Source organism: Mixophyes fleayi, chromosome 8 (assembly GCF_038048845.1).
Source record: "Mixophyes fleayi isolate aMixFle1 chromosome 8, aMixFle1.hap1, whole genome shotgun sequence".
Taxonomy (NCBI): Eukaryota; Metazoa; Chordata; class Amphibia; order Anura; family Limnodynastidae; genus Mixophyes; species Mixophyes fleayi.
This window is the reverse complement of record NC_134409.1, coordinates 65447801-65591979: the sequence shown is the minus strand read 5'-3', so window position 1 is coordinate 65591979 and position 144179 is coordinate 65447801. Positions and strand designations below refer to the sequence as shown.

The following is a 144179-nucleotide window of genomic DNA, read 5'->3' as shown; positions in this document are numbered from 1 at the left end:
GTTGGTTGGAAACAAAGAGAAGACATAGCTCTTAAGCCGAGGATCAAACACAGTCGCCAAAATGTAGTGATCCAATTTCAAGATTTTGATAACTCTTGGATCCTGGCAAAGCGAATAAAGCATTTGATCTACAAGTCTGACATACTTAGCGTAATTGCTTTGTTTAATCTTCTCCTTAAATTTCTCAAGCTGCTTTTTCAAAAGTCTAATTAAGGGAATCACTTGACTCAAGCTAGCACTCACTTCACAGGTGACTACTTCGAATGGTTTCAGCACCTTGCACAACACGGAAAGTATTCTTTACTGCTCTTGAGTAAAATACATCCCCCTCCTTTCCCAATGTCATGGCTTGTGCAGTAAGCGTGGATGGCTTTTCGCTGTTTATCCATCCGCAGAAGCATATACAGGGTGGAATTCCACCTTGTCACCACCACTTGCTGCAGTTGTTGGCAGGGCAAATTTAAATTGCTCTTGTAGTTGTTGCAATCTCCTACTTGCTGTTGCCAAATGCCAGAAATGTCCAGATATTTTATGGGCCACAGATAGCATCTCCTGCACGTCCCTGTCTTTTTTTAAAAAGCTCTGCACCACCAAGTTTATTGTGTGAACAAAACAGGGAATGTGATGGAATTCACCCAGCTGTAATGCTCTCACAATATAGGTGGCGTTATCAGAAATTACATATCCTGAGGAGAGTCCAAGAGGGATAAGCCATGTTGCAATGACATTTCTTAGTTTTTGTAACAGATTGTCAGCTGTATGCCTCTTAGTGAAGCCGGTGATAGAGTAGCCTGCCTGTGAAAAATGTGATGTACTTGGGTACATGCTGCTGCTGTTCCTGCTGGTGAAGGCGAATCACCAACCCAGTGGGCTGTCGGTCATATAACCTTTAGTTTGCCCAGTTCCGCTTGTCCACATATCTGTGGTTAAGTGTACAGTGGGTAGAATGGCATTTTGTAGCACAATAATTAAAATTTTACGAACCTTCTGGAAGAGGTGAGGAATAGCTTTTCTAGTAAAATGGTGTTGTGATGAAATTTGGTAACTGGGACACAAGTAATTGTCTAAAACCAGCTGCAATAATAGTGGATATTGGACGCAGATCTAATACTAGCATAGTCGCCATGGAGTCTGTGATCAGCTTTGCGACTTGGTGACAGCTTTCATACTTGCTTCCTCTTGCAAAGGATTGTTTAACAGTCAATTGCTATAAACTACTAGTAGTCTTCTTCTTGGTCTGCTTCTGGAATGAAGATTCACCCCCAACAGCAGCAGCAGTAGGACTAACGCTCAAGAATTCTTTAGAGGAATCCAGGATAATGGAGGAGTCATCTAGCCTTAGCAACTTGGATGCAGGACTAACTCCGATCGCTACTGAGGATATTGATGACGGTGTTGTGGGTATAGATATACCTATGACGCTGGCCAACTTCACTAGAGACTGCCAAGAACTGTGCTACCCCTTCTGTGTCCCTCTGTGAAATGGCGCTGGATTGCCGTGGAGGGCGGTACTTATGGAATCCAAAACTTGCGAAATCCAAGATCCAATGACGTAATAATGACGTTTTGCCTCATTTTCAATTTCGAGGGCCGGCTAGGCTCGGTATTCGGATCTGCTGAGTTTGGGTGTATTCGGTTCTGTGGGAACCGAGCCTGGGCATCTCTAATATATATGTGTGTGTGTGTGTATATATATATATATATATACATTATAGTAGTAAGGGAGCCACTGTTTAGCGAGACATAGGGTTGTGGGAGAATTTCTATGCTTTACTGGAAATGTCTGCTGTAACCACCGCTGAAAATGTTTAAGCCATCCTGTCAAATGCCAATGTAAATCGCAGCATTAGAACCCCTATTTAATCTATACATAATATATGAAATACAAATCCATGATTGGGTGCTATTCCTCTCTCAATGGAGACCTTGAGCTAGATTTACTAACAGGCGGGATGCTCACCGTGTTTAATCCGCCATGCATCGCCTCGATTTTACGGCGGGTTTGCATGGCAAAAAGCCGGATTTACGAATGGGCGAGTTTCAGCTTCAAGTTGGCTTTGAATGGAACATGGCGCTTTCGCTTTAAATCACGGCGGTTTCGTGTGATGGCGGGTTTTTTGAAAAAAGCACCTGTGTTATGGTGTTTTACTATTGGCTACTTTCAATGTCAGGAAATTTGACATCACAAGCCCTATATAAAGCACTGGCCTGCCACTTTTTCTTTTATAGGGTTTTGAGGAGAAAAGAGATAGGAGCTTGGAGGATTTTGGATTGTTGAGAGTTGGTTTTGAGGGGTCTTGTGCAGTGATTTCTGATTGGAGTGTGAGTAGTCCTGTGTTCTTTTACAGTCTTGTGCCTTTATTTTCTGATTTAATTTCTGTCTTTTATTTATTGTGTTTGTCTAGTCCTTTGTCTCTGTTACTTGTGTGTGAGTGTGTTGTGAGTGTTTCAGTAGTTAGTCTAGTTTGTCCTTTGTGTTTGTCAGTACTTCAGTGTTACTTCTTTTTGTGTATTACTTGTGATTATGGCCAGAGATAGGAGGGGAGCAGAGGCTGAGGAGAGGGAGATGGAGCTGAAGGGGACAGAGGAAGGTGAGGAAGGGTTAGAGGAGACAGGACAGGGCAGGAAGACAAAGTCAGGGATGAATGTGAGATTTTCTCATGACGAGAATTGTGTGCTGGTGCACAGTATTGATTATTAATTTTAGGGAACCTGGCAGCCCGTACTCCGCTCAGGCGGCGTCATCAATTATGGGGTCAAATATGTGAGGCCGTGAACGCGGTGGGGCCATTAATGCGGTCAGTGGCTCACTGTCGCAAAAGATTTTCCGATATAAAGAGGAGACTTAAGGAAATATTGGCTGATGAAAGGAAGGCAGCAAGACGAACAGGTAGTGGACCCCCACTTTGTGTGGAATATACCACATATGAGGAAGAGCTGCGGCAGATACTGCCCCGGGAAATTGTAGAGGGGGTCAATGTGCAGGATACAGATGCACCTTCGTTTGGCCAACCAGCTGGTGAGTTATTTGCAATTTTTACTCTAACAGTTTTGCAAGTACATATGATTTTTTATAAAAATTTATTTGTGTTTTCCAAACACATTTTTCAAATATACTGTATATATTTAAAATGATTGTCGCTGCAAATACATTGTATGCTTTTTCTAATACATCCAGATTCGCCTGTAATCCAAATGAGAATGTTTATTCAAAAGAAAAAAATTGCATCTTTAAGCAGGTTGCATAGGGCAAGTAATCAGGAATGCAAACATTGTTAAACAATCTGTAGTTGAAAAAGATTATTCTTTTCTAACCAGTGTCCAGAATGCAATATACAAACATATTATATCGTATATACTTACCGTGATTTCTCAAACACAGGTCCGTCTTCATATCAGCCAGCTCAGCGGAAGTCCTTGGAAATGTCACCGCACACAGAGGATGAAAGAGTAATCACCCTCCAAGTTGTTGATGCCCTCCAGGATCAATCAACTGGGCCTGCAGAACACACCAAAGAGCAGCAAACTGCACCTCCTACATTGGATACAGGGAGAGAAATGGCCCAATCAATTGCAAAATTCCAACTACTGCAATCCCAGTTCATGGACATTTGAGGCGTGCACACCGCAGTAATAGTCAGATACCTGCTGCGTTAAATCTTATTTCTACAACTATTGAGCAATCTAATGTAACGATGATCCAAATGGCTGGTGCTTTGGAGGCATTACACAAAAATGTAAGGGAGGTGAATGCTAATGTAAATAGAATGACAGGGCAAATTCACCATGAAATAATGGCCCGTTTCCTGGTACCAATCTCATCGGGCACAACCAGTACCGCTAGCACGCCTGATAAATCAGTCCAGAGTACACCTCCAAGGAGAGGTGCTCACACCAGGGGTGGCCGAGGGAAAGGAGAGAGTGTCTCCAGAGGTGCAGATGTACCTGCCAAAAGGTGTAGGTAGCCTAATGCTTGTGGTTTATGTTTAAAATTGTTAAAAACAAATGTTTTCAATATCACACCTGTTCCATTTTGTCTCGATTAAATGTTTTTGCACTTTCTCCAGCCTGTTACTGCACAGGTACACGTATGTAAAAAGCAGTTTATATATTTCTGTGAATGTGTATGCAATGTTTATTTTCAGTTTATGCTTAATACTACAATAAATGCGGTTACATTTCAATGCTAACAGTCTTTCTTTTCTGCCAATTAAACAAGAGTATACTGCTTACAAAAAGCAATGCACTAATTCCACTTACACATTGTCATCTGACTGTAACTTACCAGTGACATTAAAATTTACCACATGAGGAGTACACACTATCCTCTGTTTCAAGGTTCCAAACTCTAATAAAAAAATAAAAATAATCCATTGCTCTCACATCAAACACATTTTGTACCAATAAATGTTTTTACTAGTATGCACTTACATGTAAAGTAGTTTGCAATGAGACGGTCTCTAATCTGCCTCCCCCATCTGTGCTCTGCACATCACCAGAGGGGACACGGACCCCTACTTGTTCACCATCTACTGCAATAATCGGTGGGGAAAGTTGATGTAAAGCCAGATTATGTAGCAGGCAGCAAGCCAGCACAATATCAGACACCTTTTCAGGTGTATACATAAGCACCCCACCAGATTTATCAAGGCACCTGAACCTGGCTTTCAAGAGTCCAAAGGTACGCTCTATCACACCTCTAGTGGCTATGTGTGCGTCATATTTGTGCTGTGCAGGAGTCTGAAGATGCAGCAGAGGAGTCATCAGCCAGGAGCGACACCCATATCCTGAATCTCCTGTAATAAAATAAAAATGTTAGCTACCATTTTAATTGAGCATGTTGAACAGCAGTTAGCACATGTGAGGCAAATTGAACAAAGATAAGGGATATATAAAACATGGTAATTACATACCCAAAAGCCATCCCTCCGGCATTTCACCACTTTCATATTTGGCATAAAGGGTAGACTGTCTCAGGATAAAGGCATCATGACATGACATAAACCAGGATAGCCTGCCACAACACTCATTATACGCATGTTAGCATCACACACAACCTGCACATTCAGGGAGTTATAATGATGGCGATTAATGGATTAATGAAAACCTCTGCCCTGTGGTGAGGTGGTCTCAGGCCAATATGAGTGCAATCTTTTGCTCCCATTACATTTGGGACACCTGCAACCCTATAGAAAGCTACTTTTAGCTCATGCCACTGTGACTCCTGGCTGGGGAAGCAGATATATCTAAGGCACACTCTTTTAAGGGCACCTAGGACCTGTCCAAAATGTCTTGAAAATGTAAGCTGTGTTATGCCAATCACTCTGGCCAAAAAGTGAACTGCACACAGTAGTTTGTGTAGTCCTGACACTGCATTAGAGCGCCTGGTTGCAGGGGTGGATCTAGAAAATTGCTATACCCCAGGCGATTTAGGGGGGGGGGGGGGCAATTTAGGTCACGCCCCTTTCTGACATCTAAGGCTGCCGGCGGCTGCACACTATGTGCAGGTCCGCTCGGCAGTGACAGTGTGCAACAAGTCCCTGCTAGGGGGGGCGATTGCCCCGATTGCCCCCCCCTGGATCTGCCACTGCCTGGTTGTAGGCTCCAAATCATCCTTCACTTGCTCATAAAGTCTCATCAGGTTAGTACGATTGAGCCGAAACATTTGTATTACGTCCACATCAGCCAAAGAATCCAGATTCAAGCGCACTGTAAATGCACGTGGAGTGCGTGCTCTGCGCAGGCTCCGCGGAACAGATGCCAACTACTGTCCATCCTCGTCCTCCTCCCGCCTTTCTGCCTCCATCAGATAAAAAGCTGCAAACATACACTAGCAAGAATACACCACATTCCCTGCAAAAGCCATTCTCCAACAAACCCACACCTGAAAAAAATTGATGGCCCCTTTTTATAAGCATCATGATTAACTGCTGGCCAATAGACTGTAATTGACTGTAATTTCTTCAGTCAGAAATACCTTTTTTGTTTGTGTCACATTTGGATTGCATTAACATTAAATTATTGGTTCACTATGTAATGACACATTGTGCATCTTGATTATTTTTAAGCACCATTAATATTGTTGACTTTTTGAAGAAAAAAACAATTTATGTAAAATTATTTTGGTTTCAGAAAATAAGATGCAATCAAAAAGGGGAAAATAAATATTTAAAACTACCCTAAAATTACATTACACTTTGCCCATTTCCCATATACAATCCTAATGGAGCAATCATTGTACATGAAATGGTGCTTTCTCTTATGTTCTGAATGGCAAAATAGCTCAAGCAATCTCGCCGCTCACAAGCAGCTCTTTTATTTTGGTCGTTTGCATGGCGCTTTTCCGGCGGTTTGACAAACCCCTCAATAGTAAATCCGGCTGTTTGTATGTTCAACATTATTCAAATCGTCATGGCGATTTCTAAAGTGGTGGTTTTGGAAAAAGTAATTTCTGGCCAGCGTTGGTAAATCCGGCGATGGCTAAACTGCCGGCAAACTCGCCGAAATTCGACGGTTTTCCCAACACGCCTATTAGTAAATCTAGCCCTTTGTCTGGGAGTTTTGGGTCTTTACTTGTATCTGCTTTTTCTCAGTTTTCTCTGTTGAAAATGTTAAGGAAGGTGGGGAAGGAGTACAAAAGTGTACTTTTCATTTAATGGCATATGAAATCCTGGCAGTTGTGGATGAGGGCTCAACACTAAAAAGCTGCAGGGTGAAGAGGTCATAACATGGCAAGGATGAACTTTTTGGCCTTGTAAGCCCCACTCAGGCCTAGTTCCTGAATGCACTATGATAAATTTGCTATGTAGCCAGAGGTTTCCTATCCCGATAAGTAAGGCTGGGTACACACTACATGTTTTCACCAGATTATTGTGCCAAACAGACGATAAACGACCGTTAGGCCAGATATGAATATTTAAAAAGAGTAAACCGAACAATATTGAAAAATGTAAAGGAAGAAAAGGTTAGGAGAGGAGGGTCACTCAAAACAGGATCATGGTCTTCGATGATAACTAGATAAAGCACAAATGAAACTCTTCATATAAGTAGACTATCTGAATAAATCAGAATATTTTTTGGTGTCTTGGAATTCGAGCCATTACATCCATGTGACACAATAGTCATTAAACCTATCAGAAGTGCAAAGATATGATCATCCATTTAGCTATAAAATTCAGTGCGGGCGAACCATTCTTTTAGAGTTTGTGGAGAGGAAGATTTCCAATGTACAGGAATCACTGCCTTTGTGGCACTATTTTGATGTTTTAACAGGGACTTTTTATATAACGAAATTGGGAGCTTTGTCAAATTCAATAGCCAAAAAACCTGGATCTCAGCTTTTATAATTTCTTTTGATGTAGCAATGATTCCATCTCAATATGGTCTTAAAGATGGACATTCCCACCAAATGTTTAATGGTGTTCCATTAGCCAGATTACATCTCCAGCAAGTATTAGAGGTCTCGGGGTACATTTTAGCGAGGACATTAGGACATCAATACCATCTGGAAAGGTCCTTATAGTGTGTCTCAAGCACTGAAATATTAAGTGTGCTAGCTTGGATAGTCTGAAAGATATTATTCCAGTGCTTTTCTTGATCCACGTTACCCAGATCTCTTTCTCAGTGTTTTGCAAACTTCGGCACAGAGGCAAAATTATTTTCAATTAGGGGTCTGTAAATCCCAGAAAGGACATGCCAAGCAGATATGGAGGTAACACACATAGTCTCGAATAATGTCAATTCCCTACTAGCACCTTTGTGCAACCCCCCTGTACTTAAGAAGTGTTTAAGTTGTAAATAGTGCCAGAATTTTGAGCTGTGTAAACGCCACTTGGATATATTCAAAGGGATGCACACCAGATAGGCCCATCAGCTGGCCAGTGCAGATGACCCCCGTCTGAGACCATTTTTTAAACTCATTTTCCTGCATTCCAGAAGGAAAGGACTAGTTGCCAAACAGTCGGGTCAAGGGAGAAAAAAATCGAAGAGATGTATTTATGCTCTTGAATTTTCATCCAGCAAACTGGTTTTATTATGGGATGCTGAATAATTGGCAAACTCACAAATCAAGGAACAACACTATAATGATTTTTAAGAGACCATGCTTCTATTGCTTGTACACTCTTGTCCTTGTCCAATCTAGTATTTTGCCAAGCATGATGGTGTCATAATAAGTCTCTAAATGAGAGAGCTGGAGACCGCTCAAGTGCTTACGTCTGAATAAAATGTGATGCTTAAAGCGAGGTTTCCTTCCACCACACACAAAGTCTCTAATCAGTAGGTTCAAATTTGTGAACCACTTGCTAGGAATGTAAATTGGTAGGGTTTGCAAAAGATACAGAACATGCGGGATAATATTAATTTCGATAATATCAGCTCTACCTATCCAAGAGAAATTCTTACCTTGTCACTCTTTCAGTTCCTTTCGTAGCTTGTTGAAAATGGGATGAAAATTAACATCAAAGAGTTGGGAAAGGTCCCTAGTGGTAAATACCCCGAAATACTTGACATGCTTCGGGTGCCATGAAAAACGAAAGCGTGTTGTAGTCCCTCAATTACCTTTTGTAGGAGTAGCGAGATTAAGTGTTACATATTTTTAATAGATTATTTTAATATTAGATAGTGCTCTGAATTTGTAAAACTCCAAAACCAAATTTGGGACAGAGATTACCGGATTCATAATTATTGCTAACAAATCATCAGCAAACTGCGTAAGTTTGTATGATGATTTGCCTACTTGAATCCCGGAGATGTCAGGGTTCTTTCTTATAGATGGATCTTTCCCTATTTTAGGTATGACTGAAATGTGGAGAAAAAATGTAGGGATAACAGCGCTGCTATAAAGATGTGTAAAGCTGCCAGAGTGGGTCTGTGTGGGACGAATTCCAAACTCCCCAATATAGGTCAATGTAAACATAATATTGACCCACGGCGCTATGAATAAAAATGTATATTAACGGAAATACAGTAGGGCTATATGGCAAGGATGAATGCTAATAGATATAATAACAACAACAGGAGGCACTTGAAAAATAACCAGAAGGGTTTATTGAATATCCTATAACTCAACGATAATGTTGGGATGAAGCTATAAAATAAAAAAATAAAATAAAAAAAGGTAAATTAAAATAAAAAATAAAAAATAAAAAATAAAAGGTTGAAAAATGAAAAAATAAATAAAAATAAAAATAAAAATATGTATAAGGTCAAGATGGATGAAAAAAAAAAAAAAAGAAAATTCAAAATAACCATATAAACAAATCCAAAGTATATACAACGAGGAGGGAAAATATTGTTTTACCCTCTGACAGAATGGTCAGAAAAAAACAGCAGTCATATATACTACTGAAAAACACAGTTCCAGCGATAAATATAAAAGATGAAGATTACCTCTGTAAAGAATTAATTAAAAGCAGCAGGTACTGAAGGTTTCATAAGGGCTGCACATGCGCAGACCCTCAGGATGGCGGACGGCCACGGTTCCTGAACACAGGAGAAATGGCACTCACAGTCCGGTGAGTGACACTCAGTTGCTGACTGATCAGGTCCTGGAATGTTGGTGCCTGTCTCTTCTGCTGTCTCCACAAAGCTGTTTCTCTGACCTCTGTACTGGGCTGTCTGCTGTGCCTCTCTCCTGTCCTGCAGAAGATACTACCTCCTAACAGGTGCGGAGTCTAACGGAGAGGGGGTTTTCACCAGAGGGTCCCGTATGGGAGCCTGAACTTAGCAGCTCCCAGGCCACAGGTTGCGGTTCTCTTAGGAGGTAATGAGCGAGACTGTGATGAGAACCAATACTATAACTATGGATATCACGAATAAGTAGGATCAGAATGGCTGAGACCCTAGGAGGTTGTTTCCATTAGGGAGAGTGCAGTAAATACACTGGGTGTAATAGTCTGTAGAGCCGTATGCTGGATACTCAAGAGGTAGGTAATGATGATCTGAGGGCCAATATGCTGGAGACTTGTCACGAGCCGCGGTGGTATGCCACATCCTGGCGTGATCTAGCAGCCGGGTGCGTGCTCTATTTCTATGCTCTGGTTTTATTCTTTGGGATTATCCTTGTTGCATAGATGCAGGAGGGTGTAGTGACATCCTCCAACTCCAGGGGGAGCTCTCATATTATTTAAACTGGTTCATTTATATTTTTATACATGCTTCCTGGTTATCTTATTACCTATGCTAGTTCCCAGCTAGTAATTAATTAGCAGCCTCCTGAGGCTCATTGTCAGCCCTGTCCTCCTCCTTTCTGATTTGTCCATCATAGTATTTAAGGCAGTGAGGACTGGGCCTCAATGCTGGTTATAGTTCCTGCTCTGTGCATACTTACCTGCTCCCTGCTCAGTTCCCCTTCTCTGCCTTTGGATTGATCTTGCTGTGTATGACCTTGGACCGTGTACTGGACTCTGCTGTATTGCCTGTGACCTCGATCTCTGCCTGTTTCCTGGATTTGTTGTTTGCCGCCAGCCCTGAGCTTTTTGCCTGGCGCTTCACCTCCGCTGTATGCTATTTCACAATATCCCTGGGTTCTCCCCAGTCAGTACACATCTCACAACCCTCTGTCTGTCTGCAGCCAAGTCTGTCCCCACCACTAGGGGCTCCAGTGAACACCAGACTTTCGGAGCAGATTCCGGGTTTTGTTGTATTGGCTGGAGGGGTTCCTGACATTAACACCAGCCCACATACTTGGGATTTACTCCCATGGATCCTACTCCTCCTTCCCTTGCTCAAGTGCTGGCTAATCAACTGCAGGCTCAATTTCAGATTGTTCAAGACATTTCTACCAGTTTGTCCGTACAAGAACAAGCCTCCAGGATTACTTCTTCTCAGGAGGTTAAAGTTCAAGAACCCAAGCTTCATCTGCCAGACAGATTTTCTGGCAACCAAAGGGATTTCCACAACTTCAGGGAAAGTTGCAAATTATATTTCAAGCTACGTCCACTGTCTTCTGGTTCAGAACAGCAGCGAGTGGGTATTGTAATATCACTGTTGCAAGGAGATCCACAACCCTGGGCATTTGGATTGTGCCCTGACTGTCCGGAATTGTTATCTGTAGATTCCTTTTTCCAAGCCTTTGGTCTCCTGTATAACGATCCTGACAAAGTCGCTACTGCTGAGTCTAAACTTAGATCTTTGAAACAGGGGCGTCGTTCTGCTGAAGAATATTGTACTGAATTTCGCAGGTGGGCCTCAGATTGCGAATGGAATAATCCAGCTCTCTGCAGTCAGCTTCAGTTGGGCCTTACAGAACTAATAAAGGACATATTGGTGCAATATCCAGCTCCTGATTCTCTGGAGTCCTTTATGTGTTTGGCAATTCGCATTGATCGGCGAATAAATGAAAGAAGACTGGAAAAAGAATTTCATCCGCAGAACTTTTTCCCTATCTCCAACTCAGTTAATACCAGGCATACTAGAAAAGTTCATTTAGGCATTTACCTTGTACAGAATAAAAATTCCCTCCAGTTACCTGCCCAGATTTCCCTGGTCTCTGGGAGTGTTGATGTCCTAGCTTTCGTGGACAGCGGAGCAGCTGGAAATTTTCTGGATATTTCTCTAGCTCGGCAGTTTGCATTTCCTACCCAACCATTAAAAGTCCCAGTATCTGTTTGTGGTTTGGATGGCCACCTAATTAAGGGCGGAAGCATGCTCTCTTACCCTGACAGTGGGAGCACTCCATAAGGAAATGCTGTCATTCTACCTTATCCATTCGCCCATATACAATGTGGTTCTGGGGTACCCTTGGCTTAGCAAGCACAACCCAGTCCTTGATTGGTCCACAGGAGAACTGGTGGCATGGGGGAAAAACTGCCAAGGGACATGCCTACCAACACCTGTTAAGGTTGCTACTGCTTCAATCGAACCAGGTCTCACACTCCCACTGCAATATTAAGATTTTGCTGATGTTTTCTCCAAGCAAGCTGCAGATACATTACCACCACATCGCCCGTATGATTGCACTATTGATATTCAGCCTGGGAGTAAATTTCCTAAGACTCGTTTATATTCTCTTTCCGTGGAAGAGACCAAAGCCATGGAGAAATATATTTCTGAGGACCTGAAAAAAGGGTTTATTAGACCTTCTCGTTCACCCCTGGGTGCAGGATTTTTCTTTGTAAAAAAAAAAAAGACGAAGATTTACGACCATGCATTGATTACAGAGGTCTGAATCAGATCACCATTAAAAACAAATATCCTCTGCCTCTGATTTCTCAGTTGTTCGACCAGTTAAGAGGTGCTTCGGTATTTTCTAAAATTGATTTACGTGGAGCGTACAATTTGATACGCATACGGCAGGGCGATGAATGGAAGACTGCTATTAACACTCATTATGGACATTACGAGTATTGTGTTATGCCGTTTGGTCTTTCTAATGCACCAGCCGTGTTCCAGGATTTGATCAATGATGTACTACGGGATTATCTGGATAAATTTGTCATTGTGTATCTGGATGACATCTTGATCTATTCCTCGTCCTTGCCCCAACACCGGGAACAAGTCCATTTGGTACTGCAGAAACTTAGAGACAATAATCTATTTGCCAAATTAGGGAAATGCGAGTTTGAAGTCTCCACTCTGGCATTCTTGGGGTATTTCATTTCTGACAACGGATTTACGATGGATCCAGCCAAAGTCCGAGCCATCACTGATTGGAGCCTTCCCAGTAACCTAAAAGCCATCCAAAGGTTTCTTGGGTTTGCTAATTACTACAGAAGATTCATTCATAATTTCTTGGTAATTGTGGCACCTATCACTCAATTAACTAAGAAAGGAGCTGATCCAGCGGTATGGCCGCTAGAAGCTGTCAAAGCATTTGATACCCTAAAAAAGGCCTTTGTTTCTGCTCCTATCCTCAAACATCCTGATACAGAGCTACCTTTCATTGTTGAAGTGGATGCTTCTGAGGTTGGGGTGGGGGCAGTTATGTCACAAGTGTCCAGTTCTGATAAAAAGTTACACCCATGCGCATTCTTTTCTAAGAAATTCTCAGCAGCAGAGATAAATTATGATGTGGGAAATCGGGAGCTACTGGCCATTAAATGGGCATTTGAAGAATGGAGACATTGGCTGGAGGGCGCTAAGCATGACATCACGGTGTACACGGATCACAAAAATCTCCAATACATTGAGACTGCTAAGAGGTTGAATCCCAGACAGGCACGCTGGGCTCTTTTCTTCTCTCAATTTAATTTTGTGATCACATATCGCCCTGGTTCTAAGAATTTGAAGGCGGATGCCTTATCCAGAAGTTTTTTACAGAAACATGAGGATCCCCTTTATAACACTCCTATCATACCTTCTCAAACCATTGTTTCAGGGCTAACTCAGGGTTTGGCAACCCAGTTACAGGCAGTTCAGGATCAGGCACCAGCTTCCATGTCTCCCAATTTGTTGTTTGTGCCAGCTGGTCTGAGAAAGTCTGTCTTGACTGAAGTCCATGACAGCAAAATATCTGGACATCCAGGTATCACCAAGACTATCAAATTACTCTCTCGTTCTGTTTGGTGGCCTTCTATGAAGAAAGACGTTAGAGACTTTGTACAGTCCTGCGAGATTTGTTCCAGGGTGAAAACACCCAGAGATTTGCCCATGGGACAGATGATGCCTTTTTCCGTGCCCAGTGTTCCATGGACCCACATCTCCATGTATTTTATTATGGATTTGCCTTTGTCTAAAGGGTGTAATTGCATTTGGGTGATAGTCGATCGCTTTAGTAAGATGGCTCATTTTGTTCCTTTACCTAAGCTACCATCTGCTCAGTTTTGGCTCCTCTGTTTATTCAAAATGTTTTCAGACTACATGGAATACCCACTAATATTGTATCAGATAGAGGTACTCAATTTGTGGCCCAGTTCTGGAAATCATTTTGTGCCTTGCTTGACATTCAACTAAGTTTTTCATCAGCCTATCACCCACAAACTAATAGACAGACGGAAAGGGTAAACCAGTGTTTGGAACAGTATTTAAGATGCTACATTTCTGAATTACATGACAACTGGGTAGAATACCTGCCATGGGCGGAATTTGCCTACAATAATTCACCACACTCTTCCTCTGGTTATGCCCCATTTTTCTGCATTTATGGGAGACATCCCAAGTCTGTTTCTTTTTCTGACATCATACCACCCACCCACCCTGAGATCGGACACATTGCTCATTCTCTGAAGAGAATTTAGAAAAAAATAAACTTATCTTTGAAGCAAGCTGCGTCTCGAGCCAAGTTATTTAAGGATCGCTTCAGATGTCCTTGTAAGTTCAAGGAGGGGGATAGAGTATAAAAACAGATAAACAGATTGCGCATAAGATGTCCTTAATAGAGAAATACAGTATAATAATAAGACCAAAACAATAATGGATATAAACTAATATTTACTAAATATACAGAGAGTTAAAAGAATTTAATACATGTACCAATATAACACATGATCCAGTGCACAGGCTCAATGACCCTTTAGAAAAAAACCCACAAAATGTGTTTTATATTCCACAGAACTTCCGATGTTTCCAAGAAATGTCCTAGAACGATTAGATAAAAATTGTTGGACAAAAGATGTATACAAAGGCTCCGTAGTGTCAAATCACAACATAGCTTCAGATGACAACTTGCCACATACTGAATAAAGCGATGGGGGTGATTAATTATGCACCTCTTTGATGTTGGTTATATCGCATTCATATGGCAGCGGTAAATTGCAAGTATAAAAGGTGTATCCGTCTTGCATATCTTAATGTAGCCAAAATAGAATGAATCCAGCCATAAATAAAGGAGTCAAGCTTACACGCCTCGATAGTCCAGATAGAAAATGTAAGTCCGCCGTCTGAGCGGCTAGGCGGTCCAAAACAAACTTGAATATTGGTGCGCACCAGTGAATCCGTCCGGACAACCACAGACTTAAGTGGAAGGTTCCTTGAAAGAGCTTGTAACTGTAAAGAACGCCTCTGGAGACAATGTAACAAGGGTCTTCACAATAAATGAGGCCAGAGAGAAAGAGTATAATTACTCCGTAGAGCCAGCAAAACCTTGCGACGCGTTTCATCTGTCAAAGCAGACTTTTTCAAGCAATAAAAGGGGGGTAGAGTATGGCTCTCCACTAAGAACATCAAGCTCCGCCAGCCTTCCTTTAAGTTCGGACCAAGATACATTGGTCCATTTAAGATAATCAGGAAGATTATCCCTGTGGCTTTTCAGTTGGAACTGCCCAACTCTTTAAGGATACCCCGTACGTTCCATGCATCCTTATTGAAGCCAGCTCTTACTTCCCGGAGGTTTCCCAGGAAACAGCCAAGCAAACCTGCCCCAGTGATAGTGGATGGTCACACGGAATTTGTGATCGAAAAGATTCTTGATTCCAAATGGGTACAACGCCAACTCCACTATCTGGTTCACTGGAAGGGCTATGGCCCTGAGGAAAGATTATGGATACCTGCCAGGAAAGTGCATGCCAATGAGTTAAGAAGAGCTTTTCATCAGAAGTTTCCAGATAAGCCTAGATTAAGGGGTTCCTTAACCCCTCCTCAATGGGGGTACTGTCACGAGCCGCGGTGGTACGCCACATTCTGGCGTGATCTAGCAGCCGGGCGCGTGCTTTATTTCTATGCTCTGGTTTTATTCTTTGGGATTATCCTTGTTGCATAGATGCAGGAGGGTGTAGTGACATCCTCCAACTCCAGGGGGAGCTCTCATATTATTTAAACTGGTTCATTTATATTTTTATAAATGCTTCCTGGTTATCTTATTACCTATGCTAGTTCCCAGCTAGTAATTAATTAGCAGCCTCCTGAGGCTCATTGTCAGCCCTGTCCTCCTCCTTTCTGATTTGTCCATCATAGTATTTAAGGCAGTGAGGACTGGGCCTCAATGCTGGTTATAGTTCCTGCTCTGTGCATACTTACCTGCTCCCTGCTCAGTTCCCCTTCTCTGCCTTTGGATTGATCTTGCTGTGTATGACCTTGGACCGTGTACTGGACTCTGCTGTATTGCCTGTGACCTTGATCTCTGCCTGTTTCCCGGATTTGTTGTTTGCCGCCAGCCCTGAGCTTTTTGCCTGGACTTCACCACCGCTGTATGCTATTTCACAATATCCCTGGGTTCTCCCCAGTCAGTACACATCTCACGATCCTCTGTCTGTCTGCAGCCAAGTCTGTCCCCACCACTAGGGGCTCCAGTGAACACCAGACTTTCGGAGCAGATTCCGGGTTTTGTTGTACTGGCTGGAGGGGTTCCTGACAAGACTCAGGAGACAAGTAGCAATGATCTGCAGAGCGTTTTCCACAAGGATAGTGGAGTAGACACAGAGGCTGTGATGATCTGCGGACCAGTATGCTGGAGATTTAGGAGACAAGTAGCTATCAGGAGCCAGGGTACAGGACGTCTGAACAGGAGGAAAGACCTGAATATCTGGCAACTTACATAGGTAAGAGGCGTGTTTGAATAGTGAACTCAGGCATTGGATTGGCTGGAATTAATGAATGGGGAGCCATGCCGGTTAGCGCATGCGCAGTTCACCTGACAAGGTGGCGTCCTGCCAGGCGAGCCGCGATGTCCCTCCCGGAGAAGTACAGTCACCAGGAATAAGGTGAGTAACAGCAGGAAGCCCATCGATCAGCGGGTCTGATGTGTGACAATGAGATGGTAAACCCGTCAGGGCCTGGACTTTTTCCAGATGGCATGGATTTAATCGCGTACACTAACTGCCTCCCCCTTTCCCGCCTTGCACCCCTCCCATCTATTCTCAATGCGGCTGCGAGACTTATCTTCCTCTCTCGCAGCTCCTCCTCTGCCTTATCTTACACTGACTCCCCTTCCCCTACAGAATCCTTTTCAAACCACTTACCCTCACCTACAAGGCCCTCTCCCACTTTACTGCCCCATACATCTTCAACCTCTGATAACCTCATCCCACTCCAGAATCCAAGATTTCTCCCAGGCTGCCCCCCTACACTGGAACGACCTCCCCTGCTCCATCTGACTGCACCTTAAGACGAGCACTTAAAACTCATCTGCTCATTATAGCATACCATCGCTACACCTAACCTTCCCTCCATGCCTGATTTCCTCACCCCTCATCCCCTGCCCCGCTACTCACTCTTCTTGAGATTATCCCCTCTGACTCTCATTGTGCCTCCTGTCTGTATTCCCTCCCTATTGGATGTAAGCTCTTACAAGCAGGGCCCTCTTCCCTCCACTTTCTCTACTGTGTTAGTTATGTTTGGAGCTATTGAAGTACTGGTATTTTTGTTCACTGTTCTGTACTGTATTACCCTGTATGGGTCTACCGTCTGTTTTCTGTATGGCACCGCTGAAATTTTCTGGCACCCTCTAAATAAAGATGAATAATAGTAACTCTGGGCATTCCAAGTGACGTCCTTTCTCACTGTACATATTTCTTCAAGTCACATTTTACATGTGGAGGATATTAAAACTCCCGGAAAGAGTACCTGTCTGTTATATGGTAAGTAGATATTTTCAGCTTGGCGCTGTTATGGTAATTGCAATTTTTTTGTAGTTCTAAACTGTGTCAGCATTTACAGTGCCGATTAAATCCTACCACACCCGACCTATGTCCTCTAACACTCAAGTTTACAAAAAGGGTCATAAATCTAATAAACCATAGCCCAATAGAGTCTGACCATTTATTACTTAAAATACAAAAGTATCTTCTGACGTCTGTGTCAAAGATCAGGGCAGAAGCTAGTCCCATCTATTCCGCATGTAGAGGAAAAAAGAAAAGGAAGAGACACACCACAAAAAACGTGTAAGTGAGAAGGAACTATAAGCCACTAACACAATATCATTGAGATCAGCATAGCATCCAAGACCTGAGAGGTCAATTCAAGACAACTTGGAATAGACTGTTATGTTCAAGTATTTTCTTCAGTAAAGGAACATTGTCGTCTCTTGGCATTTCTCTTCGGATTTTCCACCAGCTGCATATTTTCAGGACCTGCTGAGGGCATTTGTGGAGAAAGCAGTTGATGAGCCTGTCATTCAGATAATAAGACCATTTGGAGGTCAAGCACATTGCAAAAGGACTCCATCTCAGAAGGTTTACAAAGAATCACTGATGTCCCTTTGTGGGTGTCATGGAAACTCATCGAATAACCCCATTGGTATCTGATATTGTTCTTATTAAGCGCTGCCATAAAGGGTCTTAACATTCTGCGGATTTGTAAATTATTCCGAAATAAATCTTGCCATATTTGTATAGTATTGCCGTCAAATTCAAAATTTTCCAGACTTTGTTGAGGATCACTTCTTTCTTGGTAAAGTAGTGGAGCCTACATCTCAAGGTTTTTCACTTGCAACACCTCTCTGGCAGAGGGTTCTATGTGCTCTATCAAATGTAATAAACGCTTTTGCGTCTTGCTCCAGAAATTCGTTAAGATGTTTGTTATTGCAGCAACTAAGCCAGGATGTTTTACAAGATTCCACGTACTGTAGATTGTTTTTTCGACCCCTGTTGTCTAGGTCATGAATCCTAGATAACTTCAGTTCTGTGGCATGGCGCATTAACGCTTCCTTTAGACTGTTGAAATTATCTGTAGCAACATCTTTACTTTCTTCCAATACTGATAGTCTGGAGGTGAGGCAGGAGCGGTCTGCCTGGATGTTAGTCACCTCATTGCGGACTATATCTCATAGCTTAATTTCCAGTTTCTCAAAGTCCTACTTAGTCTGCAAGTCTTGTTTAGTTGGTAAAGGCTTAAGCAATTGTAGGACTTCACTTATGTAATGAGAACCTCCTGGAAGGTTAGAAAGGTGACCATCATTTAAAGATGGCAAATCAGAGGATGCTGATGAGGCAGGAGATGATGGTTAGAGATGTTCAGACATTGCTGGTGAGCTGAAGGTTTTCAGATACTGAAGCAGATCAGAGCAATTAGATGAATTGGGTTGGCTCGTTGATACTTTTATGGAGGTAGCTTTTCAATCTTTAACCATCTACAGATCAGAGTGGACAGAATATTAGGTTAGTGTAAATACCCAGGGTGTTACTAAGATGTACTGTAAATTCAACGGTCGTCACTGGCCATTCTCCCCGAAGGTGAACCTAGTCGGCCATTTGTTTTGACTCAAAGCAATGTGCATAACATTTTGCCTCTGAAAAATGGGGAGTCAGAAGGTTCTGCATGCACTATCGACAGCAGCCACAAGATGGCAGTTTAGCTGTTAGAGTAGAGATTGGTAGTAGTGTAGTAGTAGGGTAGTAGTGTGCTCTATAAGCAAAGAGTGTGGACACAAAATACAACCATCAGTAGTTTGATTTGTTATTATTATTATTATTATTATTATTATTATTATTATTATTATTATCTTTTATTTGTTAGGTGCCACAAGGTATCCGTAGCGCCGTACACAGTACAAACAGTGGACTATACAGGGTGAAACAGTACAGAACAATAAACAAAAATACCAATACTTCAAAAGCTCCACACATGGTAATACAATAAGCACGGAGTAGAAGAACAGGTGAGGAGACAGGAGGGAAGACGGCCCTGCTCATGTGAGCTTACATCCTAAGGGAGGTTGGACAAAACAGGCACAAGGGGAGCCAAAAGAGAGATGGGAGAGCGAGTGGAGGAGGAGAGGTGGTTAAGTGTATGGTTGGTAGGCTTTACGGAAGAGGTGAGTTTTCAGTGCACGTTTGAAGGAGCACAGAGTAGGAGAGAGACGGATGGAATGAGGGAGGTCATGCCAGTGAAGGGGGGCTGCCCGGGAAAAGTCCTGGATTCTGGAGTGGGAAGAGGTGATGAGAGTGGAGGAGAGGCGGCGATCATTGGCTGAGCGCAGGGAGCGGGCAGGAGTGTGAATGGAGAGGAGGTTAGAGATGTAGGGGGCAGTAGAGTGGGAGAGAGCCTTGTAAGTGGTGGTGAGGTGCTTGAAGAGGATTCTATAGGGGAAGGGAAGCCAGTGTAAGGAGAGGCAGAGTGGGGAGGCCAAGGAGGAGCGGCGTGAGAGGAAGATGAGTCTAGCGGCCGCATTGAGTATAGAGCGGAGGGGGGAGAGACGGGAGTGGGGGAGGCCCGTGAGGAGGAGGTTACAATAATCGAGGCAGGAGGTGAATAGTGCGTGGATGATAGTTTTGGCGGCGTCCTGTTTGTTACATAGACTTGGAGGTGAAATCACTCGTTCATGCATGGAATCTACAAATGTTCATTTGAGTATTGCAAATGTACAGAGGGCAATGATTCTCAAAGTCAAGGCTGTACTTAGAACTTTCACCACTAGAAGGCAGTAGAGCACCACAGTCTGATACACAGCAATTGAATGTTGAATCTCAAATAGAAGTTGGCTCAATGACTCCGATAAGGACGGAGTTGATTAACAGATTCTACCACTAGATGGGGGTGGAGTGACAAATTCTCCCACGCAGCACTGAATGAAAGGTGTTTTTGTCTGACAAGTTACATTTTTATGTAGATTAGGTAGGTAGCCTTAAAAGTGAACAACATGGAGACAGAGTCTCGTGTGAAAACAATGTGTCAATGAGCACAGGTGTGTATAAGTTATCCAGTTAGAGGTGCTCTTAATTAGTTAGCCCTTTCACAATTCAGTTGAGTCCACAATAATTATGTATTGATGTGAGAGACTTAATCGATATGATCTGTCTGCAGTTTTTCATGGGACAGTATCCTGAACTTGCGGCTGTCTCCCACCTAGGGCCACAGACTCCATCTGTACACGACAAACTGACTGTAGCCTCTGCTAAACTGCTGAAGCAGGTGTTGACATCAGGCAGGGCCAGTGAGGAAGGTAAGCGTTGTTTGCTGCAGAATATATCAAAAAGTTGTTAGGTGATATGAGGCCAGCAAATCTCCGTGTCTTCTCCCGATCTCATGCCACTTTTATGGAAATGCAGGGTCCACAACTTTGGGTCTGGTTTCATGCCCAGGAAAGCTATCAAGGGGGAAGTAGGGGAAAGAAATTCTCCCCTCTCCAGCAGCCACATATTCTGATGTTTGCCCAGACCCTATTTGATATTCAGATTGAGGCTCTGGAAGACACACTGTCACACGCCGGTCTCCTGCAGCACCTACCCAGGAGCCGGCGCACTCACCTGTCTCCTCAGTGCTCCGTCCTCTTCGGTGGTGTCTCCATCGGAAGGTCACGCGCAGGCCTCCTGCCCCCTCTGTCCAGGAACGGGTGCACTCACCGCCGCTTTGTCCCCGCCGGCTGCAGCTATCCATCAGATGTTTCTGCGCATGTGCAGAATCGTCTGTTTCTTCCTCATCCTATTGGTGGAATATTCTGACAGCTCTATATTAGAATCCTTGTGTCTCTTCTCAGCGCTGGTTCTTTCCATTCCTTACATTCCACTCCTTAGTGGTTACTCTGAAGTTCATTGCTATATTCCACTCCTTAGTGGTAACACCAGAGATCATCGCTACACTCCAGTAATCAATGGTAACGGCTACAGACCTCCAGCTCTGCTACCTCTTCTACATCCCTCCGTGGGGCTACTACCTGTCAATCCTTCGCTCCCTCTCTCACGGTTCGTTGGGAACTTCTCTAGGGGGCCACGACCTGCAAGTGGAAGCCACAAAGTCAAAATTCCCTTGCAGGAATCCCTGGCGAACACCTTCCATTTGTTAGACTCCGCACCCCTAGGTGAAGTCACACCAATCCCAGCTGAACTGCAAGGATCCAGTTTCTCCCCGTTGATACCGTGACATACACACTGCCGGCAGATGCTATGCTGTGAGATGCCGGGACTGAGGATCTCCACTCGGGTGGTTGCGTTTTGCTCCTCTCAGACACACGATTCCCACTCAGACAGGCAATGGTAGGCTGGATTTTGCAATTGCTGGCTGGTGTTCGCACCCAGAGATCCAGTCTGATGAGAGGTAAGTGAAGGCACTTATTTTAGTGAAGGCAATCAGCCGCACACTCCAACCACGGGTCCACAGAATAAAGAAGATAGGGGTGCTGGTAACAGGTGATGCTTTGCATTTGGAATGGTGCGAGATGAATATTGTCCTGGAGCCCTGTTAGTTCATTATAGCCAATATGGCGTTCGGGCCAAAATAATGTTCAAGCAGGAATCCCTCCTAAAAGTGTATTTGGGGGGTTTCTCAATAAGTAAAAAAAATAGTGAGTTGATACTATATGTTATAGTAAGATTCACGGGCTTCTGCTGTATATTGGGTTAACAATTGGTTTCAGCCTTAAAGAGCCATCAAAAAGCCTGCACGGCCCCTCATACCTGCATGTTTAAAGCCCTATTCCTACTCTTATACATTCCAGTCACACACTCATAATATTGAGTACGCTTCTCTCCTTGTAAGAGTTTATGTCCTACTCCTGATTCATGTACGCACAGATGGGTTTCAGGGCACAAGGATACACCCCTATAGTGCACACTTACATAAGTAATGTTTATTTAATATGATGTCATTAGTGTTAAAGTATTTTTTAAAGAGGCTAGTACATGTCAAGATGTAATCCATTCCACTCTGGTGACATGTTATGGTTAGTGAAGAACATTTTTGTTTTAAACTATTACAAATTTAATGCTTGCTATTTTAAAAAATTTATTTGTGTTTACAGAATCAGAAGCATTGAAATAATCACTTTCACCACAGGCATCATGTAAGGTTCCTGGTGAAGACGGTATTAAAGTAATTTCATCGTTTTTCAATAAGCATTGTCTAAGCGATTTATGTGGTTCCAAAGCACAAGCAATTTATTTAGCAAAAAGCAAAAAGGTTTAGCAGTTCAATAAACAAGTACAATACAGCCGATACCAAAAACATACATACATATGCTGCGCCCTCTGCTGGATCTTGATAGACAGTCCTTCAGTGCAGAAGACTGTGGTCAGTGATGACTGTTTTAGCTGGTCCCATGGAGCTGTATATATACACTCAGTGATAAAGTGAAAACAATACAGATGATGTGGCTTGCTTCTATAGGTCCAGGCTTCAGGAGGGTCCAGTGTAATGCAGGTCATAGGCCTGTTAAAACAACCCCCTCCAAGGGTGGGGGTCTGCTCTCCAGATGACGACTCTGATTTTCCTGCCCAGAATCCAGTTTAAACTAGTCTATTTACACTATACAGACAATATAATTCTAATCATTTATTCCCTACAATCTATAACTACCATACGCAATGTGCGTTTTGTTTGGCGATTGCACCGGATGTTTGCGAATAAATTGGGGATAGAATGATACTAAACATGACCTGAACTTAAAATATCACTAAAGTGTACATATAACCTTATAATATATAACTATAAACCAAATAACATCTGCTCATAAACAACTGTGGAATGGAACCATTATAAATATGAAATATATAAATAAATGAATGTAAAAGTGCGAGTGTATGCGTGCGTGTTTTATCGTGCAATCACGTCATGCCACATAACACGTGGCATGGCGTGACTGCCATCACGTGGCATAAAACAATATTAATCAATATACTTTCATCCAATTATACGACTTCGACAACGGTAAGTTAAACTAATGCAAATTTTATAAACTATTTTATATGATATTATAGCGAAGTATTAAATCTAAGGTTAATTGTTATAGATACCACACAAGATTTTGAAGCTCTTCCGGAGACCTTTGCAGACTTACAAGACGCACCAAGCACAATGGTTTGGTTCTCACAAAGCTTGGTAACAGGAGAGATTCAACCTCCAATGTCTAGATTTGGCAGAATTACCAACTTCACCAGATAAATGGAAGACACGCAGGAAGCTTTCAGGAGAACAACTGAAGAACGTATCAGGTGGATGAGGGAATCAATCAACAGAGAAAATGAGGCAACAACGGGAAATGCAGGCCAGTACCAATTTAGCCACCATTCTGGTGCAAATATCTGCAACACAAAAGAGAACAGCTGCATGACAAGATTTAAATCAAGAGAGAAATACACATGCACTCAAATAAATAGTTGTCAGCCACTAACAAATGTCTGCAACTGTCATCGGTCAACTTTCCACATATAAATCTTACTAGTAATAACCCTGACGCATCTCAGGAAGTATCAGATAATAGAATCAACACCAAAAGTAGTATGATAATAAAAATTTGCTATGTGTTATATTATGGGGCTTTTTTTTCTAAATTTTCAGATCATGGTTAATTACATGATTAATAATGTTTTTTTAACTCATGATTTTCTAGAACTGAAGTAATATATACTGCAATAAATATGCTAAGGCAAAGAAAAAAAAAGAAGAAAAGAACAAAAAGAAGAAGCAAAAGAACAAATTCCAAAATGGATGTGTTTGCTTCTTTTATTATTATCTCATGTATAAGAAGGATATTGTAACAGTAATGGAGATGGTTATAGCAATATTAATGTCGGGTACCATCCCCGCACATCTGCCCAGTGCCAAGGACTGACTGTTACGAATACTTACCTCTCCGTGTTCCCTCGCCGCTCCGTCGGACCCGGAAGCCGCACTGCCGGGTTCGGTGGTCACGTGATCGCTACCTTTTAGCCATCGATGGGGGAAGAATTCCTGAAGGATCCATCTTTTTACGCACAACTCCTCTTTGTCTTCAGATTGAAGTACTTCATCAGGAGAGTATCTCCTTCTTCGTAATCCATAAATCTACTAATCCGGTTATCCTTGGACTTCCGTGGCTTTGTCTCCATTCCCCTAACGTGGACTGGCAGTCTGGCCATATCTTATCTTGGGGACAACATTGTTTTAATCATTGCCTATCAAAGGTAGTTCCCAAGGAGGATCCCAAATGCCACAGGAGGTTACCCTTGGCACTCCTTCCTGAACCCTACGAAATCTTTTCCGATGTCTTTTGTGAACAGGAGGCCACGAAACTCCCTCCACATAGAATTTGGGACTGTAACATAGATCTCATTCCTGGCAAACCAGTACCCGAGTTCCGAGGCAAAGTGTATCCACTTTCCGTTCCTGAATCCAAGGCCATGGAGGACTATGTCCAAGATAATCTGGGAAAAGGCTTTATCCGAAAAACCTCTTCTCCTGCTGGGGCAGGCTTTTTCTTCATAAAGAAGAAAGACGGGGGCCTCCGCTCTTGTATTGATTATCAAGGCCTAAATGCCATCACCGTAAAAAATCGGTACCCCTTACCACTAATCTCAGAATTATTTGATCGTAAATGGGGCTACCATCTTTTTCTAAATTGGACCTCAGAGGAGCCTATAATCTGGTGCGCATTAAGGAGGGGGATGAGTGGAAGACAGCCTTCAACACTCGGGACGGTCACTTTGAATACTTGGTCATGCCTTTTGGGTTGTGCAATGCCCCGGCTGTTTTTCAAGGTTTCATGAACGAACTCTTTCAAGACCTATTATATCAATGTGTGGTCATCTACCTAGATGATATCCTCATCTTCTCCCAAGACTTAGTATCACATCGCAAACATGTCTTGGAGGTTCTGTCTCGTATTAGAAAGAATCATTTATATTGTAAATTAGAAAAATGTATCTTTGGACAGAGACAAGTTCCTTTATTAGGTTATATCATCTCTGGCACTGGATTGCAAATGGATCCTACCAAGTTAAAAGCCATACTAGATTGCCCTCAACCCTCGGGCCTTAAAGCTACACAACGGTTCCTAGGGTTCTCCAATTACTACCGCCAGTTCATTAAAGGATACTCTACCTTGGTGGCACCCATCACTGCCTTAACCCGTAAGTCTGCGAATGCCAAAGTATGGACTGAAGAGGCCACCCAAGCCTTTGCTACCTTAAAATCTCTCTTTTCCTCAGCACCCATCCTCCAACAACCTGACTTTTCTCGCCCGTTCATGCTAGAGGTGGACGCATCCTCTGTAGGTACGGGAGCAGTACTCTATCAACGAGATTCTACCGGTAAATTACGTCCGTGCGGATTCTTTTCCCGTCGACTGCTACCTGCTGAAAAAAACTACGGTATCGGTGACAAGGAGCTCCTGGTCATCAAATTGGCTCTTTTTGAATGGAGGCATCTCCTAGAAGGAGCACAGTTTCCTATCACCATCTATACTGATCCCAAGAACTTGCTATATTTACGTACTGCACGCTGCCTAAATCCTCAACAAGCAAGATGGTCCTTATTTTTCTCCCGATTTGACTTAATTTCCTTCCGTTCTGGATCTAAAAATATCAAGGCAGATGCTCTATCTCGCTCATTTGATCCTGCTGACTCGGAACCCTTGGAGAATAAATTTATTCTGGACCCTAGTCGAATTTTGGCAGCAACACATATCAAAAGAGGCTATCCTCCAGGCAAGACCGTCATTTCTGCACCTCTTCGCATCAAACTCCTATGATGGGCTCATCGTTCTCTCTTCTCAGGTCATGCTGGCATTCGCAAGACTGGGGCCCTGTTATCTCGCAACTACTGGTGGCCTTCCATACGGGAAGATGTAAGGAGGTTTGTGTCTCTAATGTTCCATATGTGCCCAACACAAGACCCCCAGGAGGAGGCCTTATGGTCATTTACTTCCATTACCAGTTCCTGATTACCTGTGGTCACAAATCTCCATGGATTTCATTACGGATCTACCTCCCTCCAAGTCTTGTACGGTGGTCCTAGTGGTCACGGACTGCTTTTCCAAAACTGCCCACTTCATTCCATTGAGAGGTCTTCCATCTTCCTCCTCATTAGCTGATATTTTCATTAAAGAGATATTCCACCTTCATGGCTGTCCTCATCACATTGTCTCCGATCGAGGATCTCAGTTTATATCCAAGTTCTGGAGATCCTTTTGTCACAAATCTGGAATCAAGCTTGATTTTTCCTCTGCATATCACCCCCAGTCTAATGGCCTCACTGAGAGAACAAACCAGGAATTGGAGAAAATCTCAAGAATATTAATTTCTGCCAATCAAGACAACTGGGTGGATCTCCTTCCATGGGCTGAGTTTGCCCATAATAACCATTTCCACGAGGCTCTCTATAATTCTCCTTTTTCGTTCTCTATGGCTGTCATCCTAGATTACCCACCTTTTCCCAATTTCTGCTTCTGAAAGTCCCAGCAGTGGACTTATTATTTTGTAACTTCTCGCATATCTGGGAACAAACCAAATCAAGTCTCAGAAAAGCCATCATTCGTTCTAAGGAAGCCTATGATAGAAGGAGAAGAGCCGGCCCTAATTTCTCCATCGGTGATAAAGTTTGGCTATCTACACAGAACATCCGTTTAAAAGTCCCCAGCAAGAAATTTGCTCCCAGGTTTATTGGTCCTTTTACCATCTCTGAGATCATCATTCCAGTAGCTTTTAGACTAAGCTTACCACATTCTCTACGTATCCCAGATGTTTTTTATGTGTCATTGCTGAAACCAGTGGCTATTAACAAGTTTGCCACCCCTCCTAGGGCTCCTCCTCCTGTTATTATTCAGAATCAGGGTGAATATGAAGTAAAACAAATCCTGGACTCCCGTAAGAACAGAGGTGCCGTACAATTCCTAGTAGACTGGAAAGGGTATGGTCCCGAGGAATGCTCCTGGGTAAGAGCAGTCGACCTTCATGCCCCCCGTCTACTCAAACTCTTTCATAAAAGATTTCCTTGTAAACCTGTGTAGGTGTCCGGAGTCCACCTTTAAGGTAGGGGGAACTGTTACGAATACTTACCTCTCCGCGTTCCCCACCGCTCCGTCGGACCCGGAAGCCGCACTTCCGGGTTCGGCGGTCACGTGATCGCTACCTAGGGCGGTCACATGATCGCTACCTAGGGCGGGGAATTCAAAAGTGGACACAGTATAAAAGCATAGCTCTGACACTTGGTGAGTGTCAAAGCAACTTACCAGTTCCTGGCTCCTGATTCCTGTGTCCTCCTTGTTCCTGCTTCCTGTGTGCTTGATCTCCTGTGTACCGACCCGGCTTGCTGACCCTTCTGGATTCCGTTTGTCCCGTGTACCGACCTGGCTTGCTGACCTTCCTGATTGCCTGTGCTCCTGACCCGGATTGTCTCACGCTTCTCTCTATACGTTTATCTGCCATTCCTGTGTACCGACCCGGCTAGCTGACCACGCATCTGTTCTTGTGACCCGTGTACCAACCCGGTTTGATTGACTCCGAGATTGCCTTCTGATTCTGTCTGCATTGCCTGCCTGTGTACCTACCCGGCCTGTCCGACTATTCTCATCTTGCTCCTATTCCGCTGTACTACATCTTGGGGCAAACCTGACGACCGCGACCTGCAACTCCTGGCAGCAAAGCCCATCCCGCCTTGCGGCGGTTCTTGGTGAACACCGGGGAGATTGTTAGACACCGCACCTCAGGTAAGCCAGCGCTAATCAAGATTAGTAGTGTTATCCAGTAATCCGTAAAACTGATGCCTTCTTAACTCACCACGCCCTGTTGCCTAACAATGGGATATACCTTCCTGTCAGCACCTGCTGGGTGCATGAGCAGTAGGTGTACGTCCCTGTTACTAGGCAACGGGACGCTGTTTGTTCAGTGGTAAGCTATTCTGCCGCCTAATTCACTGCACCAATGAGATTCCATCTTTTACTATTTAAAGGAGGCTAAGGTGCCATTTGGGTGCCAGAGTATCAAAGTATCCTTATGCTCCAGTGTTCCTGCTTGCTTTCCTACATCCTGACTGACACTCCGTCTCCAGACTTGGCTTTTCCTGACCTCCCTCTTGGATCTCCCTTTGGCATATATAGACTTCCTGTCTTGACCTTCGGCTTCCTGACCTCGCTTCTGTTTTTACCCTTCGGTACCATTCTGCTCACATGGCCTAACCTTGGATTGCACGACCACGTTAGCCACCAGCAAAGTACTGAGTGAACAAAACAGGAGGGCAGTAACCTGCGCGTTTTCTACAGCGAACTCCAAGCAAAGACCAGAGTCCCGTTTAGACTCTGCGCCTCCTAGTTTAGCAGCGCAAATACAAGTAAGTAGGCCTCAGTCTCTATTAATCTGTGACAATTAAGAGCAATAATGATTCAAATCAAACGTGAGAAATGATAATTCATAATGTGGATAACATTTAGATTGAAATATGTATGAGAATAGATTGTATTAACACATTTCTATTTTACTTTATTTTTCTCAACCTCCAAAGAGTTTATAATTTATTGGCTTCAGGGCATGGTTCTGTCAAAACATACAATGAAGTTCATGACAAAACCATAAAATGTTTGATAGCTAAAATATATATTTACTGATATCTATTTTATATTAATAATAGTGAAGCTGAGTGGATGCTAGTTGTAACAATAAATAAAAACCTACTGCTTTACAAGGTTTTTAAAAATACAAATACATTGAAATTTATGCTTTTTTTTATCGTTATCACGGCAAATAAAGTTAAAAGGTATTAGTAGTTTAAATTGCCAAGTAAAGTATTACCAAGGCAAAGAATAAAAGAAAATGAACAGGACAATGTCTTATTGAGGAACATGTGAAATTAATCCTTTTATTTAATGTACTGTAGTGTATATGCAAAAATTATGTATTGAAATTACAAGCTTTTTGAAAATAGAGTAGGTATATTAAAATAAACATTTGTCAAGCGACGTTCTGATATTACTGGGGGGCTATTGCATTGGGCATATGTCACTTGACAAATAGGCACCTCACAGTACCCCTAGCCCAAGGGCCTATTGTGTCTTAATTCGGCCCTGGTCTCGACTGTCATGGCAACAGTGGGTATGTCACTTCCGGCTTCCGTCATCCCGACCATCGCCATGGCAATGGTCAGGACGCTTTCTAAGCACCGCCACATCCTGGCAATGCTGGGCAGCCAGGCACGTGCGCACATAATTAAACAGCCTGCGGCCTAATTTCTCTAGTTATCAATTAATTAGGCAGCCTCTGGGGATACTTGTAGGGCAGGGCTCTGATTGGCTGCTTTCTGTATTTAAGGCAGGGAGGGCTTAGCCTCCCTGCCGGTTATAGCGATCACAGTCTGTGCTATTACTGGCCTGCTGTTTGTCTCCTGACTTTGGCTGACCTTCTGTTGTTACTCTTGCCTGTATCTTGGACCTTGCCTGTTGCTCTGACCTTTTTGCTTGAATACTGGACTCCGCTGTTTTCTTATGACCCTGACCCCTGCTTGGATACCATTTTGCCTGTCTGGTATGGACCTCTGACCTCGGCCTGCCACTGACCACCAGCTCCAGTCTGGACTAGCGCCTTCAGTTCCATCTGCGTTACGGCCATCATAGATGAGCTTTTACTACACTGAGCTTAAGACCGGGGGGCATCCAAGTACCTGTGAGCACATAAAGCTCTACGGGAAAGGCAGCTGCCAAAGGTGAAGACCTCTTCTACCTGTTCTATGAGTTTATGCTGCACTGGTGGCCATAACATTATAACCGGCCAGTGAAGATTGGAGGTAATTCTGCCATAGACAACAGCGACTCAAACCTTTCTCCAGCCCAGATCCTGGCTAATCAGATCCAGGCTATTTTTCAAGTTGTACCAGGCCTCTCATCGCTTGTCAGCTCAAGAAGAGGCCACCAGAAACCTGCAGCCTCAGCAAACCTCCTCTGGCGTCTCTCCGAAGCCGAAGTTGAATTTGTCCGATCGATTCTGGGGAAGCAGGCCCGCCTTCCGCAACTTTAAGGAGAGTTGCAGGTTATACTTTCGCCTGAGACCACGCTCCTCTGGCTCTGAACAGCAAAGAGTCGGGATTGTAATATCTCTACTCCAGGGTGATTCCCAGTCCTGGGCCTTGTTCTGCTGAGGAGTATTATGCAGAATTCCGGCGATGGTCAAATGATAGTGCCTGGAATGATCATGCCCTGCGGAGTCAGTTCCCCTTGGGCCTCACTGAGCAAATTAAGGACTCCCTAGTTCAGTATCCTGTACCTCCCTCACATGAAGACTTGATGAAGCTTGTCATCAAGATTGATCGTCGAATCAGAGAGAGAAAAACTAAACGGGAATCATCTATACCTCCTTGCTCACCACCCAAGTCTGGTCCTACTCTTCTGGATTCCCCTGAACCAATACAGTTGGGTGCTTACCATCTGCCTCCAGAGGAACATTCCAGACGATGCTCTCTAGGTCTGTTTGTATTGTGGCCAATCGTGCCACCTAGTTCGTTCCTGTCCTAGCAAATCGGGAAACGCCTAGACCTAAGCGCTGGTGAAGAGGTGCGCTTAGGTCTCCAAGTAATCTCTTCAGAAAACTCTCTGTTAGTCCCTGCACGCCTAGCCTTCAGATATCGTTCCACTGAATAGTCAGCCTTTCTCAATAGCGGTGCAGCAGGTAACTTTCTGGACATTCTCTTGGCTCAAACTCTTGGAATTCCTGAAGTCAAACTAGATTCGAGCATTACCGCCTGCAGCTTGGATGGTAATCCCCTGGTTGGGGGCTGAATACTCACTAAGACTCCATTGGTTCGCTTATCCGTAGGCGCTCTCCATACTGAAGAGCTCACATTCTTCCTGATCACCTGTCCCTCCACTCCTTTGATCCTGGGATATCCGTGGCTGTCATAATCCCCTTATTGATTGGAAAAGAGGGGAGATCATCCGTTGGAGTCCAGAGTGCTCTACTTCTTGTTTGACCCTGCCTCTCAGAACTCTGCAGTCTAATCCAGAATTGTTGCCTGCACTTCACCAGGACTTCAGCGACGTGTTCTGTAAACTGAAGGCTGACACTCTACCGCCTCATCGGGACTATCGATCATGTGCCGGGTTCAAAATTGCCCAAAGGGCGTCTGTATCGTTGTCTGCCCCAGAAAGTCAAGCTATGGAACAGTACTTGGAGAATCTAAAGAAAGGATTTATCCGTCCCTCCAAATCCCCAGTAGGTGCTGGATGTTTCTTCGTGGCCAAAAAGATGGCAGTCTGGGACCCTGCATCGACTACCGTGGCCTGAATAAAATCACAGTCAAAAACACTTACCCGCTGCCCTTGATTTCTGTTTTGTTTGACCAGCTCAAGTCTGCCACCATCTTCTCTAAGATTGACCTACGGAGTGCTTATAATCTCATTCGCATCAGACAGGGAGACGAATGGAAGATGGCCTTTAATACCCTCTCTGGGCATTATGAATATTTGGTGATGCCATTTGGATTGTGTAACGCCCCGGCAGTCTTCCAAGATCTAATCAATGATGTCTTGCGAGAATTCTTGGCTAAGAACGTGGTGGTTTACTTGGATGATATTTTAATTTACTCTCAGTCCTTGTCCCAGCACCACCAACAGGTTCGGGAAGTTCTGGAGAAGTTACGTCAACACCACCTCTACGCGAGATTGGAGAAGTGCGAGTTCGAAGACCCCAGGGTGGCCTTTTTAGGATACATCATTTCTTCATATGGTTTCTCCATGAACCCCAGTAAAGTCCAAGCAATCTAAGACTAGGTTCTTCCTACTAACCTCAAGGCGATCCAAAGGTTCCTTGGCTGCGCCAACTATCGGAGGTTTATACGCTCGTTTTCTTCCCTGGTGGCGCCTATTACTGCTCTCACCCGGAAGGGCGCAGACCCAGCTAATTGGTCTTCAGAGGCGTTGGCGAGCTTTTCTGCCCTTAAAGCTACCTTCACATCTAAACCCGTTCTCAGGCACCCAGTTCCGTTCATTGTAGAAGTAGACGCCTCAGATGTAGGAGGAGGCGCCATTCTCTCTCAAAGGGATCCTCAAGGCAAGAAATTGCACCTGTGTGCATATCTGTCCAGGAAATTTTCATCTGCCGAAATTAACTACGATGTTGGGAATTGAGAATTATTGGCCATCAAGTGGGCCCTCGAAGAATGGCGGCATTGGTTAGAAGGAGCAACTCACGTTATAACCATCTTCACTGACCACAAAAACCTTCAGTATATTCAGACGGACAAAACTCTAAATCCTCGACAGACCTGCTGGGCTTTGTTTTTCACCGAGTTCAAATTCCTCATCACGTACCGTCCGGGATCAAAGAATACCAAGGCTGAATCTCTGTCTCTGAGTTTTATGGCATGCCATCCTCAGCCTCCTGACCGCAACCTATAATTCCCTCAACCTCCACGACAACCGCTCAGCAGGTCATCCCGGATCCAGAGGACCATAGAAATACTTTCCCGCTGGCTTTGGTGGCCCACCTTGTCTTCTGCTGTGGAAAAATACGTCCGCACCTGCCCAGAGTGTGCCAGGAACAAATCCTCCAGAATCCGTTCTCCTGGTCAACTGCTACCTTTGCCAACTCCAAGCAGGCCTTGGACGCATATTTCTATGGACTTTATAGTCGACCTCCCATTGTCCTCAGGTCATAACACCACTTGGGTAGTCGTTGATCGTTTCAGCAAGATGGCACACTTTGTTCCCTTACCCAAGTTGCCGGATGCCAGAAATTTGGCCACCTTGTCCCTCACTCATATCTTCCGTCTCCACGGCCTCCCAGAGGACATTGTCTCGGACCGAGGGTCCCAGTTCATTGCAGTTTTGGAGGTCTTTTTGCAATTCCCTCGGAATCAAGATCAGTTTGTCCTCAGCTTACCACCCTCAGTCAAATGGTCAGACGGAAAGAACCAATCAATCCCTGAAATAATTCCTGCGCATTTATATTTCCAAGTTCCATGATAACTGGTCCTTTCTCTTACCCTGGGCAGAGTTTTCTTATAACAATTCTTGCCATTCTGCAACACGTACCTCCCCATTCTTCTGCAATCTCGGGTTTCACCCGAAAGCTAACTCTTTTTCTTCTGCTGTTACCGTTGGTGATTCTGGGACACCTACTATTATATCCTGGTTGAAGTCCGTCTGGAAGAAGGTACATTCCGCACTATGTCAAGCCTCCCTCAGATCCAAAAACCTTCGCTGATCGTCATCGTGTTCCGTGTTCATTGAAAGTGGGGGATCAAGTCTGGTTGTCCACACGGAACATCAAATTGAGGCAACCCTGCAGGAAACTAGGGCCCCAATACATTGGACCATTTTCAATTGAGAAAAGGATAAACCCAGTGGTGTTCAGGCTTAAACTACCACCCTCTTTAAAAATACCTGTACTGGGACTCTGAACCACTACCTGTGACCCCAACCTTTGCTTGTACCTGGATTCTGAACCACTGCCTGTAACCCTGATCTTTTGCCTGTACCCAGACTCTGAACCACTGCCTGTGAACCTGACATTTTTGCCTGTACCTGACATCTTCTCTAGTGCTCTGTCCAGTCCGTTGATCTCCAGGACACCTCACATTGCAAGTGTGTCCCGACTAGTGAGTGGCAGCAGGGGCACACGGTTGTAATTAAATTATTGCTGCCTCTTGAGTGGTTGTGGGTGGCCTGCTCTTGGTCCCATTTCTCCTTTCTCGGTGCTAACAATTCCTGCTTATAAGCTTTTACTACATTAAGTATTAGGGGCATACAAGTACCTGTGAGTGTGTTCAGTTCTATGGGAAAAGCTCCTGCTAGTTCTAAAAGCTCATGACAGTTACTAGGAAGCCATAACATCGTAAACGATTGTATCCTGGGACCAGTGGTGTAACAGCAATCTGACCTTCCAATGTTTGGTTTTGCTATTAGTTGTCAGCTGACTCGCATTTGCTCTCGCCGCATCATTTTTGTTTAAATAAAAACTGTGACCTTGTGCCTTTTTTAGTCTGAACATGCGAAGGAGGTTGGGTGCAATAAAAGGGAGCTATGAACACTATTCAGTTTATTATTTTTTAAATTGAATGAGAGAAAGCAAATGTAATGATGACAAAGTAACAAAATCCTTCATTAAGACAGCTCACTGCAGACTTTGGTCAAAATTGGTGAAAATTGGTACCGTTGTGAAGGGATCATTAGAAAATAGACTGGAAATGAATGTTATTGCTATAAATAGTAAGTTAGGAGAAAAAACAGTTAAAATGACATTATTTTACCTATTTTCCCAATCTATAATTAAATCCAGATCCAACACTAAAACCAAAACCTTTCGCGTTTGTTCAATAAAAGTGGCAATAAAGTCCAAACCCAAATGTGGGTTAGAATCGACACCGGTTTTGAAAGCGAAACATGAAGGTCAGCGCACTCTCTAGTTAATTCTAACATCTGCAAACCAACTACAATGTATGGAGGGTCCAACAATTGTACAGAATTGCAGGATTTAATTCTAACAGCTACAAACCAACAATATATTTACAATGTTACAATATTACAGCCACAAACATTTCTACAAACCAAAGACAGTTCCATTCAAACACCACATTGCTGATCATTCTGACCATATCATGTAATATTTCTAGCCCTTCATCTTTACCCAATGTAGCTCATATAATACTTGGTTGTCCAAGTGGATATCTGTAAGAGAGAGATTTTCTGTGTGTGTTTGTGTATCACAGGTCACCCCCAAAGGTAGGGCGGAGTCTGAACACAGGATGCCTTAAGTCATGTTAATTAACAATCTCATAATTCTACAGCAGAAAAAACAGGTTTCTTCAGTTAAGGTGGGGGAGGAGGTTGTCCAGGAAAAACAGTTCCTTTTTCAATAGCTAGTAAGGAAGGAAAATGGAATATATAATAATATATATAATATTCATCATTCTATTTGTTTGCCTGACATCATTTTAACAACAATTTACCTGGCAACGATCTACGGGGGAAAGAACTGCCCTCAAACTTCATGTACAGTGATGAATTCTGCAAATAAATGAATTGTGTGAGGATCCAGGGAAGTTAACTGAGACATTGCAAATCGTTGACTGGCACCACAAACCATCTGCACATTTATTGAGTGGAAGTTCGGTTGTGAGCGACATATGAGTGCAATCAATAGCATCCAGGACATTAGAATCCGTGCAAAGGCATAAAATTCAGTTTTGACCTCCCACCACTCGGTGTCAGACTGCAGGATATTTATAAATCGTGCAGTGTGTTTATTAAGGTTCTCAATTATCTGGAAAAGCCCCCTTGAAAATGTTAGTTGGGAAAAATCAGCAATTACAGACGTTGGTTGAAAAGTTCCTGCAAGAAAATGTAATGTCCCAAGCAGCTTTGCCAATCCTGGCACTGCACAATATGTGGGGATTTCTGGTTCCAAGTCAGCTTTTAGGAGGTTAAATAGGGACAAAATTGCATCAGAGGATAGGTAAAACAGTTTTATCACCTGCTCTTCAGGATTCCCATTAAGCAACCGACATGTGTGGTACAGACGGGGCCTGGGGATCTGACATATGGGCTCGACTAATGCAGCCATTGCAGATCCGGCAGCCATCTCTCCCTCACTCTGTCCGTCATGCACTGCTGCAATCTCCTCACTTTCAACCACATCCTCACCTTGCAAACCATCATGTGCACACTCCTCCATACACGCTATTCATATCAGTGGCGGATGCGGGGGGCAAGGGTGGGGGGCGCGATCAGGGCAATCGCAGCATAAGTCCTTTAAATTTGGGTCTAAGACGCCGATCAAAACGTGTGGAGGGGGCGCGGCCAATCGCAGGCGGTGGGCGTGGTTTTCTCGACCAGCCAATCAGAATGAAGGAGTGTGATTATGCAAAATCGCCACAACCTAAAAATTACGTCTAGGTCCGCCCGATTCATATACAGCAAAACTGTGTTCCTGAATTATAAAATTTACAAAATGCTAAAAAGGGAAAGTCAATAAAAAATTGAAACTATATTCTACACAATAATAAATAAGAAATAGTACACAAATCTGTTATGCAAGATGGTAGACAATCTATCCCCTGTAGTTTTCCTCAGTCAGTTGTCAATAATTTGTCAGTTGGGAATCTCTCTGATCAGTAGAGTGAGGTATGCAACCCCCCCCCCCCCAAAAAAAAAACCCACTAGCTATTTAAAAGTGGCCTGTACCACTTTCTTTTTTCCATAGGGGATGCAATATTTACTGTAATAAATATGTAATAGCTTTATTATTACAATATTTTATAACATTTTACTTAACAGAAATTTTCCCTACTTTTTTTATAGTCAATTTTTTTCTGTAAAGTTTATTAAAAATATATTAGTCTAGGTTAACGCTTTTTCACCACCCTATGAGGTGCGAACCAAAACAAGCTATTTTCTCTTGTATGTGAAGAGATGATGTTGATCAATTGAATAGCTTATTTTGGCCCTGCCTGTACTTGTTATATGGCTATCACTTAAGTAAAAAAATTGTTTTATTTGGTCATTATTACGGGTGATAAAAAGTGAAATAGAACACTGCGATTTCAAAATAACGCATTTAAAAATAAGTTATTTTACTGTAATAGAATAACCCCCTCTAAGAATGTTAAATAGGCCAAAATGGGGGTGGTGGGCTCTAAAAAGTTTGTATGATGTCATAGAGCATAAGGTCTAAGAACACAAACAGTGGGACGTATCCAGAACGTCATAAACTAAACGTGTGGAGAGATTTATTAGTTAAAAAAGAGTTTCATTTAAAAAAAAATACTAGATATGTGTTTTGAGTGAAAGGGAGATCTGTGGCAATTAAAAAACATAACTTCCTGGAAATGACAACATAACAGCTAGCAAAGAGTAGTATTAACAAAAGTAATTGCATTTTGTATCTCATGTTGTTTGTACTACTACTATTAACAATAGTACAAACACAACAACACGAACACTATATCAACACCGCATCAGGGTTTTTCTCGGGCAGCTTATTTAGGTGGGTCCTTGACCAGTCTGGCATTGCGTGGGGCAGCTCATGAAGCGGGGTCCTCATTGAGAACGAATCAGGCGTTTTGATCGGTCAGCTAATCCGGTGGGGTCCTTACCTCAGGCAGATCAGTCAGGAGGAGGAGGAGAAGATGGCGGACGTGTTGAGCGTTCTGCGTCAATACAACATCCAAAAGAAGGAAATTAACGTAAAGGGGGATGAAGTTATATTTGGCGAGTTCTCCTGGCCAAAGAATGTGAAAACCAACTATGTTATTTGGGGGTGAGTATTGGGGATAGTGTGGTCGGAAGAGATCCATCTGCATGGACAGTAGACACTGAAACGTGATTTCTAATGGACTGTTTATCTTTCAAGTTTACTGTTTAGCTATCTATCTGATCTCCAATTGAATATTGGTCTTTATGTTTTAATTCAACAATATATTTGTCTGGTAATTGAGTTGTATGCACATGTCTTGTCGCTATGAAAACACATAGTCCTATAACTTTTCCAGTTGTGTATCTGCTTTAGTTTTGTTACATACCACTGACCATTTCATTACGTTATCTGCCTTATGATATGAATTTTCGTTTTTTTATTTGTTTATATGGATTTAATGGTTTTGACTTAATGGCTTTATAACAATTTTTGCATGAATGCACTATGGATGTGTTTGTGTGTTATTGTTTTGGAATATTGTTTTGGCTAGCTTAAATACTATTTGTGAAACATTTCAGTACTGGACAGTTTTTACCTAATGAGGGTCCGATCAAGAATGATTTTCAGAAACAAGCAAGCTGACAGATTTGATTCTCTTTAAGTTTCAGTGCAGCTGTTGAAATTTAGATTACTGAATGTATGTTTAAATACTGTTCCAGTTCCCTATCTAATGCTGTTCTGCCAGTGTATAGTGTGTTACTTTCGATAGAGTGGCTATAGTTTGATTTTGCCCTGCAAGACACGCAAATACAGGGAGAACATACATATTCCACACAGCCCCATGAATCCTGCTTTGTGATGTCACAATGCTAACTAAGATGTCACAATGCTGCTAATATTTGTGTCAGTATAATGCTCTGTAAATACCGCCGGCATAGAATCTATTGATCATATAGATCTGTAGGATCTATGGATCTATATACTATGTTTATATGCAGTCCACAATGACAGCAATGACATACGTGACATGGAAGTAACTGAAAAAGGATACAGACGCTATTCTTGTGGTCCCTTCCATGCCGTGGCCCTCATTGCTGTCCGTGGTTTCAAAATCCCCTTTCTCGCAGTAGGTGGTATACTTGCTTTATGTTGGAACCAAAGTTATTCTGGTCATGTAGACCAGACCTTAAAAGTCTGGTTTGTGTAAGTTAACCCTTTCAGTGTCCTGCTATGCGTATGCGATCCTTTAAAGGTGATCCTTCAACAGGCAACTTCATAATGACCCAATGTTAGATGCAGATTATATAGAGCATACACAGACAGGTGTTATATTGATGATAAACTGTCATGCCAAACCACATCCAAAGGAACCTACTGTTAATATATCCTAGCAACAATACGGTTGATCAAATGGAAACAAAATAACATTTGTAAAATACACATTGGTCAATCCTCCAGGAAGATATTGAAGTCAAAATGATCTTTGAATATATTGTGAGCCAAAATATTAAGTATGTATGCAACCCCCCCCCCCCCCTCAATTATTTAAAGGGGCATTCTCAATCCTAGAGGATTCTAAATGCTTAATTTTAATCTTAAAATGCCTCGTTCAATGTTCACAAAGTTTTCTAATACTGACATATATACTGTACTTCTGAAGGACATTGTAGTTTGTTGCAAAGTTCATTGGCAATCCTGTGATATGTGAATCTATACTTTTTTTCTGTATAGAAACATGCAAATTTTGCACCCTCCACAATACATCCATGCATTAACAGATAGTTTACCCTTCTCATGGGACAGAAGGGACTAATTTAGATTTAAGACCTATACCACTTTCATACTGCCGCCACTGTATATGAACCTGGGTTATTGCTAGGGAACAGAGGCTCCAACAGAGAGAAATTTCCGGGTAGACCCTGTTCATACCTAACATGGGTCTCCATGGCAACAACACAAGAGGATCTCTGATTGGCTCCTCTTGTGATGTTTTTTTTTTTTTTTTCAACTTTATAATTGTTTGGTGAGACCTAGGTTGAAAAACCCGGGTCTCACCATACATAGTGCAGGCAACCCGGGTCGGATCTGGGAATTACCCTACCAAAAGTCCCGGGTTACCTCACTCCATTCATACTGCACCTTGACCCGGGTCGTCTGGGCTTGCACCGGCAAAAACCCGGGTTTTTGGCGCATTATGAATGGAGTATCGGGGGCGTATTTATGTACCACTGCATTTTATGAAAGATTGTGTTCAAACCTTATCGCATAGATAATGATTGAACTATCTTTTATTTATCAAAGACCCTACAAAGGAACAGCACTTCAGATAAACTGCTGTTCCTGTGAAGTAAAAACTTAACTTTCACTCCCTCTTCTCATGTGATGAAGATTGCGATCCCCTGTGTCCTCTTTTCACTTCAGTGCGCATGAGCCAATAAAAAACTCGGGCATCCAAACAGCACTGACATAAGGACCCAGGTCATGTGACAGGGCAGTACATGCGCTGTAAAGCTCTGCTCTTCGGAATAGAGCTGAACAGACATGAAAACTATCAAACTGTAGTGTACACCATAGACATTTATGGGGACTGCTATGTATTTTTTTAAAGAAAAAATGCAGAGCTGCAGTGATGTACCAATAATAAATTTGCAGGATACTTAGTTTTGTAGCTATTCCTCGAAAACTAACGAATTTGCAGGAAAAAAAAAAAGATTATATACACCGGAGCTTCTAGGGGCCTATTTATTAAAGTTGGGTTTCTAATTAGCACGGAATCAAGCAAAGGGTCTGATTTGCCAGATTTTCTTAATATAGTCTTCATTACTAAAATCTTTTACTCCAGAAATAAAACATAGGGTATGGAGAATCTGCCATGTTTATCAGTGTTAAATAAAGAAATTCTGTCAACCTAATACATAGCTTCTTAAAGTTTAGTCAAAAAGTGAGTTTTATTTCTTTTCTCTAAACCTCTCTGAGCAAAAGAGCTTCTCTTGCATAATCCTTATCTAAAGTACAGCTTTTCTTGTTTCTTAAAACCTGAATTTTTGGGGATTGACCCAAGCTACAATTGTTTACGCCCACTTTGTGCATCCAAATATGTGTTTGTATCTGCTTCTTTAAAGTCGGTTTGAAAAGTTAAACTACACCCAAGGGTTTAATGGAGATATACAAAGATAATAGTTTTACAATTTGGTATGAGTAAAAACTAGATTAAATATAATGTTCATGTGAGTTTTCCCCGATTCCCACAGGGGACCTGACCCTGATAAAGATAGAATGGTACATAGATGGCTATTGCAAAATATATTTGCCAAAGGGATAAGTACCTAGGTTCCCAAACTGTGTGCTGCAGCGCTGTCACAGGGGTGCCGTGGACAGGAAGAGGGGCAAAAAAACCAAAAAACTTACCAATCCGGCGGTGCCCGGGAACCAGCATCCTCCTCCCTCCTCGCTTCTCACTGAATGTTGGGCGTGACGTCCTCACACCCGCCATTCAGTGACAAGCGGCAGGAGAGAGGATGCTGGGTCCTAGCAGTTTGCTATATTATAAGCAATTAACCATATCGGTGCATCAAATGAATCAAATTTGTATATTGTAAAAGGCCAGTTACAGCTGTATGCAAATGTTTGTAGCATCAATTAGAATGGCAATGGTACGAAACAGAGGAAAAAGTTGTAGGTCCAAAGAGGATAAAATTGTTTAAATCATGTGCGTAGTGAATTAAATGTGTGCCTGGATTAAGTGTGATGCGGGGTGCAAGAAAGCAGCACTGTTTAGTTACTCCTTCTACATGGAAGCCAGTAGATAAGGCACAAAATTGTGATTTGTGTATGTGTGTATGTGTGTATGTATGTATGTGTGTATATGTGTGTATATATATATATATATATATATATATATATATATATTCTGCTAAAGGTTGTCAAGTTCTCCAAATTGTTTAAGGAACTGAAATGTTACCAATCCACCATGTTAAATGCATTTATGTATTTTGAGCAATTGGCAACAAAATAATTGTAGGAGAAGCATGTTCGTTTACATGGTCAATCATTAATGTAACTTGTGTAACACCGGATGAGCTGAAACTCGGTCTTTATGAATTACAATATTTTTTTGATCTGTTTATCAATTATAATCGGGTATGTTAATGGATTTTTCCCTTATTTTGGTATCCCCATGAGCTGATTGCATATATAATAGTGTAAGTACACCACTTTAAAATATGAGTTAAATATATCAAGTACTGATATGTGTGTCATAGATACATCATTGGGATTTAACTAAAAATAGTCAGACATGGCTTTCTTGGTCACTGAGACCTTGGGGTCTAGTAGAGGAGAACCTCAAATGTTCAAGGAACCTCTACCTTTTACAACAACCCAATTTGAGAAAGTAATCAATCAAGGGATTCTCCGCCTAAGCAGTTTCATGAATTATAACTTCTAAAGCACTGTTAAAAATAAAGTGATTCTGCAATAGGCCACATGGAAATGTGAAAAAGATTGTTAATGTCCAAAGGGTAGAGGTTTCACTAAATATTTGCTAAATTAAACAATTTTGCATTATTCAAAAGTGCCTTGAAAGCTGGTGAAAATGAATTGAGTGCAGTTGAGTATGGGTGGTGATTAGCTGTATTATAACATACGTTTTCTGCAATAATAAGGTGACCTTCCTGACACTTGTGAAGATGTGTGAAAGTTGATTTAGAATACAAATCTGAAGATGTTTAGTGTTCTCTCTAGAAAATTTTACCACCTGGGTGGCATCAAAGCGTAACCGGGTGAGGGCCTTTGCACAAATTAATGTTGAAATTCTGAACTTATATTGATTTTAACCTCTTGATTAACATTTTATATATTTTATTCTTATTAGAGGCCCAGTCTGCAGCTTTTTCATAATCAAAATCTATAGGATCTGGTCCCTCTAATGAAATCAGCATCAGATTATTGTGTGCTCTGCTTAATGTGATTCCTGAAACTGGTTTTAATTCGTTTTAGAGTAGAAAATTCTGTGCCCAGATATTGCACCAAACGCTGACTATACATAAAAGACCCCCCCCAAGTAAGAAGCAATGTCTTTTAAGGTTTGCCAACAAGTGAACTGCGGGCAAACGCATGCTTTCTATTATACAGGTGCCCTACCCCTCACCCCTGAAGTTTGGCACCCCCCTGTGACGCAATATTGACACACACCGCCTGCCCCCCCAGGTTTCCAATATTGACACGCCACCCTCTGTTTCCCATATGCACACACACATTCTCCCCCCACCCTCTGCAAAAATACCCTGCCACCCCGGAACCAGGCACTCACTAGTGAGTGCCAGTTGCCAGGCGGCATGGTATTTTTGGCAGGCGGAGCTCCCGGCAAATAAAGCCTGAGGAGAACACTGATATTGGGGCACAATCTGATGCTATAGTGACTCCCTGGCTATGCAGCTCACCCATCAAAATTATATAGTGCCCATCAGGGTCTATATTTTTGGAATGCATATGTATGGATGGAAGACCAGTCTACTAGTTTTGTCATTTAGCTACTTTAACTTGGAGATATATTTTGGACAAGAAGATTTTTAAATGTGGGTCTTACCCTGTTTTTTTTGTTATTTCAAATATCTGTTGTGCATTAGTGTGTTTGAAAGTTGCCTTAAAGGGTATTTGAGGTTTTTATGTTGACATGCATTTAAAATGAAGTGGTGTGTTTGCATGTGTACATTTGAACAATCCCTCAAGACCAGATACTGGTATTTGAACGATGCAAGTTCAAATTCAAGTGACCCATGTGCATTTTGAAGCTGCATAAATTAAGTTTACAAACTGTTTCAACCTGAAATGTAGTCAGTGGTGGGTTTTGTGTACAAGGAAGCCTCGTGGTAGGAGACTATATTCCCCGATACTGAAGCCTGCAGCTCCTTAGTTTTGAGTTGACTGGTCATGGGATGAATATGAAACTAGTTTATTAGCTCAGTTTTGCTCATTATTAGAGCTGAATAAGTAGGCAGCCATCTCTGTGCCACCCTACTCTCCATGTATAAAATCCAGAGAACAGGATTATTTAGAATATTAACACTGAACTGTAAATGTAAAAGCATAGGTTATATTGCTCCATTTAGGTTTCACATAGGCAGTTTAACTTTCCACCAGAAGGTGTAAGCAGGTTTAGAACTAGAATAGGAGCTGTAGTTCTATAGATGGCAGATTTGTTAACCGCCAAAATGGTCATGGTCACAGCTTGTTGTGTTTCAGCTGTGTTGGTACTTATTGGCGACTATTTTGGCAAGATCTGCTGTTATATTTACTAAATTTCAAAGAGTTGATATAAATTTCTGTAAAGCTCTGGCTCTAACCTTGTTGCAGTTATTTATATAAAATGGTCATGCTCCCAGTGTGTCTCATAAATTTACGGTGTTCTGTTAAACAACCATTTTTAATCCGGCATAGAATGGAGAAAAAAGTTACCTCAATTTTCCACATAATTGGAAAAACGAAATCTATGGGGCATATTCAATTGGCCGTGTTATTGCCAAAAGTAACGCGTACCTGCGTACTATTACCGTTACTACGGTAATATGCATCATTACTGTTTGTATGGCAACAGGAATCATGGTTAAAATTACCGTATTAATGGTAATTAATGCTGCTTTGAACACAGCCAAATTGAATTCCCCCCCCACCCCCCTATGTGTGTACCCACTCCCTTCATACACCCAGTTTAATTCTTGAGCATATGTTTAGTGATGTAAATCCTGTGTATTATAAGTTCAGCTTCTTTGATACAAAACCTCTAGGTTGGGCATCGTCAGAGGCTAATTATTTGAACTGCTATTAATCTAGGTGCTGCTAAACTATAAATCAGATGGGAGCACTCCAACGTAGCTCCAGTATCTGAACTTTGTGTTATAATGGACCCCAACTGTGTATATGCAAGAAAACAAACAAAGTTGCAAAACTATTTCTGTAGCGAGCCATAGTTATAAAACAGGGAGTGGAGTATTTTTTTTTTTTTTCTAGGCCAGTGTGAATTGGTCTGGAATGGGGAAAAGCCTTTTGGCAGGAAGACCCATATTTAAAACGTACAAAAGAAAAATAGCACATGCAACAAAATTAGTGCAGACAAACATGGTGTCGGACAAGCGCATGTTATTTTAGGGACTATTATCTTTTTATTAACGTTCACTATTGCTCTTCATTAATGCAGGATTATGCTTCTGGGCATAGTTATCTGCTATATCTATATGCTCCAGTGCGAAGGAAAACAAAGAAAAAGGGTGTTTGCTGTGGTCTTCTTGATACATATCTACATTGTGATCTTAACCATGTTTATCCAGTCCTGTATTACTAATTAAATGTCTGATATTTGTGTTTTTTTGATGACGTATATTCTGAGCAATGTAACTGTTTTCACACAATCTTTATAATCATTTGTTCACATTGGGATTATCTGAAAACTGTTGGGTGTAAATGTAGCATGCTACGTATTGATAAAGAGAAAATGCTTATCTAAACAACTTATTTAGACTACCTCAAGTTATTTGTGGAGCCTACCATTTAATACTTTAATTTTATTTATTTCCAAATAGAACTGGAAAGGAAGGACAGCCAAGAGAATACTATACACTTGACTCAATCTTGTTTCTGCTCAACAATGTGCATCTTTCCCATCCTGTGTATGTCAGACGGGCTGCGGTAAGTGTCTTATGTTCTGAATGTTTTGAGTGATGTCTGTATTTTGTGTTGAATTATAAATATAGCCTGTATGAGAATGCATCAGTGCCCTTTCATAAGAGAGCAGATAATTGTATCATTATAAATATACTACTACTACTATAGTATTTTTATATATTCTGGTAATATAATATAGTGGTTGAATGTCAGCGATTATTTTTATTTATTTTAATTGCCACAGCTGGGGCATGGTTTTGCAGTGTTTCTACTGTAACTTGGTTCAAAAATGATAGGTTTTCAGGTTGCAGTGATACCAGGCAAATATGCTACCCCCAATAAATGCAGTTGCTTACCCATCAAAGTTAAGTTTCCCATTTTGCATATAGGAAAAGTAAGCGGGTTTTATACTTTTGTAGCTCTATTTCTACTCCTATCAGTCTACATTGAGAATTTAAATGAATGCCTTTACTATCTTGAAAACGATTTGCAGTCCCGATAAAAGTCCTTCTCTTCCTGAAAGGTGTTTATATATTTATAAAACACTGCTAATCATGGTTATTGATAGTGATGACGTAGATGTTGTCCTGTATGGAATTGAACTTCTTAATGACCTCTTGCCACGTTTTTTCAGTGGGTGGACATGGGCTTTAAACCCGTTCACCTGCATGAGTGCGACAACGCTGTGCAGTGTATACAATGTATGGTACTTCTCCATTCTGTATCTCCCCTAACGATCACATGATCAGCTTTAAAGTACTCTGGTCATTACCAGGTTAATGAAAGTGAGTATATAAAACCTAAATGTGAATGAAACAAAAATTCCCACTAAGGCACGTTATACAATGGACTTGTTTACCCAGTAGTGGTCACCAATAGCAAAACATTTAAAAGCATTTTCTGTAAAAAGAGCAGAGAAGCAAGTACAAAATGTTCCAATGCCACCATAACCGGAGATCCATTTTGTGTGTAGAAAATCAGTTTATACAGAAATATACAGTAACTTATCCATGTATTTGCAACACCTGTGTTGCTAATACAGGTCTACTGTAAATTTATGAGTACAGTAGTGGTCATTGAGGTCATTTGAACTATACAAAGGTACAATTCCAAGACAGTGCGTTTGTCTAGGTCAGTGATGGGCAAACTTTTTCAGGAGCGGGCCAAATAAAAAAGAAAAACTTTAGGCGGGCCAATATCATTTATTAAAAAACTCAAATATCGAAATATATAATACAAATTTTTTGAATGGGACGGAAGGGTGTTATATAGCAGTGTTGCCTCTATAAGTGCAGCGATTGTACAGACACAGCACTTATTTCAGCAGGTTGTTGCAGATCCGTCTTTCTGGTGAGCCACTAATTGACAACACAGCAGCCAATCAAAATCCACCTTAGTATATGGCCCAGCCCATCTCTTTTCACATGACTTTCAGCCATTAGGGGGCGGGCAGGTGTTTGAGGGATTGAAATGCGAAGTGTCCTTTTAGGAACGAGGATGAAGTGTAATGGAGGAAATAGCTGGGAAGGCATAAAAATGAAGGTTCTGACACACAGGGTCGGCCCTAATAATTTTATGCATTTTTTAATCAAACTTTTTAAAATATTGGCGGGCCGGATAGAACCTCTAAGTGGGCCGGTCTGACCCGCGGACCGTAGTTTGCCCATCACTGGTCTAGGTCATAGAAACACTTTTTCTTTAATGCCTACATTGCTTTAATGAATACTGAAGTGATGACTGTTCACCATTTATACAGATTATTACAGAACTTTATTAATATATTGGCATCATGTATGTTTTATTTTGCATATTTTTTTTCTCCCCCAGACTGAAAATATTCCTGTCGTCAGAAGACCTGACAGAAAAGATCTTCTCGCCTACTTAAATGGGGAAACTTGTAAGTTTAATTTAATGGTACTGCTTACCATTTTATCCATATTACCAGTGATGTGTGTTACAATGAGTATGTAACTAAACTACTTCAGTATTGCTTGGATCTGTATGTAGTAGGGGAGATCTGAAACAGTGTCTCTAAATAGTGCTGCTTTATTGGACAGAGGGCCAAGTAATGCCAATGGTAATTGTCTATATTGATAATGCGCTCCCACAGGGAAGTTATATGGCTATTAGATGTTAATAAGGAGTACTGTGACCCTATGAAATCCCAGGTTGAAGCAGAGTGCTGTTATACAGGGTAACAAAAATCCAAATTGACTTCATTCAGCTGTAATTTACAGTAGAAAATGGGATTCCTTTTTTTAACAAAGCAATATCAGAACTAACTTTTTATACATATATTTACATCGCTTATATATTTATCCAGGCGGTAAAATTTATTGTGTAAGATGATGGTCATCGAAAGGATACTGCATAACCAGTTATACTTTTTTTTTTTTTTCTTTTATTCCTGTATTTCACTCTGTGATGTAACATAGTTTATATCTTCTAAATACTAACGCAACAATCAGCTGTATTCTTAATGTAATAATGCTTTAGTAATATAGAGTACTTAGAATACAAGCAACCTCATTTTTTTCAAGTCAGAATTATGTCTACCTTCATTATGGGGAGTATACCTCCTGGTCAGACAAGATTAAATATAATCTATAGACCTCATTTGGAAAAATCTTCTAAAGTCATTGTAGGTCAGGTCTCAAATATCAGTGAAGAACAAACAATCTAAAACGATCACAAACAATACATCATCACCATTTATTTATATAGCGCCACTGATTCCGCAGCGCTGTACAGAGAACTCATTCACATCAGTCCCTGCCTCTTTGGAGCTTACAGTCTAAATTCCCTAACACACAGACCGACCGACAGACAGAGATGCAAAAGCCTTGCATAGCAGAATTCTAACAGGTGGACTGCAGGAAGCCAAAAATAATAAACTGCTTAAAGCTAGAAATAAGCAAGTAGCTTCTCTATAAAAATAAAACCATCAAATTGACAGCAAACCGAGTACGGAACGAACTGCAGATAATACAAAATCATACCACTTAATTTGTGAAACAAACTTGTATAGTAGCTGAAATTTCTTCAATAACGGCCTTTCAAACCATTTCAAAAGAATAAATCAGGAGTCAGCAGGTCCTTGATTACTCAATAGTGCCTTTTTTTCTCCAGTCATTCTAAGTTCTAGATGTGGCATGTCGAGGATGCCGGCTTTAAACACGGCACTTTTGTCAACTAGCTGTTAAAATGCTTGCTCCTGGGCTCAGCTGCTAGGTGAGGTGGATCATAGCAAATCAAATGGGAGTTGCACCAGAATTTCTTATTGTCGTATTTTTTGTGTTTTTCCTTTCCTTTCCTTTAAAATATTATGCATTATGTAGTAAGGCAAAAAGTAACGCTAGAGAACCTGGCTAAACATCTGGTTTAATGATTGATGCAGTAACTAAGTGGAAACGTTTTACAGCTATATGTTTTATACTTTTTATATTCAGTTTATTTTATTTGTCCCAGTGGGTTCAAAGTTTTTTGTTTTTTGGTGTAATATGTTTCTGCTTGTGTGTGGTGAACTACCCAGCAAGTGTCATTCTTTGTTTTGGCTTGACACATGTTTTTTAATGTCTAATACAAATTGCTGGTGTATAGCTAAAATGGCAATTTGTTTTTTAGTTCTTATGAAGGGCACGCTTTGGGTTAAAGCCAAGCAAAGGGTCTTGTCAAACATCTCTCAGGCAGATATTACCTTAGTCTTTATTTCACAAGAAGAGCATTGAGGTTAAAGAAGTTTCTAGTTGCTGTCCTTCTAAATATGTATAGTTAAAAACTACATTAACATTGAAGTGTATAATATGCCACAGTTAACACTAATCCAAACTTTGATCTAAAGTGTGCCAGTCTCTAAATGCAAGGTCTAGCTAGTCCAATAAATGGTTTTGTGTTTTGTTTTTTTCTTTATATAAGAGCAGGGTATTTATTTTTGCCTTTTTCATTCCTGTCCTTATGCAGCAACTTCTGCCAGTATAGATAGAAGTGCACCACTGGAAATTGGCCTTCAGCGATCCACACAGGGTATGTATACAATTTTTCTTCTCCTGGAAAGTTAATTGTGGCATCTTCAATGTTGTTAAAGCAACTCTTTTCTCTTCCAGTGAAAAGAGCTGCAGATGAAATATTAGCAGAGGCAAAGAAACCGAGAGTAGAGGTGAGTTCTTCATTTTGGTGTGGTCTTTAGTAATTATGCTGATCCTATAATGTCTCAACAACTTTTCGCAACAGGAACATAAACAACTTTTGCACTTTCAAATTGAGTCTAGTGTTTATGTAGGAGAAAAATCAACACTTATCATTGACGTGTACAAGGTTATATACATATTCCTTTTGTAAATGTTTTAGTAGTGCGTTGACCGGTACAGTTGAGCAGGGCTGGTGCACGGTTTCTCAGTGCCGTAGGCAAAGCTTCAGCCTACCGTCCCTCCAATTCCCACTTCATAGCCCCTCACACACTTGACATTTTTATAAAATAAAAATAGTAACTCTTACCTCCTCCTGGCTGGTTGGAAAGGCTGCAGTCCAGATGCACTGATGTCTGATGCAAAATGCTGTCAAGTATTCACTGCTGCCCAGGAGCAGACACACATTTTCTAGAGGTGAGGTTCCAAATGTTAGATTTCAGAACAAAGCAAAAAAAAACTTGCTGTCACTCACCTGTCACATATTGACATGTCTCCCCCTGCCCACCAGCTTTACTCATACATGCCATGCTTTTCTTACACATGCCACCCATACGCTTCAGCTTTTCACACATGCAACGTCCATTACACTAGCTTTTCACACATGCCTCCCTTCCCACTACCTTTTCTCTCATATGCATCCCTGCCCTAGGTGTTTTAGCCAGCTTTTTTCACACACACCCCTCTCCCCAACAACTTTTCTCTCAAATGCCCCCTGCCAATTGTTTTTTTTTCTCTCACATGCCCACTTGCCCACAAGATTTTAATGAATAACCAGTTTAACCCCCCCCTCCCCCCGTTTTCTCCAGTTCCTTTCTTACTGTTGTCTCCAGCCCCCTTTCTCCCTCCACCGTTGCCTCCAGACACTCACTAGTATGCTGCTTATTAGTTTGCTCCTGTGACATTCTGGAGGCCTGTGTTATTTTTATCTTGCTGATCCTAGTAAAATGTTGGTATAAGTTCTCATGAATCAGCCCTCTAAATGGCTGTCTCTACTGTAGCAGACCGGTCCCTTTTTAATAATTATGGCTTTAATGGCCATCATTTGTCCAAACAACCCTAAGTTGAACATACCTTTGCATGTCAACAATCCTGAAAAGGTCTTTATTTTCATTAGAAAAGCATGATCTTTTCAACAGTTCAAGTCTGACACTTTCCATCATTACTTCCTTAACACATTTACCCACCACTTTTGTGCTGTTTCTTGGATGGACTGTCATGTTTTTACAGTGGAAAGAAGTGGTGAACAGATGCTAAGTATCACTGTACATCTGGGACTGGGCTGTTATGGCTCTTGAGTGGTAGACAGCAGCCATTAAGGATAGTTGCTGACGACAAAGTCATTACTTTCATGCATTTTATAAAACTGTATGATCAGTTTCCCCTGCCGGAGAGTGCTTTTGTGTCTATGAAGACCCAGATTAGCTCTCCTAGTTAAAATAAAAAACAGTCAGGTGCCGTGTGTGTATGTATATGTGTGTGTGTATGTATATGTGTGTGTGTGTGTGTGTGTATGTGTATATTATATATTATATATAATATATATAATATATATATATATATATATATATATATATATATTCTCGCTGCCATGTTGCGAAGCGTCGGATAGTTGCTCCACAAACAATTCTAGAAAGGACAGAAGGCTGGGCGCCTCATAGTGTAATGTTATAGGAACCCAAACCTATAAGTGTGGTGGTAATTATGTGTACCAGTTAAAAGCTTGCTGTTTCAAAGTTTGGTCCTCACACCTTTCCTCAAGACTTCATCAAGGATCCCAAAATATGTACCAGGAATGGCAGAAAATGAAAAAAAAAAACAGCAATAGTGCATTACCTTAATTAAACATATGCCTTGCACCCAGTGATCTGTTTAAAATGTACCAAACATAAAAGGTGCTTGCCCCTGTTGTGCTAATGGATTGAATCACCCAAGACTACTGCCGGAGTGGAATCTTTCTAGAGGGCAGTCGTCAGGACTGGTGACAGAAAAGCAGTGTTTATTTTGATTTTGGTACGCATAGTATCATTAGGATATTGGGTGAAAAGGAGCAGCTACTCTTGGCACTACGATTGGTTCCTGAATTCTAATTGTTATATGGTTTTAGATTCCTACACACTGTTGGTTAACACAGATTGACATCCACATGTGAAGCACCTTTTATGTTTGGTATACCTTGATACCTTGAACAAACAAGCTATTAACTGGTGCGCATAATAATCGCCACCATACTTGGCTAGATGCATTAATTTGATAAAATGTTAGTGGTGTACCACAGGGAACAGTTTTGGGCCATGCACTTTGGATTTCTAGGGCTCTACAAGCCCATTAACAATTGTCAATATGTGCGGGTGAGCCTACACTATGTAGGGTTAACACTGGGCAGTATCAGAAGTACCTAAAAAAATATTTATATAGGATGGTGAGCTGACATGGAAATTGCAAATAACGTGGATAAATGCAACCGTATGTACCTAGGTCATGTTAAGTTATGCTACTCACACATTAAGGCCCTCATTTGCGATTGCCAGCAAGCTTGCTCTCCAAGCATAGGCTTAAGCTTGCTGCTGTTGCTGATTTGCAAAATATAGTATTTATAGATGGCTGCATCAAAGGTATATGCTTATGTTTAGATGTGAAGGAGTTAACATACAGCAATCATTGTCACCTGAATAACTGCTGTATCTAAATAAATCCACCTGCAAATGCAAAAATTGGGATATCTCCTGTTTATTTAACCTAACATTTTTAATTCTGCTCTCAAAAGCTTGCATTTTTGCTGTAACTCGAAATGTAAGGCAGATAAAGTAATTTGGTTTGGGTTTTTGGATTACCTTAGGGGTCCCAATTTCGTGGTGATTCCTTAATAAACCTGTGATACTTCAAATAAACTGGAATAAATAAGCTGCAATTAGTGAATAGTTTAATACACTCAAAAAAAAATAAATCTATTTTGGAAACTCATGGTCAGTCAAGGTATTTGTCACATACTTTTTTGGATATTCTCTTTAAAATCTGAGGTGGGTGGTGGACACACCTGGTTGAACTGACATTAATGACCATTTTAAAATTGTTCAGATGAGGAAAGCTCTCTGCAAATGACAATATCTCTTATGAACGTGGTCTAGATCTCCTTCCATAGGCTTTGCATGGAGCTACCACCCACCATCCATTCCCTTCTACATCAGGCCAGCTCTTCCCTGCCTCTCTCACATCACACCACTGAAATGCTCAGCTCATCTAGTAATTAAGAGTCGAGGATTCTTTGGAATATTCCAACATCCATTATGTGATCCTGCTGCCCAGGACCCCACGAGCATCAGGCGATCATAGCACTAATCAGATACCCACAAAATGGGCATTCAGAGATTATTCATCTCCTGCTGTTTCTGTCTCCAAAGACTTGGCATCGGCCCTCAGACGAGCATCGCAACTGATTTTGGCCTCTCGGAGCTTTCCAGCTATCCTCTCATAACCAGCGTTTGGTGCTGCAAAACTCTCATTGCTGGTTTACTCCATGCCTGGGTCTTCTACAAATTTTACTTGCACCCCGAGTTACCTGAGGTTAATCAGGGTAGCTTTGTGGAGCTTCATAAATCGGCCTCCTTTACATGCAGCAAGTTACTGTCAGTACCTAGCATTTTTTGTAGCACTTAGGCGCTGCTCCCTTGTCGGTGACACTGTTTTTCGTGTATGTTCTGAAATTCTCCTGTTCTCTCAAATTTATTGGGTCTGGTTACTAAAAATACTCCTGAATTTTGAAAACGGGGGCCTCATTGTCTATACATTAGGACTTTCCCCAAATCTGCCTGTTGATGTGTAATCTCAGCTGCCAAAAAAACGACACCCCTTAAGTTCTTCAAAGTGTTTAAATCAGGAATTATTTAATTTTCAGACCATCTTGCTCAACCAGTGTATTTTTGAGACACTGCTGCCATCCAGTGGCCTCCAGTATATAGTACATATCTTACATCTACCAAATTGTTTCTCAAAAAGTAACTGCCTGCTTCCTTTATTATATTTGTCTCAGTGGCCTCTTTATCCTGCTTGGATAAGACAATGGAATATGCCATAACCTATTGTGTACACCAGCAAAGTTCTGCAACAGTGCAGCATCTTTCATTAAATCTCCACTATTATGTGTTGGTCTAACACACACTAACCCAACCAATATAACCCATCTCTCCGTAAAGAAACCAACCAACTCTCCTGGACACTTGCTGGTCACTCTTTTGATATGCCACACATCAGTGCTACTGGTTACTCTCCCTACCGGTAACTGTTTGAATTACATTGCAATAAGTTTTCCTTTGTATGGTCTTGATCAGTAAAGATGGTTTCACCACACATACAGTGGTTTCTGTAATGTTTCATTCAACCTGCATCTAGATCCCCTAACCATTTGCATATATACATGCTTGCACGCTCCAATTAGTTTCCAGCCACGAGTCTCAAGTGGTGGAGGAACCTACCCTAGCAATAGAGATAAGGAACATCAAGATTCTCCTCCTGCCACCACTCGGAAGAATCCAATGTTACAAATAGACCTAGGTTAGATGCTCATCTCACTGTTCATACATTGCACCAAAGTCTCATAAATTTGAGAACAGATCTAGCAGCTGAGATGAGTATCTGTTGGAGAATTAAAATCTGAAATCTTAGAAATGCAAATTGAGGTCTCCTCACTAAAGACAAACTAGCTTACTTAGAGGACCTTTGCAGGAGAAACATAAAGGTATTGGGATACCATACTCGGACACTAACTCTGAATTACAAAAGTATGCTACATATTTATTTTGCAAATCCTTCTTCTCTGCTACCACCCCTCTCACCAAATGGCAACAAACATGGCAGAGGGATAAGGTCTGATCCTCAGGTCCCCCCCCTTTCAGTCTAAGCGAATTTCCTTAATTTTAAGTCCTAATATATTTGATAGTTTGGAAAGCTTGAAATACTGTGTTGTATCTAATGTTTTGATTGTACATAGTTCTCTTTTAAAATGTCTTCCTCCTTTTATACATCCTGCTCCCCACTTGATGTATCCCCCTTTTTTCTGTTTTTTTATACCTCATTATTTCCCTTTCTGAAATTTCAATAACAATTATTGATAAAAATAAAAATTTTTTGAAGTTTTTTTGCATGGTAATACTTTTTTACATTGACGCATCAATTTCTTCCTGAAAGAGAAATCTTAGTTGGTACAGGGGTAGTTGAAAAGCCCTATAAACCATAGTCCCGCTTGTCTTAAAATGGGACAAATCCCATTCTAACTACCATGCTTCAAATGGAACAATTCCCTGTATTAACATAGCCCTTTGTTTTCTTTTGTTAGGAAAATGTCCCATCCTATTTTACAGTGGCTGCCAAAACCAGTTATTGTGAGGGTGTATTCCATAATATCACTGCTTTTCGGCTAAAGAACCCTTTTCACAGCAGAATTTTGAATTTCTTCCAAATTTAATATTTTCTATTTGGGCTATGAACATATTTTCATATGATCACACATCCCATCTTAATCATCTCTTCACTGGTATAAATAAATGTACCTTTCCTGATAACTGATTACAAGAAATTGTATGTGGAGTATGACCTCATAAGGGTGATTAAACTGATAACTGTTTAACTTGAATTTAGAAACTGTTGAACTAAATCTGTTGGTTTTTTTTTGCATGTATTTTTCATTTAAGAATGAAACTAAAGATGGTGATTATATTAAAAAATAACCTAACAATTCTTTAATATTGAAATTAATTTTAATTCTCCTAGGATGAAGAACGTGTCCGTCTTGACAAGGAGAGATTGGCTGCTCGTTTGGAAGGCCATAAAGAAGGCATTGTGCAGACTGAGCAGATTCGGTAGGCTGAATCTTCTTATTGACTCTTTGTTATTGTATTTGTATATTGTAAAGCGCTACGGAATCTGCTAGCGCTATATAAGTAGATAATTATGTATATACTTGATCTATGCACGTGATGTGAAGAGACATTGATAAGTTTGTTTGCATGCTGCATGAAAAATTACATAGGTCACTTGTTTTTAAAGTTACATATTTAAATTGTAGTTATTGATAACAATATTACCATTTAGCTTTAAGATTAATATTTTTTTATAAATGTTTACGGTTTAAATTCTCCACCACTCATGTTAACTAGCAGTATATTTTTGGGTGGAGGAAACAGGAGTACCTAGATAAAACCCATACAAAAAAATAGAGTGCAACTTTCCCACAGATGGTACGCTGGTCAGAATAGAGTGCATGACCCCAGCTCTGAAACGGCAAGCAGCTAATCACTGTGCTGCCATTCCACCTAAGTGGTACTTTTTGTTAGAATTGAGGAATCGCTTTGAAATCATTTGAACTGCAGTGTAACACCGTCTGTGTAATGCCTTCCCTTCTGTGTCACTGTAGTTTGAGTGCAGAAAGCTATTGGTGCTGGAGGGTTTTAAGCTGCAGTATTATGGGAAAATGATGCAGTGCAAAAGGTGTTCCATTGTTAATATTACCTTGCAGGATTAAATGGTTTTCAATGAAAACCTTTGTAATCTGCAATATGAGAGTGGATCATTACATACTCTAATAGAATCTACTTAACCAACAAAAGCAGCCTTGTTTGTTTTATGTGCAGTTAACAGTTACACTGGGCTATCAAACCATATTTAACATGTTCTTGTAAATGTTTTAGATCTCTCTCAGAAGCTATGTCAGTAGAAAAAATTGCTGCCATCAAAGCCAAAATTATGGCAAAAAGAAAAACTACAATCAAAACCGATTTGGACGATGATATAACGGCCTTAAAACAGAGAAGTTTTGTGGATGCCGAAGTAGATGTTACCAGAGATATTGTTAGCAGGGAAAGAGTATGGAGGACAAGAACTACTATCCTACAGAGTACAGGAAAAGTAAGTGAATTTTTCACAAAATTAAATTGTGCTCAATAAGACCACTCTGGAGTTGTTTGAACATTGTAATACATTTAAAAAAAACTACTTAAAGATTGCACTTTTGTTCTGCGCTATATATGTAGAACGCATTCATAATGGTGGAGCTCCATACTGTAGTAGAAAAATGTATTCAGCAGTTTAATTTAAAAACACTAATTGTGTAACAGTGTAAGGAAATACTTATCAGACTGCCGTGGTTCTAATGATACCACTTGAGCAGGCAGAAGACACAGTACCAAAGAACAATGATCTTGAACTGCACAAAGCACACTGACGAGTTTCGTTACACAGGTGTCAGAGGGCTGGCTTGGTACTAGGCCCAAAGTGTATTGAGCAGTGATAGGCAATCTGATGCACTTCGGGATTCACATGGACAACCCTCTGACCTTTGAAAAGGGCTAAACATTGCCCTTAATCTCAGCAGTAAGTTAATACAATACATTTGATCAAAGAATGGGACCTATCTATAATAACACATCGGCATGCATTTTAAACAAGTTCGAAGATATAACAAATCTAATAATCCAGAATTTTCTGCAGGCGAAAGTTCAGGGAGCTGTATGTGGCCCTAGGGCTGCTTGGTGCCAATCACTTGGTATAAGAGAAGGCTGGTCCATAAGCTACAATTGGAGCCATCTCTTTACAACCATTGAGTAAAAATGGGTGTATGAGAGCCATTGAAATGACCTGCAAGCAGAGTCAAATACAAGTGACCTGGCTCACTATTTTCTCAACAAGCACCACTGTACAATGCAAACTATACTAAATATAATATACTAAAGACTTTTTTTTTTTTGCAGTTCTCAAAAGTTCATTGATTTAAAATTGACTGTCATAAGGAGCTTGTTTACAGGAAGTTACTGCTATTGTATAGAGACTTTATATTTAACTGTTGAACAGTGTCTTAGATGTGTTTTATAACATACAGCAGCATTTCTCTTTCTCAAATATATACATATGATGCTAAATCCTAAAAATAACCATGGCAAAGCTCTTTTTTCAGTCCTTAACCTGCAAGGGACCAACCAATTTGTAGAAAGAAATCTGGTTGATTAACAGTTGCACTGGAGGGGCATACCTGTGGATTAGTGGAATTGACTCTTGCCACTAAAAGTGGTTCTTCATACTGCTTAGCCTAGAATTAACAGAAGCCTGAATCAGCCATTCATGTGCATACATTAACAAATCTTTAATACAGCTTAGTTTACAACTCTACAATGTCTAAAAAGCAGTTAGGTTATCTGGCTGCCCAAACTTATGGGGTCTAGTGGATAGTGGCATCTATTTTGTGAAGCCAGAGCAGGTACCTGACCTGGAAGTGATAGCACAGAAACTCTTAAGTGCCTTCGCCTAATTGATGAAGCTGAAACATTGTAGAAAATGTAAGTGAGCAAGGTGAATTCATTAATACTACTGAGTGAGCACTTAACACAAACGAGTAGGGGGATGGTTGTCCTCTATAGTCAGAACTGACTGGTGCATTTCTACATTAAATGGGTTGCTAGAGGGAAAGATGATACGTGATAGTACACCCATAAAAATGCACACAAAGGTAGTTAGAGATGTTGCTAAAAACAATTCATATACAAAACACTTGTGCCATATTTTCCTTTCCCTCCACTTCTGGGGACATTACTGGGTCATTCCACATCAAATCAACAGAGTTTCAAACTGACCGTTTCAGATTGTCATGAAATTTGGTAAATTAAATGCAGTTCTGGGTGTGAAGAACCCCCCCCCCCCATATCTTAGGCTGATATGTGCACTGGTTTTGAAGTTATGTTTTTAAAGTTACACTTTTTTAGCGATGCTGCTAAGTATGTTAATTTGTTCATACTCAGTGGTTTCCCTTATGCATATCATTTTGGTGTAAAGCTTTACATTGGAAGCAACAACTTATTTGGTGCCGCCCCTGCTATTAGATGCAGCTTTTGTAAGTGAATGAAGAAGAGGCAATGTGAGGATCCTCTACATGTAAATCGTCATTCTACTGATTCTTATTGTAAACAAATGGTTTTGGACACGTGAGAGTGAAGGTGACGTTATACTTTTGGGCTAGAAAACCTTTAGTGATAGATTTTAGGAAATGCCTATTTTGTGTTTGTAATATAAAACTGTCTACGTTTTTGTTTTGTTTTTTTTAATATACACTTTTCTCCCGTTATCTTGCCATGTTTTAGAAATGCCAGAGCACTGACACCTTTTTGTTTTTTCCCTCTTTGTTTAGAATTTTGCCAAAAACATATTTGCAATTCTTCAGAATGTTAAAGCAAGAGAAGAAGGTCGAGCTCCTGAGCAAAGACCAGTTCAGACTACAGCACCAACAGTGGGTGACCTTTTCATTTATTTTTGCTAGAACCTAAACATTTATACCTTGAACTTGAATTTAAGACTTTCTAACTTTTGTTGTAATCTTTGACTGCCAATGTACTGTTTTCAAGGCTGTAATTTTGTATTTTCGTTTACACAGGTAGTTGCTAAACATTAACAAAAGTTACTTATTTCCTACCACTGAGGATACTGCGAGACATTGGGGTATAGTAGGTGGACTAGGAGTTTAGGCACTTATTATACTTGTTTAATACACACTCCTCCCCTATTATGCCTCTCTGACATCAATCTCAGTTCCTTGTAAGTGCCTAAAAGATAAGGAAGGTTTGTACAGCCTCCTACCCATACTGTAACTATAGATAAATTTTGCACTGTTTATTTTTCCATTTACAGGTGTTTTTGCAGGGACCAGTCCAAGACTGAGAGACTAGCATGTATGCTTCCTTCACTCTTGGTCACTGCATAGGGGTGAATAGCCAGTCCACCAACCCCTCAAGGCTGCCAGGCGATTACGAATTGGGTGGGAGTGATGCTGAGAGAACTGAACAAATTGCAGTACTGTTCGTGTCTTTTAGCCTGGATTAACTTTTAGTATATAAACTCAGATATAGTCCTGCATACAAAGCTGCTAATTTAAGATTTGTATGTATGTGTGTATACACACACACACACACACACACACACACACACTCTCACTCTATATGGACAAAAGTATTTTGACGCTTGACACACATTGCACCAACAGGAACTGTAATGGCATTGTATTCAAATAAATATACATTAATATGGGGTTGGTACCCTTTTTACAGGGATAACTGCTTCCACTCTTGGCAAGATGTTGGTGTGTTTCTGTGGAAATTTGTGCCCATTTATTTTGTAGAGCATTTAGGACGTCGGGCACTGTGTTGGTCGAAGGCCTGGCTCGCAATCTCCGTTCCTGTTCATCCCTTAGGTGTTCAGTGGGGTTGAGTTCAGGGCTCTGTGCTGGCCAATCGAGTTCTTCCACACCGTACTCATCAAACCATGTCTTTTGTAGTCCTTGCACTGGTGCACAGTCATGTTTGGAATAGTAAAGGGCCTTCCCCAAACTGTTGCCACAGAGTTGAAAGCATAGCATTATCCAAAATGTCTTGGTATGCTGAAGCATTAAGATTGCCCTTCACTGGAGAGAAGGGGCCTAGCCCATACTGTTATTCCTCCTCCACCAAACTTCACAGTTGACAATGTCAGGCAGGTAACGTTCTCCTGGCATCCACCAAACCATCTGACTGCCAAACAGAGTAGCGCGATTCGTCACTCCACAGTGGAACACGCTTCCACTGCTCCACAGTCCAGTGTCGGTGTGCTTTACACCACTCCATCCACTGCTTGGCCATGGTTTTGGTGATGTGAGGCTTGCTTACAGCTGCTCGGCCATGGAAACCCATTCCATTAAGCTCCCGCCACACAGTTTTTTGTGCTTAAATTAATACCAGTTGTAGTTCGGAGCTCTTCAGCTATGGAGTCAGCAGGGTGTTGGCGACTTTTACGCACCATGCGCCTTAGCAGTTATTGATCTTTCGCTTCATGGCTGAGTTGCTGCTGTTCCCAAACGCTTCCTCTTTTTAATATCACTTGCTTACAGTTGATTGTGGAACATCCATCCAGCAGGGATGAAATTTCATGAACATTCTTGTTGTAAAGGTGGCATCCTGTCGCAGTACAACGCTTTAAGTCCCTGGGCTCTTCAGAATGACTCATTTTGTATCACTAATGATTGCAAATAAATTTTCAGGTGCCTGGCAGATTTCAATCTCTCTACCTGCTCCTGCAAAGGAATCTGTAAAATGGGAGTCTACTCCTAAGGTAAGGTGAATCCCCCTGTTGCTAGTCTTACCACAACTTTGGCCATTCTTGCACAAGGCAATGTCTCTGCGGTATCCAACTGATAAATGTAACTCTTCTTCGATCCGCTTATGTGGCGGCTGATGGCCTTTTTAGACACAGTATGTGCGCAGCCTGGGTTAATATAGCCATTCAGCTGTGGGCAGAGCAATTAAGGGCCTACAGGATTACTTCCTTAGGACTGAGCTCCTGATGTTGGCAGAACTCATTCAGGAGGGCTCCGGTTATGTGGGCCAAGCATCTATGGATGCAGTGTCAGTTAACTCCAGATTCTTGGGCCTCATCATAGTGGCCCACTGCGCCCTATGACTAAGCTCTTGGGCAGTGGATGCTTACTGTGAGTGGGCTTTTCACGGTATCGCGCTATTTTTTTGCCTGAATTAAATGTTTCAGGTGGCCACAGCGGGCAAGAGTACCTCTCTACCTGTTGACTCCTCTTAACCGAGACACGCTTTTGGGCCTTTCATTCTTGTGGCAGAGCACGATGAGCTCCCTACACAGGATGGTCATCGGCTGCTAGAGGAACACACCAGAGGGGCCAGGACTCTGGCAGACATGGAGCCCCCAGGCCAGGGGACAAGACTACGGCATGACAAGATCCCAGTCCAGGATGCTGTGGACATCAGCCACCGATGTTTAGGTACGGGTATTTTCACTTGGAGCTATGTTGTCAACCTGATTGAGTCCCCCCGCACAGCATTTCTTCACCACAGCTCCTCCCGCTTGTGTCCTCAGACGCAGGGTACTTCAGGAAGCCATCTGAAAGCTTCTATGGTCATTGTGCCAGTCCCGCAGCAGGAAAGAAGAATGGGGTTTTACTTAAACCTTTTTCTTGTCCCCAAACCGGACGAATCCTTTGTCCCGTTCTAATACTACAGTCCTTGAGCAAGCAGGAATGCGTGCTCAGGTTCTGGATGGAATCCCTGCTTTTGATAATTGCAAGTATTAAACAGGTCTATTTCATGGCTTCTAACGACATCAACGATGCCTACTTGCATGTGCCCATTTGGGAGGTACACCAGCGTCTCCTCTGCTTTGCAGTAAAGAAATATCGTGTTCAGTTCCTGATCTTGCCTTTCGGTCTGGCTAAAGCCCCAAGGGTGTTCACCAAGGTGATGATTGTAATGGCAGGAGTCCTGAGCTCCCAGGGGGTTACAATTATACCCTATCTGGACAACCTGCATCTGAAGGCACTGTCCGCATCTCTGCTCTTACTCCACATCTGGATTGCGATCCAGTTTCTGGAAGCTCATGGCTGGGTTCTACACCTACCCGCATCCTCGCACAATAAATGCGCTTTCTGAGCCTAAATTTCAGCACTGACCCAGTCTACCTCACCGAAGACAAAAATCCTTTCTTTTCTGCACAAGTCCAGGACTCTCCTGGCAAGAAATGAGGGGTCTCTTCTCCGTAGTATGACCTGCTGGGATCCATGTTATCAATATTCCATGCAGTATCCTTCACACAGTTTCACTCTTGCCCCCTCCAGAGGGAGATTCTTCAGAAGTGCTCTAGTTCCCAAGAACATCTAGACAGGCAGGTCATGAACCTGTCCAGAGCCACACTATTATCCCTCACATGTTAGGAAAACGGACAGTTATTTTGCACATGGATCTGGACCCTGGTCAACACAGACACCAGTTTGTCTGGCTGGAGTGCGGTTGACGGGCCTCTTCGGTTTCAGGGTCTCTGGTCTCCTCAGGGGGCCACCCTACCTATAAATGTCCTGGAACTCAGGGCTGTTCAGAGTATTAATTCAGGGGCAGTGGTTCCTGACCGGAAAACCCTTGAATATTCAGTCATACAATGCCCAGGCTATGGCTTATCTAACTCATCGGAGAATTCCGAAGTTTGATGGCAATGCGAGATACAACCAGAATCGTGTCCTGGGCAGAATGTCATGTTCCGATAATCTCTGCCATCTTCATATCAGGGATGGACAACTGGGAAACAGTCTTCCTCAGCAGGCACAAGGTTCACCCCAGGGAATGGTCACTACACAAGGATGTCTTTGCCCTTCTGGTACAGCATTAAAGAGAACACGTTGCCGCAATTCTGGTAGCACTGCTTACCCTTCCTTTTTGCTCTGAAATTGGTTGGTTCAGTGTTTGTTACCTTTTTCTGGGTTTGCCTCCTCTGTTAGGGTGTAGAAAACTGAGGTTGATGTCCGAAAGGATGGTAATAGTAGGAAAGGAGTGTATATTAAACAAGTGTCTAAACTCCTTGTCCACCTACTATACCCCAATGTCTGTGTCCCCCAATGGAGTCAGAGTAAAAATCCTATTTTTGCAACAGTAAGCTAAAAAAAATTGTAGACCATTGTATAAGGGTAACTGTTTACAGGTGATTTTTGATTTTTTTTTTTAGTGTATGTTTTGATATTTGATCCAATTAGGGGTAATTGATGTCCAATTTCTAAATGTAAAATGTATATAGTAGATATATTAAGTAAACAAAAATTTGCACCAAAAATAAAATTTACCCCCTCTATTACAAGGACCTGAAAATAAAAGCCTAGTTTTTGGTTAACAATCTTTTCCGTGTAATATAAAAATTGTTTTTGTTCTGAAACATTTTCAGTTTTATAAAAGGTACTATTAAAATGCACTTGTGTCTATTGTTTAGTTTTTTAAGACCACACAGCCTTCAATTCAAGTTGGGTTATATTAAAGTACTTATAAACTTTAATGTGTATATTTGTAAAGCGGTACGAGACCTAAAATATTTGTTATGCCACTGTAGTTTTTATGCCCATAACAAGTTGTTTGGCACCCTGCTGTGTTAGAAACTGGAAGTGGTTGGGCATTAATACATACTGGTATGACTGATTTCAGCAAAAGGTGGCTCCTTAGGTTAGCTGATTTTCCAGTAGGGTTGCTTGCTGAATCTCTACTCTGTAGCAGAAGTGGTGCAGGGTATTTTGGAACACAAAAACTTGTTTAAACTTCTATATATGTTTGTTTTGCAGGATCCAACGTTGAGAAACAAACAGCCAGCACCACAAATCTACAATAGGTACGATCAGGAAAGGTTCAAAGGCAAAGAAGGTAAATTCTGAAAGGTTTAATAGAAATGGTCCCTATTTTCTTCTTTCCTGACATTCTTTCTATTTTCATTGGTAGCGGGTAGCATTTACATTAATAGCTGGTATTTCAAGTAGACTGCCTTGAGTTTCAGCTCCTTACCAGTGTTGTGACTAGACATTATTTTGTTTCTGCCCTAGCACACAGTCCTGCACCTTCGCTACACATTTATCTGCCGTAAAAGGCCTGGTGGGTTTAACACACACCCTGTCACTCACCTCTCAAGCCCAGAGGACTGCAGTCACCTTTTCTCCTGGATCCCTGAGCCCCAGCCAATTGGTCCAGTGTGTCATTAACTCTGATACAAAGTCCCTCTGCTCTCAGGCTTTCCAAGCTATCAGACTCATGGGGTTATGCGCTGAGGAAGCGGTGTTGGGCAGAACAAGGCCATGCATGGGCTCTGTGACACAGGTTTGGGTTCCTCCTTTTAAGGACTGTAAGATTTCCCACACTCCCGAGACCAGGCCATGGATGGGCTTGCATGTATCATCCCTTTCAGAGATTGGGGGGTGTGGGCTTGGGAAGGGACAGCTGCCAAACACCCCCTGCTGTTATGAATTCAGGCTGCAACAACAGTGGGGAAATATTCAAGGTAACTGAGGGGTTGGGTGCTGATGAGGGCTTGGTAACTCGCAATCCCTGACATGCTTTTTCCATTGAGAGTCAGCTTTCAGCCGATTGGGACTTCCTGTGGGATACTACTGCAGCCCCATCAGGTCTAGAGAGGGACATTCCCAAAAATTTAATATAATCCTAATACCTAGGCTAAGACAATGAACCAATCTGCGTGTTTGCACGCGTTTACAAAGCCATGCCCTTCATGTTGGAACTTAAAAATACAATTTACAATACAAGTTTAAAACCTAAACAAAATGATTTAAAAACTTAATAGGGAATTGTGGGGAACCAAAGGGCTGCATCTCATATCTCACAAAATGTGAACTATAAAAACCAGTCTAGTTTCGTCACAAGCATCAAGAAAAAATATGCACTTTTAACAGCCAGTGATGAACTCCTCTAGGGATACCCTGGTCACCAGTTGTTATAGTATATTCTGATGTGTGGCACTTGTTATGACACAATAAGCAATAACTGTGCTTTTCAATTTCTAAAACCCAGAAACAGGTAGTAATTTCCACATGTTGCACCAGTGCTATTACTATTGACAGCCAACAGGATAACCCAATCAACGTTCACTGTCTCTTTTGGGTCTCTTGTTTTTTTGCCTTGCAGACTGTATAAACATATTTTTGCATCACTGTATTTGCAAAAGCTAACAAATTTTTAAGACTAGTCATTAGCCTTTGTTTTTTGTTATGACTAATACACTTAACAAATATATTTGTTCTAACATGCTTGCTCTGTTAGTTTGGAGGGGGGGGGGGGAGTAAATTTGTACACAAAGTTATAAAGTTGCTCAGCCTTGATCATAGAAACAAATTCTAAGCTGTAATACATGTTGTGTACTACTAACTTTCCATTGTTATTCTTTAAAATGTTTAATTTTCTAAAACAATTCTAGCCCTGGCATGCTACCAGGTTCTTTTACAATGTTGCAGCAAACAAAGCTTGCTCAGATAGGAGTGGTCATGTCACAGTAACAATGCTTTTAATATTCCAGCATACAATTGTATACCCTAGTAGCTACAAGCATACAACTCCTGCTTATTTACATTGAAGGCAAAATCCCTGACATTTTTAAATGCACCACAAAGGGAGTATTAATCAAACAAGTTATGTGTTTTGATGCTACTCTCTATTTTGAAAATAAATGTAAAAAAAAGTAAATCCCTGAAAGTTATGTTGGAAAATTGTCTTCTCTTACAGAAACGGAAGGTTTTAAAATTGACACTATGGGAACATACCACGGAATGACGCTGAAATCTGTGACTGTAAGTTTGACAAGAACAAAAAACATATTTGAGTTCACAAAATTATTTACATTTTAAGGGATGAATGCCATATTAAGAGTGGTAGTATAATTTCATGCAGCTATGTTACATATGTAATATACCTTTCCTCAGTCACCAGCTTTCTTGTTTTCTGTAGGTCTGCAAATATAACGAGTGGTTTTCTACTAAATTGGTCCCATTATTTGTGTTGCCTGTAATCCGCCAGTAGTCATTCTCTGCAATCTCCATGTAATTTTGATCTGGCTCGTTTGGGTTCTGGTCTTTTTATGCGCTCACTGACTAAATGTTTCTAAAATAATGAACTGTATATATAGAATCTAATAGGTATACTTAAATCAAGGCTGATTGTATGTAACAAACTTTATTGATATTCCCTATAATGGCAAATAACAGGTGAAATAGAACCTGTGAATAGAACACATCCTATAAAAAATGGCACAATAAATGTTAAAATATTAAAAATACACTGGTGGATATACATGTAATCCTGACATGTATATACTTGTTGAAAGATGCTGGCTCAACAACCGCTGATGAACCAGATGATGACAATAGTAAAAAATATTACAGTAAAAGCATGAATTGACTGTCATAAAAAATAATAAAAATAAAATAAAAATGAAATGAATGTATATGAAGCAGTCCCAATATTATAATCGTTGGAGAGTTCTTTCAGTTATACAGCTGAGTAAAATGACAGTACATATATCCGACTGGCTCCACATGGAGGTGATACAGATACTTGCGTTTTGCGGAGCAATGTTCTGTTAATTGTCCAGTCCCAAAGTGTCTCGCTGCGTGATTTAAGGAGTTGTTAGTATTCAGATGTTAGATGTTCACAATAGCGGGTGATCAGTCCCGCTATTGATAGGAGGTAGTGGCAGAGAGCAAGCGTGGAACACGCTTCCGTTTCTGACTCCTGGGTGTGATGTCACATCCGGAAGATTCTATTGGCCAATAGATTGGTGTAGGAGGAGTCCAAACGCGTTTCGTCTGGTAGACTTTTTCAAGGGAGAAAGTCTTGAAAAAGTCTACCAGACGAAACGCGTTTGGACTCCTCCTACACCAATCTATTGGCCAATAGAATCTTCCGGATGTGACATCACACCCAGGAGTCAGAACCGGAAGTGTGTTCCACGCTTGCTCTCTGCCACTACCTCCTATCAATAGCGGGACTGATCACCCGCTATTGTGAACATCTTTAACATCTGAATACTAACAACTCCTTAAATCACGCAGCGAGACACTTTGGGACTGGACAATTAACAGAACATTGCTCCGCAAAACGCAAGTATCGGTATCACCTCCATGTGGAGCCAGTCGGATATATGTACTGTCATTTTACTCAGCTGTATAACTGAAAGAACTCTCCAACGATTATAATATTGGGACTGCTTCATATACATTCATTTCATTTTTATTTTATTTTTATTTTTTATGACAGTCAATTCATGCTTTTACTGTAATATTTTTTACCATTGTTATCATCTGGTTCATCAGCGGTTGTTGAGTCAGCATCTTTCAACAAGTATATACATGTATATCCACCAGTGTATTTTTAATATTTTAACATTTATTGTGCCATTTTTTATAGGATGTGTTCTATTCACAGGTTCTATTTCACCTGTTATTTGCCATTATAGGGAATATCAATAAATTTTGTTACATACAATCAACCTTGATTTAAGTATACCTATTAGATTCTATATATACAGTTCATTATTTTAGAAACGTTTAGTCAGTGAGCGCATAAAGTTTTTTGTTGTTTAGGTTATTACTAGGGAGGGATCCCTAGTCCTGATTGCAGCTTCTGCACCATCAGGAGGTGAGCGCACAGTCTTTATTTTTTCTAGCCACTGGTCTTTTTATGCCTTATCCCTTTATGACCATATTTTTGACTTGCACATTTGGCTAAAACTGCTAAAATTGTTATACTGGTCAATTGAATCATAGCGTGTATGGACACCTTAAGAATGCTTCACGGCTTTTGGCTAAAAATAAATCGGGTGAATGTACTATGACTGTTTTTTATAAAACTGGTGCAGTCTTAAAATTTAGTTTTTGCAAGTAAACAACTCCTTGAGAATCTTGTGTGACCCTAGACAATACATTGAAGTCTGGTATGTTCAGCTGATAAGCCTTCTATTAATCACAATATGGGAGCATAACTTCAGACAGGTCATGTTAAGGCATTTCTTTCAAGAGCTGACAATCTGTTTTTGGTTTTTTTAAATTTACTAGAAGTGTATATTTTGAGCTATTAGCCAGCCACGTATAAATTAAGGTTGTAAAATAGTAAAGTGCTTAGCAATGCCTGAATGGACCTATCTCGCAGATTGTTTCTGTCCAGAGTATATTCACAATTAAGAAATACTACAGAAGTGAATTGTGACATTTTGTGTAGAAAGAAGATATGCTTCTTTTTAAAAAGGTATTTTCGGCAACCTAAACTGAGGAAAAACAATATAATGAATCGATTCAATCAGATTTGGTAATTGGAGTAATGAAAGTTGTACGCCCTTGACAGATTAAGAGCTAGGGAAATGTGAGGAAAAGGTGGATGTGTGTATATATAATATAGATAGATTTACTATGTATATTTGTGGGCTACAGTTCCCATCTAGACATGTGTATGCATACATGCATGCATACCTACATTGGGTGAAAGAAGTGTTGAACATTAACATTTTTCTCAGTAATTCATATTTAATGTGGCTATTGTAATGAAATTTACACCAAATGTCAGCAACAACCCTTGCAATCCACACATGCAAAGAAATCAAACCATAGATGTCCATATATTAAGTTTTGTGTAATACTGTGAAATGACACAGGGAAAAAGTATTGAACACATGGAGAAAGGGATGTACAAAAAGGCATGGAAAGCCAAGACACCAGCTGAGTTCTATCCATAATTAGAAAGCAATCCTGCCAGCTGGTTCAGCCACGACTGATGGCCTATAAACAGGTGTCTCATTACAAAGGTGTCACACAAGAAACATCTCCTGATGGGTAAAAGCAAAGAACTCCAGACCTTTGCAGCCTTATTATTGCAAAACATACTGATGGCATTGGTAGCAGAAGGATCTCTAAAGTGCTGAATGTTCCAGTGAGCACTGTTGGGGCCATAATCCGGAAGTGCAAAGAACATTATTTCACCATAAACCGGCCACGACCAGGTGCATCTCGCAAGATTTCTGACAGAGGAGTGAAAAAAATGATCAGAAGAGTTGTCCAAGGACCACTTGTAGAGAGCTCCAGAAAGACCTGGAATTAGCAGGTACAATTGCTTCAAAGAAAAGAATAATGCAGTCAACCGCCATGGCCTATATGCACGCTCACCACGGAAGACTCCTTTGTTGAAGCTCGTTTAAAGTTTGCTGCACAACATTTGGACAAGCCTGTGAAATATTGGGAGAATATAGTGTGGTCAGATGAGAGCAAAATTGAACTCTTTGGATGCCATAATACACAACAGTTTGGAGGAGATATGGCACTGCACATCACTCCAAAAACACCATACCAACGGTGAAGTTTGGAGGTGGTAACATCGTGGTGTGGGGCTATTTTTGTGCACACTGTACTGGCATACTACATGTCATTGAAGGATGAAAGGAAAAATGTACAAAGACACTCTTGATATAATTCTGCTGTCATCTACCAGGATGCTGAAGTTTAAACGAGGGTGGATATTTCAGCAAGACAATGATCCCAAACACACAGCCAAGGACACTCTCAATTGGTTTCATCGAAAATAAAGCTGCTAGAATGGCCCAGTCAATCACCTAACTTCAATCCAATTTAATGGATTTAATTCCAAATATATGGAAAGAACTAAAGATCAGGGTTTATAGACGAAGTCCACAGAACCTTCAAGATTTGAAGAATGGGGCAAAATCACACCTGAGCAATGTATGACCAGTTTCTCCATACAGGAGGCATCTTGAAGCTGTCATTACCAACAAAGGCTTTTGTACAAAGTATTAAATACATTTCAGAAAGCTTGTTCAGTACTATTTCCCTGTGTCATTTACACAAAACTTAATTTATGGACATCTATGCTTTGATTTCTTTACATGTGTGGATTGCAAGGGTTGTTGTGTTAAATAGATATTTCTCCCGGTGTGTGTGTGTATAATGTACAAGTAGTAAAAATGAAGTTCAGTGTGCCGAGTAATAGGAATTCTAATTTACATAAGGGGAAAGAAAAAAAAATGGGACAGAGCCTAGAAATTTGACTTTAACTGTCTAAAAATCATGTTTTCATGATTGGCTATGCTTTTGAATGTTGTAAAAAATATATTTTAGTATATCTTCCATTTACAATTTTTTTTTTTGTCTAGCTCAATTTGACCACTAGATGGTGTCACAGGCACATTTTTCTCTAATCCAGTAGTTCTGTCTGGATGCTTTGTTTAAAATCTATGATGCATTGTTTTTGTTTGAAAGTCCTGTGTGTTTACATTTTTTTTATCTAAATGTTTACTTATTATAGAAGTACAAGTCCTTTATGCAAAAGGTTTTCGCTTCCAAAAATGCAAAGCAGATTTTAGGGCAGGCAAATCTAAAAATAACCAAACCTTGGTTATGGGACATCTAAATTGTTCACCAACACATAAAAAAAAAAAAAAAAAGCTACAGAAACTTTAAGATAGATAATTTTTTTTTTTTTTTTTACTTCTCCCTCATAGTGTGTGTGTATGTAGTACGTTTTTTTTCTGTAACTTTCTTTTTTTTTTTTCTTTTTACAGTCTATAGCATTGTCTTAAATCTTATTTTTATTTTTTTGTGCACATTTTTATTAGGTCTCAATGTCTCCTCTTTTTCTTCTTTTTTTTTTTTTTTTTTTTTTGGGGGGGGGGGGGGATATTAGTGTTTTTTCCAGAAGTGCTTTTATTTTCACTGAAGCCTGCATAATACATAATAGTTACTTCATCACTGCATTTTTTTAAGTTTATTTTTGCCAACCTGTTTAGTTGTCCTTTAGGCTTATAGTGTAGATAATTGGAGTTCAGCTACACAAGTGAATGGAGAGGTATCATAAAGTGAGGTCTTGCTGCTGTGCCAGTGTGTGTAGAACCACAGTTGAAATGAAGCCCACACATTGCTTCCAAAGCAATAAAAGGGGTGGGGGCGGAAGTAAGACTTAGTGCTCTATCCTATGGTAAACTCTAAACTTTATTTTGGCTCATGCAGCTTTGGGTTATTTTCAGGTGCAGGCTGGGCTGGCAGGCAGGGGGGCATAGAGAGTTAACCTTGGGCTGCATCACTGGGCCACCTAAATTTTTTTGGGGTTTTTTTTCCCTTTAAAATGTTCCTAACTGGCTACTGAGTCAAGTGTTGCACCCCCTGGCTGTGTGCTGCTTTTCAGTTTTCTTTTTGCAAGATGTTGAATTTTTTAAATATCAATGTTTTTCAAGTACAAGAGGCTTTACATTTGTAGCAACTTTTTTTTATTTCAAACAACTAACCCTTGACTTTTTAAAATATTGTGGACATTATTGTACTTTACAAAAACTTTATAGGTCTTTAAAATGGATGCTATGCTGGAATAAGTCTACTATATATTTAAGTATGCTGCTGAAAATAATTTCCTTCATGCAAAATCTAACTACTATCCAGAATTACCAACTTAACGTTATTTAAACTCTGGATGCAGGTGATAAATACTTCACTATTGACATAATGTTATTGTTGGTCATTGCTTGATTTGCATTGTATGTTTTCTGCTGCTTTAAAGATGAATCTTTACTACCAGCCTTATGGATCACAAACCTGAAAATGCTAGTTTGAGTAGCTGTCAATTTTTTTTTTCCTGTGCTACCGCCTAGGGATTGATTTGATCATTGTAGCTCAGCCCCCTCCCTTTGTCCTCAGGTTCCATGGTTGGTCACCAAGCCCTGACTTAAAATTCTGGCTATTCTGGAGGAGGGCTGCTCAAACCCCCATTATGCAGCTGTTTTAAATTTGTGAACAAAAATTTTGTACAGGAATGTTTTAATTATGTATTTATATTTTGCAATCTTCTATTAAAGACTTCTAGATAAGAAATATAGCTCTTTGGTCCGCTTAAAAAGTAAAAAAATGGTGTAAAAGTTTATTGTACCATCATGTATGGTCACTTGTTGAAGACTGCTCCAGTGGTTGTTCTGCTTACCCTCACACAGCAGGGGGTCCTCTTAAAGGAGGGTGGATGATATTCCATGTTGTCTTCCTGGTGATTGATGTTGCTATGACATCCGATTTGCCCTCCCACTATGGGAGATCCTGATAAAGGGGGAAGGACTATGGGTTGTTTTTTTTTGAGTTGGGAAATTGTATGACCCAAAACAAGCAGAGCGAGTTATTGCCAGAGTAGTTATAAACTTTTAACTTAAACAACATCTGCAGATTGGAGACAATGTGCCCACCCTAAACAACTATACAGCGTCGCTACCCTTTACTGACAGTATAGCATTGCTAAGCCACAAGCAAACAACCCATTGTCCTTCCCCCTTCAGCAGGACTTCCCATTGTGGAAATGCAAGTAAGATGCCATAGCAACACCTTGTACTGGGGAGACTGGAACAATTTTGACCTCTCATTTAAGAGGACCTTCAGCTGTGAGAGGCTAAGCAGGAGCCACGTGTGGGACTATGAGAGAATGGAGTATCCAACAAATGCTTGAGTGTACATGAAAATACTAAAACTTATTTTATTTTACCTGTTTTTCAACTGATTGACCTATGATAACTATTTAAATGTTTTTTAATAGAAGATTGTATTCACTATTTTTTATTTGTGTTTTGCACCACTGCTAATGCTTTTATAAATGATGACACCCAAAAAAGGAATTCTATTCAATGTTTCTCCAGAAGAACTTTTATTTTAGAGCAATAGTGGCCTAATACTTAATTGCAGACGTATGTCAGCTGTTCCCAATCTCGTTATGATGTGGGAAATAAGTGCCAACCATCTAGTTTGTGGGTGTTGTACTCACTGCACCACTTTGTAGACTATTTACTTTTACAGCTCTTAGGAATTTTTATTTTCATTTACATTAACATTCTTCCAGATTTTCAACTTATATTTTTTTCTTCTTCGTATGGAACATGCTTGTGTTTTATGTATATGGTGGTATTAAAGTTCTATAGTCATTATTTTGCTTGTGGAAACACTTATATATTTTCAGAATGAATTGTGAATGTCTTCTATATAAAGTAGATTTGCTAACCTATCCTCCCTTCTTTTCTCACTTGAACTCAGTTGGGGTGCTAGGTGAATTTGTCTGCTAATTGTAGTTTGTTTGGTTTTTTTTTTCATATTCTTGATATTTTGCATATGCTTACATCTCTTTAGCTACAGATTAGACCAATAGATTTGGAAAAAACTAATTCAGAAGACGTAGATTAGATACCAATTTTCCACGGGGGCACTGATTTCTATTTGCATGCACACTTTGTTCTGTATGAAAGAAAGCATGTGTTTCATATATGTTCAGTCTAATCATTGGCATTTCTTAAACCTCTCCCTATCATCTAGCAAGTTCTTTTCTCTTGTGTACTGTATTAGTGTGGTAGCTACCATACATTCACGATTAGCTACACAAGAATATTTTCATTGGAAAAGGCCTGTTACAACGGGAAATGCGCTATAGCATGTGCTTGGCCATAGAAATGTTTGATATTTCTTGATAGCATTTGGGTTATTATAGCAGGCCTATCTTTAAACTAAGAATGCCTGAGCTTTGTTCTCATTGGCCTGTTAAAATTTACAAAAAAAGCTTTCATTTTTCTTGGCTATAAATACCTCTGTAGGTTATTTTTTTTTTCCTTTTAATATTGGCTTTGTTTTGACCAATTGCAATGATTACATGTTAATCCAGCTTTATCAAAATCTTGGTCAGTGCTTCAAAACCACATAAACTGAAAGCTATGCTATATCATGACTGTTCCTGCAGGGAATACTTCAATGATGCAAATTGGATGGGTTAATGATGGCTTTGTGGATGGGGTAGATCTTGATTATGGGAATAATGGGGTTAGGCTAGTGAAAGTGATGAAGGGGGATATTCATAAGAGACTGATAAGGCAATTTGATAGAGGAGGGAATTGATGGGCAGTAATTATAATGCAAGTGAATGGGTTTGAGGACCGAGAGGGTGTGGAGGTTACATGAGTGAGATGAGGTGGATTAAGGTTGGGGAAGTGTAATGTCTGTAAAAGGGAAGAGCTGTGTAAAAAGAGGGTGGCAGCCAAGTATGATGATATACCATGTAAAAAGGTTTTAATAGTTGCCTGGCTCCTAAATTTCAGGCTGTCCCTAGATTCTAAAAAAAAAAAAAAAAATTATAAAAAAAAAAATGTGCGCTAGTGGTATCTATTTAGAAGAAAACATGCGTTGTTTTCTTCTTTCTTTTGGGAATAACTAAATATGTCTGTGGGAGCTATAAAATCGCTTTCACAACTTGCAATTATGCAGGACTTTACAGCTACCATTCTGCTGTTGTGATATATGTTGCATTCAAAGGCTGTTGAACAGCATACACCTGCCTAAAAAAAAAAACATCCACAGCCTCCAATTGACTGTACTCTGAAATTGCAGTTATGCTGATATCAGTCATCCAATATATTTGCCTTGCCACTTATATGCATCTGCTGTACACACCATAGACAGATAAACTTCAGGTCAAATCTAAAAAACTGGAAAATGAAAAATGGACAGTACACATGCAGTCACTGATATCAATGAGTTTTGGAGTGCTCTTCTTGTGGCAAACTCCTAGCGAAAATATTGCATCCAAGTGCACCCTGGCTTCAGGAGGCCAAAACCATAATTGTGTCTGTTATATGTGACTTGTCACTTTGTAACTTAATTTTGTGTAAGCTTAAATGATAAATGAGCCACAAACATCCTAGTTGTGTATATGTTAGGAGTCTTTGCTTAAAGGTGCAGTAAGTGTATGTATTGTAACTCACTAGTTACCATTTTATTCTTTTGCGTTGTGATTTAAGCTCCTATTAACAATTTATGGTTTGCTCACTGCCGCAAATCACCATGGCAATCCAAATCTTATGACCTGATTAGAAGAGCGGTTTCTGAATGCCCATCTTCTCAACAGGCATTCCCCTACTTCCTTTGTCTACAATTTCATGTCCACCAAGGAGCTCTGACTGTCTGGCTCAGTTTCAAAGAACAGATTACACTCTGTAAAGAAGCAGAAACCAATGGTTCTGTGTAAGATTTTTGGTGGTAGTGATGGTAGCCATATCACCTATAGTAAAATCTGCCACACAAATCGTTGTCCATTTGCAAAATCAAAGTTATAGAACTTTCTGGAAAGAAATCTGCTTTAGTCCTGGTATCGAATGTCCACCCCTTAGTAGAATTCTACCTCTGCCTTCTCTTGCAGTCTGTTGCTTGAGAATTCACACCTGTGTTGATGAGCAGCATTTGCAGATTATCCAGGCAGACTCGCACGAAAGTATAGCGACATCCGTACATATTTATTACTATATAAAATCTCTACAAATTTGGCTGCCAAAATTGGCTTTTTTTACAAAAAAAAATTATTTATTTTTTATTACCTCTGCAAACAAATTGCTTATTGATGTTTTGGTGCGTTACCCGGCTTACTATATAAGCCTTTTTCATATTAGGTTTGTGTGGAAGTTGTTACATTTTGCCAACCTGAAATAAAACAATACTGAGAGTATAAACATTGTTGCATAAAATGAAATGAATATATCTAAATGCCCACTTGTTAACAGACTGTACCTGGTGGTGAATGGGTTTTATGAAGCTTTAAAGAGGGACAACTGTTCTAAAATCTCAGTTAAAGCTTTATTAATTGAAAACTAATTTAGCAATTTGAACATGTCAAGATTGAGAACATTAATGTTGTGATCTTTTGGCAATGTGCCAGTTGCTGAAATACTTATCTCTTGATAGTCAATCAGCCATCATGGGAGATATAATTAATGCAAAAGCTAGAGTGCCAAAGGTCACCCATTCCTTGATTACTAGTGCATGCAGTGATATATAGAATTGTTAGTTCTGTAAGATGTGAAAACAGTACCAACTTTTGATAATGTGAGGGTATTCTTTAAAAGATATACAGAAAGGTATTGCATAAAGAAATACAGATACAGTTTCATTTGTATTTGTGTGGAAAATTTTCTATTTTATTGGCACATAAAATAGCAGGTGTACCACTGAAGTGTGCATGCTTCTTATTGCACAGGTTAAACACACAACATTATTAACGCACTTTTCTTTTTTTCACCTGTTTTTTTTCCGCCATATAGTTTTATATACTTTTTGAAATAAAAAAATAATTTTTCACTCCATTTACAGCCCAGAAAGTTTTGCCACTGCACATGCTTTCATATTTATTAGCACATTAAATAGTCTATAATTCAATTTTTGTCCTTTAGTGCATTTTGCGATGTCGATACCTACTGGCTTTTTCCTTGGCTGCATTGGCACAGGCATTGTGTTTATTCTGTTGTAAATGATTCCAATATTTGATCAATTCACCAGGCTGGAACTGATGGGAGGTAATTAGGTGACTATATTTACAGCTAGAGTAGGAAACTCTCCAGTGATTAAATACAAACTCATTGGGTGGAGGTTTAGGGTCAATGCGTAGCTTCGCGAGACAGATGCCAACATACACATCCTCTAAATGTAATCTTCTGATACTTAAAGAGACTTTAAATATCTTTCCTGCCAGGTCTCCAGAGAACACATAACCAGTCCCAGAACAAAACACAGGATAACGCTCACTTGGGTACAATTCTGGCGACATATACCATTTGCTGTCTTTGTTACGGTTGGGTGCATAGCCTCTCATTAAATACCCTGTAAAATAGTTGGTTCTTGGGGTTTGGTCTGGCTTCAGAAGTTTGTTTATCAAATATTCAGTATTAACAAACATGTCACTGTCGGTCTTCATGACATATGGGATATTAGGACAGTATGTTGCTACCCAGTTCATACCCATAAGTGTCTTAATGGTCAGATTATAATAAGTGTCTAAATATTCCTGTTGGATGATATCATGGTATTGTCTGCTTTCATCAACTATGGCCTGTTCCGTTAACCCATTTAGCTTGCTGTGCACACCTAACAGAAACAGTCTTAAAATTTGAATTCCTGGTGCAAGGCTCTCATTCCCCCAGGTCTGTCTAATAGCCTGTCGAGCCTCAGTTTGATGGGGTTCTGCAGCTATGAGTAATATAAGGAAAGGCCTTTTCTCCAGACATTTCTCAGGCTCATTTATTATATATTTGTAATGGTATAAGTTTTGATGACCAAAACCCTTTTCACTGTAAATACTTCCATTGGTGCTTAATGTATTCTCCAAGCCAGTCACACCTTGCTGCTGTGATTCTGTGTTACTTAAATTGGATGTGGTGTGAGGCTTTAGTGTTTGAGGAAAAGCATCTTTCCAGATATTCCGTAGTGAGCTGTTGGTTTCACTTTTAGTTGCTTTGAATCCACGTATCGTATGGGTCACTGGATTTTCTTTAATTCCAACTCTGCCAATGAATGCGTTGTGGTGATTAAAAAATAGGAACATAGCGAACAGAAACACAAGTGACAAAAGCCCAGTTAGATGGGTCCGGAAGAGAGACCGCTTGCTATTCCACGTCATTTTGGCAAGGCAGCAATGGCGTCTCCTCCACTGAAGCATGCTGTTGAAATCCTGGTGCAATTAAACAGATATGCACAAATTTCCAGTTTATTAATCCACACCCACTAATGTGGCAGTTCTACTTTTGTGTATTTTTTCATTCTTCTGTATGTGATGGAACATTTCCCAGAGGAAGATCTGCAGAATGAAACCAAATTGATATAAGCTGCAGATTATTAACATACAAAATAAAACATCCATTAATCACTTTGTTGGTAAAATGAGGGTCAAGTCACACATCTTCTGCTGTAAACGTCCTAATGCACACACATGACCTGCATTTAACCCCCTGATGAAGTTAAAAGAAAATGTACACTGACTCATTCTGAAAGTTGATTGTGTAGCCACAACGAACTACATTTTCTAAAAATGGATGTTGATGATTGGCATCGGACTGGTTTGCTGTGTTGAACAAATGCTTGCAGATATTATCATGTACAAGGAAAAAGCGACCTCCTAAGTTGATGGGAGCCACGTTGAGTTAGTAACACTTTACTGCCTAGCGTCTTTTCACTGCCTGCTGCTGTATTTAAAATGAGTAGATGCAATTGTCAAAATTAAATTTCAGGGTTCGGTAACCTCCCTATTGAATCCCTTTTAAATTAAAAAAATTGTAATTGTAAATAGTTTTAAAAAAATTGATGCTTACTTAAATTTCTGTAGGAGACTTCATGTAAAATTAAGTGATGTTGACCTTGTTAACTGAAAAATGCTAAATACTTGAATGTTTGATAAATGCATTGTCTTGAATTAAACTTAATAGTTCCTCTAGATGGAGCTAAAGCCATATGCCTTTTTATACAGGTATCTAGATATCAGTACGCTCTTTAGAACCCTGAGAATAAATTCTGTTAACTACTGTCTAAAATTACCTGATTTTATAAACAGTAACAGTCTATAAACAACTTTACAATTGTGAAATATTTATTTTAGTTACTATGACACATACAATGAAGGCTGGTTGATCGTCTGTCCTGCATTGTCTGTGGACACTTTTTAGTGTTAAGTTTATTGTCTTATATATACCCTACTTTTTCTACCTGTGATATATATTGAGCTCATTCTATTTAGTATGGTAAAGGTGCATAATAAAATCTATAGGAAGGCTTATTTTTCAAGACTTAAAAGAAGCTTATGCAATTGTACTACAATATATTTGGATTTTAGTTACAAATAAAGTAAAGTCGTTTCTCCTTCTCCTGGATTTAGAAACCTATAGCACAGTACTGTTTTGGAATTAAAATAAAAAATGCAGCTAGTCCCCTTTCCCAATGTAGTAATGGTTCAATTTAAATTAGAATTTTATTTTTAAATGTCTGACATACTCATAACATTATTTATTTTTTTTTTATCTCTTGTGTGTAAAATATGGTCCCGTAGATAGTCTGTCTTTTGTTGCTTTCTTTACATTGAAAATAAAAAACCTGTTTATCTGCATATTGCATTATTACTGTTAGATTAATGGCTGTAGAATGCATTTTAACGTAACCAAATCATAAATATTCTGAAGTCATTTATATTTTAAGTGGTTAAATTATGCCGCTTAATAAAGTAGCGATTTGGTTTGCACACTTGCTGTGATAGAATAGGCCATACTCAATAACTCACTCTTTTACAACTTGCTAGTGTTTTATTATGTTTTCTTGGTTGCTTTGACAAATTCAGGATACTTGCTTGTTTCAAGTCTGCAACAAAATTGTATTTGCATTGACCTATTTAATCTGTGTTCCAAAACATCCTTTCCCAGGTTCTAGGATATTTGTACCATAAAACCATTTTCATTTCCAGCTAACACTGCCCAGGGCAAAGTAAGCACATTTTATATTGGCCACACTTGCGTGATTTATAGTGCCTTGATAACATTGAGGATCAGTGTAATTCCTGCAGTCTTTTGCATGAAACATTTCCTGCACAAAATGAACGCATTATAATTTTCCTTTTCTGTCATTTAATCAGTTGTGGTGTCTACAATTAAGTAGTCTGGCAAGACAGACATAATATATTAGAACATCATACACAATTAGACACAGTGGCTGCTTAGTTTTTTATTTTGTTTTTTGCTTTCAGAATGTAATTTATTGGCTCTACCTATTTGCATTATTTACAGATTTTCTAGCAGCTTGGTAGTTTCAGTACAGATTGAAGATTTACTTCAGATAAGGATTAAATATGACCTAGTTTGTACAGGGATTTACTTCCTCTCATATTGCAGATTTTATTCCTTCTATTGCAGCTTCCCATATTAATATTTTGTAGCTGCTTGTCATTTAATATTGTCCTTTGTGCAGCAGTATTTAACACCAAGTCATTTTTACAGTTAATCTGCTTGCTTTACCCACCCAAAAAAATCACTCCGTAGTAAAAGCATAATGGAAAATGCAATAAAATACCAACAAACAATCATTTAACATACCTTTGTTTTTACTGAACAAATTCATGGTTGTAGGAATATACCTATTTATAATAGTTTTGGCACGTCATCACTTGGGCAAAAAAAGATTGAACATGCGCACTTGCTTCAAAAATCTCCCTTCTGTGTATGCTTCTTCCTACTGTCCATCTGTTTGCAGCTTGCCCTTTCGCCTGTTCCAGTCATGGACATTCTGTATATACCTCTGCAGGCTAGTGAAAATATCCCCAGTATTGTCCTCTTGCACACCGATAAGGTTTTCTGGTAGCTTCCTCTGCATTGAAATCTTTCACAGATCTTTATTCTTTTGTCTCTAATGCGGTGTTAAACCGTCTGTATCCATGCCAGTGCTGACAAATCTCTGTAGCTTTGGAGAAAGCACCACAAGAACATAGTCCCGTTAAATTAAATAATAGTAGAAAGGATTTACCCTCCTTTCTTGTTGCTAGGCAGCTTGAGAAGACTGAGCTTCGTGCAGGGGGAGGGATATGGTCTAGAGAACCAAGACAGCTTTCTAGGCTGCTGCTGCCTCTCTCTGAGGCAGTGGTTTATATGTGGGCTTTGACAGATGCTGTCTTCTGACAGAGCAGAATTTAACGTCACAGCCTGGATAACACTCACGTGATAAGTTTGCATTCATTGCTCCTGGACTAGAGGCAGCCAGTCCCTATGCTTATCCTACTTATGATAATCATTACGGAGACTGCTTGGATTCTTACATAGATAAAACAATTGGACCAGCATTTGTAATCTGACATGTCTGTGTGTGAGCATAGCCAGCTGTCACATGCTCATATTAATCATGTGTATAATTTACTACTTAAATACTGTGTTAAATATAGCATAAGACTTCCTCTTAGTCATTTAAAAATGCATGTTTAATTACCTAGTGTTTTGTGGCATACGTACTACAGTAGTACACGTCTAATGCGTGGCCCCCCTTTCAACCCCTTGTGAATATATTAAATACTGCATGTTTTTTTTTGTTTTTTTTTTAGTGCTGGAGGCTGAAATAAGTGACGCACTGCTTTTTAATCCAGGGGCATTTTTTTGCTCTCATGAAATCTATTCTGCTGGCTTTTTAGTGGCATTATACAGATGGCCACTAGAGTTAGCATTGTTGTTTTTATTAAAACAACTCTCATTCTCTTGCATCATAATAGCAGAACTATCAATTTTATTAAATTGAATCAACTTAAATATGTCTTTTTTTTTTTTATAATTTCTATTCTGAATGGATATTGCATTCTGAATTTCTTTCAGCCAGAGCCTGGCATTTTCTAATGAATGTGACAAGTGATTAGTAGTTACTAAGTTACGTCACAGCTTGTAAAAGTAATTTTACGTTTTAAAAAGGCTGCCAATCATAATACTTGTTGACAAAATATGAAATGGTGTTTTGTAACATTCATAAACCAGTATTTCCTTTTAACCCCACCTTTTATCATTGTTTATTTGTAAGGCACCTCAAAACTCAGCAGTGCCTGACTGTTCAAATATCAAATCATTCAAAATACACAGCATATGTAAAAATGGAAACGGTACATAATAAGATTGACTATGGGGGTGCAGATGTGAGACAGAGTAGAGGGCCCTCCTGCTTCTTATAGCAAAGTGTAAAGGGCAATGCTGAGACAGTTGGGGCTTGTGGGGCTCTGTATTGAGAAATGACTGTAGGTAGACCACCCATAGAGGGTAGGGTTTGGCTATCTGGAGGTTTCTGTGCATTGTATCTACCTTTTATTATGTAGTGAGCAGGGTTCTCTTACCTCTCTATGTTTTACCCAGTATTGTTTTATTAATGTTTGTTCCCAATTGTAAAGCGCTACGGAATTTGCTGGCGCTATATAAATAAATGATGATGTAGCAAAGTGCAAGCTATTATTATGTTGGCAGTCATTCTATATGGCATTTTTAAAGATTTGCTTGAAATTTAAGTTTAGTTTCTCTCTAAGAATCATTGTTGCCTATTAAATACAGCAGCGTCCACTATCTATACCGGTGTTCTGATTTGCCATTAAAATTTTTTTTTATCTTAAGCAGATGTATCAGCAGTGCTATCAAAGCGCTTGTAAAACATGGTACGCTCTAGTGAAATGGCGCTTTTTTATTTTTGCAGCATCATTGTAATGAGCAAAATGTTACTTGTAGTACTTGATGTATATCTTTGTGCAATAGAGATGCAGAACATGCAAACACTGCGTGTTACCGTTGGTTGGTATGTATGTACAATTTTTACCTTCTCTTATTTATAATTGTTTTAAATGTCATTTTCAGCGTCCTAATGCTGTTCAAATAATACCTGAATCTTCGTCCTTGCACTAATCCTTTATTTAAATGTCATGAGAATTGCCTTTCAGATATGGTGCATTATTTTGCATCGCTAGTTTTATGTTTGGCATTATCAATCCTTTAGAATTCTAGAGACTGCCTTAGCTGACCCCAACCATGAAACTATTTACTACACAAACTGCTGTTTTTGCTCAGTTACCGAATATTTAAAACATGTTCTAGAATTGTCACAGCTGTTAATGAAGCCTTGAACAGAGTGTTAGCCAGTGGCCATCTCTGAAATATTAAACTCAGTGAGCCTAACTTTTCTAAATCCATTGGTTTGTAGAAATGTTTTATTATTTCTTTAATCTGGGTATTAAGTTAATATCATGATATGCTTTACATACTGGTAAATGCAGTTCTATCTTTCTGCATAGCCCCACAATCTATATTTGTTGGCTTCAAAGAATTCAAGTAATCTTCCATAATTATATATATATATATATATATATATATATATATATATATATATATATATATATATATATATATATATATATATATATATATATATATAGGGCTCTGGCAATAACTGCCGCACAATCAGTGACCGTTGACATCAATCCAGAGCTTGTGGACTCTCAATACCATCTGACAGTGTGCGGTGTGAACTGATGATAGGTGACGCACAGGAGGCTTTTACACACACACACACACACACACACACACACACTTACACTTTCCCATTGGTATTGGACCTTCACATGGACCTCTAAAGCCCATAAACCGTTTGTGTACTAATGCAGAATTCTTAATTGCTTATCCCATTCAAGTTTTCTAAAACTCTTTGGCACGTTCAGCAGAATATTTTTTTTTTTTTTTTTTTAAATCCTAAACAGTCAGCTGGCTTTCCCCTACCTTATGTGGTTTAAAAGGACAAGCATTTGACCTGCAAAATGAGGAATTAAACAGCCATAAACAAGTTCACATTATATGAAATGCTTGCACATACAACAGTGCAGAACATGTGGGTCTGTTCTAGATGAGTAACAATTACTAGCCTACCAGACCTGTACATTTGAGTGCAAAGTGCTGTGTCGAATTGTATAACCTTTTTTGGTGTGTCTTAGTTTGTATTCCTGTATTTTTTTAATTTCTTCTTTTAAAAGTTATGTCAGGATGTACATTATTTCAAAAGCTTGAGTATGTGCGCTTCATTTTTCTTAGGCCATACACCTCTTTATTCTATTTAACGACACAGGTGCAATTTTTAAAATGATCATTTGTGACCAAGTCTAAATAGGCAATAAAATGCAATGATAACTTTAACACATCTGTAAAGTGCAGTCCAGTTTCAACCAGCAAATGCAGTGCAGCAGAGGAAGGAGCTGATCTGAGTTAAGAAAAGAATATATTGGCCGCATGACTTTACAAAGTGTTTAGAAAGTAAAGTCAGTGAGCCACTTGATAACTAACACAATACTCTACAACATCTCTCTACATACTATTGAATATTCCAGGAGTGTACACCAGTAATGCAAAACAAAATACTGCACGTGTGTGTTGCTGTTGTTTCTCTCGCAGGAATTTGTGACCTCTGCTCCTCCACTATTCTTGATCCTTGTGCATTCTGTTTGGAATGCACCAAGCTGTGGTCACACAGGCTCAATTTAGCTGTGGCTCTAATCCACAGCTGATCTTGCAGCAATGAACAAATCCTTTGCTTGGAAAAAATCAGCCGTTTTGTTAATTGAACATTTGAGTCCTGCTGATTTTTGCAGCAGTCTCTTTTGGTCATGACACATTAGCTTGTATTGTGCACCCTCATTATTTTGATAGATAATGCAGGTTTTATTTATTAACAAAACAAAAGAACTGTTTGTTTGATAGTCTTGTAATCATTTTTGTAATTTTGAAAGCTTTATTTTATATGTTTGACTCCTTTCAGCATATTGTTTTCACTTTCGCCAATAAGTTCAAACTGTTGTCACATATTTGTGTATTCAAATCTGAAAATTTTCTTTCTGAATACTTCAATAAACTGATAGTTAAATTAGGTCATGTGTGCTGAATATTTTGATACTGAATCTGCAGATACCCTTACCTTGTTCGGGCTTAAATGTATTCAAAGGGTTTTTAATTTTTTTCATTGTCATAAAAACAATTTGCATTTCTTTTGTAGGAAGGTGCATCTGCCAGGAAGGCTCAGACCCCTGCTGCACAGCCAGTGCCAAGACCAGGTAATTGCAGTTGTTTAATTTCTTGAATATTTTTTTAATACATCTGTGAACATTTTTTCTTTTGGTCACTCAGCAGCCAGATAATTGAAAATGTTGTTCTCTACAGTTGGAGCAATAATGATTAAAAGAAAAAAAACAGAAGGAAAAGTATTTGTAAATGCAGTATACATGTTAGGCAGTGTTATCTGAGTTTTGGCGTACAGTACAATATGGAAGAGTTCAGATTGACAGAGGGTGGAATACATTTTTCTCAATTTGAATTGACAATAGACTTAATGCTGACTTAGTGATGGCGAACAGGGGTTATTAGTGTGAACGATTGAGCTTGATGGACTTGTCTTATATTTTCATTTACTGTTTATTACACCACTGTCACTTTAGGCATTTGTGATGCTCCTTCAAATGCAGCACTTAGAACCAATAAAGTTTAGCATTGCAATTCTTTGAATTATTTCCAAATAGACCAAGTTGTTTTACATGTTTGCTTTTAAATACAGACTTTTTTTCCCCCTGCTCCTGTACATGAAGGAAAGTATAGAAACTCACTCTGGGTGAGTTACTTGCATTGCCCAACTAGCATATGCACAAGTATAGTAAAGGAGAGCTCTTTCAACACAGTGGCTCTGCTTGAGTTTTGCATATTGCTCTATAATCTCTCCCAGGCTGCTGTTGTCTTATGTAACAGCTCCCCTTCCCCACTACTACTTTACAGAGCAGATGGTAAGTTGTTTGTTTTTTTTCATTCCATGGGTCGATTTTGTCACTGAATGGACAAGAAATGTACAGTTACACTTATTACATATATACATTAAAGTCGTCTCTGTAATGACTTCTTTATGAATATTTGTTACTTAGTCACAAAAAGACAAAGGAGGGGAGAATAATTAAGATGCCCATTTGTATAGGTTCTTAGGGTTATCTGTTCCTAGGCTGCTTCAAAATATACCTGGGACTGCTGGCTGCTTTGCAGTGTCTTTTAAAGTTCTCGGTGTTTAACTGGCAACTCCTAGTAAATCTGTCTTCTCACCACACACCATGTTCCTAGTGTGTTATCATATTCTACACACAATATTTTAACAACCAGGCAGCACACTGGCAACTAGCAAAGCCATCAGATTGAGGCAGTGGAGAGGTCACTATCCTGCACTTCTACTTCAAAACATGGGCACCTCTAGGTCGCAGGCTTGGGTAAGCTCGGAGACAAATCAATTCTGTGTCCATAGGAATTTCTACAGTGTATTAACATGTATTATGTTATTGCTAATGGCAGCTATCCTTTAATACTAATATGGGTATATGTACTCTATACCCCTTCAAGGAAGGAAGCACATTTTAGTGTTTTTATTTGAAATATGCAAAACTAATTTGTTGACTGATCCATCTTTTTAATTTAGTTGGCAGCTTTATAATTCTGAAAGAATCAGACATATCAATGCCATAATCAGCCGTGACTAACGGAACGCTAAATCTATTACTGTTAATACGGTAACTTTAACCCTGACTTATGCTCGTGGTTGGTAATTATGCACACTATTTCTGTAACGTCGAGGAGAATTCAATTGGCTGCGTTACTGCCGAAAGTAACTGTAATCTTTAATGCTGGCTTTTGCTTGGGGCTGTGAGCAGAAATCGGGGTAAAATGACCGTATTAACGGTAATGGATTTAGCGCTGCGGTACTCACGGCAGAATTGAATCCCCTCCCACTATGTAGGTTTGTGATGCAATTTTATTTTTTTCAATTTTAGGTTCATTGCTAAGTTGTACCATTTTTTTACCTTTTTTTGATGGGTTATAACTTCTGCAGTTTTGGAATTAAATGGTATACTTTTGCACTTTTAATGCACCCAAATTCTAAGAAGTGAACGTCTTTTGTAGACTGCTTATTTTAGTAACAGAGTGCTATCCTGAAAGCTTTGTTTGCTTTGAAAGAAAAATAAGGGACGGCTAGAAATAGAAGTCTAAATGAGACGATGAGCAGTGTGATAAAACTGAATTTTTACCAAGCTTTTCATAAAGCTACAAGCCTGAAACAAAATCTTGTCTTGCAATTTGAGTGTAGTTTACCTTATCTTGGAGAGAAACTTGTAAAAGGACTCCTAACTGCGGAATAGTAAATGATTTAAAACTTTCTTTTTGAATGTAGAATACAAGATAGAGGTGTTTTTTTTTTTTTTGGTATTTTTTTACAGATTTATTTGACTATTCTGCAAAGTACCTATAGTCAAACTAACGCACTTGTACAAAGACTATGGCACACAATCTGTTGGTTGTTTATTACTTTTCTGAATTTTCAGGGAGTTGGTCTTAGGACAATGGTTCCTTTACATACAAGTTTGTGGTTTTTTTTTTGTATTTTTGAGAGGCCATTCTGCCATGCTATGGTTTAATATAAAATATTGTTATCCTTCTTTATTGGCTGGATAGATTAAAATACACATGCTTATTCAAAATTGGTAATCATGCAAACTATGGTGGTTTCAGTACAGTTTCCATATTCGTTTTGGGGGAGGGGAATTACATTTTAAAACCTATTTGCAAATTAACGAACAGCCAAATGATTACTTCAGACAAAATAAGTTTTGGTGCTACTATTTTGAGGTGTCTCCTATCTCAAACACTTGCATTATCACTTTCTTCCTGTGTCAATCTTAAGTTTGTAACCTCCCATACTTCTTTCCTTGCACCTACTGAACAGCTAAAACTTAGGTCTAACTCTGACACGTGCTTCTCCTCTCATAAACACCATTCACTCCTTCCTACAAGACTTCTCTTTTACCTACTTATAGAATTTTGACCACTCTTCCCAGATCTCTTCCATTTATGCAGTTTTCCTCACTCAATGATGATGGCTTACGGTGGGCTTGCATGCATTTCCTTGCTATAGAAGAGTGGAGAAACTCAAATTATATATATATATATATATATATATATGGCATTCGGTCTGCTCAATTAAACTGTATTCGCGTGTATTGTAGAATAAAACATCTGTAAGGAAAGAAATGGAGGACAGCATGTCTTAAAATGCCTGCTTGGTGTAAATAGAATTGTTAGTGGGTGTTCACAGGAAGTGGAACAAGGGTTTTATAAAGCATTGGTAATGCAGAGGTTTGAGAGTGTAATGCTGTGGAGAATTGAAAATAAATATAAAAAATTATTACCATGTTAATTCCAATGGGTCAAGGCAAGTAGAATAATATAGATTGGTATATGTACATTTGGTAAAATATTAGCAGAATCTTCAGGACATCTGCAATTCTCTTTTTGTGTAACCACAAAACCACATAAAGAAGATACTAAACGGACATGATAAACATCTGGGACTGAATTTTTGCACCTGCTTTATAAAAGTAAGCTGATCAGTACTACATAAAAAAGCACTTTTAAAAAGAAATACGTGAGCTGAGAAACTCACTCTGATCTTCAGGGTTATTCTACACAGCAATTTTTGAAATTTTGTTATAAGTTGTATTTACAAAGTACAAATTAGTTGACACATTATATTTAATGCACTCAAAGAATAAAGGCTTCTGTGGTCATCTATAGATAGATCTGTATATCTATATTACGTAAATGGCTATGAAATTAATAACGAAATGACTAGAAGAAGATCCCTGATTCTGTTACCTTGGCTAAGCCACAGGACTAAAGAGCTCTTTATAACATGAAGCACGGAATCTAATCTATTTGCTAAATAGGACCACATAACTGTATTGAATACCTCTGCATCCTGCTTGAGAAGTAGAAGGCCTGATCAACTTTGGCTATTTTGGCATAAAACTATAAAATTACTCAAAAGGGAGAAGTTTTGGCAGAGCAAATTCTATTTTAATGAGACACAGCTTATGTAACTCTGGCCTAATTTGTGTTTGTGTTGCTTGAGCTCATTTAGCTGGTCATTAAACTTTATACTGACCATTCCCCCCATATAAGGCTATATTAATGAAATGACCTTCGATGAATGAATGTTTTGTTAACACTCGTTGTCCAGATCATATTCAATTCATATCAAAATACTCCTTATAGTTCTTGTGAGGTCTTGTCTGTAATGGCTCTGTAAACCAACTATGCCTTGTCTAGTCGCCAGGTCCCTTCACCTGTTATACTGTATCTGTCATCTCCATGGACACTGGACAAAATTATTTTATTTTTTGGCCTAAAAATGTGTTCAATTCTCTTCAGTAGTTTTATATGGGGATGTGGTAAAAGGTTTTTCCTCTTTGGACTCCCTAGTAGCCCTAACTAATGGGTTAACATTTTACTTAGCTGGGCCTAGCTAGGAAAGTACACCCAAAACTCTATACTGTAACTCTTCTTTCTCAGTGTCCCTTTTTTTTTTTTTTTTTGCCTGTTTTGCCAGCTGAGTAGGCAATGGATATGTGTAGTGTAGTATCGCTTTTATGTTTTAAGTGTAGGACTTGCCTTTTTACCTGGAGCAGGATCCAGAAGGCCCTAGGGTCATTCCTCTGGTGATTGCTTCCCAAGACTAAGGGTTGCTCCCTTTTAACCTTTATGGTCTTCCATTGAACGGAGAAACTGCAGAGGTTTCTGCCGGATTCTGGCCAAGCATGCACAACAGGACGCATCCAGTGTGTTGCCATGTCGGAGGTGATACTTTGCGGCCTTATCTGTGTGGCGGCTGTATGTTCTCCCTGTGTTTGCGTGGGTTTCCTCTGGGTGCTCCGGTTTCCTCCCACACTCCAAAAACATACTAGTAGGTTAATTGGCTGCTATCAAAATTGACCCTAGTCTCTGTCTACATGTTAGGGAATTTAGACTGTTAGCTCCAATGGGGCAGGGACTGATGGGAATGAGTTTTCTGTACAGCGCTGCGGAATCAGTGGCGCTATATAAATAAATGATGACTCTACTAGAGGATGCTTGTCAAACCTAATAATACCGTATGGATCAGGAGACCAGGTAAGTCCCACTATTTTTTTTTATTTTTTTTTCTCTTGTGCTCGGACTTGGATGTTTTGATACAGATTGGTATAGTTGATGTTCTACTTAAATATGTAAATAAGGCCATAGGTATGCACTATATTCCAGTCACACATTCACTGCATGAGGGTTACTTTGTACAAAAACACTTCATGTTACTTGTCCTCAGAGTGATTAAAGATCTGATTAGAAAAGGGTGAGAACCGCTAGACTAACAGGCGAATCCCATAAGAATTAAGAGGATGTATACATTCTCCAACAATAAAGCAGAGAAATGGGATATGATACCCAAAGTTGATGCCATGGTGGCAAGTTTATCTGCTACAACTACAATTCTGTTAGATGGAAAACCATTAAAGGACTCAATAGATAGAAACTTTCAGCCAGTACAGCAGTCAAATCAGGGCTAGCAGCAACATCTGTTTCCAGAGCCTTAAGAATTTGGATGGAAATCTTACATAAAGGGACAAAATCAATAGAGATTTTGTGCGGCTTCCCTAGTTATAGTTACGCTTCCCTAGGCATAGTGTCTGCAAATTCTATTGCTTCTACAGTGATGGGAAGTAGAGCGCTTTGGCTTTCGGCAGCAGACCCTTCTTCGAACAACAGACTGGCTGTACTACCTTTTGATGGAGCATTGCCATTTGGAGACAAGCTGGACTTAAAGGTACAGAACATGATTGGAGGGAAATTGCATCACCTACCTCAGGATCTGAGAAGACAATTGACACCACATCAGTAATTGTGTTGTGGAGATATAGGTCTGGCAAACAGTTTTTTCAGACTGGAAGGATCAAATGTGCAGAAGCGATGCTTTAGAGGTCGGAGGCAAAGAAAGTTGGTTAGATCCAATTTTCCCCAGTGATTATCGGAAGACTCCATCCCAGAGTCCATGGTAGGAGGCAAGATATCATATTTTTTCACAAATTTGGATCTTAACAACCTAGTACCAGTGGTTGTGATTGTAACCTCAGGGCAGAAATTAGAATTCAGACTTTCTCCAAAAACAGATGGTTTTTGTAAGATCCAGTAAGCCGGCCTCTGTAGTATTGTAACGGACACTATTCAAGTGGCAATTTCTTGGGCTCAAAGAACATAAGTATTAACAGAAATTTGTTATGTCTGCCATGGAGTCCTTCGAGGAAACTATTTACCTGATAATTTGCCTGTTTTTGCATCATGTATTCTACAAGGGCCAATTCAAGTAACTTGTTAGGACTGCTATAGAGTATATGCAGGTGTTTTAATGCTGGACTTAAGAAATATCAAAGTTTATATTTGCAGTGAAACCCTGCTCTTTCTATTCTGTTTTATCAAACAACGTTTTAGAAAAATCTCATTTTGTTATGGTTTGGAGCTTGAGCCATTACCAAGGTATACATATTGCTGTTGGGTACATCACAAATTACAATCTTGCCATTAGAATCTGCATTTTCATGATGTAATATAAATAGTCAATCCAGTTGGCAACTTGTTTTCATTTGTTAAATTATATGGGGATAGGGTTTATTTGAGAGAGAATTTCATGGATTTGGTTGCAATTTTTTTCTTCTTCCTGGACTCCGTAAGTGTGAACATCGGATTCCTTATCCTCAATAAAGAACATTTCGGTGGGGCACTTAATATTACCAACCCAGTCATTTGTATGACCACTGAGAGAGGCGGTATTGAGATTTAGTTAAGAGTAAAATGTGAATGAGAATTGGTGGGCCTTGCCATCATTGCTGGAAGTGAATCTCTTATCAATAAAAATGTCTGAGCGATTAACCTGCAAACTATTGCTAAAAATCTTTGGGTGTATCAATATTAAGACAATGATTTATAACAGGTGGTACAAATTTTGTACAGATTCATATTGAAACAAACAAATTTTCCATGTATTTGTCATACTGAGACAAAACTATCAAAGAAAAACAGACAAAATAATGGTATTTGTATGAGCATCTTATCCAAACAATGAGGTGTGATCCAAAAATAACATCTTCATATAGATAGTGATTATTGTCGTCTCTGCGTTAACTTGTATGACTGTCAATGTTAATATTATAGCTTAAGCTACGTCTATTTAATTGTGAGAACACCCTCTCATATTACACCCTTTATTTGTAGGGTGTATAAATCATGGAGTCCCATCCCTTGAGCGTATTAGATTCTCTTTTCTTAATGTTAATTTTATACAAGGGAGAGTAGTTTTATAGATTTCAAAAACAAACAAACCGACAAGGTGATATTTTGTTGGTCTATATATATTATGCAATATCATTACTAAACAGATTGTAGGATATACATAAGCATCTGAGAGCTGAATCGCATAGCTCTGTAACAGATGGAAGTGAGATTAACTTATTTATACGTTGCTACATTATGAACACTAACCTTAATAGAAATATATATAATTTTAAATTATTGGAAAAGACTGCACTTACATTTTCACATAAATCCTCTTTTGCTCAAACTTATGAGACAATATAATCCAAAAGCTCTATAGCTTACAATTGACAATGGAGACAGTACGTCCAATACATGTTCCATTAGTAGTTAAGAGGGTCCTGGATAAAAGTTGAGGTAAGTTAACAGTTGGTGCACTGTACAGAGAGTAACATATTAACCCATTGAGACAATAACAGGCAAAGAGTACATACAAGTAATAGTTAACCACAAGATACTTTATTTTGGAAGGAGAGAGTGGGAAGAATCTGAAGAGGGGTAGCGGTGTATGTAGGGGGAAAAAAAGCATAAATACTACTTTAATACAATGTATTGAAGAAAAAAAACCTGAGGTCTTTTGGGTGACCATAGAAACTGGATTCAAGGCTATTCTTCGTACTGGGGTGAGTTATAGACCACCAGGTCTGGTAGAGTAGATGAACCTATTGCAGGACATCACTAAAATGACATTAAAAGGATAGGTAATAATCATGGGAGACTTTAATCTACTGGGAGGGGTCTTTTGCAAATCCACTAGAAGTAGGGACATTTTGAATTCCTTTTAGAGAGCATCCCTCAAGGAAGTGGTGAGGGAGCCCATTCGCAAAAACGCAATGTTAAAATTAATACTTACTAATGGTAATAGAATATCTAATGTAAATGTGAGAACCTAGGATCCAGTGGCCATCAAGCAGTTTGGTTTAGAATAAAGACAGACAAACTTGTACAACACAAAACAAAGGTGTTCGATTTGAAAACTATTGTAACTGAGATTCTTAACAAGATAACTAGTCCTACTTCTAATATATTTTTATTCCTTTTGTTATATTTTATGAAGTGATATACTGAACCCATTGAACAAATTCCACGAGCATGCCATATTTTCAGAATGGTTATGTTTTACAAAAAATATAGGATTCTGCTATTTCTTGTGTTTTTTGAGGGGACGGAAATCCTACAGTAGTTCTACAAGTTGAAAAATTGAAACCGGTGTCATTAAATGTAATGACAGTCCTAAGATTCTCCCTGTACATGGGTCTTGAAATAAGTGCTTTTTTTTTTTTTTGTTTGTTTTTTTTGTTTGTTTATAGCGAGTTAGTTTGCCATAACTAACTCGCCATAAGGGTCTGGTTTGTTTGTGTGTGTTGAGGAGAGGGGATGTGGTCTGTTTTGTGTTCTATGAAACAAAATACCTGAACAAGCCTTTTAGTCTTCAGGTGTCTTACCATTTCATTTTTAAGTAAATGTTTGACATCTAGGTTGTCTTTGGTTAGATTAGGCTGTGATTATATTTTAAGTGGCAGTCAGGAGGGTCGGGTCCCCACTGGAGACCCACACTGCATTTCATAGGGGAAGCAATTTTATGTGCATCAGTGGGAATCTGTGTAAATGAGTGAAAATAGGAGATCACTACACCAATGTTGGACATGTGGTTTTGCCTATTTACATGTGCAGCATTCGTTGGCATGTTGTGATGTTTTGGCTGGTAAATTCTGTTCACTATGAGTTTTGAACACATTTCATGAGTTGGGGATATTTTAATCAGAATATTTAGTAATACAAAATCATCATGAATTTTGCATGTATCTACATTCACAGTTTTAATTAATTGTATGCACATTTTATTTAATCTCCGCATAAAAACCTATTGCAGTTTTACCTTTAATACAATTAGGTATTTGAAATTGGCAAATCTTTTATACTAACTTGAGAGAAATGCTAGGGGTCTAGGATTACACAATGTATGATGGATATAACCGTTAATCCCACAAATATACATATGCCCTAATCAAATCTGCCAGCATTTTTAATGCTTCAATTTTGAATTGTTACAAGCAATATCTTCAGCTGCATAATTGGGCTTTCTTGCACAATGGAATAAGAATGACAGAAACCATAAACCCTGTCATGAATAGTTGATTGTGATTGCAAGAGGACAATTGTGATGCTGCCTTAAAATTCCAAATTGAAAGGAGTCTTTTTTTTTTTTTTTTTTTACAAAACACACATTTTCAATGTTATCCAGATGTAACTGTTTTTTGTTTTGTGTACTCAAGTATGCAGACTTTTTTTTGTTTTTTTGTTTTTTCGTTTTGCTTGTCTTCTATGTTAGGCCTATGGTATTTCACAGAGCTCAAAGTATGAAATGTTTATTAGCCCTTGAAAGGTCATAGTGCCTGTCTAGTTTATTGCCATATTACAAAATAGCAGCGAGTGACTTGAAATTGACAGGTTAAAATATGATAAAGTATAGTAACTGAGCAACTTGCCTTGAAGCCCATTGCTGTCTTTGGCTAGTGGTATATGTAACCTTTAAAATGCAGCTAGATAAATGTTTGGTCCATTAACTGAGTCGGACAAGGTTTTTTTTATTTTGGGTCTTATCTTCTCTGTATGTTTTTTTTTTCTTTCTTTTTTTAATTATTTTTTTTGTAATAAGCCTTTCTAAAGGGTGCTTTTAGCACATTGAATAGCAACTATTTTAGTATGATAAAAATATATCTAAAGGCCACACAGCCTAAAATGTTTTTTTATGCAATGTGGAAAGAGGCAAATTTAAGTGTAAAAGTCAACTTGTGCAACCTTTTCTCCAGGTTTTAAACAGGTTTTTTTTTTCTTCCCCCTTAATTTTTTTTTCATGTAGTATCGCAAGCAAGACCACCACCTAACCAGAAGAAAGGTAAGAGATGGGAATATATTTTGTATATTTTTTTTTTATTTTTTTTTATTGGGTTGATGTGTATAAACTTGAAAACATAATTTATTTTTTCCCCACCCAAACTTCTTGCAGGTTCACGTACACCTATAATTATTATACCAGCTGCTACAACTTCGCTTATAACCATGCTAAACTCTAAAGATCTTCTGCAGGATCTAAAGTGAGTATCTGTTAATAGAAAAAATGCTTTGTGAGCAGTTGTCATATTGTCTTTTAATGTACTTCACTCTTTCCAGAATTTGAGTATATAAGTTTATTTTATTAAGATTAGTCTGCAGTACATGATGATCATCATCATCATTTATTTATATAGCGCCAACATATTCCGTAGCACTTTACAATTGGGGACAAACATAATACACTAATAAACAAACTGGGTAAAACAGACAAAGAGGTGAGAGGGCCCTGCTCGCAAGCTTACAATCTATGGGATATGATTCTAGTATCAACAATGAAAAAAATAGCTGGATTTACTGGTTCTCCACCGTCCATTGTTTGAGAAACATTTGCATTAACGACACGTTATAGTCAAAGATATTCTAAAACCTTTAACATAAGATTTATTATGTTTTAGTAGTTGTCCCTGAAAATAACCAATTCCTAAAAAATATTACTTATGTCATATGCAATGTTACCTGTCTGTTTGAAATATCTGATTCCTAGGCCTCTTCTTAATATTTATGAATATGTGGATCTGCACATTATTTCATCTTATTGTCTTGCCTCACATCTTATTTTCAGATGCTTTAAATTTAATTGCTTTAAATTTATGGAAACTAATGGTAAATAACACCTTTTCTCGTGTATTCTGTAACAATGCCTGTATTTATCACTCTCATCCATCTTTTCACTTCGAAAAAACCCAACAGCCCCCTTACAGTGTTAGAAACCTAGCATACCTACTCTTTCCTTTGCATCTTCCTCCTGTGGATGAGGGAGAGTAACCCAAACAGACAAGGTTGCAAAGATTGCAGTAATTTCTCCATACTGCACACTGTCATACCCTTGGAACAATCCATCTCCTTCTCTTACTCCAAAGTCCACACCATCTCTTTCCATTCCCATGTCATATGTTTTCATTTTTAAGGTCCAGTCTCCCAATTTCTTGACAATTTTGTTGCCTGGTTCACTTATTTCCTATTCTTTGATTTATATTCTCTCATGCTAGGTGATTACAACTTTCCCATTGACAACCCTACTGTGTCACTGCCATCACAAAACTACTTTTGCTTTCTACCTCCTTCGGTATTTGCCAGTGGCTGTAATCTTCCAGCTCCCTACTAAGATGGACATTTGGTAGACCTTTACATCGCTGCTGTATCTCCAAGGCAAATGGGAAGGTCACATTTTGGAAACCAATCACAACCCCCTTTCTTGATCCTCATTTTCCCTCTCTCCACCCGCATACAAATCTACACTACTCTTCTGTCAATAATTTACTGCAGCCTTAGAGAAGGCTGGTCTATCAAGCCACCACATAGTCTCAATGATCCAAACCTCAGCTAAGGTATACCAAATAGGGTCTATTGTGCATGCACAAGAGTTTACACATTGATGAGAGCAAATAGAGGAAATTTCACTCAAATGCTGACTTCATTCACTAATTGCCTCCTTACGTTTCACAACACAGCCATATCACTTGTCAAGAAAACCTGCTTTGCTTTTCTAATATCGACCCTGTCTTCTAATCTGAGATGCCTTCAACTCGCTTCTGACTACATGCACTCCTGCCTCACACCATATGACATTACCAAATACTTATCATTCCAGAATCCGCACACCCCACCTTCTCATAAACTCCATGATGCAGCCTCCTGTTTTTACCGTATCAGAATGAAGTGTCTGCAGTCCTTGAATATTATCACCTTATAAACTGCCCCTTGACCCTACTCCCTCAATGTCTCCACACTTTCTCCCCTACTGAATGCATGTCTCTAGCTTACCTTTTCAACCTGTCTCTATTCACTGACGTAATCCCACCCTCACTAATCCTAAAGACACCATCTCTTGACACAGGACTTCTCTCCAGCTACCATCCTATTTGTCTCCACTTTTCCTCCATACTACTTGAGCAACTTGTGTGCAACCACCTCTCTTGCTTTCCCTCCTCACTTTACGCTACCATTAGGCTTCACCAGCATTCCACCGAGACAGTCCACACAAGTGATCTGCAGTATACTTAAAGCATATGTTATATTCCCCATACTCATTCTCCTTGACCTCTGCTACTTTCAGCATCAATTATTGCTCTCCTCCTGCACGTCGTCTTGTCTGATCGTTCTTTGTTCATTTCCTACCTATCCAAGTGGTCCTTCAGTCTCTCAGCCTCTGATATATCTTTTGAAATATTGCATGAATATGCCCTTTTCCTGCCTCAACTACTGTAACTTCCTCCTATGTGGTATTGTCCTCACCCACTTATGCCCAATTAACTCTATATGATAAGCCACGGTAAGACCGATCTTCCGCACATCTGACGCACCATTCTAAATTTGTTTCTGGAGGATAAGGGTAGCCACAGTAGGAATTTGCAAAGTATTCACCCTCACCTTCAAGGCCACTTTATACATCTCAAACTAATCTTGGAATACACTTCCTCTTTCTCCCTTTGGTCTGCCTCTCACCTGAGCTTTGCCTCCTCTGATAAGCAGTCTTCTCACTAAAGCCTGCTACCATGCTTTTACCCACTTGTGGATTGCTGCAACCTGCACTCTCCTCTAGGCTTCAAATGCTCTCTGAAAACACTTCTTTATACTTATCACAGTAGTACATGCTCACTACTGTACTGAGGTCTACTCTAAGCAACATTTTCCTCTTGTTTTAGCTCCGAAATTTTACAATTTAGTGGGAAAAGGACTAATTGGCATAACAATCCTTGCCATTTGTTTTCACATCCGTTTATTTGTCTGCTGCTGCAGTACACTGTGACTCCTTACAAATCAACAACAATATGTATGCTTAACCAAATGTGTATATAGTGTCCTTGATATTGTGTTGCTACTGCTCATGTAAATCTGTCGGTATGGTTGGTAAAATGGACCATGTACTGAAGTAATTTGAATTCCACTTTGTATCAAGGCAATATATGACCTGAGACGCAGAATCCTCCAATACAGAATTTGAGTAGGTTCAGGTTTGAAAAAGTGGAGATGTTGCCTATAGCACCCAATTAGGTTCTGGCTGTCATTTTGTAGAATGTACTAAACCATGCCTATAGCAATCAGATTCTAGTTAACCCCTCCACTTTTTCAAACATGCTGTTTAGTAAATATACCCCTAGGTTTAATAAAATGTTCCTGGAGTATTTAACATTGCTGCAAAAGAGACTGAAAATGTTAGTTACTAGAGTGTTGGGAAGTGATAAGATTTTAATGGGTTAACTAACCTTGTTTTTAAAACACTCAATCTATAATAAAAGTTGCCTTATTTAAAATAGCTAATATTCCCAAATATGTAAATCTGACCACAAATGCTTTGTATGGAACAATTAGCACAATATTGCAGCAATACTCTAAAATGAGTCCATAAGGGGCGAATTTAATTCCCCCCGAATTAGCGCGGCGTTAAAGGTATTACAGTAATTTTAACCCAGCTTTCTGCTCGCGGAGCTGCGAACAAAAAGCCGGCGTTGAAACTACCGTAATAACGGTAATAATGCGCAGGCCACATTACTTTTACCAGTAACACGGCCAGTTGAATTTCCTCCCCTTAGTATTTAAATTATCAAATGTGTTGCTAAATGCGGTCAGGTGACCAGTATCCTCTTTTAAGACTGCAGGAATAAGCACTAGTGTGGCTGGAGGAGATCTAGCTGCTCAAACTTGGCGCCATATGGTCTATCTTGCCCAGATTTCCACACTAGTGTATGTCAGACATAAAGGTGGTAACTAGCACAGGACAATAGGGTAAAAGTCTGACATTTTATTTGCTTTGCTGAACTGCAAAGATGGCAAGATCAGAATGGTTATTGTGGTCACAGCAATTGTTTGCTCTTACATCTGCACCAGTTTTCAGAATTGTCCCCTGTGTTTTCAACGTCATTCAGTACAGTTCTATGAAATGTGTGACTCAATGCCGTGAATAGTAGTTGGACTAAACATCAACAGGGAATTTAATCCCCCGCATTGAGCTGCTGGACATAACTGCGAAGTCTAGCTGTGCTACTTTCCAGGCAATAAGGTACCGAAATATCACTGAGTTTCCTGCGTACCTCTATGCAGTGCGAGGAAAAATCAGGGACGATTGCCACAGAATGCCTTTTATAACCATTTTGGAGGCATTCCATGGTACAGCGCTGGAAATTGCATCTCTCCAGCCTCTTAAGAATTTTAATTGTGAAAGTACTATTCCCCCTGCACACACACACACAAAGTAATAGGAGATTCCACCTTTTCCAGATACTTTTGCATTTATTCTGAAACTTTTTGTTCAAAGGTTTGTTTCCTCAGAAGAGAAGAAGAAACAAGGCTGTCAGAGAGAAAATGAAGTTTTGATTCAGCGACGAAAAGACCAAATGCAGCCTGGTGGGACGAGTATAAGTGTTACTGTACCATACAGAGTAATAGATCAGCCCCTAAAGCTGCTGCCACAGGACTGGTATGTTCTGCGCTCTTACATTCTTTTGTGAAATACCCAGTCCTAAACCTGTGTGCATATTAGGTTATATATCATTTAAGTTTTCTGGCCCCTCACAGTGCTTTGAGTGAATGTTGTGTACAGTTTAATGTGGAACACTGAGCTTTCACAATGATTTTAAATAAATAAAAAATGCTGGCAGTAATTCTCCCATACTATAAAGGTTGTATGTTTTGTTAGTGTATCTAGTTTATATGGTGATCCTAGTGAGTTTACTTGCAAAACTCACCATTTTGTAAAGTTGCTTTTATTTGCTTTGTTACCCAGTATTCCTTAGAGCTCTTGTATTGTTCTTAGCCTGGCCTAGTGGCAAGGAATGTGTGACCTCATTTGGGGATGGGTTTGATGCCAGTGTCATATCTGTCAAAACAGCAGGTGAATTACTGAAGTTACTCATAACCTGCATAAAGGGATAAAGTGAAACTTAATTGTCCTTAGCACGTGTACTAAGGACATTTAAGGTAAAGTTAACTTTCGTTTTTTTTGTTTTATAGTAAATAATGTAAACCTAATTATAGGAAGTGTTTTGTTTTATGCTATTTATTCCCTTTTTTGCTTCTATAGTTAAACTTAAAATATTTCTCTGTTACCAAAAGGAAGCCCTCACTGCCACCTCACATCCTACAAGCCCAAAAATGCAAACAAATACTAAATTCCTGATTTAAGATTTGCTGTAAGGAGTGGAAAAAAAATCAAAATAACATATTAAGGAAAAAGTGTTTGCGTCCTTGTGCAGAATTTTTTGTTTTATTTTTTTTTTTTTTTCCAGTCTAAGCTTGTCAATTGTGTTCTGTATAGACCTCTTCCCTTTTTGTCCCTCTCTGGGAGTCTGTGAATACAATGTTTCTATTCTTACCCAGATTGGCTCTGAATAATGTGCCGTTCATCCAAGAGTTTGGATATGCTAAAATAGATAACAGCGCTAGCTAAGCTGACCACATATGATCATTATCGGGCATGGGAGAAAATGCAGTCGAATATATGCAAAACTGTGGAGCAGCAAGGGAGATCATTCTCCCCTGCATATCAGCACAGAAAGATCCCAGTGTGTGTTGCATTTAAGAATGGCTGATAGTCAGTGTAAACCGACAGCATTTGACATATCGGTGCTGGCAATAGGGGAAATGCAAGACTAGCTCCCTTGGTTAAAGGACAAAGTCATCTTGCAAAATTAAGCTGCTCTTTGGCTACTATCATACCTTACATCACATGCAGGTTTTAGGTATTCCTATACTTGTACCAGCCCATTCATTTTTGTGGTTTGTTTCTAGGGTGCGACTAATTGGGTTAAAGCAATAATTGGTTAAATAAAAAATGTAACCTGTGTAACTTACATTTCTTCCACTATGAGCCAAAAGAAAGCACCACATGTCCTGAAAAACAAACCATGTGAAATGTTAGACAACGATCACCTATAAACAGATCCCATTATTGTACGTACTTGATGATGTGGTCAGAAGATGACATCTTGTGTGTAATCCTCTTATGACCACACGAACAGGCCCCAGTGATCTAGCCATTCAGCTCACTTGCACTTTTCTAACTTGTCAACACTGTTTTAAAGGTAGACTGCACCTGATATAAGTCTGTTTCTGTTCATATATTTAATACATATTTATTTTAGAGTATATGTAGTGTAACAAAGTTGTTTTTTTTCTAGGGACCGTGTGGTAGCAGTGTTTGTTCAGGGTCCTGCTTGGCAATTTAAGGGCTGGCCATGGGTTTTGCCCGATGGATCTCCTGTAGATATCTTTGCAAAAAGTAAGCCTTTAACCATTTGTTGTAAATTAAATTGCAGAACACATCTGTTTATTTTGAACTCATTGTCTGTTCATACAAGTTTGTTTACACCATAGAAACAAAATAGAGCAGTCATCACATCATCATCATCATCAGTTATTTATATAGCGCCACTAATTCTGCAGCACTGTACAGAGAACTCTTACATCACATGAACACACCTGTAAGGCGCCTTAACAAGACTATTAAAATGCTTTGTACATTTAGTAAATGTTCACCTTAATATTGGTAGCTAAATGAGCACATTGGATTCCTATTTACTATCCCATTACTAATCAATCATCTTGGTGGCTTAATGCAGTTAAAGCCTTCCATCTCAAGTATGATGAAGTTCGACTGGACCCCAATGTACAGAAATGGGATGTAACCGTGTTGGAGTTGAGTTACCACAAAAGACATTTGGACAGACCTGTGTTCCTACGATTCTGGGAAACTTTGGACAGGTAACGATATTCAAACATCTTATTCAGACTGTGCTTTTCTGGCTAATGTGATCAAAACAATAGTAAATACTGAAATAATAGTAATGATAAGACATGTCAAACTCAAAACCCCAATTTGGCCAAATAAGATAAGTCTATAAGATTGTGTGGGCCGCAATAAAGAGTCTCAAGTAATTTTGTCGCCCCCTTTCATCACACTGTGCTCTCCATGCTGCTTTTGCTTCCTTTCACCTGTTTCATACTGTGCCCTCCATTTTATTCTGCTCTTGCTCACCTTCACTTAACTTTCTATTGCCTTTTTTCTGACTTTCTCTTCTGTCTTGTCCATTACGACCCCTCTCCGTGCGCTCCTCACTGAAAATGTCCCGTGTGATGTTTTCATGCCTGACATTCAGTGCAAAGGGAGCAGGGCGCCGGATGCTGTAGTGTCAGGGCCAGCGGATCTGTTGGGGCCGCAAAAAATGTTGGTGCGGGCCATGAGTTTGACACCGCTGTTGTACAGTCTTACCAGCACAACAGCTTTGATCGAAGCGGAAAGGAAGCGTTTATAAAACTGCTGACGTCCCGGCAGCCATTACAAGTGGGTAAGCTCCCTGCGGAGCTGTTGTCGGGTAAAGAAAGCACCTTATCAGGTATATAACCTTGTTTCTCCTCCTTCCTTCATGTCTCTTGCCTGTCTCCAGAAAGGGAGATGTTTAGTGTACAGGTTTTTTATTTTTACAAGGGAATTAACTAACTTATTCTACAATGGATCCCAGAAGATCTGTGTTGCTCCGATGCTATAATGCTTGCAGAGATACACGTGATCTAATGCAGCACCATCCTGGATATCTCTTTAATGAGAGATCAATTAGCTGCGACCCATTGTGTCATCACTAGGAGCTAATTAACTGTGTATTTTGCGGGTCACTGCTGCTGAATAGCAGCATGGAGCTGTATAGCCAGCTAATCCAAGAAGTAATCCTTTCACAAGTTTTATACTTTATGGATGCGGAGCCCGCATTCCAAATAAGCCGAAAAGCACCAGTTAAAGTTAAGCCCCTAGTAAAGGTACATTTTTTTATTAAATTTGAGCAGTTTTTTAATTTTTTTGCTCAATACCCTTTCAGAGCCTGCTGCAGGAAAGAAAGCTAGAAAAAAAACCGCAGTAGAGTATACGGCAGTGTTCTCCCCAGCACCTATTTTCCAGGTGCACCACTCAGCAGTTTTTACTTGCATCCCCGGCTCTTGGAGCCCAACAGAGACCTATTTAAAAAGACTAAGCCATTGTTTCTCCTATTGGAGCAAGCACTGAGTGAGCACTACAGCCAGCAGTGTGTGCTAACGACTGACCCACCAGTCTGACCAGTCCTGGCAAGTTGGCAATAACCTCCAACATTTTTATTATATTATAAAGTATTACATCTGTCCCCACCCGGCTGCTTCTTAATGCCACCTGGCTGACAAAATTTTCTGGGGAGAACACTGTGTATGTTTTCAGGGGATTTTGAAGCCAGTGTGTGTGTGTGGTAATTGTATATCACAGACCAGCGAAGTTACAGGTCAGCCGCCTAAGCTATTTATCATCTAATTTATAAATTGGATGATGGAAGCCTTTGTAGCTAAGGAAGACCACTATGCTCGCCAAAGAATGGAAATAGCCAGTTCTAAAGTTTATTTAAATTCTGAGGATATGTCAGGAACCTCTAATTATGGCAATAGGTTCATTACATTAAGAATATTCTGAAAGTGATGAAGGGGAAATAGTGGAAGGCTCAAGGTCCTTTAATATGGAAATTGTGGAAGTCCTACTTAAACTTTTTTGTGTAAGGATATGTGTATACAATACCTGAAAGGTCCCTACAAGATGTATCCTTTGAAGATATTCAAAGGAAACAGGTTTTTTTTTTTTTTTGTTTTTTTACTGCAGTTAATTAAGAATCTCATCTTTAGAGAATGGAAACAAGTGGGCAGGTGGCAGTCTAATCCTAAAAGGCTGGATAGGATACATCCACTTGAAGATGAGGAAGCCTTTAAATGGGATGCACTTCCTAAAGTTGATGTAGCTCTGGCCAGTTTATCAAAAAAGTTTACCATATACTTAGAAGTTGGTAAACCTTTAAGGGCTCATATGGATCAGAAGATTGAGGTGTTTACAAAAAAAAATAAAAAATGTATAATTCTAAGGAGCAACAACTGAAGCGAGAGTGTTTTATTACCTCCATTTCTACAGTATTAAGTATCTGGATGGATACTTTTATACAAGGAATATGTATAGCACAAAAAAAATAATTGATTTTCTGTGTGTGGCCTCTTTGGACATAATCATGCTTTCAACTAGAAGTGTGGCAAATATGGTAGTGGCCAGAAGAGCCCTTCGGTTAAAGTCTTGGGCACTGGATCCACAGTCTAAGAATAGACTTGCTGCACTCCCCTATGAAGATTCATTACTTTTTGGTGACAACTTGATCAAAATGAACCAGAGAATGGCAACCTCAGTTTCTGCCAAAAGACTTCACAAGACCTGCTGCTTCCTCTTATTCTTACTGCCAGCGCTTTAAGGAAAATAAGTAATATCACTCTGGCAAACAATATACAAGGCAGTTTGGGGGAAATCTATCCAGACACAATTTTCACAGTATTAGAGGCAACAATTTGGGGTATTTAGAAACTTGAATGCTCACAACTTGCTATTAGTGAGTATTGCAGCTTGTCCGTATCTTGGTAATAGGGATTTCAAGGAATTTTGGAAAGGCACGATAAAAGTAATCCCTTTTCTACAAGAAAGAGCCAGTTGGTACCCACACAGTTTTTGTTTCTTTGTTTGTAATATAAATACATTGAATGACAAGCTGATAGTATCCAGAGAGGATATTCCAGATACATCTGTCACATATAGTAGGAGTTTGAAAACCACAATCTGAGGGATTATCTCAAGCTTCTAGAAATGTTTTTCCTCCACTATCGTGCAAGATCTACAACTAGAATTATTGACAAAATGGAGGCAATCAAAGATTAGAAGAACAGAGTTATCAGAGGTAAGAAAATCACTCGAATGGTGGCAGAATACAACATTGAGAGATCATTGAGTCACACTCAGACCCAGAATGGGAGAAGCTCACTACATATTTCAGCTCCACAGGCTAGTGTCTGTACGTTCAAGGTTTATGGCAACCAGAAGAGAGGAATCGCCATATAAACATCCTAAAGGTCAGAGCTGTTTGGCAAGTAATGTTACACTTCCAACACCTTCTGTGGCACATATACCTGAAAATATTTAGACCTCTAAACAGTGGTGGCCTTTATAAACACACAAAGAGGTACCAGAAGCAGAGCCTTGATGAAAGAACGATCAACAATGGTTGCATCGGCAGAGAGCAACCTAAAATCCCTTTCAGCACTCCATGTAGCAGGGAAAAATGGGCAAATTGTGAGTCATAGTCTGATGCATCCTGGAGAATGGACATTGCACAAAGATGTGTTCTACATGCTCACAGAGAAGTTTGACTGCCCTCATATAGAACTCATGGCAACACTTGAAAATACCAACCTACAGCGATTCTTTTCTCATTGCAAGGTCCCCAAATCATAATGTATAGATGTCTTAATGAGAACTTGGGTCTTCAATCTGGGATATGTATTCACCCCTTTTCACCTTCATTCACCAAATACTGAGGAAAATCAGGAGAGAAACTGGAAATGATTGCAGTTCTCTCTCTGTCTCAGACCATAGTTCTTGATAGCCTGGTAGATGCTTCTATGATCGCCTTGGCTACTGCCTTTTTGAACAGACCTTTAATGTCTGTCCAATTTATCACCCAAATCTAGGCACACTTGTTTTGATTAGATGGGGATTGAGCAGGCTGTGCTCAAACAGAAAAGTTTACAATAAAATAAAAAATGTGATTTTACAAGCTACGAAGAATTAATTCAGGATTTATTATAAAATCTAGAGAATTTTTTTTTATCTTCTGGACTATGTAGAACATAGCTAATCTAGGCAGCTCAGATGAAAGTGTGACGTGCCAGAATCCTCAACTCAGTCAGCCATAGCAGTCGCAGGATGGTTTACTGCATATATTTTATAAAAATGGTCTCCTGGATGCGATTCATCTAAGGATGGTAAATTTTAGAAAGATTTGTCAGACAATAGATCAATAAAAATATTTTTGCATTACACTGGTGTTCGTTCACCTCATTTTCCACCCTCTGGCATTGCTTGGTTTACATCCCATTAGGTATGGCTGCCAGGGAGTCCAAAGAAGGAAATAAACAAATTGTTTGTTGTTCATTTCCTTTTCTCAAATGACTCCAGGGCAGACCGAATATATTCTGCCCATATTGTATAATGTTTTCAATGCAGCTTTGAAAGTTACTAGGACACATGAGGGAAGGAGGAGCTAGGTTGTATACCTGTGAGGTGTTTTCTTTTCCCGTCAGCTGAGCAAGTAGTTAACAGATTTGTAATGGCTGCCATGGATTCCTTTGAGGAAACGAACAGTAAATAATTTGTTTCTACATTAGAAAGCCTTTCAGTCCACACTCATTTGCATACAGTTGCCACAGGTTTTAGGCTGGAAATCAGCCTATGTCAGCAGAAAAGGGTTACTTTACTCAAAGAAATAGTGAAGAAAGCAAGCATTTTAGAAAAATGTCATTGTGTTATGCTGCTGTATCGAAAATGATTTCGTAAAGTTGTTCACATTTACCATAACCTCAGCAGATATTCATTGGCAAGAATACAACAGTCTTGCAAGATATTCATTACTAAAGAGGTCAAAACTTGTTCATGTTGTCCAGGGCACAGACATGAAATTGGTACTTCTTGGCTGTATGTATGTGCAGTAAAGATTATTTGTCTACGAGCATGGGTCCCAAAGCTACTGCTGTGTTTGACTTTCTCTTGTTGTTTTTAACCAGCTTGCCTTCAGCTGTAAGCTAGTTTTAAAAGCAATATTTTAATAAGTGTCTTGTGGACCATAAAATATTGTATATATCCTGCAATTGGAGTGCTGCCTTTGAAACAATGGGTTATTTTGATAGGTGCACATACATGTGCTTTATATATAATATGTAATTTTAATTGCTGGTTTTTTTGCTTTATGTACAGCACATGTACGATGTAGTTTACATTTTCAAAGGACAGTTGCCATTGTGATTGGAAACCACTCAATTTTTATAGTACAGTGTTATTTTCTTACTATTTTAAGAATACTACATTAATTGTATTACTAGTAGGATACATCTGTACTCCAGTATCCTCCCTCATTCTTCTACCCTTTTACGATTTATTTTGTTTTGCCTTGATTGACCGGGTTATATATAAATTTATATGAAAGTGTATGTGCTGTGACATTTAAATACGTTGTATTCACAATCTTTGTAAAATTTTATTTTTAATAAACCGTAAATAAAGTGTACACAAAGTTTTCACATAAACCAGTATCTACCATTTTAATACAATTTTTTTTTTTTCTAGATATATGGTGAAACACAAATCCCATTTGCGGTTCTGAAATGCACGAATGCTTTGTTTGCTACGTTTGGAGAACTGATTATGACTTCACTTTCGCCTCGAGGATAGGACTCCGTTCAGAATTGTAAAATAAATCCACCATGTGCAAACTGACCTTAGGGTCTAAAAGACTGTTGTAATTTTCATTCGGAACCAATAGTGTACTATTTTTTAAATGTTTGCATAATGTCTGCAATTCAAATTGTATATTTTGATAGCGAGAGATACTTTGTTTTAAATCGCGTTTTCTTTAGATTTTGTTTACAGAACACAAAACTCTGTATGATAAGGGTGTATTCTCTCAAATTTTTTTGCTCCACCGTTTAAGCATAAATCTCTTTTCTATAAAAAGTTCAATTGTGCAGTCTAGCATATAAAACTGGTTACATATGGAAAGCTGAAATGATTAAAGCACTGCAAGTGGGATATATATATATAATATATATTATATATATTTCTGTTTTGAACGTTGAAGTTTGATATTTTTATTTTTTTTTTTTCCCCTCACCAACGGTCAAATATAAATCAATAAAAAAAAATAGATTAAACACTGTAGATCTGCCTATAATTTTGATATATATACATATATTGACTGCTCTGTAGTAGTTTTGCTCTTTGTTTTACTTCCTTCATATTGCAGCTATAAAATACTGTATTGATATTCCAGCCAGGAATCCTGATATACAAACATTGCTTTAAGTAATAGTTCTGTAAGGGCAAGTGTTATTCAATATTAGGTGATCACTTTGCAGCAATTGCTTATTTTAGATCAGCTTGCTTCTAATGGTATGGTCTACACAGGCGACTTTTTGGTTTTCTTTTTGAGAGTCTTTTGGTTATTTTTGTTTAGTCGAGTAATGCGACCCTCGCATTAGATCATGCACTTTGCATGAACTTCAACAGGTTAATGTTGTTCTTTGACTATAATTGTGACTCAGTGAAGGAAATGGTATTTTGACCTGGTAATGAGATTTCAGAGAGATTAAATCAGTTTAAACTCTGCTATGTTATATATTTAATCTCATCAGTTTTCATCTCGGACTTGAAATTGCCTGTGTAGCCCTAGTTTACTTGGGATCTGTTTTATTTTGTTTGTTACCATTTTGAATGGAACCAAAGTATGTGTACAACTGAGGGCACAGTAATGCTGAATATTTTATCTCCTTTAAATGTACACCTTTATAATACTGCAGCTTTTTGTTCCTCTCCTCAAGTATCCAACACAAGGGTATTCAGTTCAAATGTATTCTACATCAGAAATCAAAACTACAAACACTGATGTTTATGCCTTTCAAAGTGAGCATATAATTGCATTTTGTAATGAATTCATTAATATAGAGATCACCAGTATATTAAAAAAAAGGATTTCCAAATGATACATTTCATCTGTTTAAATTGAGAACTAATGTTTGAGAAAAAATTTATTTGTATATACTGAAAAATATTTAGGATTAACGAACATGCATATAAATGAAAAACTGAGGGGATATATCAATGTAAACGTGTGCTTACAGGCATTTGGTTCAGCATGGCTCTTCTTTGCATGATGACCACAAGACCAGAGAAGAACTTGGAATTGTTGGTCCTTATGTAAAAGCCATCATTTTATCTTTTATTTTATTTTTTTAACTATTTTAGAAAATTTCATTAACAATCAAACAAGAATCAGCAATTAGTAAAATGGCAAAAAAAATTACAGCATATTGTCACAGAACAGACAAGTAAGAAACATTTGTTGTACCAATTGTTAAGGTTCCAGCAACATTTTCTAAGAATATGGAGAGGAGAAAGGGTAGGGGGGAGCACTGGTTATCACAATTAATATACAGAGGGAAAAACTACCCAAAGACTCGGGGAGAAAGAACAACGTCCAACATCAGGTCACCTATAATTCGTGCACCATTAAGGACCCCAGGAGGTTCACTTAGTAGAAAGAAGCTAGTATAGGAGTAAAGCGATTACAAGTAGAGCCAGGGGGGGGCCCAAAGCTGGTGGAATTTATCATCCTTGTCATGTAAGTGATATGTAATCTGTTCCATCTGGGCAATAAACCAAATGGAGCATAAGGCTGTCATAGTAGGGGGTTTAGGTTGCTTCCATAATTTAGCTACTAAACATCGTGCTGCAGCAAGGATATGGCAAGCTAATTTCGAGGACTGCCTATCATCTACTAAAGGATAGCAAAGAAGAAAGGACCATGGGTCTTTCCGGATGGACACGGGAGGAGAGGAGGGCCCTAACACTGTCCCAAAAGAAGGATATTTTAGGACTGGGCCACCAAATATGTAAAAAAGATCCCATCTGGCCACAGCCCCGCCAACATAGTACATCGAGAATTAGGGTTTAAATATAGAAAATCGTGCCTCTGCGCAAAGGCGAAGAAAGACATAGGGTTTCAAATGGGGAAACAAGAATGGGGTAAGGAGGTCCCCCGAGGAGAGAGCCCACAAAATTCTCATAAAATTTAGGATGGAGGTTTAGATACTTGGAGCGCAGGTCATCCCAAGAGATAAAGGCACCTTGGTATACTAGATCTCCAACAAACCGAATACCCGCGGTGGTCTATGGAAGGCTGGGGAGAGCCCGGGAGGAAAGGCATGATTACCCCAAAGAGGTAGAACAGGAGGGGACGAAATTGAGATGGGGACAGCAGGCCTCCCAGATTGTAGCTAAGAATAACAGGGTGGGGCATTGACAGACAAAGGGTGATCTAGCTTGTTTTGAGAGACCCCATACACAAAGAATCGGAAATTTAAGATAGGCGGTTTCAATATCAACCCACGGCAGTGTCGCTGGGGAGGCAAAGGTGGCTACAATCTGACTCAAGTGCCCTGCCCAATAATACATCTTCAAATCCAGGAAGCCCCTCCCAACACATCTGGTAAGTCTCTGTAGAAGGGCCAGCTTGACCTTGGGAGACCCGCCGTTCCATATAAATCTAGAAAGACTTTTTTGGACAGAAGAGAGTTCAAAGAGGGGGATTCTAACAGGGAGGGTCTGAAAATAATAAAGAAGCTTAGGAAGAAGGTTCATCTCAACAGATGATCCTGCACAAGATAATAAATGAGCGCCAGGAGAAAAGTTCTGCCTTGATTTTAGCAAAAAGGCCCGGATAGTTCTCTCGTTACAGGGAGTCATAGGAGTTGGTAATAAAAATACCTAAATATCTGATTTTATTTTTTGCCATCAAAAATTAAAGCGGGAGGCGAGTGCCAAACCCTCCTGATTAGAGATATTAAACAGTAGGGCTTCTGATTTGGCAATATTAATCTTGTAACCAGAGAGGTGCCCATAATGGTGTAATATGTTAGAGAGCAGGGAGTGACTTCTCTGGCTGCTGCAGGGTCAGAAGGACATCGTCCGCGAAGAGAGAGCTTACTCTCCAGATCCCTCGTCCGCACACCTCGATATCAGGGCAAGCTCGAATGGAAGCAGCAAGGGGCTCTATAATGAGGGCAAAGATGAGGGGAGAGGGCAGCCTTGGTGAGTCCCGTTGGAGATATTTAAGGTCAGACCAAGAACCATTGAACATAACTCTGGCGGAGGGCAGAGAATACAAGGATTGAATCCCAGTAATGAGGCTGCCTGAGATGCCAAACGCCGACAAGGCTCCAGACATAAAGCTCCAGGAGATCCTGTTGAAAGCCTTCTCGGTGTCGAGAGAGAATGATAGCCGGAGCCTTCCTAGTATTAATGATATTAATCAGATCAATGGTTCTCCTGGTGTTATCCCTGGCCTGACTGCCTGGGACAAAACTAACCTGGTCGTAATGCACAAGGGTGCTGAGGGTCATAATGAAGAACTCCGTCAGAGTCCCTGATAGCCAGGAGATTCCGGGCCGCTATCTTGGCTTTAAGTTAAGTGGCCAGTATTCTATCGTCTTTGTCACCTTTTTCATAGAAGCACTGATTGAGCCACTTCAGCTTTATTAGCGACATGGTGGGATAACAAAAGGTTTAGTTCACCCCTAACAGGCAATTTCCTGGAGAACCAACGGTCAGGATTCGGTTTGTGACGTTGCTCTAAGGCTCTCAACGAATCCGTCAACTGATTAGTTTTGGCCAGACGGAACCGCTTAGTCTGAGAAGCTAGAACAATAAGATGACCCCATATTACAGCTTTATGAGCATCCCAGAGAGTCATAGGAGAAATATCAGGGGTATCGTTCATCACAATATACTGAGAGAAGTGAGTAATAGTCTTTGTCCTGTAGAAGTGACTCGTTAAGCCTCCAGGTTGCCCCAGGGGAATGCTGGGCAAGAGAGGCAAGTACTGCCGAAACAGGAGCATGGTCAGACCAGGTAATAGGAAAAATTTGGAAAGAGCGAAGTCTAAGAGGTCGTGGCTGAGCAGGATCATATCGATCCTGGAGTAAGTGTTATGGGGTGAGGAGAAAAAGGTGTAGTCCCTTGCCATAAGGTCTAATACTCCATGAATCGTATAAATTATGAAGCCTCAGGAAAGCCTGTAAAGCTCCAGTATTGTAGGTATCTCTCCTCGGGGGGGATGGGGGAATCCAAGGACCGATCTATAGTCGGGCCTAAAACAGCGTTGAAATCACCCACAACAATAAGCTCACCTTGGCGAACACGGGCCAGCAAAGAACCCAACTTTTTGAAGAACCTATGCTGACCAGTGTTGGGAGCATATAGGTTCACTAGAGTACAGGGGAGATTATTTAAGGAGCCTACGAGAATCAGAAATCTACCTTCTTTATCCTTATGGCAGTTGTGAAGATCAAAAATTAGATGACGTGCTAACAGGATTGCAACGCCTCGTGTTTTTTTTTGTCTGAGATCACATGCATGATATGTCAGGGGAGCCTCGAATGGATATGGTTCACAAAATGTGTTTCTTGCAGGAATATCAAGGCCCCTTTTAAGAGACTTGAGAGAGCAATGGAGCTTAGCTTGTTTCTGGGGAGAGTTGAGGCCCTTAACGTTATGGGATATGAGATTAAGGGTCATAGGTACGTTACTGGTCGAAAAAAGGCAAACAAAAGTAGCTAGGGTAAAACCAGATAGGTGATGACCAGTGAGGAAAAGAAGGGGACCAAAGGCTAGGGGTAGAAAGTGATGGACATAGTGAAACAAAGTCCACTTGTCGCAGTTGCTGGTAAGGGACAGGAAATGATGAACAAGTCATCAGGGGGACCAGCATAGAGCTCTAGGGTGGATGTCTAGCAACAGTCAGAAACGGAGGGCCGGGGAACCAAATAGGAGAGCCCAAGTGGCCAACTTGGAGTATATGACCTATAGAAGAGGAGGGAAAAGGGAGTAAAGGGGAGGGAAGACAAGGGACAATCGCCAGCATTCAACAAATTATATGAGGCATAACTTAAGTCAACAATATGCATATCTTGATGTCCTCACGAGAAGCATCTGGGTGTGGTCAGATGAAAGGTGTAAGAACAAAAAAAAACCAGCAAATATATCCTAGAAAATAAATGAAACAGAGCAGCACAATTACTTATCAGTAACAAAACCAGGAGCTGGAGTCTGTGTTTCGTACTGACGAAACAAGGCCGCAAGGTCTCATCAAGGCCGCTCTGTGGATCCATAAGGGGAGGATGAGATAGAAAGTTCAAAGTGCCCCCCTTGGGGAGAAGATGTTGAGCAACAACTCGACGACTCTTGGAAACAGCCAGAAACGGAACCGCAGTCATTAGGAGGCAATGCAGTGTCTGCCAATAGCAAAACCGCCCCGAGACACTAAGTGGTGAAGGGTGAAGACAACTGAAGATGTGTCGTCCTTGAATTTCACATCCCTTTTTAGAACTATATCGGGCAACTGTAATGACCACATCGGGTCACATGGAAGAACAAACGTGCTTTGAAGAATGAGCAGGAACGGGGACAAGCTGGTCAGGGATCTGTTGACTGCGTTTTGCAGTGACTAGGAACCGTCGACCATTCTCTATGCGAAGGCCGCTGAGCTCTCGGTGTAGAGGGCCCCGCAGCGTTAGCAGAAGCCTGAGAGTTCTCTGTGGAGGTGTGTTGGCTCAGTCCAATTTTGCGAAGATCGTGTGTTTCACCTAAGCTTTTAGCTGACAATTGCTGGTTCTGGCGCCAAAAATAAAGGCAAAAGGGAAACCCCAACGATATCTGATATTATTCTGCCTGAGGACTGAAGTGACCGGCTGGAGTTCTCTTCTCTGAGTCAAAGTGGTGGGGAAGAGATCTTGGAAGATTTGGAGGGCATACCCCTCATAAGTTAAAGAAGGGAGCTTTCTGGCAGCTTGTAAGACAGCTTCTTTGGTTGTGAAATAATGAAGACTGAGAACGTCTCTAGGTGCAGATTGATCAGAAGAGCGAGGTTTAAGGGCCTTATGGGCTCTGTCCAGCAAGAACTGATCTTCTGGGATATCTGGTGCAAGCTGAGAGAACAGTTTCCGGAGATAGGGGTCCAGATGCGCAGATTCAACAGACTCTGGGACGCCCTTAATCTGGATATTATTCCTCCGAGCTCTATTGTCCATATCTTCTTGACGCTCATGGATAGTATTGAGCTCTTGGCGGAATTGAGAAAAGTCGTCAGCAGTTGATTCCTGGAATGTGACAATTTCCTCCACCTTTCTTTCAATATGGTCCGTGCGAGAACCCAGAGAGGACACCTCTGACCTCAGACCATGAAGAGCATGTTGGACTTCAGCGTGAACGGAGGATCGCAGCTCTTTCATTTCCTTAATCAAAGATTGAAAGTATTTTTTGGTGACTGGAGCGGACACATCCTCATCAGAGTCTGAATCCTCCAGGGAGCAAGTAGAAGCTGCTTGTTCAGTTCCAGAAACTGAGGAAGCCTTATTAGGGTAGTATTGGGGGATACCCTTAGAGTGGAGTTTTTTTTTTACACTCCCACCCCTCCCCCCCTCTTTTTTTTTTTTTTTTTTTTTTAATATATGCCAGACCATGATTTGTAACATGTTAATGGGCATCTGGAAGTGAGGATGTTGATGATTTTAATATCTAAAGAACAGGTAAAACTGCTATAATATGAACAGTTGTGTATTATTGTTCTGAATAATATATATAAAATATAGAGGAGATACAATTCAGTACATATGTGCACCACGCTGGTTTAGGCCTGTGCACCATGTGAAGAATGAGGCAAGTCTCTAATTATACATTGACAACTTTTCTTTGTAAAAATACATTGTCCATTGGTGGATTCATACAATGGCAGAGCCAGTGATGTTACAGCAACTTAAATGACTGCAGGATCTGTTTTTTTTTAAATAATTCAGTTCACTGTTGGAAGAATTAGATGTCTATATTGAGGGGGAGCTAATATTTAACAGAGCTGCAGTGGAATGGTTGGTAAACACTGAGTAACTTTTTTTTTTTCTTTTCAGTTTTACACCATGAAACTAAATTTAAATTTTGGGATCTAGTGTATTTTTTATTTTAGGTTACATTCATCATCTGTTGAAGGCTTCACACCCCTCTGGATCTTGGACACGGAACTAAATGCTCATAGCAAAGCCTAAACATTTCCTGCAGATTAGTCTGATATCTTTGTATGCATGTTGTTCTATTCATAGGTTTTGCAGATGTCTAGAGAATATAGTGGTGTGTTCAATATTTATCATAACTTTTTAAATATTTAAATGGACTGGTTAATTTACAATAGGCACAGTACATTTTCTGCACCCATTTAAAAGCTTTATTGTTTTCCCTTTGCACTTTAAACCAGCTTATGGATGGATCTTGATGATTCAGCTATAAATGAAAGATCACACAGCTTAGCTTTGACCAGGCTATTTTTTCTTTGTGGTCAGATCACAGTTCAGTTTTGAGATGTAGTGTTAATTGAGAATAATGTAACTTTGTGTACCCTGATAACTTTCACTTTGTGGTGTTATTGGTGGCTGCTTTTTTTTATTTCTTCTCTTCAATACTACTCACTGGTACTCCATTGCTACTAACCCAAAGTCCACTCTGGGCCCCAATTGCTGCTTTGCCCCAGCTCTGCCCTTTTTCCATTAGGGAAGGTCGCACCTTACCCTTTATTTTCACATGTGCATTTGTCTCTTATGTTCCTGTTTTATCTATGTTCTGTTTTCCCCACTCATCAGCACTGTGGAGACTTCCACACTTTACAATATTATGGCATGCAGGAACATGATCATTTTTTATAGCTTTAAAGTAGTGTAACTGATATCCACTAATAACCAAATGACTTGCACCAGAATAATGCAAACTACACTAGGGTAATGTAATTTTAGGTTGGTTTAGGTGGATTATATAAATTTTTGCTATTGTACTCTTTCTTTTGTTTAATCTAGCTGAAAATATCAAATATTTTACAGGGTTTTAAAAATCTTGCAGGCATACAGGGTGTATTTCTACAACAAAAAGCGGTGATTTTAAAAACTGCTCAGTCTGCCACACCCCATGAAAGGAGACTTTGTATGGAATTTCATGGATTTGTGGGTAATCTTTTCACTCAAGCCACTAGTAAAACTCTTTCAAATATCAAAATAAGATGTGACACACCAACCAACCACATGGGGCAAAATATGCCCATACCTGTCCAACATCTGTGTATTTTATGTAGTACATGATTTGTTAAATGGACTTGCATACACCAGAACTGACCAACACTTTGCTATCAAAATCTCTAGCTACTAATGTCACTGCACACTCCACTGCTACTTGGTAAGATTCCACTGTTTGTTTTGTTAGAAAGCTGGACACGGTTTGTCTGCTAATGCCAGTGTATATATTAAAACACTGTTTATGCCAAACTGTTCAAAATTAACTTTTTTTTTTAATGGAACATTTCCAAGGTGCATATCACTTGGTGGAAAAGATCATGTGAACAGATATCTTTTTGTTTTGACACTTGGTAAATAGGATAGTAAGAATAAGGCATATAAATCCACCAAGCTTACATAAAAAGTACTTCTTTTTTGTTTTTCTTCCTAGCGCAATCAATGTACAGCTTGTTTAACCAGGTTACAGAATAAAGTAGCTGTTTTTTTCAGTGTTCTTTCTGTAGTCCATTTTTGTTTAGCAAACTTGCCTTGACTCAACTGGCCGAAGAGCTCTATATGGAATCATTCTCTTGAGCCTTTGTTCACACTGAACCATTGATGCTTGAAACATTTAACTTTTTTCTTTTTTTTCATGCTATGTTAAGGTACACAATGGAACACTTTTTATAAGCATTCCATGTGCTTCCTTCTAGTTTTCAGAGGTGTATGTCATTTTTTTTGACATTTGTAAAATAATAAAAATAAACTTAACTGCTTTTTTTTTTTTTTTTTTTACTGTTTCACAGAACTGTTTACTCTAAATTCCTCTAATTTTTTTTTTTTTTTTGCAAAGTCAGTGTTTTGAAATATTCACTGTGTTCAGGCTGGAGTCACTAGTGTTTGTAGTCCAGGATCTATATCTCTCATATTTCAGTTTTTACTTAATTTCACTGAATGCCAGTGTCGAAGTCAGCAAATTGGATATTTTCAATTAAAATCGAGCAAACTTGATTGTCTTTGTCTGAAATTATGCGTAGAGCATGCTACGGCGTGGAAGGGTGTATCCAGCCGCAACACGTGGCAATAACAGTTTTTACACTTTTGTATACATTCGCACAAACACACATATTTGTAAAATAGTACACATTAATCGTAGTTGCAACACAGTCATTTATGTCGAAATATAGTAGTGTTTATGTGTAATATAAGTTATATGCATATTAGTGATACATATGGTTCAGGTTAAAGGAAATGTATCATGTCTGATATCATATTAATCCTCTTTACATCAGCAGCTGTCCGGTGCATTCGGCGAAGAGATCGCATATTGCATACTCTAGTTATTGATGTTGGGGAATACACCTTTAATATGATGCTGACTATAAAATGCTAATAGACTAGTTGTAATTGGAGTCTTGGTGGGAAGAAAGGAGCACATCCCCTGGAGAGATGACCCCCACCTTTTGGATTCTTTAGTTTGAACTAGCCTGTGATCTGCAACCCCTTGGACCTTCCTGAAGCCTGGACCAATAGAAGCAAGCCATACCATCTGTATTACTATATTTCTGTTTGCATATAAGAAGTAGCTATCATCTAGTGTTAAGTCACATTGACCACAGACTTCAGACCTGAATGACTGTTCACTGGATCCAGAGCATCTGCGATAAGTAACGGCTGTACTTATTATTATTTCGCTTGAATTATTCTACTTTTTGAGAATAAATATTTGTGCGTTGGAAACACAAATCGAGATTCAACAATCGGTATTGGATAGCGACAAAGCGTGAATAACACCAGTAAATCTGTTGATGGTTGGTAACAATGGCAGTGGTGAACTGAGGGTGCCAATAATAAGTGGCTCCAACCAGGCTGTGACAAAACCAGAGGTACTTTATAACCAGGGCTCGTTTCTCACACGAATAGGGCTTGAATTGCTATACTTTTTTTTTTTTTTTTTTATCCCTGGGCTCCTCATAAGAGTTTATTATGGTTGAAATATGTTGCAGTTAATGTCCCAGTCAAAATGGGCAAAATGTATTTGATGTAACCAGTTATGTTACATATGCCTCCATTTTGTACTGTGTTGTCTATATGCAATTATGCAAAGCACATCTATAATGCAGTTCATTTCAATGTGCGGGAGTACACTGTGTGCACCTACTGCAATATTACTGCATTCGTATATAAAGAACCCTGTCAGAGGTTGTACACCACCATGGTGCTAACAGGATCCTCTCTACCTACATAAAAACTTGTAATTTGACTACAGATAAGAACCGCTTGACCCATCTAGGCTACACATTTTTTTTTTTTTTTTTATTAACCTATGGTCTCAAAACCTATTTGGTCTTATAATCTTTGTAAGGATATACTTATGTCTATCCCAAGCATTTTTAAATTGCTCTGCTATATTAACCTCTGATGGTAGGCTATTCCATTTATCCACTTCCTTTTTCTTTGAGGTTTTCCTCCAATTTCCTCTGAACCTACTTCCCTCCAGTTTCAGTGCATGTCCTTGTTCTAATATCTCTTCCTTTGAACAATTTCACTCCTGTACCTTATTAAAACACTTGATATATTTGAAAGTTTCAGTTATGTACCTCCTTTTTCTTCTCCAAACTGTGTATATTAAGTTTTTAGTCTTTCCGGCTAGGTTTTGTGCTATAGACCATATTTATATCCTTCTGAAGATATGGCCTCCATAACTGAACACAGTATTCTAAATGAGGCCGTACCAATGACCTATACAGTGGTATTTATTTATGCTACCTCTCCCTATGCAACCAAGCATCTGATTTGCCTTCCTCATCGCTTTGTTACATTGCTTACCTGCCTTTGTCACCTGAAATTGTGACTTAGATCCCTTTCCTCATCAGTGGTTACCATTAAAGTGCCACTAATACTATATTTAGCCTTTTGGATTTTTGAGACTCGTCCATGATTTTGCATTTTTTTCTTTAAGCTGTAGTTGCCACGCTTTTGACCATTCCTTTAGTCTAGTCTACCTAGATCATCAATCATGTTTTTTACCCTCTTGGTGTGTCTACTATGTTGCATATCTTTGTCAGCCGCAAAATGGCATACTTTCCCTTCAATACCATCTGCAATGTCGCCAATAAAGATATTAAAAAGCACTGGTCCATGCACAGAGCCTTGGGTACTCCATTGGTATCTTTTCCCTCCTGTGAATGCACTACATTTACTTTTAACTATTTTCTATCCTGCAACCAAGATCTTATCCATTCAACTATCTTAGAATCTAATCACAAGCTTTCAAGTTTATTCAACAGTCTGCAATGTGCTACAGTGTCAAAACCCCTTACTGACATTCAGATAAGCTATATCTACGCCACCCGCTTGATTTATTACTTTTGTTACCCAGTCAAAAAAGTCATTAAGACTTGTTTGACATAATCTCCACCTATTGGACTACATTTGCTCTTTTCCAGTTATCTGGAAATACTCCTGTAACTAGTGACTGAATAATTCTGTTAATGGTGTTACCAGCAACCATTTAAGCTTTTGGTATCCTTGGATGTATCCCTTATGGCCCCATTGATTTATCCACTTTGTTTTGAGAGTTCTGTTAGAATTTTCTCCTCTGTAAATGTACTTGTATCTACCTAATTTTTATGAATATACTTGCAACTTAACTGTGGTCCCTTCCCCTCTCTTTCTGTAGTGAACACTGAGCAAAAATAATTATGATCTGCTATTTCCTTGTCTTTCTTAACAAGACTTTCACTTTGTCTTTAGTCTTATTATTCCTCCTTTTGTTTTTCTCCTTTCATTTATATACCTTAAAGTTTTGCCCCCTTCTACTGACTTGGCCATTTTCTCTTGAGTTTTGCCTTTGCTTATTACATTTTCTTGTCTCCTTCTGTCTAACAAGATACACCTCTGTCTTCCTTATTCTGAGTCTATTTATATTTCCTAAAGGCCATTTTTTTTTTTGCTTTCCATATGCTTGCCACTTCTTTTGCAAGCCACACTGGCTTCCATTTCCTTGTTCTTTTCTTAACCCTTTTGATATAAAGGGCTGTTGCTTTAGGTATTGCACTTTTTAATTTTTCCCCACTTCTCCTGCACTCTCAAGTTCTTCCACTTTGCCGAAGATTGACTTACACATTGTCCCATCTCTACAAAGTGAGCGTTTCTAAAATGTAACACCTTTGTTTTTTGTGCGGTATGAGTCGGTCTGTCTCTATACCAAACCGTACTGTTTGATGATCACTGGATCCTAGGTTCTCACCCACATTTACATCAAATATTCTGTCACCATTTGGAAGAATTAAGTATAATAGTGCATTTTTGGCACCCTCACTGTTTGTTTGAGGAATGTTCCCTGCAAGGAATTCTGCAAGTTCCACTAGAAGTAGGGACATTTTGAACCCCCCTTCCAGTTCACATCAGGTAGATAAAAGTCTCATGATTATTAAATCTCCTTTTAATGATATTTTTTTTTTTTTATGTCCTGCTAGAAGTTCCTGTCCAAGTTCATCATCTTCACCTGGTGGTTTATAGATCACCCAGTATGAAGAATAGCATTGTCCCCTGTTTCTATGGTCACACGTAGGGCATCAGTTTTTTTTCTTCAATACTTTGTATTAAAGTAGTATTTATGCTTTTTTTTCACATTGCTACCTCTCCAATTCTTCCCACTCTCCTTCCTAAATAAAGTATATCCCTGTATAGCTATGTCCCAGTCATGATTTTCATTGCACCATGACTCTAATAGCCACAATATCCAGATCATCCCTTTTCATTAAAGCAATTAGTTCTGTAATTTTATTTCCGAAGCGTTTAGCATTTGCGCACACAGCTGAGTTTTGTTTTTGTGCATCTTCTATTCCTGTCTTCCATGTTTGTTTTTGTTTTGATCTGCATTGTCTATTATTACAGTGGATGTTGCCTGTTCCAGTAGTCTTCAGAAAAGATACCTCTTGTTTGGGGGGAGCAGATGGTTTTATTCCTGTTTAGTTTACTGCCCCCCACTTCTAGTTTAAATAGTTCCTGATAGAGATGCTCAGGCTCGGTTCCTGGAGAACCAAACACATCCAAACTTAGGGGATCTGAGTGCCCGAGCCGGCTCGGTACTGTCGCGTGCCCTCAGAATCGAAAACGAGGCAAACCGTTATCGCATCTCGCGAGTTTTGAATTCCTTTTTAAAATCCAACATGGCGAGGGGTGGGAGGGAGGACAGACTCCCATTTTTCTTTTCTGCCACTGCTGCGTGCCAATGTGTCCTAGATGTGCTATGAACTGCTGTGTGTTTGTGTCATTGCTTTGTCGCTTAGCGTCCAGCCAGGTCGCTGCAGTATTTGTCTGAAAGTGTATGAAAATAATATTGTAACCTGTGAGGTGGTCTAAATTGACTGCAAATGACTTGAAATTAGTGTTATTGTGGTTAATAATGTAGGAACAAATACTGAATAAAATTTGTGATTTTAACATATATTTTAGGATTATTCTTAAAAATCCAAAACCAAAACACACGAGGGTGGTTTTGCCAAAACACAAAGCTAATCCAGATCCAAAGCCAAAACCAGTTCACGGGGGTCAATCTCTAGTTCCTCAAGAAGCTTCAAAACTGCTAACTTAGTGTTCTAGTTTTACCTTGAAGACGGGGTGCAGGCCATCAGTTTTGTATAAGCCTCTCTCTTGCCAGATGGCATGGTTATGGTATTTTAATCCAAATATCTTCTCAACGCCACTTCCTTGGCCACACATTGAATTTTCTAATGCAATTTGTTCTGTCTTTATCTCCATGCACTGGCAATACTGCTGAAAAAGTTACAATGGTTGCCACCTGTTATAGAGCAGTTCTTAACCTTCTAAATTCATCTTACTGCCATGACAGCATTAACCAGGTTGTTTGTCCCCATGTGGACAATTACATCCACCACCCCATCTTTTCTTGCTGCATTCACAATTCTTAATATGCACTCTTTATTCATTTTAGCTGTGGCTCTAGGTAAGCACCTTACTTATTTCTGTACTTTTAGTAGCTTTTCCCAGAAGTATGTCTCTTCTAATGGAATCCTTCAAGAGAAGTGTAGTTCTTTTTGGACATTTAATTTTCCTGTTACTATAGTTAGAATTCCCCATATCCTCAGTTTCTGTGTTACATAAAGTATTTGTACATTCCAGCCCTGCAAGAGCAACATATTAGTTTTGCAATGGCTTACTTTGTGGAATGTTTGTGTGCCTCTGGATATTTCCCTTTTGTATAGCTCCCAGTAGTCAAGGCAGAATGTCTTCTGGGGACTCTGAGGCAGTGGTGGCTTCAAGGATACAGACATCCTACATTTTTCCGCCTGCAGTTTGGCTATTATCTTCCGTAACAAAGAAAATTGTTTGCAGAGTGAACAGTAGCTGAGTTTCCACAGTGTGAAGCATTACATCCACTACACTGCACTCATCCAAACATTGTGTCATATATTAATGGCAGTGTAAATATATGTGCATCTGTTTCTGTATTCTGTTTCACCTGATTTGTGTTTCAAATTCACAGTTCACTTTAGGATGTAAGCTACTACAATGAGCCTATTGTCCCATGTCTGTTCACTTTAGGATGCCAAGCTACTACAATAAGCCTATTGTTCTATGTCTGTCCACTGTCTGGCTCCCTGCCATAAATTTTTCTGCACTCTGAGAGAGTCCCCATAGTTTGTCTCCAAGGGAGTTGGGACCTAGTAACTTCTTTGTAGGGCTGTAGAGAATCATTTTTAATATTAGATCATCCTTGGCTTAGCTGTGGTTAATCTGATCACACACACATCCCATTGTGTGCAGGGATCTAGACATCTCATTTATCCCCCTCATCAGACTTTTGTACCTTAGTCACACTATTGACTACATAGTGCAATAAAGTATGTTGGTGGTTGGCTGAGAGAGAGGGGGAAATCTAGATCACAAGTGCAGCAGAATATGTGGATTAGTCAGTGAGGAGAGTCCTTGTCTGGCACTGTGAGCCGGTGTCCCAGGCCTGAGAGACGATACTGCTGCCGACATTAACTGCAATAGGACTGCACCTTCACCATGCAATATCGGCAGCGAAGAGTCTCAGGCTGGAGCCCAGCCCCACACACGGTAACTACCAACCAGGGATTAGCAAGTGGATAATCTTTGCTGTAACTTGCTAATATTATTGCTACTTTTGTTCTGTGTGTAATTACTTAAATAAACTGCACATTTTATATTTTGTACATAATCCTTTTCCTGATTGATTTGTACCCATTTGGGGACAACTCAGACATGTGTCTCCACACAGGCACCTTTAAAAGGTTTTGTTTTTACATCTAGAAAATTGGGACAGGTCATAATTTCTCAGAAAGTTGACATCGCTTTAAATTAGTCTTTCATGTCCTCTGATTTCCTGGTGCACTGTTACTGCCTTTGGTTTGGATTTTGGAATCTGTGATGCAAGTAGTCTCAGAATGGTATGTTAATGTGATAGTTGTAACTAGGAGTTTACACTGACATTCAAGTGGGGAGCATTGTGTGAGTCAGGGACCATACTGTACACTTAACCTGATTTTTCCTTTGAACAGTAAATGTATGATGCATGTAAAATGAGTGGGAAGGTTATATAATGTTTGTGTATATTTGGCTTTACCAAATGGAACTTATTTAATGTTATATAAACATATTTTATATCTACCTTTATAAATGTGGGCGTCTCATTCTGTTACAGAAAACTGCTCACTCATAAGTGTGTTTATACTAGAGATGAGCACACTCGGATTTCTGAAATCCGAGCCCACCCGAACGTTGCGGATCCGAGCCGGATCCGAGACAGATCCGGGTATTCCCGCCAATTGCAAAACTGAAACCGAGGCTCTGAGCCATAATCCCGCTGTCGGATCTCGCAATACTCTGATCCTATAAATTCCACCCCTAAGCGGCCATCTTCACTCGGGCATTGATCAGGGTAGAGGGAGGGTGTGTTAGGTGGTCCTCTGTCCTGCTATATCTCGTGCTGTTCAGTTCTGTGCTGTGCTCTGCTCTGTGTTCTGCTCAGTCCAGTGGTGCTGTGTCCTGTGCTCTGTCCTTCTAAGGGCATTGTTATTTCCCCATTATTCCCAAATTATAAAAAATTTCAAAAAAAGTAATTATAAAAAAAAAATATCAAAACAATCCTGCAGTATAAGTCCATTGGTACTGCTATATTACAAAGTTCACTGATTCAGCAGTATAAGTCTAGTGGTACTGCTATATTACAAAGTTCACTGATTTTGCAGTATAAGTCCATTGGTACTGCAATATTACAAAGTTCACTCATTCTGCAGTATAAGTCCGTTGGTATTGCAATATTACAAAGTTCACTCATTCTGCGGTATAAGTCCAGTGGTACTGCAATATTACAAAGTTCACTCATTCTGCGGTATAAGTCCAGTGGTACTGCAATATTACAAAGTTCACTCATTCTGCAGTATAAGTCCATTGGTACTGCAATATTACAAAGTTCACTCATTCTGCAGTATAAGGCCAGTGGTACTGCAATATTACAAAGTTCACTCATTCTGCAGTATAAGGCCAGTGGTACTGCAATATTACAAAGTTCACACATTCTGCAGTAGAAGTCCATTTTTACTGCCATATTACAAATGTCACTGATTCTGCAGTATAAGTCCAGTGGTACTGCTGTATAACTCCAGTCCAGTGGTACTCTCCTGTGCCGCATATAATTTTTAAAGGCTTTGCCGAGTGTGTGTGGCTTCGGGGTACACTCTCTTGTGCTACATATAATGCAGAACAAAAATTTGGAGGGATAAAGTAGGGAAAGATCAAGACCCACTTCCTCCTAATGCTGAAGCTGCTGCCACTAGTCATGACATAGACGATGAAATGCCATCAACGTCGTCTGGCAAGCCCAATGCCCAATCTCCTAGTACAGGGCATGTAAAATCCAAAAAGCCCAAGTTCAGTAAAAGTAGCAAAAAGAGAAACTTAAAATCATCTGAGGAGAAACGTAAAGTTGGCAATATGCCATTTATGACACGCAAGTGGCAAGGAACGGATTAAGGCCCTGGCCCGTGTTCATGACTAGTGGTTCAGCTTCACCCAAGGAACTAAGCCCTCCTTCCCCCCCCCCCCCTACAAAAAATTGAAGAGAGTTATGCTGTCAGCAACAACACAGCAAACAACTCTGCCTTCTAAAGAGAAATTATCACAAATCCCCAAGGCGAGTCCAAGGGTGTTGGTGGTTGCGAAGCCTGACCTTCCCATCACTGTACGGGAAGAGGTGGCTCCTTCCACCATTTGCAGCAATCCCTCTGCATATGCTGGAAGGATCACCCACAGTCCAGTTACAGATTTGGTTAATGAAGGTGTGAATGTTGTACACCGGGAGGAGGATATTGATGTAGCTGGCGCTGAGGAGGATGTTGATGATTATGATGCAGACAGATACCAAATTGCCTTTCTCAATTTATATTCTAGATTATATAACGGCTGAATAGTTTTCTATTTTACTCCTAGTGGAGAGGGGATCTGATGCAGACAGATAGCAAACTGCCTTGTCCATTTCTTTGTATATTTGAATCTCTAGTTCTACAGTCTATGCAGGCTGCTTTTTTTATATTCAACTACAAGTGTAGGGCGGGGGGGGGGGGGGCATAGATAGCCACCAAAGTAACGTGGTCCATTTAATTTCACTTTCTAGCTCCACAGTCTGTGCAGCCTGCTTTTTTTATCTTCAAAGTATTTACAAGCCTTGCAATCTAAATTAACAAGAGGTAGTGACGTGCTAGAACTCCACCCTCAATATGCTGCAGAGGATGGAGGAGCATCAAAAGGCCATTCAAGCCTACACAGCCACCTACGACATAGGAAAAGGAGTGGGGATGCGCCTGAGTCAAGTCGTACTGGAGAATGATTTCCGTGTTGTGCAAGGTTCTACAGTCATTTGAACTTGCCACACGAGAAGTCAGTTACGACACTGCCAGCTTGAGTCAGGTGATTCCCCTGATCAGGCTTTTGCAGATGCAGCTGGGGAAAGTGAGGGAGGAGCTGGTACACCATTGCGATTCCACCAAGCATGTAGCTCTTGTGGATGAAGCCCTTCATACGCTTTGCCAGGATCCGAGGGTGGTCAGTCTTTTAAAGTCAGAGGAATACATTCTGGCCACCGTTCTCGATCCTCGGTTTAAAGCGTATGTTGTGTCTCTGTTTCCGGCGGACACAAGTCTACAGCGGTGCAAAGACCTGCTGGTCAGGAGATTGTCCTCTGAAGAGGACCGTGACATGCCACCATTTCCACCTTCATTTTCATCACTGTTTGTGCAGTTCCAAAAAAGAGGAACTGCCATTTCTATTGCTACCTTCTTTCTTTCTGTATTTCCTGTGTCCTGTGGTCTGTTCTGCTAAGGGCATTGTTATTCCAAGTTATCCAAAAGTTCTAAAAAAACAAATTTAAATTTATAAAAAAAAATTATAAAAAATTAATTAAAACATAATTGGAAAAAAAATATTACTCTCCTGTGCCGCAGATAATTTGTAAATGCTTTGCCGAGTGTGTGTAGTGTATCACAGGTTTTAAGAAGAGGCACAACACTGACAACCTGTTAGAGAAACTTAGGGAAATAATCTCTCTGTGGCTCACCCCACTTAAACTCTCCTGGGGATTCGAATAACTGCCATTTCTATTACTACCTTCTTTCTTTCTATATTTAAAAAAAAACAAAAACTGTCATTTCTATTACTACGTTAATTGTTTGTGCAGTCACAAAAAAGAGGAACCGCGCAATTAACTGCTATGTTGGTTTTAGACGTCCATCCGGTGTCCGCCATCTGTGCACTGGAATTCCGACCAGTTGAGGGTTTTATTATTATATTGTGGCCCCGGTACCAAATTGGGTACCGGGGCCACTCCACTACGCAGTCCAGATACTTGTTTGGTGGAATTCAGAACAATTGAGGTTTATTTTATTATATTGTGGCCCTGGTATCAAATTGGGTACCGGGGCCACTCCACTACGCAGTCCAGATACTTTTTTGGTTGAATTCAGACCAGTTGAGGGATTTTTTATTATATTGTGGGGACCACTCCACTACGCAGTCCAGATACTTGTTTGGTGGAATTCAGACCAGTTGAGGGATTTTTTATTATATTGTGGGGACCACTCCACTACGCAGTCCAGATACTTTTTTGGTGGAATTCGGACCAGTTGAGGGATTTTTTATTATATTGTGGGGACCACTCCACTACGCAGTTCAGATACTTTTTTGGTGGAATTCAGACTAATTGAGGGATTTTTTATTATATTGTGGGGACCACTCCACTACGCAGTCCAGATACTTTTTTGGTGGAATTCAGACCAATTGAGGGATTTTTTATTATATTGTGGGGACCACTACACTACGCAGTCCAGATACTTTTTTGGTGGAATTCGGACCAGTTGAGGGTGATATATTGTGGCCCCAAATTGGGTAGCGGGACCACTCCACTATGCAGTCCAGAAAGCTACCTCGGTGAAACGTTTTGGACTAAAAACAATATTGTGAGGGTGTTCAGAATAGACTGGAAATTAGTGGAAATGCTTGTTATTGAATGATATTGAGGTTAATAATAGCGTAGGAGTGAAAATAAGCCCAAAAACTTGATTTGAAACTTTTTATGCTTTTTTCAAAATAAATCCAAAACCTGAAATCCGAACCAAAACCTTTCGACAGGTGTTTTGCCGAAACAAATCCGAACCCAAAACACGAGACATCAAAAGTGGCCGGTGCACATCCCTAGTTTATACCCTACCTCTAAAATGTCTAAAAACTCCCAACTGAACATTGCCCAAATTACCAAAAAGTTGTTTTTTCTCACAAATGCGATCCTGCCGCTAAAAGCATATCATCTGAATTAGTGCAATGTAATTGTTTAATATGAGTAATGTGTACAGTTGACAGAGCTAAACTCATTTACATTTGTGAAATATAACATGTTAAATCTGTTGGAAATTCAAAGGAAAACTGTTAATCATATGGTACGGAAACAGCTAACCAGTACACTTGTATAATTTTTCCCTAAAAGATGGTATGTAAGAAAATTACATATGCTAGAGCACTGTGCAGTTCTTGTTAGAAAATTAAATTACGCTAAAATGTATTGCTATGATAAACAGATCAGTGTGTTAATTGGGTACGAATTTAATCTGTGAACCCCAATCACTACTATAGACTTTGTATATGTATGCCTTCATCCTATGCATATGTGGATAAGTTTGAACGTCCATTTTACTACATACATGTAAGAGATTACATAGTATAAATTGCTTACGATCAACTAATATAAATGTTGTCCCTCCTCCACCCAGAGCCTATTTTAATGGTCGAGCAACCATCTTGGGCACTTAAAAAAACAGTTCTGGGAATGCCACAACGGTCTTCCTCACCAGAGAGATTGCTTAGAAGCCTTAAAAGTACCAGAGTTGTGCTCTTATTCAGTTATATGAGTATTCCACATTTGCATTTCTTCCTCAGGAGGAAGAGGAGATCCCAAAAGACTAAGGGCTAGATTTACTACGCTGCGGGTTTGAAAAAGTGGGGATGTTGCCTATAGCAAACAAACAGATTCTAGCTGTCATTTTGTGGAAAGTACTAAATAAATGAAAGCTAGAATCTGATTAGAATCTGATTGGTTGCTATAGGCAACATCCCCACTTTTTCAAACCCGCAGTTTAGTAAATCTAGCCCCAAGTCTTATTCCAAATGCTGCCTCTTTAAAAGACCGCATGGGCAGAAAATGTTATGTGAGATTTCTTTTTATTGCAACTGGTGCAATGCTCAGAATTACTCTAGCATTAGATTGCAACTGGTAAAAAATATAATCATTTCAAATCCGCATCGTGTTTGGCATGATTATATTTTGACCATTTGCAGCGGTGAATTTTTTTTCCTTTGTTTATAGTTTGCCTTATTTAGTGGGGCCTTATTACAGCTGCGCTACTGATCAATTTTAAAAATTTATATTTTATCACTGTACTTTGATATATTTTATTATTCAATTAGACCTACGGTGCGCCAATTAGAGCTTTCTCTTTGCTGTGTATATCAGATTGCAAGCCCTCACTATGCTGCTTAATCAAGTTCTGGATTTGCCTTAGATGCGAGAAGCATACAAATAGTTGGGTGAGGCTGTCCTCATTGTTTGTCTTAATCAGTTTTGCCATTGCAGGTCATTTTGATACAGAATATTGCCCTTCAGTCGGCCAAGAGCACCGAGGGTGAGGGCGCTCTTAAAAGCAAAAGGGTTTACTGTAGCATATGGCTGTCTGATAAGTGGGATCTGCATTTTTGCTTCTGATCCCTTTTCTGGATAACTCTGCAGGTGATGTTTCAGGGTCTCCTCTTTGACACCAAGCTTCAGCGATAAGGGAACATCCTCGTATAAAATTGGGTCCCAAAGCGCCTATTGTAACTTATACTTATAGCATATGATGATCAATACACATATTGACTGTTGAGGTCATTTGTGTGTAATAGTCTTTTTAGTAATCATAGCAACAAGAAATAAAATCGGTGCACTGATCTTACATTATAATACAGAAAAAGAGATGGTCTTCAGATCAAATATAAAAAAAACAATTGGTGATGCTGATTTGATATCGAGGGTCCAGGCAAAGCGCTGACAAGCATGATGCAGAGCTTTATAGGTAGGATCCTCACAAGTCTGATAAAGTATGAGTCCTTTTTTCTTTTTTTTTTTTAGGCGTTCTGAAGTGTCTAAGTATATAGACTCATGTCACAATCCTTCATAAGGACAGTGCAATAAGTTCCTTGTTAATAAAGGTATGAACAAAGTGCTAACGTTTTCAGTGGTAAGTGGATGTTGTAAAACAAGCATTTGTCTGCAGGATAATGCCTAGTAACAAGCGTCGGCAGTAGCAGCTGGTAGAGGAACGGGGATGGAATTGCTGTTACCTCACTGCAGGGGATGTTCTCCTGTCCTTTGGTTCTTTGCTGTCTCTCTGCCTCCAGATGTGTGCTGTGTGCAGCCAAGTCTTTGCGCATGCAATTGTGACAAGCTTAGCTTCGTCGGGTGCTTTGAGATGTATTGTACAATGTAGGGAACGTTCCTATAGGTGAATGAAAAAATTAGAGCCTGGCTAACGCATTTTGCCCACAAAATGGGGCTCCTCAGGGATAATTTAAGTGTTTGATCTTTTGTGGGTCCTTATATCGTAGGTCCTGGATATTGCTCACTCCCTGGTGACTATTCCAGATACTGCAGGTATGTTTCCTGTGTAATCAGAGCACACCTTTCAGCTTCATAGAACCATAGTCATGATAAATTATTCCAATATTAAAAAAAAAATATGCGGATGGTCAAGATTCAGAGAAAAATGGAGCAAATGTATTACGATGCATAACAAAGTATATAGTTGTATGATCACAACAGGTCAGGGATAATAGTGGATGAGGAGGCTGATGTAGTATCAATAATGAAGGATGCAATAGAACGCAGAAAAAAAAGGTTTATTTAAGGTGTTTTATATAAAACTGCTTAGCCCGTTTGGTGTGAGGGTCTTCAATGTCTAAATTAATTTAGTTTCTTCACATGACATGCAGCCAATGAAGCGCCCACCTCTCCACGGTTTTGGTACCTTGCATATCCCTATGAAGTGCAAAAATGAAGGATCACTTTGTGGCGATTTGAAAAATGGTCCGAGACACTGTGCCTTCAACACTTTTTTGATGTTTCTTTGGTGTTCTGAAATCCTTGTGTGAAGGTTTTCAGCAGTTCTCAGTATGTAAAAAGAAAAAATATGCAATAGTGTATGGGTGTCCACAAAACAACTATGAACCATGGATAAATATCAATATTTCTCTTTCATCCATCTGGGGGACACTGCTAACCATGGGGGTAGAGTAGGGTAGGGAGGAGTCTGGCACCCAAATAGTTAATCTTTTGCTGCTGACAGGCATATCCCTCCGCCCCTTCCCCACAGAACTCAGTTTGAAGTAGGTGCCCTAGGAGTATGGGCTGAAGTTTGGAGAGCTGCACAGTGAACTGAGTTCACTGGGTTTAGGCTTTTTTTGTTTTTAGCTGTTGACATAGTGCACGAGTGGCTCTGTGAGACAGAGCGCACTCGTGAGCAGAGAAGGACTGTACAGCGGGGGAGCCGCAGCACCCGCTGACAGGTTGGAAACAGTGAGATTTCTCGTAGTGTGAGATGCGCTCTCACACTGCTAGCATAGTAAGGCGCTGCCACAGGCAGTAAGCGCCGGTGCTCTTGCCGTCCTCAGGGCCATGGAATATACCAAGTCCCCTCCTCAAGGAAAGAGGAGGGGTAACTTGAGCTAATGGTCGCGCTATTCAGCAATTTGCAGAGGGGAACAGAGGAGCGGATAGCAGCGATTCCACTCACAGGAAGTGTCAGTCTGCACAGGTGAAACAGAGAGCCAGGGACGGGGAAGTTAGAAAACCTCCCTCCTCCCCCGCTGAGTGAGCAGGTGGAAGATTCCTTTTGGCGCCAAATTACAAAGGACGGAAAGACACAGTAGCCATTTGGAGGAGGCACAGCTGCTGGCAAACATCTCCCTGCTAAGTATCATTTATTTTCTCTATATTGCATGGATAGAGAAGTATAATTGTTATGGGCATATATATATTAAGTAGAGCCTGTATAAAACAACAAAATTTGGCTCTCCTGTGTTGATTCAGAGATGCTGTAATGTGTTAAGACATAATTAGTTAGTATTTCTGATAACTATTGAGGGTTTGTGCTTGTCTGGTTGTTTGTGGCTTTGTTTTTTATCCCAATAATGGCTGATAAAAGTAAAGCAACACGTGCCAAACATATGATCTGCTCAAAGTGTAATGTTAAATTAACCAGTGAACATCTGGATCAGGGGCTTTGTGCTAGTTGTGCTGTGACACCTGTAATATTGCAGCCTAAAGACAGCCCTATTCAGGGGATAGAGCCTCCAGAGTGGATGGCAACCTTTTCACAGGGGTTTAATACCCTTGTGAACCTGTTATCTAAACCAGCAGAGATCCCAGTGGTGGCTATGAGACTTCCATCTACCTCTGAGATACAACCCCCAGTGAAGTTAGGAGAGGAAATGAGTAGTTTATTACCTCCAGAGGTTGTACAATTTCCTTCCCCGGCACTGCAAGGGTCACCCCACAGTGGGGAGGCGGGATGGTCGGCAGTGGCTAGAGGTCTTGACCGACTAAACCAATTGCTGGAAAATCCTAGACATATTCGTAGTTATAAAAGACTTAGATCAGCTAATACGCTGTTGTCTCTGTCTGATTCTCTCCTCCTGTCTTCACCACTGTTAACTCTGCTCTCCAGCTACTTAGCCCTCCTCCTTGAGGACCCTCTTTCCCGCGTCCCCTCTCGCTCCCTCCTCTCCCCTCTAGGGGTCTCCCTGTCATCCGTGCCTTCCCTCTTGGACTCCGTCGTTGGTGGACCTTCCCCTCTCCCCTCCTCCGCCCCTCTAGCAGTGCTTTGAGCTCACTGAGTTACTGTGATTATTGTTTACTGTACTGTGCTGTCTCACCTCGTATTGTAATCTCGTTTGTCCCTGTACGGCGCTACGGACACCTAGTGGCGCCCTATAAATAAAAATTAATAATAATAATAATAATAATAATAATAATGATTCAGAGGGATCCTCTGTGGAGGAAGGTGAATTGTTAGAGGATTCTGATCTTTTATTAATAGAATCAGAAGGAAGCTCCAGGCACCAGGTTATGGACGATCTGGTAAAAGCAGTATGTCAGACCTTGGGGTTTATTGAAATAGAGGAGACGAGGTCCTTAGACCGGTCTCTCTATAAGAAGGCTTCTAAGCAGGTGGTCAGGTTCCCTCCCTCAGCAGAGCTGAGAGAGATTGCAGAGGCCTCTTGGAAGCATCCGGACAAGAGGTTCACTGTGCCTAGAAAATTTGGTTCATTATATCCTTTACAAGAGGAGGACATGACCAGATGGGAACAGGTGGCGAGAGTAGATGCGCCTGTGGCGAGACTGGTTCGCCAGTCCACGCTACCCGTACCAGGAACGGCAGCCCTACAGCATTCGACCGATCGTAAGTTGGAAACTTTTTTAAAAATCGGTCTTTACGGCTGCTGGTACAAGCTTCAGACCGGCATTATCTTCGGCCTGGGTAGGAAGGCCTGGGCTGGGCAGTTAGAGTCCGCATTACAGGATTCGGAACTGCTCCCCCTGGCCATGCACCCTAAGGAGGCGGCAGGATATATATATGAGGCGGCTCAGAATTCAGCCTCCATATCATCTTCTATTTCTGCTACAGCAGTAGCAGCAAGAAAAACATTATGGTTAAGAGCCTGGGATGTGGATTTTGAGTCAAAAAGATCATTATAATTCATTCGTTATACTAATGGGATGCTATTTGGTCCAGAGTTGGACTCCTGGATCTCACAGGCCTCGGGGGTAGGAGTACGTCCTTGCCTGTGAATGCTTCTAGACCCAGAGTTCCAAGGTTTAGTTCTTTTAGACAGCCTTTTCGCGGTGGCGCGTCTGGCAGAGGCCAGACAGGTCAAGGGCTGCTGGAGGTAGGAGACAGTCGCTTAGAGGAAGGTCAACCTTTTCCTCCGCGGCAGCAAGGTCCTCTTCCGCCAAGCTGCCGGATAGACGGACAGCATGACTACCACCCTTCTCTGATAACGGAGAGAGGAGTGGAAGGACGGCTGCTGGGGTTTGCCCAGCAGTGGACAGAGTCCTCAGCGGACAGGTGGGTTCAGGGGATCATGAGAAGGGGTTACATGATAGAGTTGGTTGAGCCTGCTCCACACAGGTTTTTTTGTAACCAGTTTACCCCGCTGTCCTCAAAAAAGACAGGCAATGCTCTCTTCTGTTGATTTTGCTTCTTTTAAAGAAGGTTATTGTACAGGTTCTGGAGTACCAAAGAAGGGAGGGGTTTTACTCAAACCTATTCTTGGTACAGAAACCGGATGGTTCATTCAGACCAGTGCTGAACCTCAAGCAGCTAAATCTGCATCTGAGAGTAGATTCTTTCAGGATGGAATCCCTAAGATCTGTCATAGATGGCCTGGAGGCAGGCCAGTTCATGGCATCAATAGACATCAGGGATGCCTATCTTCATGTGCCGATCTGGGAGGGGCATCAGCCGCTTCTCAGATTCATGGTAGGCTCAGCTCACTATCAGTTCAGAGCTCTTCCGTTCGGGCTTGCCACAGCCCCAAGAGTATTCACAAATATTATGGCAGCACTCCTTCACTCCAAAGGGGTGCAGATTGTACCTTATTTGGACGATCTTCTAATCAAGGCGTCAACGGTTCAGTTGTTGGAACAACATCTTCGCCTTACGGTGAGGGTGCTGGAACAGCACTGTTGGCTCCTGAATGTAACAAAGTCACAAATGATTCCTTGTCAGAGAATGACATTTTTGGGACTAATAATGGACACTGCAGACAGCAGAGTTTTTCTTCCAGAGGACAAGATAAGGCCCTTGATGGAGTGGACAGACAGGGTTCTGTCACACAGGAGGCTGTCAGTACTCATGTGTATGAAGCTGCTAGGAAAGATGGTGGCATCTTTCGAGACGCTGCCATACAGAAGGATCCACTCCAGATGTCTTCAATGGGACATTCTGAGGAAGTGGTCGGGATCCTTCCTCTGTGTGGATCGCCAGTGGATGAGGTTCTCTCTAGAGATGAGAAAATCCCTCAGCGGGTGGTTGTTAAAGGACAACCTAATAAAGGGCAGATCCTTTGCCCCGTGGGCCTGGATCTTAGTATCCACAGACGCCAGTCTGTGTGGTTGGGGGGCAGTGGTCCTTCCCCTAAGGATGCAGGGTCTGTGGTCAGAGAGACAGTCTGTTCTTCCCATAAATGTGCTGGAACTTATGGCCATCCTGAAAGCACTAAAGAAAAATAGACTGCACTAGGTGGCCCATTACACTTCCTGTGATAAATACACTAATGAAGCTGGGATGATAATTACTATCCTCGTGTGGGAAGAGTGCACCCGATCATAATATTGATGACCACAAAGTAGAGGAGAGAAAAAGATGATCCTAAGGGGCACTCGAATGGACCAATATATATCTGAAAATACTGTTAAATATATCTTTATTGATTGAACTAAAATTCTAATAGCGAAATATTAAATATTTTTAATATTTTTAATATTTCGCTATTAGAATTTTAGTTCAATCAATAAAGATAACAGCGCAGGCAGAAAGAAACGTGCCTGCGCTGTCAGCGGTGTTTATCCCAGGGAAACAGAACGTACAAGCAGACTATCTAAGTCGGCACGAAATTCTACCAGGGGAGTGGGCTCTGCATCCGGAAGTATTCCAGCTACTGGTGGACAAATGGGGACTTCCGGATCGAGACCTGATGGCGTCAAGAGTCAACAGGAAAGTCCCAGAGTTTTGCGCAAGAACAATGGACCCACTGGCTGTGGCAGTGGATGTCCTAACAATGCCTTGGGACTTCAGGTTAGGATACCTATTACCCCCCCATATCAATGATTCCCAAGGTCCTCCGAAGGGTCAGGCAGGGAGATCGACCAGTCATTCTGGTAGCTCCAGCCTGGCCACGAAGGGTATGGTTCCCAGAGATTCTTGTAGCAGTAGGTCAAGGGGTTCGGTTGCCACTTCGAAGAGATCTGCTGACCCAGGGACCGTTCTTACATCAAGGTCTAGACCGGCTGAATTTAATGGCATGGCTTTTGAATCCAGTCTGTGGAGAGCCAGAGGGTTCTCTGTGAGTGTAGTAGACACTGTTCTAAGAGCCAGGAAGCCAGTTTCGGCTATGATTTATCATCGCATCTGGCATGTGTATATAACGTGGTGTAAAATGAAATCTTACAATTCAAAATCCTTTTGTCTGGCTAGATTTCTAGATTTTTTGCAGGGTGGCTTGGATGCGGGTCTCCGGTTGGGCAACCTTAAAGATTCAGGTGTCGGCATTGTCAGTGTATTTTCACAGACGGCTGGCGGAGATTCCGGATGTTAGAACTTTCTTGCCGGACCAGCTATGCAGGGCAGCTACCTGGTCCTCGGTCCATACATTCACAAAATTCTACCAATTTAATGTTTTCGCTTCTGAGGACGCCTCATTTGGCCGTAGTGCTCTATGTGCGGGGCGATCAGAGCGGTCCCACCCATCAGAGGGACTGCTTTAGTAAGTCCCCATGGTTAGCAGTGTCCCCCAGATGGATGAAAGAAAAGAGGATTAATACTTACGATAAATCGGTTTCTCTGATTTCATCTGGAGGACACTGCGTCCCCCCCCCCTCTTTTCTTTGTTTTGTGTGTGTTTAGTTGATTGGCCTATCTTCTTAGGGCTTTGTTAATCAAACTGAGTTCTGTGGGGAAGGGGTGGGGGGATATGCCTGTCAGCAGCAAAAGATTAACTATTTGGGTGCCAGACTCCTCTCTACCCTACTCTACCCCCATGGTTAGCAGTGTCCCCCAGATGGAATCAGAGAAACCGATTTATCGGAAGTATAAATCCTCTTTTTATACCAAATACATCAAAAACCACAATCATGAAGTGGCAATAACTCAATAAAAAGGGAATGAGGATAATATATAAAATATATCAATGTTAATCGTGTGTATATTCAATTCTACTCGTAATATGGAAAATCACTTTTTTTAGAAAAAAAGTGTGTGTATACGTATGTATATATATATATGTGTGTGTGTATATATATATATATATATATATATATATATATATATATATCTATAATATAAATGTCTAGTGGCGTGTGTTAGTCTGTGTGTGTGTGGAAAAAATAAAACCAAGCTGCAGCGCCACCTGCAGGGCGGAGTTATACACTGACCTACTAAATTCTTAGTGTGTGTGTAAAAAAAAATCAGAAAGGGCTGAAATTTGGTATACTAAGATGTTTTTAATTTGTTAATTGTTAAGTGTTTATAAAGATTTTAAAAAAATATATATATATTTCTTGAAGGAGACGTGACAGTTGGGAGTGGTTGGTGGTTGCCTGGGGTGACAGTGGGGAGTGGTCGGTGGTTGAGGCCTGGGCTATGGCACAAATGCATAACAAGAACCTTTTTAACACCTTAAGTAGCTTGATTTGACTAGAATGCATGAGTATCATGCACAGGTTAACTTGTGTGTGTGTGTGTGTGTGTGTATATATATATATATATATATATATATATATATATATATATATATATATATATATATATATATATATATATATATATATAAAATTAATTTATTTATATTTCTCCCAACACTCCAAATAGATGGTAAAGGTTATATAAAATCAAATCTGCCACTGATCAAAAGACAACTGTTATAAGAAGATTAATATAATATGATGTTGGTAATGGAGACGGTTGGGAGGCAGAAACCGACAATTAGTAAGGCATGTATAGTCACTTGACACCGTACTGGATAACCGGAAGATAGATTATATAGATCAATCTGCCACTGGTCAAAATGCAAAAGAAGATGCAACAAAAAAATCTAAAAAAAATAAAAATTAATAAATACATTATCCCAGTGGTTCCCAAACTTTTGCAGTTCGCGGCACCCTTAGAGTCTCCATAAATTTTTTAAGGCACCCCTCCAAAATAATTATCGAGCAGTCCTGTTTTAGAAATAGTTGGGTCAAAAAAGTTGTATGTAAGTATTTAGGTCAGGACAGAAATGCTTATTTAGTTGTATGCAAAAATGCCCCCTCTGCATCCAGACACTCTGCCCTCTCTCACGCTGTCCCCTCTGCCCTCTCTCACGCTGTCCCCTCTGCCCTCTGTCACGCTGTCCCAGCTCATCTGCCCTCTGTCATGCTGTCCCCCTCCTCTGCCCTCTGTCACGCTGTCCCAGCTCCTCTGCCCTCTGTCCCCCTACTCTGCCCTCTTTCACGCTGTCCCGCCTCCTCTGCCCTGTCAAGCTGTCCCCCTCCTCTGCCCTCTGTCACGCTATCCCAGCTCATCTGCCCTCTGTCATGCTGTCCCCCTCCTCTGCCCTCTGTCCCCCTACTCTGCCCTCTCTCACGCTGACCCCCTCCTCTGCCCTCTGTCAAGCTGTCACTCTCCTCTGTCCCCCTCCTGTCATGCTGTCACTCTCCTCTGTCCCCCTCCTGACATGCTGTCACTCTCCTCTGTTCCTCTCCTGACATGATGTAACTCTCTTCTGTCCCCCTCCTGTCCCGCTGTCACTCTCCTCTGTCCACCTCCTGTCACGCTGTCACTCTCCTCTGTCCCCCTCCTGACATGCTGTAACTCTCTTCTGTCCCCCTCCTGTCCCGCTGTCACTCTCCTCTGTCCCCCTCCTGACATGCTGTCACTCTCCCCTGTCTCCCTCCTGTCACGCTGTCACTCTCCTCTGTCCCCCTCCTGACACGCTGTCACTCTCCTCTGTCCCTCTCCTGTCACGCTGTCCCTCTCCTGTCATGCTGTCACTCTCCTCTGTCCCCCTCCTGACATGCTGTCACTCTCCTCTGTGCCCCTCCTGTCACGCTGTCACTCTCCTCTGTCCCCATCCTGTCACGCTGTCACTCTCCTCTGTCCCCATCCTGTCACGCTGTCACTCTCCTCTGTCCCCATCCTGTCACGCTGTCACTCTCCTCTGTCCCCCTCCTGACACGCTGTCACTCTCCTCTGTCCCCCTCCTGACATGCTGTCACTCTCCCCTGTCCCCCTCCTGACACGCTGTCACTCTCCTCTGTCCCCCTCCTGACACGCTGTCACTCTCCTCTGTCCCCCTCCTGTCACGCTGTCACTCTCCTCTGTCCTCTCTCACTTTGCCCCCTCAAAATTTTTGATTTTTTTATGGCTGGCCCGCGGCACCCCCGAGACAGCGCCGCGGCACCCCTGGGAGCCGCGGCGCACAGTTTGGGAACCGCCGCATTATCCCATTTAGTAAACATCAAAATAAAAATACACTAGACAAATGGTCATAAAATCTCTATAAATAGCAAAGCTTTACTATTAATGGATTACTTAATGGATTAATTTTATTTGTACCAATTGTTGGAGGAGGTTGTTTTGGATTACCCGCTCTATGGTCACAAAGGTTGTGCACAAGATAACACTGCTTTAATTGCATTGTTTTAGCCGCATGTCACTACTCCAGGATTACATCAAGGACATACTTTACGGTTATCCGGTAAGGAGCCAAGTGAATATATATGCTTCATATTGCTATTCTGCATATCTATAATTGCCAATTTCTGTCTCACAACTGTATCCATTATCAAAGGCATCATATAGATTTATTTATAACAATTGCCTTTTGATTAGTGGTAGATTTGGTTTACATAACATTTATCATCTATTTGGACTGTTAGGAGGCATATAGCTTTGTGACTTTGCTCATATAATAAACTTGGGTATGTGTGTGTATGTGTACATATATATATATATATATATAGAGAGAGAGAGAGAGGGGAAACGAACACAAGGATAGGGCGCACAATGGTGTGATGATTCTTAGATAAAATATCCAAAATTCAGTGGGTATATAAATAAAAAGATGTATTAATATTTCAAGTTTCTGGATAGTCCTCAAGGACCATAGATCTCACTCCAGTCTTGTATGCATATAAGGAAAGACCGAATACCGAAAGGTCAAAAACTATTGTGCTTTAGTGATAGCCTATCACATATGTGTACACACCAAGAAGATAAGATGTTGCTTATCTGTATAGATCTGTTTAGTTCAGAGATGGAATTAAAACAGATTTTCTGTATAACTGCTTCTCAGTGATGTGCGCACAGCATCGTCATCACGGTCTCTCTGGCTCTCTGGCTCTCTGTGTCTCGCTCGCTGTCTCTGTCTCTCGTCTCCCGCGTCTCCACACAGAAGCTCAATGATGAGAATATCCAATACATGTAACCCAGAGAGAAGTAGTAGATCTCAGTGGAATTGGCCTCAATGCGTTTCGTCTAAATTACTGCAGGAGGATTCTAAAACACATCCTTGCAATACAGGAGTGTTTTATGTATTTATGCTTTATTACTGTGCATGTGCTGCCGAGTCGCAATCTTATAAATCAGTAGAGGGGGATTTTCTCATCACTGAACTTGCTGTGCAAGTCTCATGTTGTAGGTACATAGCAGAAATGAACAATCGATCACAGATACACTATATATATATATATATATATATATATATATATATATATATATATATATATATATATAGTGTATCTACTATATAAATGCCTAGTGGCATGTGTGAAAAAAACAAAACAAGCTGCAACGCCACCTTCTGGCCAGAGTTATACACTGACCTATATATTTCTTGAAGGAGAAGTGACAGTTGGGAGTGGTTGGTGGTTGCCGGGGGTGACAGTGGGGAGTTTTTAACACCTTAAGTAGCTTGATGAAGATGAAGGATGAGGTGATGGAGAAAAATGATGAGGTGGTGAACTGTGGACAAAACCACGTTAAAAAAGGGCGCTTGCGTCGGGAAGTAACGCTCTTCCACTGAGGAGGCCTGGGCTAGGCCCAAATGCATGACAAGAACCTTTTTAACACCTTAAGTAGCTTGATTTGACTAGAATGCATGAATACCATGCACGGGTTAATTTGTGTGGTATGTATGTGTGTGTGTGTATATATATATATATTTCCCAAAAAGTGATTTTCCATATTACTATTTTACAAGTAGAGTTGAATATACACACATGGTTAACATTGATATATTTTGTTATTCTCATTCACTTTTTATTGAGTTATTACTTATTGATTGTAGTTTTTAATGTATTTTTAATCAAATATTGATGTTTATCCATGGTTTATATTTGTTTTGTGAACATCCATGTTGGAGGATTGCAGACCTCCTGCAATTAGTGGTTTGTGTCCATTGCCAATTCAGTACCAAGAGAAAAATCAATGTATTTATATATTTAGTTCTCTTGCGTTCCGCAAGAGCGCTCTAATAAATAGATGCCGCCTCCTACTACAGGAGATTTTGTCTCTGGTTGTATTTCTTTTAGAAATGTGATTTGCTAAGCTGACGCTATCTTGTTGCCTTACAGCCATTTTGTTCTGTTATAGTTTAAAGACAGCCTAAATACAGCTAGTTTGTAGAAGTTATTCATTATTATCTTGTTTGCAAGAAGCTGCGCTCATGACTTTGGATAAGGCAGACAGAGTATAAACCAACAGCCCCCTTTGGAAAATTCCTGTGAGAATGTAGCAAGGTTGTGTAAAGGAATTATGCACAATAATTGGTTAAGATAGTTAGGAGCGTAGTTTTGCTGAATTACGTAATTTTGTATTAAGAGTGCTAGAAATATGTGAACTTGTAATATTGAATACTATATTGAATGCTCAGAACTTGTAGTTTCTCTTATTCTCTCTGGTTGATGAGCTCATAAACTGGTAAACTGATACAGGTGAACTGACTGATTAGGTACGACATTTAGTACTCTTAGATGTGTAGGGGTCTCTCGGTTTAGTCCGTCTTCTTTTTTTTTTTTTTTTTTTTAAATCTGGTCTTACATGTGTGACATCTGGTGCAGCATTAAAAGCCCTTGTTTTCCCCTAGGCAGGTGTTTGTCTGATTCTGAGTGTTAGCTAGAATACTGGTCTTGACCATTTGGTTTTTAAGGTTATTTTCTTTCTTTTTACATATACACAAATTTTGGTCTGTTAGGTAGGATTTCCTTGAGTGTTTTGTCACCCTGGAGAGCCCCAAAATGTTTCCTGATCCCCTCAGCTTTCTTGGAGTCTTTACCATACCTAGTAATGAATGGGAGGTTGATCTGGTCTTTTGTGGTGGTGTTAATCTTTTAACTAGGAGACTTTACCTGTCTAGTCTCTCAGCTCAGTCTAGGTCTGTTCCACTAGGGTCCGGTCATAATTCATTTCTAAGAATCTATATTTGTGTTGGCTTCTATGTCGTACTGCTATAGGCTTAAACAGTTAAGTCAGAGTCTGTAATTCTTAATTTCCCTCCTCCAGTAGCCACCACAAATACTGGCTTAACGCCATTTCCAAGGGTGAATTTACCAATCATCATCTTTGAGGTAGGTCTTGATCCTATTTTCTACAATATAGATTTCCAAATCCAAGAATTCTACCTTTGCGGTACTGATGTTGGCTGTGAACTTGATGTTGAAGTAATTCTTGTTTATGTATACTAGAAATAAATCTAAATCTTCCCTAGTGCCAGTCCAAATGCACAACACGTCAACTATAGAATAATGCCTTTGGAGGATACTGTTTGCAAAAGGGTTGTCTTCCCATAAGTTAGCTCTCCCAGTTGTCCATAAATAGATTTGCGTAACTGAGCTCCAAATAGCAGTCCTGCAAATCTATTTATAGTACCCACTGTTTGCCAAAAATAGTTGTGCTGCAATATGAAGGAAGTACTCCTATGGAGAAAATCAATCTGCTCTGTTGGTAAGCCAGACTCGTTTGTTAATATGGTTCTGATGTGTCTACAGCCTGCTTCAATGCAATGTTATTGAGTTTTTCTAATGTGTGTCTGGTGTCCCTCAAATAGCTTCTTTGTTGTGTTACTAGAGGCTGGCGGAAGAAATCTATATAGCTGGTTAGACTTGTACCAAATGCGAATACGATATTTGATAGTTGGTATATCACAGGTAGTCTTGTTTGTTTTTTTTATAGACAATGAGCCTAATTTTGATTTATTAATGCGATGCATTTTTAATAAATTTCTCTAAGCTCTTTTGGTATTGGGAGTTGGGGGGTCATCCTGAATATGTTCATATGTGGTAGTGTCTTCTAGTTTCTCTAGTTCTGCTAGATAGTCAATTTTACCAAGGATAGTGATCCCTCCCTCTTTATCGTCCAGTTTGATGACCAAATCCTGACTCTTATTGAGCTCTTCTATAGCCTTTTCTCCTTGGAGTGAATGATTGCATTACTCACTTTCATCTTCTAGGTCCTCCTCCACTAATTTTTGGAAAGTCGTTATGCAGGGGCGTTTCAGGTGATTGGGGTATAAGGTGGACCTGTATTTGAAGTTCGTATACATATTTGGTTGTCCTCCCCCCTCCTTTTTTGGTGCTGTGTTGTTAGATGATGACCCTAAAGGTATAAAACAAAGAATCACTCATGCGATCGTACTCCAAGGGTAAATTACAACATCTGATTCCACGTTAAAGCATTTCTATGTCACATCCTATCTTAGGGGTGCCAACCCCTAAAAAATTAGCTAATATCAAGAATATAGTGAAAGGTGCACCATAGGACTAGAAAATTGGCATTGAGGAATGCTAGCCAGCATAAATAGTGTGTAATCAGTATTAGTAAATTCTATTGATTTAAACATCAATTGGCAAAAATGCACAAAATGAGATCAAATATTTTTTCCCTTAGGTTATTATAATCACAACATCGTACGTGTCATGATTATCCCATTGTTGCAGGTCTCCCAAAAGAGCAGGCAGATCTTGTATTAAATAGTATAAAAACTCAGAGCTTCAGATATACAGTAGCAAATTGCATAGTGTAAAATCTCTTATAGCGCTGTCATAAAATCTGAGTTTATACTCCAAAGTGAATGGTCAGTTCACCTTTTGGATAAAATCTGTATAGATAATCTTTGTGCTTACTATTGTAATTAGAGATACTGGTGCTTGGTTGTCCGAGAACTGAGCTCACCCGAATTTCGCCGAGCCGGCTCAGTACTGAAGTGAATAAATACTTGATCTACAAGTCCTGCATAGTTAGCGGAATTGCTTAGTTTCATCTCCTTCAAGCCCTTTTTCCAAAAGTCTAATTAGGGGAATCACTTGATTCAAGCTAACAGTGTCTGAACTCACTGCACAGGTGACTACTTTGAATGGTTTCGGCACCTTGCACAACATGGAAAGTATTCCCCACTGCGCTTGACTAATGTACATTCCTCCTCAAATTCGATTCTTCTTGCAGCAGCTGCAATCTCATACATGCTGTTGCAGAATGCCAAATATGACCCAAATTATTTTGGAACTCTGACAACATCTCCTGCATGTCACTGTCATTTTTCAAAAAGCTCTGTACCACCAAGTTGATTTGTGTGAGCAAAACAGGGAATGTGATGGAATTCTCCCTGCTGTAATGCTCTCAAAATATTGGTGGCGTTGTCACAAGTGACATATCCTCAATAGTCATAGTGGGATAAGCCATGTTGCAATGACATCCCTTAATTTTTCAAACAGGTTGTCAGTGGTATGCCTCTCAATGTAGCCGTTGATACTCAAATAAAGGGTATACCACTTTGTATTTGCAACAGGATGAGGGGGATATTTGTGTAGTTGACGATGCTAATGAGGATGTTGATGAGAATGATGTTTGTGCAAGTCCTATACCAGTAGAAGCAGTTGTTGCCAGTGAAAAGAAGAAAGCCTTTGTCATTCGTGGGCATAAGACCAACAAATTCACCTCTTATGTGTGGAATTACTTTTACACAATACTTACAACAGCTGTCTAGCAAATTGTAATATTTGTAAAGACACACCGACAACACCTTCCTCATCACTATCCTCATTAATGGTAGGAGTTAGTCCTGTATCCAAGTTGCTAAGGCTAGTTAACTTCTCCCCTCTCCAGGATTACTCTGAAGAATTTTTGTGTGTTAGTCCAGCTGCATCTGCTGCTGGGGGTGGATCTTCAACCCAGAAGTAGACCAAGAATGCGACTAGCAGTTTACAACAATTGACTGTTAAACAATCCTTTGCAAGAGGAAGCGACTATGAAAGCTGTCACCCAGTTTCAAAGTGGATCACAGCGACTATGCTAGTATTAGATCTGTGTCCAATATCCACAATTAATGCAGCTGGTTTTAGACAGTTTTATTGAGGTCCTGTGTTCCCGTTGCCAAATTCCACCACAACACCATTTTACTAGAAAAGCAATTCCTCACCTCTACCAGAAGGTTCCATAAAATGTAATTATTGGGCTACAAAATGCCATTCTACTGTCACGAGCCGCGGCGGCTCGCTTCCTATGCCTCCCGGCGTCCCGGCCGTCACCATGACGACCGGGACGTCACTTCCGCCCAACTGCCGGCCGTTGCCAAGGCAACGGTCGGACGCCTCTGCAGCACGGCGGCCAGTCAGCCGGGTGCGCACGCGCATATGGGGCAAACA

General features: G+C 40.1%; 2 protein-coding genes across 2 annotated transcripts; one reads left to right on the top strand and one right to left on the bottom strand.

Annotated features, from left to right (window-relative positions):
• Nucleotides 1-37568: 37568 nt before the first annotated feature.
• CDC73 (cell division cycle 73) lies at nucleotides 37569-107228 on the top strand. Its single transcript, XM_075182657.1, has 17 exons — nucleotides 37569-37742; nucleotides 45197-45302; nucleotides 47106-47175; nucleotides 49239-49301; nucleotides 49382-49434; nucleotides 55229-55317; nucleotides 56146-56362; nucleotides 58632-58730; nucleotides 63588-63666; nucleotides 65530-65594; nucleotides 84159-84216; nucleotides 94227-94262; nucleotides 94374-94461; nucleotides 98736-98897; nucleotides 100597-100697; nucleotides 101038-101179; nucleotides 106638-107228. The coding sequence occupies exons 1-17, from the start codon at nucleotides 37612-37614 to the stop codon at nucleotides 106672-106674; spliced, it is 1596 nt and encodes a 531-aa protein (XP_075038758.1). The 5' UTR covers nucleotides 37569-37611; the 3' UTR covers nucleotides 106675-107228.
• On the bottom strand, nucleotides 75426-80272 carry LOC142099316 (beta-1,3-galactosyltransferase 2). Its single transcript, XM_075182656.1, has 2 exons — nucleotides 79706-80272; nucleotides 75426-77430 (listed from the first exon to the last, which is right to left on the bottom strand). The coding sequence occupies exon 2, from the start codon at nucleotides 77290-77292 to the stop codon at nucleotides 76027-76029; it is 1266 nt and encodes a 421-aa protein (XP_075038757.1). The 5' UTR covers nucleotides 77293-77430; nucleotides 79706-80272; the 3' UTR covers nucleotides 75426-76026.
• Nucleotides 107229-144179: the final 36951 nt, after the last annotated feature.

Excerpts from the sequence above, each read along its gene's own strand:
- LOC142099316 (XM_075182656.1), bottom strand. The coding sequence starts at position 77,292 with ATGCTTCAGTGGAGGAGACGCCATTGCTGCCTTGCCAAAATGACGTGG.
- CDC73 (XM_075182657.1), top strand. The coding sequence starts at position 37,612 with ATGGCGGACGTGTTGAGCGTTCTGCGTCAATACAACATCCAAAAGAAG. Across the intron at positions 49,435-55,228 it reads CAAAGAAACCGAGAGTAGAG|GATGAAGAACGTGTCCGTCT; the intron begins GTGAGTTCTTCA and ends TAATTCTCCTAG. Across the intron at positions 63,667-65,529 it reads AAGGTTCAAAGGCAAAGAAG|AAACGGAAGGTTTTAAAATT; the intron begins GTAAATTCTGAA and ends CTTCTCTTACAG.